General features: G+C 35.5%; 7 protein-coding genes and 1 long non-coding RNA gene across 16 annotated transcripts; 6 read left to right on the top strand and 2 right to left on the bottom strand.

Annotated features, from left to right (window-relative positions):
* Positions 1-13,765: 13,765 nt before the first annotated feature.
* On the bottom strand, positions 13,766-15,801 carry LOC136807279 (uncharacterized). The gene is made up of 3 exons (XR_010846662.1): positions 14,482-15,801; positions 14,213-14,305; positions 13,766-13,898 (listed from the first exon to the last, which is right to left on the bottom strand). It is a non-coding gene; the product is annotated as an uncharacterized lncRNA (long non-coding RNA).
* Positions 15,802-18,598: 2,797 nt separating this feature from the next.
* On the top strand, positions 18,599-45,687 carry LOC136807298 (uncharacterized). Its single transcript, XM_067063908.1, has 14 exons — positions 18,599-19,578; positions 20,904-20,964; positions 22,571-22,824; positions 23,741-23,810; positions 24,286-24,560; positions 36,555-37,466; positions 37,649-38,796; positions 39,078-39,189; positions 39,399-39,573; positions 40,375-40,422; positions 40,893-40,957; positions 43,735-43,985; positions 44,547-44,592; positions 45,584-45,687. The coding sequence occupies exons 1-14, from the start codon at positions 18,648-18,650 to the stop codon at positions 45,685-45,687; spliced, it is 4,452 nt and encodes a 1,483-aa protein (XP_066920009.1). The 5' UTR covers positions 18,599-18,647.
* A 2,871-nt stretch (positions 45,688-48,558) lies between these two features.
* LOC136807277 (uncharacterized) lies at positions 48,559-97,684 on the top strand. 4 transcript variants are annotated; one of them, XM_067063884.1, is made up of 18 exons: positions 48,559-48,688; positions 86,877-87,099; positions 87,540-87,591; positions 87,771-87,878; positions 88,489-88,647; positions 89,232-89,306; positions 89,619-89,696; positions 90,329-90,611; positions 91,153-91,382; positions 91,537-91,573; positions 91,868-91,976; positions 92,394-92,586; positions 93,305-93,505; positions 93,917-94,042; positions 95,014-95,118; positions 95,451-95,591; positions 95,959-96,205; positions 96,829-97,684. In XM_067063884.1, exons 2-18 carry the CDS (start codon positions 86,891-86,893, stop codon positions 97,032-97,034), a joined length of 2,559 nt encoding a protein of 852 aa, XP_066919985.1. In that variant the 5' UTR covers positions 48,559-48,688; positions 86,877-86,890; the 3' UTR covers positions 97,035-97,684. The 4 variants fall into 4 exon arrangements, with proteins under 4 accessions (XP_066919985.1, XP_066919988.1, XP_066919987.1 ...); XM_067063885.1 differs by lacking the exon at positions 48,559-48,688 and adding an exon at positions 86,578-86,665 and having other exon boundaries at positions 96,829-97,122; XM_067063886.1 differs by lacking the exon at positions 89,619-89,696 and having other exon boundaries at positions 48,609-48,688; positions 96,829-97,122.
* LOC136807297 (von Willebrand factor D and EGF domain-containing protein-like) lies at positions 58,820-63,746 on the bottom strand. Its single transcript, XM_067063907.1, has 7 exons — positions 63,650-63,746; positions 62,752-63,068; positions 61,078-61,336; positions 60,562-60,698; positions 60,014-60,289; positions 59,358-59,472; positions 58,820-59,187 (listed from the first exon to the last, which is right to left on the bottom strand). The coding sequence occupies exons 1-7, from the start codon at positions 63,744-63,746 to the stop codon at positions 58,820-58,822; spliced, it is 1,569 nt and encodes a 522-aa protein (XP_066920008.1).
* LOC136807276 (uncharacterized) lies at positions 79,028-80,095 on the top strand. Its single transcript, XM_067063882.1, has one exon. It carries the CDS (start codon positions 79,028-79,030, stop codon positions 80,093-80,095), a length of 1,068 nt encoding a protein of 355 aa, XP_066919983.1.
* LOC136807275 (uncharacterized) lies at positions 80,490-83,013 on the top strand. The gene has a single exon (XM_067063881.1). The coding sequence runs from the start codon at positions 80,490-80,492 to the stop codon at positions 82,971-82,973; it is 2,484 nt and encodes an 827-aa protein (XP_066919982.1). The 3' UTR covers positions 82,974-83,013.
* Positions 83,054-84,532, top strand: LOC136807296 (uncharacterized). Its single transcript, XM_067063906.1, has one exon. It carries the CDS (start codon positions 83,054-83,056, stop codon positions 84,530-84,532), a length of 1,479 nt encoding a protein of 492 aa, XP_066920007.1.
* A 393-nt stretch (positions 97,685-98,077) lies between the features above and the next one.
* LOC136807272 (uncharacterized) lies at positions 98,078-109,533 on the top strand. 6 transcript variants are annotated; one of them, XM_067063876.1, is made up of 7 exons: positions 98,078-98,208; positions 98,821-99,021; positions 100,716-100,805; positions 101,558-101,638; positions 103,764-103,907; positions 104,478-104,678; positions 107,285-109,476. In XM_067063876.1, the coding sequence occupies exons 1-7, from the start codon at positions 98,170-98,172 to the stop codon at positions 107,303-107,305; spliced, it is 777 nt and encodes a 258-aa protein (XP_066919977.1). In that variant the 5' UTR covers positions 98,078-98,169; the 3' UTR covers positions 107,306-109,476. The 6 variants fall into 6 exon arrangements, with proteins under 6 accessions (XP_066919977.1, XP_066919976.1, XP_066919980.1 ...); XM_067063875.1 differs by lacking the exon at positions 107,285-109,476 and adding an exon at positions 105,143-105,380; XM_067063879.1 differs by lacking the exon at positions 104,478-104,678 and having other exon boundaries at positions 107,285-109,484.
* Positions 109,534-111,109: the final 1,576 nt, after the last annotated feature.

Below are 111,109 nucleotides of genomic sequence, written 5' to 3'. Positions count from 1 at the left end.
ACAACCTACAGGATTTTTATGCATTTTTGGGGTCCAATACATAATAGGAAAGGTTTTCATTTTTTCTGTGAGTTCTAGTCCAAACTGTTTACACGTATTCTCATTGTTTTCGATGATAGAATTTAAGTCATTGTCAGCAAGTTTATAAGTGTTATTTCCAGAGATTTCTGCAATCAATCTTGAAACATACAACTTTTTACAGATAAAAGCAAAGTTGTTAGATGTTTTATCTATGGTAACAATAACAAACTTTTTCTGTAGGAGTTTCAGATATGCTTGTACACCTGGATCTTTTAAAGAACAGGTTTGGTTTTATAGACTTTAGTTTTTGTCTTAAGGAAATTAATTTTATCTTTCACTTTAGAAACAATGGCATCCTTCCAACGTTTGAAAGCTCTTGCCTTAAACTCTGTCCTCTGTTCTAAATTTTATACACAGACGTCAATGCGATAGTTAGTTTCCCGATAGTTTATTGGACCTTTGGTCAAAAGTTTACGTAGTTTTTGATTCTCTAAGATTCTCAAATCACCTGTTATGATGTGTTTATGATATATATTTGAAGAAATCATAGATTTCTGTCCAACTATTAAAAATCAGCCTAGCAGATCGATTTTGCCAGCATTTCAGCACCAAACAATCACTTGTGGTGCAGACTGAGAGAAGTAGACAGAAGGGAAATTCCCCAAAGGGGAATTCTATTTTTGACTCCTACGAAGCCAATCTAAAAAGATTTATATATATATTGGCAGAAATGAACGCCAACAATATACTTTATAAATAAAGCATTATTTTTGGTTCCTAATTTTAAAGTCTTTAAGAGTTTCTTAAAGTAATTTTATTGTGAATCGGCTGAGTGATGTATGCAAAAAGGGCAGATTTCAGGAAACAAAGACTTTTTTGCATAGTGGTGTTTTAAATCAACTACCTTAAAGGAAGAAAATTTTGCGGCATCTAATTTCGCGGTTCAGACTTTGCAAATTAAATATCTCGCGTTTGAGGGTATCTTTAGTCCAAAATATAGGCTAATTTGGCTTAAAAACGCCAATCTTAAGGGTTAAATTTCGGGCAGGTACAAAATGCCTACTACCTACCACCTATTACTTACTACTTGATACCTACTACTTACTATTTTATATTTTGCAGACTACTCTCCTGCCCTACGATATTTTATATTTTAATTTTTTTCTACTCGTTTTATTGAATTCAGTGGAAATTTTTTCTTCATAATAAGAATATGCATAATGAAAATTTGACCTTATTTTTGAAAATCAGGAAGAATTCTTCCTCGCTTGCTTCCTTGCATATTTCCATGATGTAATCAAATTCTTTAGATTATTATTCTATTGTCTTTTCTCCGTAAAATAATTCTTTTAAACAAAAAATATTGATTTGTTGTCATCCCATGAAAAATGAACTATAAGAGTATGTTTATATAAACATTATAAAGTTGAAAACACAAAACCTTGTTATAATAATGTTCTTATATAAAAGTATTGCAGTTTTTTTTTGCGTAGCTGTGTAAATAAACTAACGCGATGTTTTCATCTCTCCTTTTATAAAGAAACCTTTCTTTTATAAGAACAGATTGCAAAGCAAGAATTGAACCTTTTCAGTACTGTAAACACTTTGGTTTATATTTTCTTATGAAGTAAAGATGATTGTTTCAAATATCTAAGGAGGAGAGCGTTTTTTTGGTCTGTAGATTTTGTTGAAAAACGCGCGAAAAAGTCGAAGATGAAAGACTAATAAGAAAAAATATTTTTGTCTATAGAATCCAAAATTCTAATTATTTTTGCACAATAATTTCACAGCACCCTAATTTTGATATGCTGGTTTGTTATAAAAGAAATTACAACCCTTTTAAAGCATTTTATGGCAAATAGTAGGTAGTAGGTAGTAAGTAGTAGGTAGTAGGCGTTTTGTACCTGCCCGTTAAATTTCAAAAATCAAGACTTTGTATGGTTCGTGGAATTTAATTTTGCGGTTGACACCCAAAACTGGGAAATTAAATACTGCAAAATTTAATGCCGTCTAACTAATCAAACTTTTCATTTCAACGGAAAATTGTGAGAGGTCGATTAGCTTTGATAAGGCGGCCATCGAAAAATTGTTCTGTTCGTGTCACCTGCCCGCATCATATTTTTCACTGATTTTCCAGTGCATGGTGTAGTGTGAAAAAAATCCGGGAAAAATCCAGAAGAAACAACTTATATATAGTTCGTCAAATGTGTTATTTTTCCTTTGGGGGAGGGGGTTTCAGGTGGTATTTAAAAAACTCTAAAATTTTTCCTTAAAAACCTGTAGCATGAAGTTGTCATTATTTATATTTTCTTGCAAAAATATTTCTTTTGTCTTTTCCAGTTCCAAGTTCAAACTTTTTGGATTTATAAAATAAAAAAAACCAGCCTCTGCTTGGGCCAAAGAATCCAATCAAAACGAAAATCCCTGTAAACTCCCTGTATATATACTACCTTGTGGGTTATACTTCCTGTGGACACAACCAAAAAGCCAGACATTGCCATCTTTTGGTACAAATGACAAAATTGAAGTCGATTGAAGTTGATCAAAGTTATATATTACATTTTTTAAAACTTTAATCATGATTGACGTTCGATCATTCAATCACGTTCATCATTCAATACACCTTTCCCGTAATTTCGGTTTTCTGGATTTTTTCTGCAGTCTTTGCAATCCATCGTTTTTTAAAAGGGAAGTAGAAAAACCCGATTTTGCTTGCATTTCCTTAGGGAATAGAGTGGTTCAACGATGTAAAAATAATAGATAACCAACTACCTCTAGAAGGCACTTCTCCCAAGAGAACAACCATTGTTTTCCTATTGAAATGAGCACTCCTTTAAATAGCTCTGTGTGCAGTGCGTGTTATGCTTTTAGCTAGATTTTGGCACACTTTTTGACATCCACTGAATTGATAGAAAATTTGAATTGTTATTTACTGCAAATTTTGGAATTTTTTTCAAGAGATAAAGGTACCAATCTTTAGACAAATTGACTACGGATCGGCCTGATACCACTTAATCTGCATCTGGATAAATAAACGCTCATAAAATGATGTTATCTGAAAAATATATGTGTGATTTGAAGTGCGATATCTCACGAATGAAAAGTGCATGAAGGTTGCCTGATACAAAATAAACAGATGAATGTTTATAGAACAATAATATCTAATTAAAAAATTCCTTCTGTGAGGCTGCCTATAGGAAAATACACTTTTTCTAACCCAAATTTTGGAAAAATATACATCACGTGATCGATTCTGTCCAATAGAAGGTTGCAAATGAAGCAAGTTTTTATTTAATTGCACTTTTTACGATGCAAAATTAATATTTATTATCATTAATATTTTTACAACCGTAACACGGATGTTTTTTGAGAATCAAGGCAACTTGGTTATCTATTATTTTTACATCGTTGAGTGGTTTTAGGCAAAAATGGGTGCTGGGTATGTGCAAACGGTAAGGGTCGGATTTTTCACCTTCTAAAGTCTGTCTAAGGGGTACCCAAAACAACAAAAAATCAAAACAGTCTCTCTAAAGGTTGGTTTTTTCAGATTTTCTGGAAAATTTCTCAAAAATCATAGAAAATTTTTCGAAAATCGAGAAAATTTTCACAAAAAAGTCTCTTTAAGGGTCACTTTTTTGCCAAAATTCAGTCTCTCTAAGGGTCGGTTTCCGAGGTCCGGTCCCCACATACCCAGCATCCTCCAACCCTAGTACCCCCGGGTCTTTTTCTCAACTTCTATTGCATCAAATCTTTGCAAACTTCAGTATGTTTTTACATGTCATGATATTATATACCTTCCAAATTTCTTTCGAAACGAACGAAGGCATCAAAAGATATAAGACAAAATATCACCTTCCCTCCTAAGCAAACTCAGGTAAAAACATGTTTGTTTACTTCCACTTTGTTTTTCACATACCAGGGGATGTCAATCGAACCAAATCGAACTTCGATTGCCAATCGAATTCGTCGAAGTAATCAAAGACAATCGAATTAATAGTATTCGATCATGGCCGAATTGATCGAACGCCAATCGAATCGTGATTAAAGTCAAAAAAATGTAAATTCGATTGACTTCGATCGTTGTTCGATTGACTTCGACCGTTGTTCGATTGACTTCGATCATTAAATTAGTAATAGTAATGGATTTTCGTTGCACCTAGACCTCTCACAGTCCTAAAACAATCACCGAATAAGATACCCCCTTAAACAGGACATCTGTCTTGAAAAGGACATGTTTGTATGTCTTATATAAGAAAGGGATGTCTTATATAAAACATATAAAACATATAAAACAAAAAATTTACAATTCCCGTCCTCGCGAAAATAAGTCCCGCGAAAATTAAAAATTTTTTGAAACAAATTGCCTCGCGAAAATAAGTCCTCGCGAAAATTAATCCCCTTAAGGTAAAAAGAAAATTATTGAGATCCGCAGAAGCGTTTTTTCATACTCTTTATTTAAAGTTGAGAACCAAAAACACAACAAAAAAACAAAGGTATATATTTAGGTCTAAATAAAGGCCTGTTTACATTTTTAAAATTTCAATTTTCGTAACATGTAGAGTGGGCTTTAAGGTTCCAGGTAAAATGAATAGTTCTGCATAATTCGTCCTTCTGTCAAATTTTATAAAAACCACCAAGAACATCCAGTTTTTCTAGCTCTTTCGATTTGTGGTGACAAGAAATTGCCCTTTTTCCTCATTTCCGAGATATTTGCCACATTACTTAAATAGGACATACAAATGTCCTAAACAAAACATCCCTGTCTCAAATAAGGCGGCAATCACAAATATCCTCATTTCGTGTCATTTCAGGCATGAATAGTGGGTCGGTCGGCAAAGATGTTCATAGTGAAAGTTCTTCTCCTCTTCCAACTTCATCCATCTTTCATGTCTTTCATTTCATGTTGTTTTTTTTACGAAGGACGTAAGTCATGCAGGTAAGTCACACGCAGGTAGTTTCAGTTATGACTTATGAACCGTGAGATAAAAAATGGGCCCATAAAAAAATGGCAGGTGAAAATATAAACAAACAGCCGTGGATAATCTATACTAGACGTCACAGATTCCTTATAGAATGCAGAAACATAAATATTTGGTTTTTGGTAAAGTAACTCACGAAATGCTATGAGAAAACTTGAAACCAACAACAAGCTACGGTATACTTATAAACTCACAGACAGTGGACAGAAAAAAATCCGACAAAAAATCTGACAAAATTTACCGACTCTCCAACTCAGATTTTCATAATTTTCAAGAGTCGGTCGGGTGACACGAAATGAAGATATATGTGATTGCTGCCTTATTCGGGCGATTGTTCTGTCTAAGTATAATCAAAGCTCAATCACAATCGAACTCTAATCGAAGTGTAATCGAAGTAATCAAACATCAATCGAATCCAATCAAACCAGGGGATGTCAATCGAATAATTCGATTACCGAAATAATCGAAGTTAATCGAAGTCAATCGAACGATTAAAATTCGATTATCGAATTCAATCAAATGGTAATCGAATTTTCACATTTTTTTCTTGATTAATTCGATTACCTTCGAATGACATCCCCTGGTTTAGGTTCAGAGTTGGTCTTGTTTTGTTTTGAAATTTTCACAGTGGACTCGATTAGTAATCTCGATTAGATATCCAAGACGGCTCTCGGGGGTAAGGATAGAAAAAAAGTTATAATCAAAAAAAATAAATTTAGCACAAAAATCAGGCACTTTTAGGCTCACAACTTTCCATAAAATGGTTCCTGCGTCGAGCCGTTTTAAAGGAACCTTCATCTGCTTTATACCTTTCAGAAAAACCAAAAACATTGAGGTAAAGCCTTGGCCCCATTCCGCCCCAGCCTAAAACATACAACAACATACATGACCCCCTGATTTGCTTCGCCGGAACTTTACTACAGAAAAAAGCCGGAAAAAAATCACATGACTTAAATCGCGCATTTTGATTCAACAAGAATTGAAAGAACTCGTGCATGCGTGAAAATTTTAGAATAAACGGGAATGCCCCAAAGAATTATTTGTTTGAAAAACATGGCCGAAGAAAAATCAGAGAATGAAAGGTAATCAAATAAAGGATGGATTTTTGTTGAAATGAAGGTTTTGTTTATTTCTTTTTGATTGAAAACATTTCAAGTAATTTCATAAAGCTTTCAAGAATTAAGCTGTTCAAATGGTAATCGAAGTTAATCGAATTTTAATCGTTCGATTACTTTCGATTAAATTCCATGAATTCGATTACCTTCGATTGACATCCCCTGGATCAAAAAGAATCAAATACCAATTGTGAATTGAATCCAATCAAGCGTGAAAAAAATGAAACTTCGATTGGTGTTCGATTGATTTGACCAATCAAAGTTTAATTATTCGATTAGAATTTGATCAAAATTCGATTGACATCCCCTGGCACATTATAACGGTGGAGAACAAGTATTTTCCAGGCAAAATCTGAATTACGGGAAAGGTGTATTGGATTTGATTACTTCGACAAATCTGATTAAAAATTGAAGTTCGACAGTAGTTCGACTTCATTCGATTGACATCCCCCTGGTCCATGGTATAACAGTAAAGCAGCGCTTCACACCTGCGCATTTCAATTAGTTTAGTGCAAATATCAAAATACAAAATTACGGCTAGGCTAGACTTACTCTTATTCTCTTCTGATCCAAGACAATGAGATGCTGACATTAGTTGACAAGAAACAAATTGTCAACACATTCAAACCATAAAATAAAAAACAACTTATGCGTCACGCAATGTTTTTAATAACTTTCACTTTCATTGTTCAGATACTAATTGTACGACAGACCAAGTTCTTTCAATCGGCCTTTTTGCGTCTTTAAGATTTTTCTGCCTTGCCGCAACTTGTGGCCGAATCTAAACCACAAAGTCACGTCTTTAAATTGCACTATATTGCATGGACAAACGTTCTAAAGAAATAAGATCCATGGTCAACCCTCCCTCGGAAATCCACTATCATTTTGCTTTAATTATTCGAACACTTTAAACATTCCTATCTGTTATTCGTTCATCCAGGCGAATTTAAGATGCTACGCACGGAAAATTTGTTAGTGAATGGCCATCGTCAAACAAATTTATAGAAAGATAGGATTCAACAAACGGTTTGAGGACCCTGCCGACGCACCGGACTTAACGAACACCGGACACGCGAAAGTTCGGTGTGAAATGAGAATTTTTTTTACCACCGGACAATTTCTACACCGGACTTAAGGAAGTCGGAAGTCCGGTGTCGGAGAAGGATATTTTTTCCCACCGGACAATCAAAACACCAGACATGACCAGTCCGGTGCGCCCGGTGTTTCTAAATTTTTTGTTTCATAAATGTCCGGCGTCCAGAATTCCCTGTATGCAACACCGGACTGGCACCAGACTTATTGCGTCCGGTGTAGCGAAAGGATACTTTTTGCCACCGGACAAATACACCGGACAGTCCGGTGCGTCGACAGGGTCCTATGGTTTGTCTGAGCCAGGTTTCCGGGCTAAAAACCACATGCAGTGATAAAATCACTTTTCAAGAAGTCAAGAAGCTTAAAAGACTAGGAAACTTTGTGACTTAGTGTCTCCAGACAAGGAAAAAGATAGCATGATAGATGAGCCTCAGTTTTATACGCTCACCATTCAAATTTACCCATAAATCTTGAAGAAAGTTTCAGAAGTTTCCACTGGTCACTGGTAATCCTGCTAACCTTACCATTATTGAGTAGAGAGAAGACAGCATACTTTCATTTATCTTCTTACAATGATATCAATGTCCATCCAGTTTATTCATACACCATCAGCTCCCAAGTCCCATATGCAGTCAAAAATCATGCATTTCATGATGCACAGCTCCAAACTCCAAAGCTTCAACTTTCACTTTTAGCCCGCCGCTACTTAGACTCACGTTCAAATACAGCAGTGCATTTTGGGTAATATGCAATTCGTTCATGAACTTTTTACATCTCGTTCAAAAATTGTCGACAATTCGTTCAAAGTTATCGACATCTCGTTCATATTCCATAGACAAGCCGACATTTCGTTCCAATCATTCCGCTTTTCGTTCAAATTATTTCGCGTTTCGTTCAAAACCCGGAATTCATAATTCTTATTATTATTATTATTATTTCCACCTCCAAAATTCAGGAGAGACGCTCAAATCAAACTTCCACTACTCAAAATAAGCATTTTGTTTGAACTCCTTCAATTATCGAGCATGACAGACTTTGGATAGATTTCACAATGAGATTAAAATATCTGACTCAAGAGAGTGTTTTAAAACCAAAATTTTTGAAAAAAATCTATTGCTCTTGCAAATTGTGTTCAATCCTTCAATATATGATTTTAAAATTTTAATCTTGATAATGATTATTTACTATTCAGTACGAAATATTACATTTTCATGTTGGTTTTAATTAGCCTTTTGTACTATTTCGTTTCGTACCAAAATCCTTATTGTCCTCACTATCCTCATTGCCCTCATTGTCCTCACTATCCTCATTGCCCTCACTATCCTCATTGTCCTCACTATCCTTATTGTCCTCGCTACCCTCTCTATCCTCTAATCTTGCGGTGGATGGTTGATTAAGGGTTGCGAGGACAATAATGAGAGTGAGGATAGTAATTCCTTAAAAATCGCCTTTATTTTTAGTTGCTGCCTAGCTCTTATAGTGGGCGGATTATCACATGTTTACTTCAAATAGGGATAGAGCACAGAGGTTCCTCATGAAGTAAAGAAAATAAAAATTGAGAGACTCTTGAAAATGATGTTTCTGTTGATGTCAGCACTTTTTTTGCAAAAATTTCATCTTTCCGAAAAACCCTAACACTCCTAAACACTTGGCATATTATATACCCGTATAAACTATTCTCAACTTCAGTTGAGCTATAATCTGAGAATGTCTGTATGTATGTCTGTATGTATGTATGTATGTCCGTCCAAAAACTTTAGGGCAGGCTGGACACTTCAAAAAAGGTCGGATTTGGCTGAAATTTGGCACACTTGTTCCTTGGGTGAATATCTGGGGGTGTTTTTTTCATTTTTTGAAAATTTTGATTTTTGGGGCCTGGGGACGAGTTTTTCGCCAAAACGAGGCTAAAACTTTGGGGCAGCCTGGACACTTCAAAAAGGTCGGATTTGGCTGAAATTTGGCACACGTGTTCCTTGGGTGAATATCTGGGGGTGTTTTTTTCATTTTTTGAAAATTTTGATTTTTGGGACCTGGGGACGAGTTTTTCTCCAAAACGAGGCTAAAACTTTGGGGCAGCCTGGAGACTTCAAAAATTGTTCGATTTGGCTGAAATTCTGCACACTTGTTCCTTAGGTGATTATCTGAGGACGTATTTCTTTTATTTTTCAAAATTTTTTAATTTTTGGGGCCTGGGGACGAGTTTTCGCCAAAACGAGGCTAAAACTTTGGGGCAGCCTGGAGGCTTCAATAATTGTTCGATTTGGCTGAAATTTTGCACATTTGTTCCTTGGGTGAATATCTGGGGTTCTACAATTGGGTCTATGATTAGTTTGAAGGCACTGAAGTTGAGCCCACTGCGTTGCGCATGTTCGACTATCTGGTAAATTGAAAAAAACAGTATATATTCAAATTCAAATTCAAAAAATAGAATCGCAATTGATCTTCGTCAAAGAAAGTTTTTATGTCATTATCACAGAGAGAGCCTGGGTATAACACTTGACCTCTTTTTTGTATTTATTTTATATGTATGTTGTATTTTGTTTTAGGTGGTCTTGATGAGAAGAAGTACTGCCACAAATGTGGTGAAGGATATCCAATAAATCATGGTAGATTCTGTACTGAGGATGGGACACTTTTAGCCTTTAGAAAAAGCAGGTAACTACTTGTTATAAAAGATGACAGCTAAAATGTCAGATGATGGGACTTGGACCAGATGATGTTTTTTGGACCGTCTTTTAAGCGTATATCAAATAATCTGCGTGCCCCTAACCAAAAAAATTCGGATCGCGACGGTTAGGAATTGTTATAATTTGTATAACTCTAACTAAAACAAATACCTAAATGGATTCCGAAAAATGGACAGTAAAGACAAACGAATATAATTTATATAATTCAGCAAGGTAGAAAATGGACCAAATTATGGACCAAATTAAGCATGCATTCATCGTCCGACTTGCAGAGTTAAAAATTTTAATATTTAATATTTAAAGACTCGCACATACACAAAAGCACACGTTCAAATTAAAGCCAACCGCTATGCACTTAGGAAGCAATGTAAAATATTTAGTTGATCACTCCAAAATATAGACTATTCGTATTATTTCTTTTTCAACATTTTCAACGTTGAAGTGTTGATATTCATGATGTAATCTTTACGCATAAATAATACATGTGACGTAAAAACTTGGCTGCCATTATTATTGGCACAATATCGAGCCAACTAACCGGGTTAAGGTGAAGTAAGTAAAGAAGCAATCTGATTGGCTGATAAAGAACTGGTAATTCAGGCTAAAAATGTTCATAGGCTAGTTTCATCATCAGGCTTGACACTCTCAGCCTAGATTCGTCATTTTTTTATGGGAAAAATAAATTTCAAAATAGTAAGACTGAATCTTGTGTTCTCTGTGTTCTTGTGTCCACTGCAATGGGAAAAGTAAATTTCAAAATAGTAAGACAGAATCTTGTGTTCTCTGTGTTCTTGTGTCCACCACGATGGGAAAATTAAATTCTAAAATAGTAAACCTGAATCTTGTGTTCTCTGTGTTCTTGTGTCCACTGCAATAGGAAAGATAAATTCTAAAATAGTAAGACTGAATCTTGTGTTCTCTGTGTTCTTGTGTCCACTGCAATGGGAAAAATAAATTCTAAAATAGTAAAGCTGAATCTTGTGTTCTCTGTGTTCTTGTGTCCCGACGATAGGAAAAATAAATTCGATAGTAAGACTGAAGACTAACCATCCTAGACAAAGCTAGAACATAAAAATCCAGGAAATCACAGCGCTATGACAAATAAAAAAGAAATACAGATATGTCTATAAAAACGGTTCAAAATTCATAAACTCTGTAACCCGTCAACAACATTTTTCCATCAGGGCCGGCGAATCAATTTTGAAAGTGGAGAGGCCAAATAGTAAGTGGCTAAGGAGGCGCCACCATGGTTGGTTGGTTTTTTTTTCTGAGCAAAAAAGGGCCCCCCCCCCGTTTCGCCGACCCTGTCCATGCAACATGATCGAGTGCAAGACCACGTCAATCAATTCTATTAACATTAACAACTTTCAAAGCTTTGAGAACACCACGGCCATACTCTCAGGTATCTAATAGCCACCCCCCCCCGCTAATTAATTTTTCGAAATTTTCCACCCAGGACATTCTTATTCCAACCCCCCCCCCCCCCGCTTATTAATTTTTTGGAAAATGTTTTTGAAAGTTCCCTCTTTTGTCCTAATTCTGCTGTATTAGCCTCCTTTTCAAAAATTTTCCACCCAGGACATTTTTATTCCAACCCCCCCCCCCGCTTATTCCAAACCCCCCGGCTATTAGGTACCCGAGAGTAGGTAAACTCAGGTGGCCCGTCTAAGCCGTCGATAGCCAGGACGACAACACTTTTCGAGGTAGCCTTTCAAAAGGCATTCTAGCAACATTATCAAGCCACGATAGCTGTCCGTGGAAAACATAGTAATCAATCTTTTTCAAAGAAGGACGATCAAGAAGATCATATGTGCTGGTTATGTAGGGAAATACGTGCAAACGGTTTACCCTACACATTTCTCGAATACAGGTGTGGTGAAAGGTACGGAGGTAGGCTGCTGGCATCCACTAACGGATTCATGCTCCTTATAGACTATACTACCTAGGGTTTTGTACAGGTCTGCGTTTCAGACTAGTACGGAGGTGGTTATAAATTGATTCGGTTAGACACAAGGTTTCAGCATTGTTGTATAGTAAAATGGGAAGTATCAAGCTTGTAATTGCCGCACTTTTGGTATTAAATTGCCTAACTGAATTTAAGGTATTTTGGACATAAAACAAGTTAAAAATTTGAAATTTTGGGAGTTGTCGAAGCAATGTTGGCTCAAAATCTATAATCAACTTTTGGGCTGAAATCTTGAAACCCCTTTGCAACTCCCGTCCTGCCTTAAGCCTAAAGTTGGGTTTTTTTATAAAAAAATGTGTATTAATACTAGTTAATACACTGTAAAAAATAATTTTCTCATTTCTAGATGAAAATTCTTATATCTAGACAAAATATGACCATTGTAAGATTAAATAACTATTCCGTGAGACGAGATAATTATTTCTTAAATTTAGATTATGAGATTATATATCTTGAAAAGTTTTCTTATTTTTAGAAAAAATCAAGTAATGTGTTTCTGCCAAAATCTTCCTATTTTAAGATGTTTTTTCTTGAAACAAGATTTATTGTCAGATGACGTTTTTGAACAATTTCTAGTTTTAAGATATAGTTTAAAGAGCTTTTCAAAATAAATCAGATCGATTTTAAGATGTTTTTTCTCGGATTAAGATTATGTAAAAATTCAGGGGAATACCCTGTTGACAATTGGTTGCTATAAAAAAAGGTAAACTGAGACATTTGATTATGATACCATGGAGCACTTCGCGGCGCTCACATTGACAGTTCTTTTAATAATAGCCTACTATTATGTACACAATAAGATAAAAATAAAATCAACAGATCATTTTGAATATTCATTCTAGACTGTACAACTTTATTTTAATTAGAATTATAAAACCTATCACTTTCCCTTCGAAGACATGGCACAACTCACAAAGCAAAATTCTGTAAAATGCACAAAATACATCCACAAGAAAATAACGGATGAGAGTATTCCAGAGTATTCCGATGATTTTGAAAATTGAAGGCGGCATGAAAAGTAAGATAAAAAGTAAGATAAAAAGTAAACACAAAACAAGTGTTGATTAAATTATAAAGTCATAAGGTAAAAAGGTCCGTAATTCCTCCAGATGATTTTCAACTTTGTCGCAGTGCGAATCGATGCACCTTATGTCTTTGAAAATTAGACTTTGGAGGATACTGAGAAACGTAGCACATTCGTCGGGGTAGTCCACGTTCAGTACGTAAAATAGAGCGTAGAAACAAAGCAGCCCCATCGGTAATTGATCAACGGTCCGGAGTATTTCTGCCCCATACATTACAAAAGCTTTGCCGGTTTTTACTTCAACCATGAGGCCCGGTAACTCTGGCAACAGTAGTTTTCGTTTAATGTTGGGGTCATCCTTGTCCTGTAAAAATGGATACGACAGATAATAGAATAGTATATATCATCAAGGCATTTTATGAACGTATACGCAAAAAGGTCAAAGCACTCATTCACCATCCTATCGGAAACATCCTATTCGGAGAGCATGAGCAAACAGGTATGATCAGAGAAGAATTAATGTAAATATTTTCCATACACTGTTTTCGTTAGTATAGTGTTCTTTCCCTATGCATAATTTCGATAAAAATGTTTTGTGACGGAATTGAAAATATACTTACATGGATCAGTTGAACGATAGATTTCTTCTTTTTCTTCCCATCAAATAGAACATCGATGACGGAAAGGATAGATACCAGCTTGGTCCCTAGAAATAATCAAAATAAATTCATTAACAAAAAGCAAGGAGGCAGAACTAATTTTCAAATAAGACCCTTAAGTTTTCAGAAATACCCTTTAAAACTCAGTTCACGGTGACAAAGCAACAAAGTCAGAAATACTTACATGAAATATTGAAGTTTGGATTATGCAATGTTTCGATTAGCGTTTGTTGGTGTTGAACTTCGTATATACGTAGGGGAGGAGCGAATCGGTTAGTACTGAGAGCCTTTTGATGACCTCTTGTGTAAACATTTTTGTTTCTTGATGAAGAATGCGCCCCACCTCTCTGATTAACTAAAAATAAAATGGATGACATTGGATTTAATATTATGTGGTAAATTATGGAAAGTCATTGTTTTGATTTTAAGAGAAAGGCTCTCTGACACAGAAGTGTCGAAATCGATGGGTAGAAATTCTGAAGTCCTTTTGCTGCATTATTAAAGCTTTCGTAATGAGAATCTATACAACAAGCGTCTTTGAAGACGATGCTAGATTGTCATGCATGCAGGTAATCAGCTCTGTCTGTTAGATAGTCTTCATGGAGCAAGTGAAACATAACCATTAAACCGAGTGGAAGCGGCTCTACCGTAAAAATATTGCTACCGTACACGATAAACCATTTCCATGTCCTAGCTTCTACCATTAACCTTGGCATCTCAGGCAAACAATTCTTTCTTTTTTGCCTTCGGTTGATCGGTCTCCTGTAGAAAAGGAAATAATAAATAATATATTAGACTTCACAAGCCAACATAGCTCAAGATAAGTAAGTGCTTCTTTTCACCTACGTTTGCTAAATGACTCTGAAGAGATTCTGTACTTGGAGTAACGAAGACAAATATTGAAGGTGCTGGATAAATAATTACAGAAATATTCTCACCTTTTGAAGAAGACTTGTAGAGTAAATGACGTTTCCCTTCCGGTCCGGGCTCGCACTTCATTTTCCCTTAAAAAAATATAAACTGCTTTGATTTCGATCGATATATATGGCTTAAATCAGAAAAAATTCCAAAATAGTATTCAAGGTTTTTACGCAGAAGCAAACGGGCCGCTCCATTAAGGTAGCCAGGTTTAGGTAATAGTCTGCACAATTTAGGTAGCACATGACTACAAATTGTTTCTGCACTAACTTGCCAATGTTACAGTAATCTTCCTAAAGTTTTGTAGAAACAAACGGGCCGCTCCATTAAGGTAGCCCGGTAGTCTGCACAATTTAGGTAGCACATGACTACAAATTGTTTCTGCACTAACTTGCCAATGTTACAGTAATCTTCCTAAAGTTTTGTAGAAACAAACGGGCCGCTCCATTAAGGTAGCCCGGTAGTCTGCACAATTTAGGTAGCACATGACTACAAATTGTTTCTGCACTAACTTGCCAATGTTACAGTAATTTTTCCAAGGTTTTGTAGAAACAAACAGGCCGCTCCATTAAGGTAGCCCGGTAATCTGCACAATTTAGGTAGCACATGACTACAAATTGTTTCTGCACTAACTTGCCAATGACAGTAATCTTCCTAAGGTTTTGTTTTTGTAGAAACAAACGGGCCGCTCCATTAAGGTAGCCCGGTAGTCTGCACATTTTAGGTAGCACATGACTACAAATTGTTTCTGCACTAACTTGCCAATGTTACAGTAATCTTTCTAAGGTTTTGTAGAAACAAACGGGCCGCTCCATTAAGGTAGCCCGGTAGTCTGCACAATTTAGGTAGCACATGACTACAAATTGTTTCTGCACTAACTTGCCAATGTTACAGTAATCTTCCTAAGGTTTTGTAGAAACAAACGGGCCGCTCCATTAAGGTAGCCCGGTAGTCTGCACAATTTAGGTAGCACATGACTACAAATTGTTTCTGCACTAACTTGCCAATGTTACAGTAATCTTTCTAAGGTTTTGTAGAAACAAACGGGCCGCTCCATTAAGGTAGCCCGGTAGTCTGCACAATTTAGGTAGCACATGACTACAAATTGTTTCTGCACTAACTTGCCAATGTTACAGTAATCTTTCTGAGGTTTTGTAGAAACAAACGGGCCGCTCCGTTAAGGTAGCCCGGTAGTCTGCACAATTTAGGTAGCACATGACTACAAATTGCTTCTACACTAACTTGCCAATGTTACAGTAATCTTTCTGAGGTTTTGCAGAAACAAACGGGCCGCTCCATTAAGGTAGCCCGGTAGTCTGCACAATTTAGGTAGCACATGACTACACTAGCACATGTTTCCACGCATTTATGCTTGCCTATACGAAGGAAGTGTCTCATTCAAGAATATTGATATCGTTACGAATCTTGCTAGAATATATCCCTTATGCTCTTGTGATCATTAAGTGAAACAGGCTTAAACCATATCTGTAAGATTGTAGGTAGGTAGGTAAGTTCAGTAAAGTTAACATATAAAAAAAAATACTTATCTTATAACCGCGTCTTGTCTTTGCTCTTCTCCCCTCAAAAAGAATCTCTTCCATATACATACAAAACTTCTCACAAAAAAAAACTTCAAAAAAATGTTAAAACCTTCGTAGTGAAATTTTTCATTCAATAAACTATTCTTTTGATTAAAAACAAAAGAACTTTTCATGCTTTAGTAAATCCTTTTATTTCGCTTCGCGCACTTTCTCTATAGCTCTAGATATTTTTTCTGACCGCCCTAGAATATAAGAAATTTTATCTAATTTTAGGATAACGTACACTTTTTTCAAAACTCGAAAATTGAAATCTTAATTTAAGAAATGAGATCTTAAAATCAGTTAAGTTTTCTTAAATTGAGATGACTATCTACCTTAAGAAAATTATTTTTTACAGTGTAGATATCCATTATGCTTCATCAAATAGAGGTATATTTCCACGGGGATAACACGTTACCTTAAGGGAACTAATTTTCGCGTTTTTGGGTGTCTACCGCAAAAGTCAGTTCCGCGAAATGGAAATTTTAAATTGGAATTCTTAAAAACCCCTAGGAAAATGAAAGAATTTAGGCAAATGAAATTAGAATTAGTTTCGCAAAAAGCACCAGCAATTTCATACCCTCGTACCGCGAAAATTAGTTCCAGCGAAAATTTGTTCCCTTAAGGTATTCGTTCTCTTTATTACAGAAAATAATTCTCCAATATATGGCTACTGGGGCTTGGGACGCTAACCTGATGATAACAGATTGTGTATTTTCTAGCCCAGTACGCTAAACCCTAAAGCTCTAAAGACGTGGGCGAAAATATACAATCTGAAGAATATGGTCGCGCGTTTATTCTCGGACCGCGTATAGAAGAATGGGCCCGAGTGCAATCTGGACAGGGAAGGGTGTCATTGCCGACAAAATTTGGGTCAGAAAAAACTTCAAAGGTTTCACGAAATAAATTTAAATATTTTGAAAGCCTCCAAGTCGCAAAGCATTGTGGGTTAGAATTTTAATTCCTATCTATAAAACGCACTTTTTATGGAGCGCCATTTTAATTTTAATTTTTAATAATTTTGGCGCACGACAAAAAGTTGACTGAAATTTTCTCATAGCGACATGACCATTTTCCTCAGATGTTAGTTTTCAGCGATCTTTAGAGCTTCAGCGTGTTGCGTTAAAAAAACTCCACAGCTGTTATCAGGTTATGGGACGCTGGATGAGGGCTAAGGTCGCTTAGGGAAAAATTGATAAAATCGGACACAAGAACACAGAGAACACAAGATTTGGATTTGAAATTCTGTAATTGATAAAATCGGACACAAGAACACAGAGAACACAAGATTCAGTACCATTTTATTTAAAATTTATTTTTACCATCGCGGACACAAGAACACGGAGAACACAAGATTTGGATTTGAATTCTGAAATTTATCAACTTTGAATTAGAATACGGAATTAAATAGCCTGAATCTTCGATAATAAATAGCCTGGATTTTTGAAAAAATGGATAGCCAATGAGATTCGAGCTTTACTTCTTCACCACTACTGAACTAACCTATAGTATTGAAACTGGGGGTTCGAAAAATTGAAACCTTTATAACTTGTGTCTTTTGTCAAATCCAAATTAACAATCAACTAACGTAATACTTACTGTTTATTTTTGATGTTTCGTTTTAACACTGCAACGTTTTTGCAAGCTCAGCATATTTTTGATAACACCTCAACTCACTCATTATTGATTCTTACGATCTGGAGTTTAGTGTTCTTTATCATGATTATATAGCATCGTATATGAAAATGATTGCAAAGATTTCTCTTTTCTTGTATCAAATTGTAATTATTTCAGCCCAATTTTTGTACTAACTTTAAAGAATTTTTATTTTAATCTTTATTTTAATTTTTATCAGTAATATTTTTTTACAATAATCAAAAAATTCAAGAGCTTTAATTTTTTACTCTACTTCTAAGTTACTAGCTTTGCTTGTGATCGATTAAATCATTTATTCTGATTTTGAATTTAATGTTTTCTGTTGATCAACTACTAGGTAGGTTCATAAAGGTATCACCTGTTCTTGCCAAAAAATCGGAACTCGAAAGATATATCCCAAATTGTACTTGGTACTGTGCGATAACTTATTACTTTTAATTAAGTTTTAAACTGTTTTAAAAATTTCCGTCGAGATGTACATAAAAGAACAGCAGCTTGGTAGATTCTACACGGATGTGGAGCAAGATTGGTCAGAAGAAAAACAATTTCGTATCTTCAGCACGAAGTTGAACACAATATGATAATAGGGGAACGCTTAACATATAACTATAAAACCTTCAAGTGATCGGCGCCCCGGGGCTGCACTAAGGCAAATTTGGCTACTGCGACCTGCCGCTGGTCAGGGTCCATAGGGTCCATATTTTAGGCTCTGAAGAGATCTGACAGGGTCCCAAATTTACCAAACATTCGTATCTGACAGGGTCCACTCTTCAGACTCCAACAGTTTGTCCCTGTCGGTCGTCTAGATCAATGCTCACCTGAGATGAGCTCATCACCTTTTATTATTTTACTAAACCTTCCTTCCTGTACTAACGATTTCATTTGAATTTGTTTTCGTTTCAGCAAATAAAAAGTAAAGCAAGAAATTAATATAAAAAAATTATGGGAATATGTTGCATGCACTGGATATCAGAGCTCGATATGTTCTGGATATACTTCACCAAATACTTTTGTTGATATTACAATTTTGTATCCAGAACCATCAACATAAAAATCCACTCACCAATGATTTTGGAGTTGCGTTAGCAGAAATTGTGAGAAAGAATCTTGGGAAGTTTAAAAGGCGAAAGGAGATACACAAACATGATTATTACACTGTGTATTTTTACGATGATCCTGGAACGAATCAACAATTAAAAGCAAGGATTCCAATTGAAACTTTGGATATAACAATTCTGGCGAAACTAATCAATTTGGATTTTATGATATCAGAGATTCGTCAAAGATCACGATGTTGTAATCTATGCTCTCAACAGCATAAGAAATGTACATGTGGAAACATCCAATGTAACAACAGGGCTTGTAAACTGGAACCATGCCAAGATGTAAATTGTAATAATGCACAGAATTGTAAATTTATCGCTTTCAAACGATTCATTGGTTTAGTCCAAGGATTCAGGAACTGTTTCGCTCATCTGAATGATCATACATTTTTAGATGATCTGCAAAATGGAGTACAACATCTCCAAGATTTCCCTAACTTGGCATGGGATGCTTTAATGGGTGAAGTTGTAACTGCATCATTGGAACCTCTTGATTTTCTGAGGAAATACAGAGCTCCAAACAGTATGAATACTTTTATAACAGATCACCAATTTAAATGTTTTGAAATGGAATTGTACATTGGTGTTTTTAAAGATACTGATTTTCTTCTACCTGCTGTGGCAAATAAAGCGAAGCATTTCCAAAACGTTGTTCTTGGAGCTGAAGGTATTGATGAAAATATTGAGAAGAAGTTCAAATCAAGTTTGAACGATTTCAAGAACAGCCTGGATACGCTAACTGTCAACTGGGACGAGCTAAGAACTCATCTGAACAAAGGTTAGTAAAGCACGACAATTAATACTCTTTGTTTTAATAAAGCAATTCCAGCTAATCCATTAAAGTGTGAAGTCTCCTTTTTGGACCTACCTGATGGAGGTCCTATAAATTAATAACCCGTGTTCGTTAGTTTGTTAGTTTGTTAGTTACCTTATCTTATTGATAATTAGAAATGATAATTAGTTTGTGATTTGACATAGAAAAGCGTGTAATAGCTATTTTGTATTGTTTTTCTAAAGTCTTTTTAATAGTGTTGATAATTGTGCTTTTATTATATATTCCAAACTATTTTCTCAACAATATGTAATTTTATTATCAGGTAGGTCCATAAGAGTATCGCTTGTTAAATCATAACTTGAAGTCCTTAAAAGCTAAACTTTTGAACATTGATGTTTGCCTTCAGCCCCCTTTGTACAGTATGGTGTCCATAAAAAAGGGAGAAAAAAATGTTAAAATGTTATGATGAATAATCTTCAAAATCTTCCGAACATTCTGTTTCAAAAGCACGTCGACACTTTTCCCTTTTAACTCTTTCTTTCTTTTTTATCATCTTCGTTTGTCTTCTTTATTTGAAGAAAAAAAACCATTTGTTATTACTGTCCTCGATGATACCTTTACAACGACGCATAACTTTTTGATATAAATAAATGGGTCCTTCGGTTGGGACAACTTTACCCCAAAACTTATCTTATAAGAGGCCAGCCGATATGGAGGCCAAAACTTACACAATACGTCTCTGATCCATCTTGTCTAAACCCTTCTCCATATATTATGCAAAGTAGAAGTTAAACTGAGAGATTTAACAAAAAGGTAAAGTGTCCGCATATGTTTGAGACAAACCTTGGGTGATTAACATTGGGTGATTAACATTGGATCTATGATTAGTCTCGTTATTAGTGTAATTTTTGAAGATTGTCAAATTCCTAAATGGTGGGGGGGGGGTTGTAGGGGTTCAAAATACCGTTTTCCCGTCAAAATTATTGCTGAATCCCGGAATCCCGAAAATTGGAAAAATAATAACACCGTCACACCGGCTTGTACAGGGCAAAAATGTACCTAAATACCGTCGCCGTCTGATTTTAAAATACCGTTTTCCCGTCTCTTTTTTCGTCAAATCCCGTAATACCGTACTAAAAAAGGGCCAATCCCGTCACACTGTAAAAGTACAACCCCCCCCCTTAGAATAATGCAGAAGATTCAAATAATTAACCCTTTCGAGTTCAGACTTTTAGTCATATTTTTAAATATAGAAAACTCTGAACGAGAAAAATAATTTAGAATAATGCAGAGATAAGATTCAAATAATCAAACCTTTTTACGTTTAGATTGTGTTCAACATAATGGAACAGTGATCAATTACAACGATGCAAATTTGAAGAAAGGAAGGTAATATTTGATTTGGATTCTAATTCTGTTGTGTTTCCGCTTTTGATACAAGTGGTATAGTTATAGCACATTGTCTATGGCGCGCCAAAAGACTTTTTAATACCAACTTTTTTTTTTGATACCAACTTTTTTTTTTTGGTACTAACTTTTTTTTTTGATACCAACTTTTTTTTTTTTTGATACCAACTTTTTTTTTAAACCAACTTTTTTTTTTTGATACCAACTTTTTTTTTTTTGATACCAACTTTTTTTTTTATACCAACTTTTTTTTTTTTTACCAACTTTTTTTTTGGTATCAATGTTTTGTACAATACCAAATTTTGCCTCGATGTTTAATTGTTCAAGTGTAGAAGGGCCCTTAAATTTTTTTCCGGGGAAATAAAGTCGGGCGAAAGCTGATAACTGGAATAAGTTAAGGCAAGACACGGGAGAAGATAGACTAGGTATTAGTCGGTTTTTATAAAATATAGCTAGGAAGATAACCACGGATCGAAAATCGTTAAATTTTCTTCCTTCGCCCGTACTCTCCTTCCATGCCACCCCTTTAAATAAATCTCGGGAATTTCTCAATCTTCTTTTAAAAATTTACAGGCTAGTTTACTTATATTAGTCTAGGGAGAAGAGAGTAGCGTGACAGGAAGAAATAAGTTCAATAATGAATGGAACTAAAACGAATTTCTTTGGTAATCGGGATGGGCGACTACTCGAATATGACGGAAGGGAATACCTTATAGGAAAGATATTATCGCAGAATTAAGAACAATATTTGCACTTAAATAGTATACTTTAGGTGTTGTTATTTATTTTGATGTAGCAACACTAGAAAAAATTCGAAAATAGGTCCAGAACCCGTGATTAGGGATTTTCTTAATGATATTGTTAATCTTAATTAGAATTAGCTAAAAAAAAGCCCGGATTCTGAAGTGAATATAATAGGGAGGTTTGAGTATTCGAGTATCACGATGACGAACAGGCTTTTCTTATTAAAGCCCCATCTACATCACACAAAAGAAAATAGGAGTAAACGAGACAAATAATGTTGATGTTATAAAACAAGGTTAGTATTACGTCGGTATTACGCCATCACTACGTCAGTATTACGTCGATATAATGTCGGTATTATAAAAATAAATTGGCATTGTAAAAAAAGTTGCTATCAAGGAAAAATAAAAAAAGTCGGTATCAAAAATAAAAGTTGGTATTAAAAAAAAAAGTTGGTATCAAAAAAAAAAAGTTGGTATCAAAAAAAAAAAGTTGGTATTAAAAAAAAAAAGTTGGTATCAAAAAAAATAGTTGGTATCAAAAAGTTGGTATCAAAAAAAAGAAGTTGGTATCAAAAAAAAAAAGTTGGTATTAAAAAGCCTTTTGGCGCGCCATAATTGTCTTTTACTTTCCCAGCTGGCACACAACGTTGTTTCAACGTTCATCTAACGTTATATGGACGTTGTGAACGTCAGATAAACGTCGAAAAATGTTGTGTGCCAGCTGGGTTACTAGAGGTGGGGGATAGTTGGGATTATTGTCTTTCTACCAAATTATATGGGAAAAAGTAGAAATACGCAATTTGATTTATTCTGCATAATGTCTTCTCTCTATTTCTTTTTAGTTTTGATGTCTCAATCAACGTATCTGGTGGATGCACTTTGATTTTTAATAACAGTTACAAGTTGATTAATATTCAATTACGCAAATCTAACAGACAATGGAATGATTTTTCGCCAATTGTTGGACCGCATCATCACAATTTTATTACAGTTGATAAATTAGAGCTTGGAAGTTTTTATGAGTTTCGTGGCATCTGTTTGAACCATGCTAGAGAAGTGGTCATCTTCAAAACAAAAGAAGACTTGCAAATCAAAGGTATTCTGATTCTCAATGTTGAAAGTTGGTTCGTTTTATATAGTAGGCCTGATTGGTGTAATTATCGTGCAAATTTGGACAAGATATGCCTAATACCCTATGGATTGATATTAGAAGGGCTGCCCAGAAAAATTTTAAGGGTAGCCCCTATTTTTTGGCCCCATTTATTGAAAAACTAGGCTAAATCCCAAGGGCCCAATTTTTATGGAAATTTCAAACTCATTTTAGGCCAAAACCAATTATAGAATCTGAAAGCTCTTGAAAAACTATATAGAAGACTTTTAAGCGAGTATGGCCGATTTCTGCACTGAATGGGAGTTATTTGATGAAGAAGTGTCATTTTATAAGCGATTTGTGACCAAAATGAGGGGGAAACCACAACTTCGTCATCAAATAATTCCCGTTCAGTACAGAAATGGACCATACTCGCTTAAAAGTCTTCTATATAGTTTTTCAAGAGCTTTCAGATTCTATAATTGGTTTTGGCCTAAAATGAGTTTGAAATTTCCATAAAAATTTTTAGCCTAGTTTTTCAATAAATGGGCCCAAAAATAGGGGCTGCCCTTTAAATTTTTCAGGGCAGCCCTTCTAATATCAATCCATAAGGTATTAGGTATGTCTGGTCCAAATTTTGTGCTTTGTTCCAAATTTGCACGATTTTTATGGAATTTGTTACAAATCGGGCCTACTAATAGATTCGTAACCGTCTCTGGAGTGAAATAATTAAATTACCAGTAAATAAGTTAAATTGTTTGTAAACTAAAGTCGATCAATTTTACACGCTAACTTTTTTATACATGTAATGCTCATGATGAAATTAGCCTAAACCGTCCTTGGAATTTCCATTTCGAGCTCTCCTCCAGTTCTCCTCAAGTTCTTGATACAGATCTCTAAGAAGCATCTTTTTTTATCACAGAAATCAAAGAAGAAGATAAGTTGGTGGTATATGGTCAAAACTATGTGATTCAAGATTTTGAAAACGCAAGGTACAAATCACATGATATTTTATCCAAGTTTAAGACAATATATTGTTTTACATCGATTTAGAAATAGGACATTAATTTTAAAGGACTCGTGCTAATCGAAGCTAATAGCGTATAAATCAGAATTATCTTACCGACAATGTTAGACATGTAAACTGGCTCGGAGATGCTGGGATCGAAACATTGACAAGGCTAAAAAATGTATCCCATAAGCATAATTTTAGGGAAATTAGCCAAATCTGTTAAAAAAAAAACAGTCAAAAACAGCCAAAATTGGAAATTGGAAATCTTTTTTGTAGGCTCAAGGTAATGCTTAGCGTATGCTTGAATTTTTGCCATATCTGAGCTTAAGTATGCTTTTTAAATTGCAATGTTAAAAAAACAAAAAAACAACGAGAGTTTCGAAGCATTGTCAAGAAAGAAAGTGTATTTTATGCTCAAAATTATTACATTCAATATATATTTCTTCATTGCTCAGGGCTGATGTGATATATGTCGATGACGAATCAATCCATTTCATTTTTGACAAGGAAAGTGACATCAGCGAGGTTATTAAAGTCGAAATACGAAGTGTTGACGAGAAATGGGATCTTGTTGACGAGAATTGTTACGAGTTTCGAGACCAGTCACTTGATGGTGCTAAGAATCTAACGGTTGGTAAATTGGAAGAAAATGAATGTTATGATATGCGTATAACCGTCAGAAAATTCGATGGCGAACTGGTTGTTTACATTAGAGAAGCCATTGTAACAGGTGAGTTGTTCTTTCAATTTTACATTATTTTATCATAGCTCGTGCCCCAATGTATAACCCTTCGTGCGTCTTGGCGAAAGGGGAGGCGGAGAACTTTAGCAAACTAACTTAAGGAAACTTATTTTGGCAGGAAATAATTTTGCCGAATTTTGTCTAAATTCATCAAATTCGCTAAAATTAGTTCCCGCCAAAATAAGTTCCCTTAAAGGCTCTGACCATAGTGAATTTTTCATAATTGCCGTGTTTAAAATGTGTTTTCTGACTGATGTAACCAAAAAAACTATGGCATGCTATACATTTTCTGTTAGACAAACTATTCCTGAATCTGAAAATTCAAAAATTGCATTGAAAAAAATTTGATGAAGAAGAAAATGAAGACTTTTGCGAGGAAGAGTATTTCAACTTTGAAGAGCTTAGTTTCGGCGGAGAAAAAACATTTTGAAACATTTTTGCAGTAAATGGGGTATCTTTTACCGACCAATAAAAAACTTTTGCGGAAAATTTTTGTAAATGCTTCTTTGTCTCGAAATCTTCAAAATAGTGGTTTTTCATCAATTTTTCATCTGGATTTTGCTTAAAAAAACAGTTATAACTTTTGACACATCTTTTTAGAAAAATTTTCCGCAAAATTTAAAATAGTTCAATTCTTTGCGGACAGTTTGAAAAAAGTTCGAAACAAAAAGGTTAATTACCCATTAAAACTTAGCACTTTTTGTAAAAGAAGGTGATGCAACATATCATTAACGTCTTAACGTTCATAACGTCATTTTTGGCCCAGCGCTCATAGCGTACTGGGCCTTTCATTAGCAACTTTCCGTGTGTGTTTCCGCGCTATAATTTAATAAAGCGCGCCTCGTGACTTTTGTTTGCCGATTTAGTGCCACCTTATTTTTGGGTAAACGGCATCGTAGTCGATGTTTTTCTAGATTGCCTTCTAGACCACGTTCCTTGGTTAGAAATGACCATTTCAAATGACCAATAAATGACTTCATTCGGTGTATCAGCAGGTAACCATTTGACCCATCCATTCACATGCTTTGCTTGCTGGTCCTGCTTCCCTGTCAAAGTTGTGTGTTTATACAAAACTTTTTTGAAATAAAGATCAACACCAAACAAACAAACATCAGCACCAGATTATACGTATTTCATTCTCTATCATTTGTTGTTTTGATTGAGTTTTAATACAAAAAAAGGTAAACTTTGTAATGTTTTATTCCCCTGTATATACCTGTATTCCTTGTCCTGATAGCGGGTAATTTGAAAATTATATCACCCCAAACCAACCTAGCTACTAATTTGAAGCAACGATGTCAAGTCAATTTGAACTGACAATCCTCGAAAATCCAATACACCTTTATCGGAAAGTTCACCTCCTCGCACACCACAATGGGTCATTCCAGAAAATTTCCATTAACCCCCTCCGCGCTCCGGACGACATAAGGCGGCAATCACAAATATCTTCATTTCGCGTCATTTCAGGCCTGAAAAGCGAGTCGGTCGGTCTGCAAAAGCAGCGGATAGTCTTTACTAGACGTCGCGGCTTTCTTAAATTGCAGAAACAATATAAACATTCGGTTTTTGGTGAAGTTAACCCGCGGAATGCTACGAGAAAACTTGACACACATCAGTGGACAGAAAAAATTCGACAAGTTTATCCGACTCTCCGACTCAAATTTTCAGAATTTTCAAGAGTCGGTCGGGTGACGCAAAATGAAGATATTTGTGATTGCCGCCTAAGTTTTTAATTGTTTTTTTTGCCTTGGAAATAATATCGATATCCCATAACTCTTCAGAAATTCCATGGATTTTTTCCAAACAGACAAAAATTCTGGAATGGCCCAATGTTACCGTGCAAATCTTTTGCGGCAGTAAAAAGGTAAAAAGGCCCAAAATGCAGATTTCCAGCTAAAAAACTTGCAAAAGTGAAAAACATATGTATTATTACGGAGCTCTAAAAATTACTGGATAAGGTATATCTAGTTCTTCTTTAGAGAGTTCAATGTTAGTGCGATTGTTTTTGGCGACCTTTCCGATAAGGTGTATATTGAACGGCTAAATTCTGTGGCGGACTTTCCAATAAAGGTGTATTGAACGGCTAAATTCTGGGTAAAATTTGATTGGTTCGATGGTAATTCAGGGCATTCAGTCACATTGAATTTTGGTTGAACTCGTATAGGCCAAATCACAAGTATTTGTGTTCGCGTCGTCCGACCGACCCACTTTTGATCTGAAAAATCCAATTGTTTTTAGTCGGAAAGTCGGGAAATCTGTCGGATTTTTAGGTGATATTTTTCAAAGAACATTTGCAGATTTAGCGCTAGTTAGTTTTTAATCATGATTCAATCTGATGACGAGAATTTTATGAATAAAACAAAGGAAATTAGGTGCAAAGTGTAAGTGCAAAGTGCAAGTGCAAAGTATGTCAGGGAAGTGCAATGTATCACTATTCGACGGTACTTTGGAAAGCATAAAAAACTTTTTCATCTAAATTTTCTGTTTAATTTCTTTATGTCTCAATTTGAAATTTTTGCTTTTTCTTCTTTTTAGCTTAAAAGTCGTATATTCTTCAAAGACGTCAAAGTTGCTTTCATTTGATCTCACTTGGAATCTCGTCGAGGTTGTTTTTTTTTAAATTTTTCCTACTTAACCTACAGTACAGCAAATTTCAATTACCTTTATAGGGAATTAATTATGCGGTTTTTCCCGAATTCCCTCAAAAATTGCAAATTGAACTTTGAGTTGGTTTATTAGCACAGAAATCTTAATTCCTTCTGATTGTCCACTTCTTGGGAAACGACTTTTAAAATGATTTTTTTCTTTTTTAGATTTCAAGACAATACCCTTCTTCGTCTAAGGAGGGTTCCATCAAAATACTAGCATACTAGCATACTCGGTTTATTCAGTTTACTCAGAATACTCGGTTTACTAAGGACACTCGGTTTATTACTCAGAAGACTCTGTTTATTCCACTTACTTGGTTTATGCAACTCACTTGGTTTATTTGACCCACTTGATTTATCCAGCTAACTTAACTTACTCAGCTCACTCAACATACAAAGCATTCAAAACATTAATATTTTGAATAAAAATTGAATTTAATAAAAACTTATTTTGTTGATTTATTTTGTGTTATAACCCAAGAATTTTTTCGTCTGATTACCATGATATCTATCGCTGCATACCGTGTCACGGCCGGCAATTTTAACAAAACTCGGCAACTAGACCTTCGTTCGATATATCGATATCTAATTATAAGCTCCTCTTGTTCCAGCCAGGGGTTTTCTCGAATATTGAAGCTGATGCCGTTTCTATCCATAGCTTTTTACCTAAGTATTTTACTCATAACATCAGGTGATATTGAAACAAATCCAGGGCCTGATAATTTTTAACACAAAAGACAAACTTGAAATAATAGTAGCCATATTTGTTTTGACATGTGACATTTGTTTTGATTTCACGTCCCGCTGTATTGTTTACAAATTTCACAAGTACTTTAGTGTTCCTTCATGATGCTGGGCCTTCACGCCCTCTGGGCTTCTTGTTGCAATTAAGTTCTCAGTCTTACTATACTAATTGCATTATGAAAAATTTCTGTAACGCTAGCCTAGCATTAAGATACATCTCCGTCTGTCACGGACTTCACATAGCCGTAAGAGTATACGGATATAGGTAATCTGTTATAGCGTTTTTGGGGAGAAGTCATCAAAATTAGGGGTTAAGGGACCAAATGACGTCACAGATTTTGGAAAAACTTCAAAATGCGATATCTTGAGTTTGAGAAGGAGTTGAGCGGTCGTTGACCCCTCATTGGATCGATAATTGTATGGGGAATAAGTTTGGAGGGGTTATGAAGCTTGAGTGTGGTGACTTTGAAATTTGGCTGAATTTTTAGGCGCTTTCACTTGATGACGTCATCAAAACAGGAAAAATGCGATATCTCGAGATTGGAAAGAAGTTAGGAGATGGTTGACCCTTCATTGGATCGGAAATTCTATGGGGAATAAGATAGTAGGGGTATATAGAGATTTGAAAATAAATGTATTCAAATTGAGGCATTTTGGGTCCGATGACGTCATTAAAACCTGAAAAATTCAATATCTCAAGTTTGAGAAAGAATTAAGCAATGGTTGACCCCTCATTGGATCGGAAATCATCGAGATAATCTTTCGCGTAAATGACAAATTGATTTCAGTAAAGTAAACAATTTATCGACCTTTCGATGACGTCATTTAGGCCCAAATGACGTCTCAAAACATAAAAAGGTCTTACGCGCGAGAGTGGATATAAAATATTGCCCCAGTGGTTTTTCATCAATTTTTCATCTGGATTTTGCTTAAAAAAAGTTATACACTTTTGACACTTTTTAGAAATTTTCCGCAATAAAATAGTTCAATTCTTTGCGGCAGTTTGAAAAAAGTTCGAAACAAAAAGGTTAATTACCCATTAAAACTTAGCACTTTTTGTAAAAGAAGGTGATGCAACATATCATTAACGTCTTAACGTTCATAACGTCATTTTTGGCCCAGCGCTCATAGCGTACTGGGCCTTTCATTAGCAACTTTCCGTGTGTGTTTCCGCGCTATAATTTAATAAAGCGCGCCTCGTGACTTTTGTTTGCCGATTTAGTGCCACCTTATTTTTGGGTAAACGGCGCATCGTAGTCGATGTTTTTCTAGATTCGTCCTTCTTAGACCACGTTCCATTGGTTAGAAATGACGTCAGTTTCAAAATTAACCAATAGAATGACTTCATTTCGGTGTATCAGCAAGGTCAACCATTTTGACCCATCCATTCACATGCTTTGCTCCTGCTGGTCCTGCTCCTGTCAAAGTTGTGTGTTTATACAAAACTTTTTTGAAATAAAGATCAACACCAAACAAACAAACATCAGCACCAGATTATACGTATTTCATTCTCTATCATTTGTTGTTTTGATTGAGTTTTAATACAAAAAAAGGTAAACTTTGTAATGTTTTATTCCCCTGTATATACCTGTATTCCTTGTCCTGATAGCGGGTAATTGAAAAATTATATCACCCCAAACCAACCTAGCTAACTAATTTGAAGCAACGATGTCAAGTCAATTTGAACTGACAATCCTCGAAAATCCAATACACCTTTATCGGAAAGTTCACCTCCTCGCACACCACAATGGGTCATTCCAGAAAATTTCCATTAACCCCCTCCGCGCTCCGGACGACATAAGGCGGCAATCACAAATATCTTCATTTCGCGTCATTTCAGGCCTGAAAAGCGAGTCGGTCGGTCTGCAAAAGCAGCGGATAGTCTTTACTAGACGTCGCGGCTTTCTTAAATTGCAGAAACAATATAAACATTCGGTTTTTGGTGAAGTTAACCCGCGGAATGCTACGAGAAAACTTGACACACATCAGTGGACAGAAAAAATTCGACAAGTTTATCGACTCTCGACTCAATTTTCAGAATTTTCAAGAGTCGTCGGGTTACGCAAAATGAGATATTTGTGATGCCCCTAAGTTTTTAATTGTTTTTTTTGCCTTGGAAATAATATCGATATCCCATAACTCTTCAGAAATTCCATGGATTTTTTCCAAACAGACAAAAATTCTGGAATGGCCCAATGTTACCGTGCAAATCTTTTGCGGCAGTAAAAAGGTAAAAAGGCCCAAAATGCAGATTTCCAGCTAAAAAACTTGCAAAAGTGAAAAACATATGTATTATTACGGAGCTCTAAAAATTACTGGATAAGGTATATCTAGTTCTTCTTTAGAGAGTTCAATGTTAGTGCGATTGTTTTTGGCGACCTTTCCGATAAGGTGTATATTGAACGGCTAAATTCTGTGGCGGACTTTCCAATAAAGGTGTATTGAACGGCTAAATTCTGGGTAAAATTTGATTGGTTCGATGGTAATTCAGGGCATTCAGTCACATTGAATTTTGGTTGAACTCGTATTAGGCCAAAATCACAAGTAGTTTGTGTTCGCGTCGTCCGACCGACCCACTTTTGATCTGAAAAATCCAATTGTTTTTAGTCGGAAAGTCGGGAAATCTGTCGGATTTTTAGGTGATATTTTTCAAAGAACATTTGCAGATTTAGCGCTAGTTAGTTTTTAATCATGATTCAATCTGATGACGAGAATTTTATGAATAAAACAAAGGAAATTAGGTGCAAAGTGTAAGTGCAAAGTGCAAGTGCAAAGTATGTCAGGGAAGTGCAATGTATCACTATTCGACGGTACTTTGGAAAGCATAAAAAACTTTTTCATCTAAATTTTCTGTTTAATTTCTTTATGTCTCAATTTGAAATTTTTGCTTTTTCTTCTTTTTAGCTTAAAAGTCGTATATTCTTCAAAGACGTCAAAGTTGCTTTCATTTGATCTCACTTGGAATCTCGTCGAGGTTGTTTTTTTTTAAATTTTTCCTACTTAACCTACAGTACAGCAAATTTCAATTACCTTTATAGGGAATTAATTATGCGGTTTTTCCCGAATTCCCTCAAAAATTGCAAATTGAACTTTGAGTTGGTTTATTAGCACAGAAATCTTAATTCCTTCTGATTGTCCACTTCTTGGGAAACGACTTTTAAAATGATTTTTTTCTTTTTTAGATTTCAAGACAATACCCTTCTTCGTCTAAGGAGGGTTCCATCAAAATACTAGCATACTAGCATACTCGGTTTATTCAGTTTACTCAGAATACTCGGTTTACTAAGGACACTCGGTTTATTACTCAGAAGACTCTGTTTATTCCACTTACTTGGTTTATGCAACTCACTTGGTTTATTTGACCCACTTGATTTATCCAGCTAACTTAACTTACTCAGCTCACTCAACATACAAAGCATTCAAAACATTAATATTTTGAATAAAAATTGAATTTAATAAAAACTTATTTTGTTGATTTATTTTGTGTTATAACCCAAGAATTTTTTCGTCTGATTACCATGATATCTATCGCTGCATACCGTGTCACGGCCGGCAATTTTAACAAAACTCGGCAACTAGACCTTCGTTCGATATATCGATATCTAATTATAAGCTCCTCTTGTTCCAGCCAGGGGTTTTCTCGAATATTGAAGCTGATGCCGTTTCTATCCATAGCTTTTTACCTAAGTATTTTACTCATAACATCAGGTGATATTGAAACAAATCCAGGGCCTGATAATTTTTAACACAAAAGACAAACTTGAAATAATAGTAGCCATATTTGTTTTGACATGTGACATTTGTTTTGATTTCACGTCCCGCTGTATTGTTTACAAATTTCACAAGTACTTTTAGTGTTCCTTCATGATGCTGGGCCTTCACGCCCTCTGGGCTTCTTGTTGCAATTAAGTTCTCAGTCTTACTATACTAATTGCATTATGAAAAATTTCTGTAACGCTAGCCTAGCATTAAGATACATCTCCGTCTGTCACGGACTTCACATAGCCGTAAGAGTATACGGATATAGGTAATCTGTTATAGCGTTTTTGGGGAGAAGTCATCAAAATTAGGGGTTAAGGGACCAAATGACGTCACAGATTTTGGAAAAACTTCAAAATGCGATATCTTGAGTTTGAGAAGGAGTTGAGCGGTCGTTGACCCCTCATTGGATCGATAATTGTATGGGGAATAAGTTTGGAGGGGTTATGAAGCTTGAGTGTGGTGACTTTGAAATTTGGCTGAATTTTTAGGCGCTTTCACTTGATGACGTCATCAAAACAGGAAAAATGCGATATCTCGAGATTGGAAAGAAGTTAGGAGATGGTTGACCCTTCATTGGATCGGAAATTCTATGGGGAATAAGATAGTAGGGGTATATAGAGATTTTTGAAAATAAATGTATTCAAATTGAGGCATTTTGGGTCCGATGACGTCATTAAAACCTGAAAAATTCAATATCTCAAGTTTGAGAAAGAATTAAGCAATGGTTGACCCCTCATTGGATCGGAAATCATCGAGATAATCTTTCGCGTAAATGACAAATTGATTTCAGTAAAGTAAACAATTTATCGACCTTTCGATGACGTCATTTAGGGCCCAAATGACGTCTCAAAACATAAAAAAAGGTCTTACGCGCGAGAAGTGGATATAAAATATTGCCCCGTAAGTTTGGATAGGTCCATGATTGTTTTGAAATCAAAGTATTTATTATTTGGTCTTTTAAAGCCCGTCATTTTGCCCTTAAAGGGGAACTTTTTTACTGATTTTTGGTAATATTAAGTATAAAAATGAGACAGAAAGTATATAAGTCCGATCTCTCAAATAAAAATCATGAAAAATCTCTCTTAACTTCAGTTAAAAATATGTTCAAAAATTCACCCCCTTTCTTTAAAAAAAAGATCGACTTCTCTTTGGATTATGACGTCAAAGTATTCAGAAAACAGAACAAATTCAGTTATGACTACAGTATGTTTTCAGAGTTCTGTTTTAAATAAGAAATAAATACATAGAAAAGTATTCCTGGTAAATTGTGGGTGATTTAGCTGAATAACAATAAAAAATCCAACAAGAAGCACAAAAATTTAGTCACAAACCATCTACTGAAGGGCCTTCACTGATTTTTAGCCTGAGAAGATAAGCATCTTCCTCTTTCTGAATGCGGCTACGTCATAAAACAGCTGAAAGTGCGTCTTTTTTATTTGATAAACAATTTCATTTTAGTAGAGGGGAGCCTCTTTTTAAAAGCTCATTAAACAAATTTTTAGAGTGAAAGGAGAGTTGCAACCTTGAAATTTTGAAATTTATCGTTGAAACAAACCATTTCAGGATAGAAACAAAAGAATCCAAACTTTGTTGAGTTCCCCTTAAGGTATTGAAATGTTTATCCGATTAACTTGAAATTTTGAAAGTGTGTAAATTTGACGTCAATTATGACGTGATTTTCACCTGATGACGTCATTATTTTTTGGAATTTGTATTGGAAGTTTTGAAAGGAGCCCCTCCAACTTTTTACACTTTTTCTGCTAAAACTTTGTGAGGCAACTCTTTTTCAAGTGTGAAGCAAAAATTTTGATCATGGAAATGATTCCTTCAGGGAGGTTGTTGATGTAAATCAAACAAAAGAGGGGGCCGAGAATAGATCCCTGAGGTACACCGGCCAAAACTTTCGTCAAATCAGAAGCTTGATCATCAAGAACAACCCGCTGTCATCTCCCGTGAACAAAATTCTGGATTAATAAAAGAAGGAAGCCAGAAACACCATACACGTTTTTTTTTAAGAACCCAGTTTATAAGAACAGTTAGGTTGAAATTGGGCAACAAAGTAAGAACATCTTAAGAACATGCCCAGCCTTGGAAAAAAGAGGCGAAGAAAAAAATCGAGATATAATCATTTAAATTTCAAAAAAAGATGTTGCAGTTATTGCAGTGTTTCGAATTTTGAATAATTAAATAATTGGTGGGAATTCTTTAGACCTGCAGAGACTTTTCTACCGAAGTAAAAAGTGCTATTAAAGATGTCATTTTTTTGGACCTACCCCGGTGGAGGTCCTATAAATTAACCTCTGTTCGTTCGTCCGTCCGTCCGTCCGTTCGTTCGTTCGTTCGTTCGTTCGTTCGTTCGTTACCAACTTTTCTCGAGATTGGGTCATTAGTTTTTTCTGATTTTTTTCACAAAGATGTGTAACTATAAACCCTCGAATGTGACGGAGCCGATTTTCTAAAAAAAAAATTTTTGGGCAAATTTGGGCCAAAAAACGGCTAAAAAATTGGTTTTTTGGACTTTGTGAAAAATTCGATCATTAATTTTTTCTGATTTTTTGCATGAAAGTAGGCTACCATCGTAGGTAAAAGATGGATCAAGCAGATTTTCGCAAAAAAAATATGTTGGCTCAAAAAACGCATGTTTATCTATAAGAATCACTATTAATAAACATACATTAATGTTCTCAGTCAAATTACTCAATTTGTTAATGAGATATATGTTTATTTTTGTTCATAAGGGCTTACTCTTGAAGAATATGTGTGTTTAGACATTAAATTTTGGTTGCTTGGCGTGTTTTTATAGAAAAACTGGCCAAATTCGATATTTTTTTATAAGCACATTATCAATTACTTAGGTATTAGCTTTTCTCGAGATTGGCTCTATCATTGTTTATGATTTTTTGCACAAAGATGCATAACTATAAACCCTCGAATGTGACGGAGCTCATTTTTTGAAGAAAAAAAAATGGGGTAAATTTCAGCTAAAAAACGGCCAAAAAAGAGTTTTTTGGACTATGTGAAATGTTGGATCTTTAATTTTTTCTGATTTTTTGAATGAAAGTAGGTAAAAGATGGCTCGAGCAGATTTTCACGGTGGTAAAAAGTAGCCGTATTTTGCCCACATAGACTAAGCCTGTGACGTCACACAGCGAATTATGTTTAGGTTTACAGAGCCTTGTAGAATCATCAAAATGCCTTCAAACTTGGTAAGTAAATTCAAAATAATAAAAGAAAAATTTTTGTCTTGAAAATTTTTAGATTTCCCGATTTCCCGATTTTCAAAAACGGAAAACCCTCATTTTTACCCCCATCTTTGGTAAAAAATCAGACCTAGCAGAAAATTAAAGGCCTTAATTCCCTAAGTCTTAAGATAGAAAGTTTCCTTTTAACCATAACTTCCTTCATGTCAGTTTTCAGCGTTTAAGTATATCGGGAACATACAGTTTAAACTCTGCAATTCGTTTTTTTACCATATATGGTCATGCCTTTAATTCTAAATTTCTTGAGTTAATCAAAAGCTGAAATTAAAAGTGACCCCATTTTTAAGCACTACTCGTCAAGATCTATCGTTTGGAAATGTTGCTTTAAGCATAATACCAACTTCAAATTTTCGTTTAAATTTTGATGACGTATTTTTCGGTCACGTGATGACTTTTTTTTCAAAAAAATTTTTGATTTTTTTTGGAAAATAGTTTGAAAAATATTTAGGGCAAAACAAATTATTCTAAGGCTATAAGAATGATAAAGAACAGGATAATGGATCTAAGTCATTAAGTAAGTGGTAATAAAAAAGCCTATTTTGACCACCGTGTTGGTAAAAAAAGAATTTTTCAGCTCAAAAAACGCATGTTTATCTATAAGAATCACTATTAATAAGCATACATCAATGTTCTTAGTCAAATTACTCGATTTTTTTATGAGATAGATGTTTTTTTTTTGCTCACAAAGTCTTGAATATGAAAGAATATTTCAAGAGCATGAAATTTTGGTTTCTAAATGTTTTTTTATAAGAAACAAACGACTAATTAATAGATCGTCAATGTTTGTGTTCTGAATGATTGTTAAATGGTCACGTCACGTAGAGATCAATTATAAATGAATATGAAAGAATATTTCAAGAGCATGAAATTTTGGTTTCTAAATGTTTTTTTATAAGAAACAAACGACTAATTAATAGATCGTCAATGTTTGTGTTCTGAATGATTGTTAAATGGTCACGTCACGTAGAGATCAATTATAAATATGTTAAATGCACAACCATGTAGGTCCATAAAAGTATCACTTGTTCTTAAGTTAATTTTTTTCTCCTCAAGTATCTAGGGATGGATCAACATCCAAACCATTCATGATGTCGTGTGTTATGGATAACAGCTGTGACACACAGGAGTCACCCTTGCGGTAACGAGACATGGAATTTGTTAAAAGATATTTTTTTTATTCGAAATAGGTGTAGACGGAGTCAAAGATGCATTTTTCAAAGATTTTTCCAAAAATAGGCAGAATAGACACTGCCATATATTTTTTTTACCACGCTCTTATGCCCTTCGTTTTTGTATACAGGAACAACATTTGCTTTTTCCCAGTTTATTATTTCCAGTTGGAAATATGCAAAAATCTAAAGAATATTGATAGATTCTAATCATCTGTATATATGTCATCCCAACCACGCGCTTTGTTAGTCGTAAATGCGCGAACGAGGACTAAGATTTTGGCTTGATGGAGAGGTATATTGTTTATTCTCTCCATCCCAGAGATAGTTGCTTTTTAAAATATCGAAAAGTGATACGACAACTTTAAAAGCTTTAGTTGTTTTTTCTTCTCATTTCAGACGAGTCACACTCATTGTCTATGTATAATTCGGTATCAGTAAAAACACATCCTCTTGGCTATTCTGAAAACTCGTATCGAGAAAATGTTTTGGCAAATAAGAAGAAAGTCGTTCGATTCCAAACTGGTGCTGGTCAGGAAAAACGATCATTGCAAAGCATTGACAGTGCTAAATATGTCAACAACAATTTTCCTGATGAAGACATTGTCCTTCCTTATTTGAATACAATGGAACCACAGTCCTTTAGAAGTGTTTTAGCGAAGAAATTCATGGCTATCGGGGAGAAACTCCCTGGAAAGTTCTATCTGTTGTCTTCTTTCAATGCCAGAAAACATTTGGAGAAGACACTTGGTGTAAAGAAAAAATGTATCGAAGAGCAGTTTCGATATCTGTCTCTGGATGGCAATTTAATGATATTTTATCCACCCTCATACCCTGCAGTAGTCCTAATGACATTACCAGGATCTGAAAGAGAAAGCCTCCATCAGCTGATCTTCAGAGCAGATGAAAACCTCAAATCGTATCTCGCGTTGCACGAAGATCTTTTTCAAGTCAAAAGATTTGTTATTATCAATGTCATTGCGGCTGTTCATCACAAAAGAGAAGACGTCGAGAAGTCCCTACATTGTCAAGATAGCTTACCATTCATGTTATTTTCGGACTTTGTCTACGATTCTCAAACTTGGTGGGATAAAATTGAAGACTTCTTGGAGCAAATAGCTAACAACCTTGAGGAAGCTGACCAACAAAGCACATTCGAAATTTCTGCACGATCGATCCTTCTCGAAGCATTGATCGATGATAACTTTCCAACTCTTTTTGCGAAAGATGAAGAAGTCTTCTGTAAGAAGATCATGAACAGAGCACAGATTGACGTCTTGTTAGACAAAGCTCGACATAAATTAGTGAAAGGTAGTTTATTTTTCATAAGTCCTCTTTTACGTATAAAACCTCAATTATAGCATACTTATTTTCTTTTTATTCTTGAAACCTTTCAAAGCAGGGCATTTTTATTTCACTCCTCTAATTAAATTTATTAAAACCACTATTTTAAATATACAGAATTAAATCTTTCCATTTCATTTTACTTTTAGGACCCTATGGATCAGGTAAAAGTGTTATTGTCAATGAATTGATTCAAAGATCAGTGGAAGAGAAGGATATTACCACTGTTTACCTAGGGTACGAAGAATATTCACTACTTCAAGTACAAATGGAAAGATTTTGTCAAACTATACCAGGTGATATAGTTTGTTTGAATGTCGCTGACCTAACCCTTGAGAGAGGCAGTAAGAACATATTGCCTCTTCGAGAATCATTGGAAATGATAGAAAGCAAGTTTAAAGGCAATAGGCTACATATCATTCTTGATGAATATGATACTGAAGAGCTTAACAATAAAGAAGCAAAGAAGATAAGACAACTTCTGGACGGCAGTTTTTTCAAAAATTGCCAAATCACAATTGCTGTACAAAGTTGTCAGAAGAACCGCATAATTCAAAGAGAAGATATGAAAAAGGAGCAATCAGCTAATTGCCTTGAGGATCTTGGTATGAAGGAGTTCGAGCTGCTTAAGACCATGCGTTATACCTCCAGTATCTGCCAATCCGTTTCTTTATCACTGAAAAAGGTTGAAGAGCAGGAAGCTGTATACGATATTCCTATAAAATCGACCACCAACGAAATTCAGTCAAGAGGAACAGCTTCAATTCCAATGACGTTAAATCTGAAATCAAGCAAAGATCAAGCTGACGAGGGTACGAATGTTGAAATGGATACAGATGGAAATTCCATGGAAGTACCAACCCTTCGGATTGATGAGTTGTGTAAATACTCTGGAAAAACAGGTGCTAAGATGATCTCGAAATTTGTCTATCCAAAGGGTGTAACAAGTGGTGTTAGACGGAAAGGGGAAACTCCCTTGCTATTGCAACTTGAAGTATTGACTATGACGAGTCTCGAAATGATGGTTCATTTGTTGAATACTTTTGTATTAAAGAACAAAAGAGGAAAGAATACAGATAAGAAGTTGATGCTGATATGCAATTCAAGGGACCTATTGCCATTCGCCCGATTAGCCCTAAAAGTAGCAGGTACTAGATATGTCGAGTATACAGACAATATACGAGGACAACCCGCAAAAAGTACATCTCACAAGAAAGCTATCCTCTACAGTTGGGAGAACGAAGTTCCAGTTCTTCTTACAGACTGCAGAGGTTGTCGGGGAATGGAAAATGACGAGGTATGTGTAAATGTGAATATCTTAAAACAATTCTTATCTCCCCTGAATATAAGTGAAACAAAATTAAATCAAAATGAAGCTGGAAATCTACCAGCTGGTGTCACCAGCAAGAGCAAGAAAGTTACCCAAAGGTTTTAAAATGTGATGGTATAAATGTTTACTTTATTAGGATTTTAGCTGCGTAGCTTAAGTTTACGCTCAAATTATTCCCTTAAGGTAATTTGAGGTTGATTCATTTTGATTAAGAAATGGAGTCTAAATAATATTTTTTTCTCCGATAGGTTTTGGTTTTGTGGGATTTGAGTGATATTTATGGAAGACAGATGTTTGGTGAAGCATTATCACGCTCACGCACAAAATTGTACATTGTGTCAGTTAAAAGACATAGAACGAGTATGCCATTTCTTTCAGATTTAAAAAAGCAGCACTTATTTGGATTTTTGAAGATAAATACTGAATTTTTGAGGATTTCTGGTAGCGAAACGCGATTTTGATTCTTAGGTTCGTCTTGACATTGTCCCCTTTTTCATTGTAACTCCTGCAGATTTTTACGAAATAAAGTTGAGATCAATAGCCGGTCTGATTTCTTAACCTTTTTATAGGTGATGTTATTCCTAAAGCTAGCTCAAATTTGACGGAAGCAATTAAACTATTAGTTGACCATAAACACGTAAAAGACAAAACTGACGTTTGCAGAGGCAATGCTGTTGTGATACCGAATTCTTTGATCAATAAAAAGGTTGTATGGATTGCTGATGAAAATACTTTCGATATGAGGTATGACCACAAAAATTTATGAAGCTTCCTTTCTTTTACATGCTCCTAGTCGCCAAAAAGATCATTCTTAAGATCCAAGTGATCTACTTATAGTTTTGGGTGCTTTCTACAAACAAAGATTTTTATCTCTGGATAACGTACGGGTTTAGCACAGGAAAAAAAAATCGATTTCCAAGGTTGGAAATTTCAAGATTTCTTAGTTGGAAAATTGATAAAAACCAAATGGAAAGGGTAACCTAGGCTCGATGGCACCCGGTCAATCTCTTCTTATTGTTCGCACAGATACGTGGTTGATCTTAGATCACTCACACAGCTCAGCAGGGCACCATTTGAAACTATGACACAAGTACCCTATGTGATTCACTGTGCGAACTCACTGTGATTGACCAAGGCCGCTCCGAAGGGATACCTCACCTGACGGAAACTTGCAGCTTGACTGCTCATATTGTAGCCTAATATCTAGGTTAGCTATACATCACGACAGTTCTGCGCGAAAAATCGCTTGTGGTTTTCTTAAAGGACATGCGCAGGACATTTCTACATTGTTTTTTTTTCACTTGATTTTTCAAGGGCATTGGTTTAATTTTCAAAACCTATGAGTAATTTACGTTTTCCAAATCAGCTTAAGTTAATCGCTCAAATTTCCAACCTTCAATTATAAAACCAAAATTTCCAACCCAAAAATATTGAATTTCCCACCTTGGAAATCGAAAATTTTTTCCTGTGTAGAAAAAGGTTCACCATTTTGAGAATCTTCAAGTCTCAGATCCACTATTTTCAATGTCGTTTATTGCTTTTAAGGGCAATGTTACACCAGCAGGCACATCAATATGAAGAACCGAGAACCCAGTGACTATTTATTTGAATTATTTTTCTCTGATTTTTAATAGAAGGCCTCTCAATGTTAAACTTTCCAAAATCCATTTCGGCTACAGGCTTGTTTTGTTTATCATAACGTAATTTTATAGTATGGTGCAAACTCTCAGGACCCATGCTATCTTTTATGCAACGCAACAAAACCTCGACCTTTTCAAAGAAAGAAGTATTTAAAGACTGTTTTATGACTGGCGTCATAGGCAAAACCCTTAAACTCTTAAGTTTGACGGAATTTCAAAGGCAATCCATTCATAAACCTCTCATACCAATTGAAAGCACTCGAAAAACGATACTCTTAAGTGGATAAAGTCAAATTCTCAACCTATCTGGAGTAAATTAAGTCAAAGTTGCGTTTTGACGTCATTCCCGGTCGATTTTACACGAGTTACGCTGGTTTGCCAGCACATTTGCTAGGCCTGTAACTTTTACCTCATTTTCTAAAGGTACTTAAATATGCAGCCGGAAGAATTGGAGCAAGGCTTTATACCGTCGTACTTGGGAGAGAAAGGTTTGACTTACTTTAGCCATTGTAGTCTGACAATATTTAGCTCATAATAACCTTAACCTTGAAATAAATCATACTCTAAGGTCCGGAATGAACGTCCCCATCTGGTTATTAATTTTCAAAAGATTTTCAGACTCCCCTGGTTTTTATTAGGACCCCCTCCCTCGTTTATTTATTTCTGAATTTGCTCTAAATAGGCAGTTTTTAGCTTATAGTTACCTTGTTTCTGGGTTTTTGGAGGTACAATTTCGGACCCCCCTTTTATTTGGAACCACCTTTTATTCGGAACCACCCCCCTTCCGTTTTTAGATTTTGAATAAACTTGGCCCCCTATTTTCGGGACCTTAGAGGGACCGAATATTATTTTTTTTCACTTAAATACATTATTGATAACAATGTCCACCATCAAGCATGATTCAATTGTCAATAAAACTGACTTTTGAAGCCGGAACTTTCTAAAAATCGCCGGAAGGACGGGTTCTCTTGAATTTATCGAATTGTCAATGAAACTGGTTTTTGCAACCGGAAAAATCAATGCTAAAATTTAAGGCGTTATGCATTTTCGCTAAACGCTATGTTTGCTGACTAATTATTGTTTTCATTTTTGGACCTAGCCCGGTGGCTGGAGGTCCTATAAATTAACTGATGTTCGTCCGTCCGTCCGTCTGTCCCTTCGTTATTAACTTTTCTCGAGATTTGCTCATTAGTTCTTCCTGATTTTTTGCACAAAGATGTGTATTAGCAATGCTCAAATGCCGGAAATCACCGTTTTTGCCGATTTTCATTGGATTTTTTCCTGATACAGTATTACTTTGTTTATTTCACGCAAAAACATTATTTATAGCAATGTCCACCATAAAAAGCATGATTCAATTGTCGATAAAACTGAGTTTTGTAGCCGGAACTTTCCAAAAGTCGGCGGAACTGCCGAGAATCGCCGGAAAAACGGTTTTTCTTGAATTTCTCTGCTGTACTTTTGGAATTCTGCACACTGATGCGAAATGGCAATACCTAACATGTGACGGATCCCGATTTTTGAAAGAAAAATTATTTCGGCTGAATATGCCGGAAATATGCCAGAAAAACCGTTTTTTTTTTGCATTTTCTCGAGATTTCATCGTTAGTTTTTTCTGAGTTTTTGCACGAAGATGCGTATTAGCAATACCCAAAACATGACAGAGTCCGATGTAATATAATATATCGACCATATCGATCGTCCGTTCGTCTGTTACCAGCTTTTCCAGAGATTGGTTCATTGGCTTTTACTGATTTTTTGCACAATGATGTAAAACGGTGATACCCAAAATGTTACGATTTTTTGAGAAAAAAGTTTTTAGGGTAAATTTGGGCCCAAAGCTGCCTAAAAATAGAGTTTTTTTGGACTTTGTGCGTTATTCCTTCACTAGTTTTTTCAGAAATTTTTACACAAAGACAGAGGGCCAGGTTATCTAAAAAGTGAAATTATACACATTTTTGTTTGTTTGAGGATATTGTCACTCCTCGTGATTTGCTTGGTATTTATTTCTGATTCTCTGCACAATGATGTAAAATGGTAATGTTTAAGATTTGATGGAGCCTGATTTAAAAAAAAGTTTTGTTCAGATTTGGGCCAAACAATGCCTTAAAAATGGGGTTTTCTGGACATGAAACTGCTTCACTAGTTTTTGCATGAAGACAGAGGGCAAGGCTCACTAAAAAGTGGTTGAAACTTTTTTTTTGGAATTTTTTTAGCCGTAAAGTTGGATTTTCTTATTTGGGGAATTTCCCTTTTGTCATATATTTCGCGAGCATTTCTCGCGATTGGTTTGGTACTTTTTTATGATTTTTTAGTTTGCATTTTCTTACTATTTTCTTTAGCCTTTAGATGTGTCCATTCAGCATTTGGCTTGCGACAGTCAAATTTTAATTGACTGTCCATCACCCATTTAATAGCTGTCAGCAATATAATTGGCTGTCAATAAGTACATATTGACTTGACCGTAAATAAGTACATATTGACTTGACCGTAAATAAATACAGTCAATATTGATTTTTTGTCAATAATTTGGAATTGACAGTTCATAAAAATTAGTCAATAAATACCGACAGTCAGTGATACAAACATTGAACATGTGGCTAATTAATGACCCAGTAGTACTTGATAACCTGAATCTGAGAAAGTGGGACCGCACCCTTAATTGATATTGATTTAACATAATGATGCCGACCCTAATAAAATGTATTGTTTCCGGGTGAAACTCTTTTTCGTCGTCTCTCGCACTTTTTTCGATCCTTTTGAACTTTCCAATTGTTTTCCAATTTTTGCACTTCAATATTTTGTACACTCGACTGATCTAAAACGATCTCTCGATAGTCTTCATTCTGCTCTGCTTAAATCCCGATTTTCCAATTTCGCTTTTGAATTTAAATTGGCATTTGTAAATGGTAGATTTGTAGTGTCGTAACACCATCATGCTTGCTGTCAAGTGACTTTATGCGTTTACAATGGACTTTACAATAAGTGAAGATGGCCTAATTGTTTCCTCAACCCCAAAAAAACATAACTACCATGCTAGGTTTGGTATGGATTTTGACCACTCCCAGGTCAGTCAAACCAAAGTCACATTAATGCCTTGTTTGCTAACAATTTCGACCTTAATAGAATGTGCGAAAATAATCAAGAAGATAATTTTCCCCTAAAAATTGTAAAAGCTTTCAAAATAATAACCAGAGCTGTGACAATGAAGCTTGATTTCCTGCATTCTACTCTCTCTCTCTCTCTCTCTCTCTCTCTCTCTTAGGTACAAACTCTTATCTGCCTGTCCAACTCCAAGCACAACAAACTATTCCGCACCAGCAGTATGTCTATCAAACAATGCAGCCGCAACAGGCTACTCCACTAAGGACATCTACTCAAGTTAAAATTTCTGCTCCCGCAACCCCCATACCTGTATCACAATCAATACCAGTTGATAGTGATGAAAAACTGAAACAGAATAAGGCTAATGCCGAGTTTGCGGCAAAAGTTGCTGCCCAAGTTGCCGCAAGACAGGTGATAATAAATTTTAATCATTTTACGTAAAGTTATCTTTAATTTAATTATATACAATAGACTACAGACAATTTAATTTCATATACTAATCACATCCAAAAATTAAATCATCGGGACAATCTAGCGTCTATGGATATTGATTACCTAACATACAAGCGGCTTATAATTGGTTTTAGAATGTTTAAAATCTTTTTACTTTGCCTTTCTCTCATTTTCTTGGAATTTTTTGCTTTCATTTGTTAAAATTTACTATTGAAGTTTGACAAGATATTTGAAACTGCCGGAGCAAAAATCTTTTGTAGCTTTTTCTATATTTTTGACCCTATGAAATCTCAACAAATTACGTCAGTTTACTATCTTACGCAACTTTATATTTGACTTTTCTTCTGTACACGTGACTAGCATGCTAGAATTTTTAATTCAAGAAAGGTTATGAATCGGAACGGCCTGCTCACTACTTCTATCTATAATATCTAATAAAAATACAGTCCTCAAAATACTTGATACTCAATACTTTGCTTACAACTAATACATTGACTAAAATGTTTTTATTATTTATAGGATATTTCAATAAGGAAAGAAGAAGATAATGAACGTGCTTTCCCAGGTACTTTAAATATTTTCAATCATCCTTTTTTTAATTACCTCATTAGTAGCAGATTCGTCAGGGAAAAGTGGAAAAAATTGCTTGCTCACTTTATTTTTCGATAAGATAACCGAGATAAATTCCTGATCCCCGCCAAGGAAAGGAAGTTTTGATTGAAAATAAAGATTAAAAAACTATTGTATTGCCGCCAAAAAGGGGACCTCATAAAACCTTTAAATCAACGAGATTCTATCATCTTTTAAAGCATTGCTAAAGTTTGTTTCCAAAATACGGATGGGAAGGGAAAAGATTTTTAGCTGGTCGTCCGATAAAATATATTTTCCGTTATTTTCGATGAATAATGTTCAATTTTTGAAACCTCTGCGACAGTGCATCGTTTGATTCCCAAAAAAAATCATTTTCAACTCGGCGTATAACGGGCTTCTTTCATTTTTTGAGTCACACTCGACATATTTTCATGATTTTTTGCCCAATGAAACATAAAAGTAAATCCCAAATGCAATGGAGCCAGATTTTAAGAAAAAAAATTTTTCTGGTCGCCAGATCCGAAATGTCCCGGAAAATGTCCCGGTGTTTTTCGTCTGTTTTGACGAATGAATCACGCGACGTTGCAAAGTAACGTCTTCACTAACGTTTTCCGTCAGATATTATATATAAAACACTAGATGGAGCTTTTCCTACTTTGAAAGTTTTTCGCGTGTATTTAATTTCACGATTTTGTGTTTTTGAAAAATTTAAACAGTACTAAATTTCGCGAAATTTTGCCTAAAAACTCGCGAAATTATCTACATGCGAAAATGAGTACCCGCGAAAATATATACACTTAAGGTAACTCTATCTAGTGTTTTATATAAGATGTCTATATGAACAGCCCCTAATTCCTTCAGATAGAGTGATCTGATTTTATTTTTAAAAGTTGGGCTGGACTAGCTTTTCGGCATATTTCATAACATTATAGATTTAAAAAAAATTTTACTTCTTGCATTTTCAGATTCGAGCGAATCTGGAACTCCAGATGAGATACACTGGGTTCTTCCAAAAAGCACAACGATATACGACAACGAGAAAGTGAAAACATCAAATTCACACCTTTGAGCTGTCAAAACTTGTCAAAGCTCTGAGTAAACCCCAATTTCTCGTTAGCGAGATTATGTATTGAAGATATTCTACGGCTACGGTTGTGGGGCTGCCCATACGGGTCGTCACCAAAGGCGACATGTCGTTGTCTACTTTGCTCTGTACGGGAAAAACACCAAAACACCGTATAAGCAAAGTCGACATAATGCCGTACGTCAAATATCGAACTTGCTTTCACCCGCCATTACTTGCCTTACTCGCCATTTCCCTCGCCACTTTAGCCGTAGCCGTAGAGAATTCCAGATACATAATCTCGCTGTTGTCTCTTCTCGTGCCCGACGGCAAATCACTCATTTTGGCGTTGTCAGACAACGTGAGATTTCTAACATAAAAATCAACATCAAGTAAAAAGTAAGACAATTTTGAAAATTATTTTTCAGAATCTTTAAACTTTTTATCATTTTTTAGCTTTTTTTCTTGTGCTAGATGTGTAAGTTTCAAGTATTGAATTTTTTAAATCCTAATTTTAAATTTGTTCAGTTTGTTAATCTCGTTACTAATAACATTACAAAATAATTCAGATCCGTGTGTGCATGTTTCGTTCATTCAATTTTTGACGACATTTTTGGTCAAAAAATTGAATTTCGATGGCAATATTCAATTTTCAATTTTCGAGTTAAAAATTTGAAAATTGAATTTTGATTGCAAATTTCAATTTTTGTTTTGTTTATTGCCAGAAATGAACTGAAATTTCCAGTATCATCTTTGATTTTCTAATATAAACTTCTTGCATTGAAAATTGAAAATAATATTTTCAAATACTGAAAATTGTGCCGTAAGAAATTGAAATTGACAAAACCAAACCAATTTTTTATCACGCTTGCTTTTCCACGAAAACAGATGCTCAAAAGTAGTGTTTCATCGGTTTTATTGTTATTTGTTGCTGTCTAGTTTCCAGGTCTTTTGCAGCTTAATTTAGTTTTGGGTTCTATAAATACATTATGGCATAAATTTCACGCTGGAGCAATTTCCTTTACGTAATATTTAACTCTTCGGATACTCTTTGGTCTTTGTCTGGCCTTTTCTATTTGACTACACTCTTTTTTATAAGAACAATTTCAAAAGAAGGCTGGAAATTGGCCTAAATCTAAGAACATATTAAGAACCCGGGGGGGGGGGGGTACTAGGGCAAGGTGGGTTACGGGGATGCTCCGCTGGTTAACCTCCACGAGTCCCAGGTAGGGCCGCAAAAACACCAAAATAGAAAAATCAGTCCCTCGTAGGGTGCCTATTTTTGGAAAATTTGGGGAAAAAGTAGAACATTTTGGAATTTTAGTCCCGTTCAGGGTCACTTTTTTCGCAAATTTCGAGTCCCACGTAGGGTCCATTTTTCGAACCTCAGCGGAGCACCCCCGTCGGTCGACAAGGGTAGTACCCCCCCCCCCCGGATTAAGAAAAATGTGACCCTCAGATTTCAGATTTTAAAAAGGTACTGACTTTAGCCGATTTTTTTTTATTAGAACACCTATAATTCGGTTGAGTCTGGATGTGCTTATTTACTCTCGCCACTTCCATTTCAGCTCTTAATGAAGTCTACGCGTGTGTAATCGATACATTAAGAGAAAAATTAGACTAACAAAGAAGAGACTGAATAAAACTATTGTTTCCTTTGTCTTCTTTGTAACTGGTTGTAAATCATTTTCAACTTTCAATTTTTTCATCCGAGACGTTTTTTTTACAAATTGGTTTGGTTTTGTCAAATTCAATTCTTCACGACAAAATTTCAGTATTTGAAAATATTATTTTCAATTTTCAATACAAAAAGTTTATATTAGAAAATCAAAGATGATACTGGAAATTTCAGTTCATTTCTGGCAGAAATAAAAATAAAATTGAAACTTTCAATCAAAATTCAATTTTCAATTTTTTGACTCAAAAATTGAAAATTGAAAATTACCATCGAAATTCAATTTTTTGACCAGAAATGTCGTCAAAAATTGATTGAACGGAACATGCCTGCATGGTACACGCATTGTTACAGTATTTTTAGTTTTCATTAAAAAGGAAAACCTTCGATGTAGATCATTAATCGAATTACAAATTCTGAAAATACTTTTAAAGATCGCTGCGTCCAAGAGAGTTTCCCAACCAGGGGGGGCGAATAGGTTTTAAAAGTGAGGGGGCTAAATGATTATAGTGACTAAGGAGGCCCCACCATGGTTGGGGCCGACGGGCCGGAAAATTTTTGAAATTATGGTACTCTACATTGGCTAAGAAGTGATCTAAATTTAATTTTTATGAAGTTATTGGAATGAAAAAATCAAAGAAATTAAAAAAGTAACTAAGGCGACGCTCTCGAGTCGACACAAACTCTCTACCAACTTCATCTAAATCAAGTTTATCCGTTAGATTTTTATGGTTATGGAGCAAGATTGTTAAACCGTTTTGGCTTCATTGTTGAACGTAGCCAGGTCTTTTTTCTCTCACCCTCTCTTTCTCTCTCTCACTCTTTTTTTTGCAAAAAAGTGGAGGGGGCCTATAGCCAAACTAGCTATTTTTACATTATTTTAGGAAAACTAGATTTTTATTGTGCCACTGGAACTTGATAGTCCAAATAAGGAATTGAGCGCCGTATTGTTCGATTATGGGGTGAAGGTGAATTAGGAAAACTGAAACAAATAATATAGAAATACCAGGTGATGAAGGACTTCGTACTGGTTTTTGATGTCTTATTGACGGATACCTCTCATTGTACTCTTTTCAGAAAGATAGTTTTGACTTTAGCTGTCTTGAACTAGTAGGACATTCAAAAAAATGACACTTCAAATTTATGTCACATTTTCTCAAAACTCAATTTTACAGCAATTTACTTATCATGTTTTTCTTAGCAAAAAATTAAAATGTATCTTCAATAAAAAGATAAAAACAAATCAGTGAAAGAGGATTGATGAAAATGTAGGATCATCTTTTTATCAACAACATGGAACCAACCGGCCAACCACCTTAAAGTTTAAACGAGGTAATTTAGTAATTAAGTTTTCTGGGGCTGGTTATGGTGGTATCGGGATTGCGAGGCTAGTCCAATTCTAAATTTAAAGTGAGGGAAGGAAATTGAAAATTTTTCACAATGGGTATAACTTCACACCCCTGTCTCAAAGCTCCTCAGTGGGGATAAGAATTTCTATTGAAATTCCAATGGGGATAGAAATTTTATTGTTTTAAGGTTAAAAAATCCAGGGGATGGTTTTGGAGTGCCATTTTTAAACGTTGAATTTCGAATGGGGATGCAATCGAAGAAAATTTCCCAGTGGTGGGCTGAAATTTCAGGGTATTTTCCACCGGGGACGAAATCTTTGCCAAATGGGGCTGGGGTCCCAGCGAGTCTGTGACACAGGTGTGTAACTTGTGTGTAATCAAATAGATCTCTGTTTCAAAGTTATCAATTTTGAGATTTTAGAGGAATTTTAACTAGATATTGAGACATGTCTGAGCAAAAAAGCCTGAAATCATATTTAGATTAAAAAAGTTCCAGAGTGCTAAATAAATCTTTAAGTGTGCTATTAGCGAAAGTAGCCCAGGGCGGTGGTAAAATCCCTTAATAAATATAGTGTTAATGCAAGTGTTAGGTGAGTATCCATTACTTCTAAAGACCATGCGTTCTCTTTCAGAGACTTATACTTTCGAGCTCCCGTAAATTTACCGACGAAATGTGATCTTTCTACAGCTATATGGAAGTCAACAAAACCAACAGATCTTCTGCAGCAAACTTGACAAATTTGTTATTAACAACAGCTGAGAGTCAAATGCATCTTTGTAGAAATCTCTACATTTTGCTCAAATTTATGTCAACAATGGCTGAAAAGGTTTGCCATAATTAAAACACCCCTGCCTCTGTGACCCAGTTGGATCCACCCCACTGGCCACCCCAGTGAAATTTTTTTTCAAAAATGGCTCATTTTTCAGCCCCACTGGACAAATCACTCACCCCACTGGAATGTTGTAGTAAAAAAAACACCCCATTAAAAATGATAAAAAGTTTACACATACCCCACTCGAAATGCCCTTATTTTAACGTACCCCAGTAGAACTTTTCTTTCAAAAAATCACCCCACTAGAATTTTCTCCTTCCCCTTCTTTAAAGGTGAAATATCCGAAAAAGCCAAAAAAATCTGCTCGCTTCGCTCGCTCGCCATCAAATGTTCCACTTCAATACATTAACTGTATTTAACCTAGACTAGAGTCTACTTCTGGCTGAACTTTGCTTTCTGATAATTTTTGATGACGCTGAGTCCAGTGAAGTAGACTAGGAGCGTTTGGCGAGGTCGCCATTTTGAAAAAGAATGTTTAAAATCCAAATTCCAAAAAAACTACTTGGAGTTGAAAGATATAATCAAAAATGAGAAACAAACATCAATAACAGATTTGCAATCCTTTATTCTCAAATAAAAACATTGCTTCATGCTGTTTTTACCTTCCAAAAACAACTAAATTCTGGCGTAAGCAAAAGCATAATACCATATATATACTACCGGGTCACTTAATCGCACCATCCAGTCTATCAAAAAGCTTTAAGTTGACCCCGGGCTATATTTAACCCGACTTCTATGGTCATTGTCATGGTCATTTTAAAACGTGGAAAATGCCAAATGAGAGGGGTTGAAAATCAAAAATTTCTCTGTCAGCGCAAAGCACAGTTGTACTTGTCTTTCTTTCTTTAAAGCTATGTTATAGCCTCAAAAATTTTCGAGAGGCTTTCTCACTTGCGTAGACACTGAAAGAAAGATCTTTAGACCATGTTTAACTAAACATTACTAGGTTCCAGAGTTTATAAAATTTGATATAACGTACTGCTCCTCTATAGCCCCTTCCCATAGACCTCATTACATTTCATGTTACAGTGTAAGAGTAGATGTCGGTGTTTTTTACACTTTTGGCAAAAACGTGAAATTTTTTTAAACAGGTTTTTGTAAAAATAAATACAAAATGCACCTTTTCTTAATATGATATCAGAGGATCGGCAAAGAATTGAAGATTCCATTCCATTTTTCCCGAGCGTTCTAGAGAAACTAAACCAGTACTTATAACCTCTTAAAGTTAGGAGCACGTTAGGATTAAACGATTCCATAATGAAAATGGATTATGGATTCCATGAGCAATAACTTTTGATCTAATGGTGCTTTGGAACTGAAATTTGGTAGGATGGAGCATTTATGTATTTTCTATTCCTAAATAAAAAATCTTCTAGCTGGGAGCAGTTTGGGATCACTTATTCCTAATTTTTCTTTGAGTTCAAGCCTTTTTAAACTGAGGATTGTAGTATGTTTATTTTATATTAAGTAGTTCAAATTTAACTATTTGGAAGGTTTAGGCTCTTAAGAACACGAAAATAAGATTTTCCACTAGAATAGAGCCCCTAAAAATTATCAAATCCTTCATTGAAAGTAACATACTTTGCCTTATCCGAAATGAGCGTCTTAGTCTGGAATGAAATATACTACAAGGCTCTAAACTGATTTTTTACGTTATGCATGATCTGTCGTTACGTTACTAATGACCTAAAATAAGCTCAGATAGAGCCCCGAATGATTAATAATTCCATTTTGCGACAAGTTGGGGTTGGGGTAGGTTCACCACTTTAAAATGAAATTTTTAATCCCAAAACGCTCGCGAAACCGCACTTTTTGGTATCTAAGAATGTTTTAAAGTTAAGTGGAAGTGACTTTTGATTAATTTTAGATTGTGATCAGTCCATTTTAACGATGAAATGCATCTTTTATAATTGTTCAAGTTCAGAGATGTTTTTCGGATGGAATTTCGGATCCAAAAGTGCTCTTCATCATTGTTTCATAAAATATAGAGATCATGTAACAAGTTTAGACCATCAGAATCAATCCAAGAGCCACTTTTAAAACTCTCATAATTCCAAAATTCTTAAAATCTAATATTTTGGAATATTGGATCCTTCTTCGCTCCTGGGACCAAAACCAAAAGTTCTAAGCTCGTGTGTTATACCTTTTTGGAAGATTTCATCCCAAAATACTCGTTCAAATTCATTTTATTCAAGAAAAACCGTTTTTTAGAAAATTTAATGTCACGTTTTTGCCAAAAGTGTAAAAAACACCGACAGATCCACCTGATCAAGATGATATTTCTAGTGATATTTAGTAGCATGTAAGAAGCAGATTTTGACTAGCACTAAACCAAAAGTTAGCTAGTACCTTCTATCGTTAAAACACGATAAAATCAAGCGGTCTACAGTCTAACCAACATTTAGCTCATTCAAAAAATTCTTTCTCACCCCAGTGAATGTCAAGGAAATTTTCGCCACCCTACTCAATATGTGAAAGAATATTTTTCACCCCAGTGAATTTCAGGTTTTTTTTATTCTCACCCCACTGGGTAATCAACACCTACTGGGGCACAGAGACAGGGGTGTATTAAACATTTAACAGTTTTGTTTGTTTTTACAAGGAAGATAAAAACTCGAACCTTTATAACTTGAATATCTTCTTAACTCGAATAAGTACTATGGTCCTTCAGTTAACAATCCTTTACAAACTTTACTCCATAACTCGAAAAAATTCTTTAAATTGAATAAATTTGTGATACTAATGCGTATTCGAGTTATACAGTTACAGAGTTACAGAGTTAGAAACTCCACTGTAAATAGTTATAGAAATCTCAAACTATTTTTCGTAAAAGGGTCTAATGTTGAAGTTTGGTTTAAAAGCCTCTTTAGAGACTTCGTCGAACGTTTTTGGCAAAGCAGGCGATACTGCGTCGATAGTTAATTACCTTTAGAGTCGAGCCTTCCTATCACTTTCAAACTATATCTTTATCTATACAGGGGAGTCTCCATAATTCAAGCCTCTGTAACTCAAATTTCTCCCTAGCTCGAACAACTTTTCAAGTCCTTTCAGTTTTTTTCAGTTTACAATGCCTTATGAAGCTTATTTCCTTGAAATTTCCTCAAGTCGAAAAATATTTGTGTTCCCGGTGCATGTTCGACTCTACTGTACACGCTTTTTTTATATAAGAATACACTTTATAAGAATGTTCATGATGGAAATTGCCAAAAAATTAAGAATAATGCTAAGAATATCACCATCATGAAATTTTGCTACTCAAGCTAAGAATGCCGTTTTTAGAGCATTTTCAATTATAAATTGTCAATTACCCAAGTAAGGCTCACTCCTTTCACAAAAACGCCATTTTTGTTCTTGAGACGTGTGAACTAAATGTTAAATCTAATCTGAATTAGTATCCTTACTTAAGAATGCTGTAAGAATATTTTAGGATGATTTTCCCAAAAAAGTTAAGAATATTCATGATGAATGGATTTACACCATTCTTATAAAAAAAAGAAGCGTGTATTTGGATATTGAAAATGTTGTTGATTACTCACTAGCGCTTTCTTTGGATAAAAAAGAATATTGTCAATAATACTTAAAAGTGGAGCAAGTATCCTTTAACAATTCTAAGGATATATACCGACATTTTTCGAAGTTCGGGCGGGTTCGGGTTCTTCGTATTGGAAAAAGAATGTGAAACATCATTTCTGAATGCTCCAGGTTGGGATAAAATTTATCAGACGTTAGGGAGTTCAAATTGTTGACATCCAGCACATGTTCGTTCTTATCATACCATTGCATGGACTGCAACCAACCTGATGACCACTATTGATCCTAATGTTGTGAAAGTGTTATACGGATATCGATACAATACCAGAAATAATATATGCTGCTTGAGGTCTTATACTAAGTAAAATCTCTAGATAGATTGCAGACGATTACGTCGTTCTGACGAAAATAACTTTATCCAAAAAATGTATATTTTGGGTGCTCCGTGCGTATAGACTTTTTTACACTTTTGACTGAAAAGAAGATACAGTTCATTACATCTACTCCAACAAGCCGTTTGATAGACCGCTCGTCGAGAAAATATTCAAGAACAACCAATTACGCGAGTGATGAAAGTAGAAAGTATAAAACAACTAAAAGAATCCAGGGTAAGCGGAGAAATCCAAAAAAAGGATTGACGCCCTTCCCCACCCTTCCCCACCCTCGGTTTGACAGCTATAGGAAAAGAAAGTCTTCGACTCGCCCTCGACTGTAGTCACTTTGTGTTTTCTATTTCTGTAGAGATAACAACATCAGCTTTGCGCTTGACGTAGAGGAAAATTGGTAAGCTCATAAATATAAATTTAAGGTTATGCGATTATTTGAACATTGCAATTTTCCGAGTTCTGTCAGCTCTTACCATTTCGAAGAAAGAGGAACCAAATATTGTAAGTGCAAAAATTGGCAAATTTTTCACCTGGATTCTCTTTATTAGCCTCATAGGTTTTCCAACCATTGTAATCCTTTTCCAACCTGCTTACATATGGCTTATTAAGAATGTTTTAGTCTATTTCACTTCCCCTGATAGGCATCCGAAAGATGAACGATATAATTTCGACCCTTGAATTACCCTTGACACTGCTTGACACCTGGAGGGGAGTAATAAGTTCTGTTAAAATGGATCCACTTTCAAATACTTCCACAAGTTTAATAATTAGCTTTTAATTTTAAGATATTTGAGCCATTCCTCTGTTCGGTGTAGGGTCATAATTGCCACTTATTCTTGTTAAAAGTTGATTAAATCAAAGTAGTTATTATAATCGTTATATTTTTCCATTAGCCAATATTATGGTCGGTCATCTTGAAATACCGCTTGGATCTTCAACGCCACAACGAGGCTTACGCAGCTATCGTACATAATTCAGTCAAAGCACGCCGTGAAAATTGCTTACATCACTTTATCATCACTCTATGTGAGCTTGGACTATTTTGCGAAATTTGTACTTTGTCATAAGGTTTGTTTTTTTATTTTAAGCGTTAAAATGGCTCTCGTTTAGCAAAAGGTTCTGCAGCTCTATTTTTGATACGGGAGCTGGTGTGAGCATAATGTATACGCCAGCACATTTATGTCTAATCAAAGTTTGGAATGAAAGCTAACACGGTTTTTTCTTCGTTAAACCTAACGATGAATTGAAGTTTTCCTTGGATTTCTCCAGCTATTCACGATACATTCTTCTCCTGAACATAGTCTCTCAAAAAATGACACTTTTGTAAATACTTAGGAAATGAGAAGGTTCGATGGTAAGTGGAGAAATCTAGGGAATAGTGCCCTTCCCTATTTTATAGTCGTTTAGGCAATCACGACAGTCTTTTGAATAACTAGTTACTACAGTCACTAGTAGTTACTAACTAGTTACTAACTTTTTTAATGATAATGTCATCTAATTGATTTGTCTTTTTTAAGGGCTCTGACCATAGTCCAAAAATTGATTTTGGTATTTGAACATAAAAGTTTTATTTCAGGTTCCTTAACACTTTTAACAAAGAATTGCCTTTATAAATTGCTTTTTGATCAAATCCCTTAAGAGTAATTAAGAATTTAATTGCAAAAATGACGTTATCAATTTTAAAAAGATGTTAATAATATGTTGCATCACCCTCTTTTACAAAAAGTGCTTAGTTTTAATGGGTAATTAACTTTTTTGTTTCAAAATTTCTTTACACTGTCCGCAAAGAATTGAACTATTTTAAATTTTGCGGAAAATTTTTCTAAAAAGATGTGTCAAAAGATATGACTGTTTTTTTAAGCAAAATCCAGATGAAAAATTGATGAAAAATTGATGAAAAACCACTATTTTGAAGATTTCGAGACAAAGAAGCATTTACAAAAATTTTCCGCAAAAATTTTTATTGTTCGGTAAAAGATACACCATCTACTGCGAAAAAATTTTCAAAATGTTTTTTCTTCGCCGAAACTAAGCTCTTCAAAGTTGAAATACTCTTCCTTGCAAAAGTTTTCATTTTCTTCTTCATCAAATTTTTTCAATGCAATTTTTGAATTTTCAGATTCAGGAATAGTTTGTCTAACAGAAAATGTATAACATGCCATAGTTTTGTTGGTTACATCAGTCAGAAAACACATTTTAAACACGGCAATTATGAAAAATTCACTATGGTCAGAGCCCTTAATACAAGACAGCTGTTGCCTAGAGAACGAATACTTCATCCCGTTGGTAAAGGCTTAGGGCAAATAATGTATGTTACTGTATGTTACAGTAATTTGTTTTTCAATAAACCGTCGCGTTTGCCTAAAGGTCTATTGTGTAGTCATAAAGGATGACTTGAAGTCGTCTTCAACTATAACTCGGGAGTACAGTGGAGTCTCCATGACTCAAACCCGATTGGGAAACACAAGGTTGTTCGAGTTAAGCAAATTTCGAGTTATAGAGTAAGGTTTATAAGGTATTGTTAACTGGAGGGACGGGAAAACTTGTTCGAGTTAAGGAGACATTCGAGTTATAGAGGTTCGAGTTAAAAAGACTCCACCCCGTAACTCTATGAACTTTTTTGAACGCTTTTCTCACACCACAGGATGTATGGATCATCGAATCACGAGCACACACAATGGAAATGACGGTAAATCATTCCTACGGTCTTCTCTACTCGTTCCACACCATCAAGAGTGATTACCGAAATATTGCTACGACTATGTGTGTGAGCAAGCCTACCGTTTACAGGTGGAAATTCGCAGCCTAAAATCACTTAAAAACAGGTATTTTGCTTTACTAATTTGGTGTTTTCGTTTTGCTCTGTGTTTCGGTATTAGTGGACGTTATGAAATTAGAAACAATTAAATTTCCATTTCAAAATTATTTATATTTGAAGATAATTTGAAAGACGTTCGAATCTAAATGATACCTTAAGTTGATTAAGTATTTTTGGCGGGGATTAAATTTGGCGAATTTGGCGAATTTTGCAAAGGGCCGGCGATTTGCACAATTACTTCGCCGCTGCGCAGCCTTTCGCAAGACATAAACCTATTTATTCTTTAAAATGTCTACCTTCGCGGCTTCGGCGCAACGGCGAAACATATTGCGCAGCGCAACCTTTCGCTTGATTACACTTTCTTTTCTGACGACATTTGATCTGACGTCACTTTCATTCTCAGAAACTTTGCATGAGCTTCAGTTGCTGTTAACAAAGATTTGCGCTGCGCGATATGTTTCGCCGCTGCGCCGAATCCGCGAAGGTCATTTCAGGACACAAAATAACTCTTTATAAACGCGAAAGACTTGCGCTTCGCAATATCTTTCGCCGCAGCGCCGAAGCTGTGAAGGCCATTTCTGATGTAAAACTAATCATATAAAATGATATTTTAGCATGGATAATACTGCTTCGCGACTTCGGCGCAGCGGCGAAATATATTGTGCAGCGCAAGTTTTCGCATGATTACACTTCTTTCTGTGACAACATTTGAACTGGATATAAAATAACTCATACCATATGTGAAAGACTCGCGCTGCGCAATATGTTTCGTCGCTGCGCCGAAGTCGCGAAGGCTGTTCCAGACATAAAATAACTTATACCATATGCGAAAGACTCGCGCTGCGCGATATGTATCTTCGCTGCGCCGAAGCCGCGAAGGCTGTTCCAGACATGAAATAACTTATACCATATGCGAAAGACTTGCGCTGCGCAATATGTTTCGTCGCTGCGCCGAAGTCGCGAAGGCTGTTCCAGACATAAAATAACGTATACCATATGCGAAAGACTCGCGCTGCGCAATATGTTTCGTCGCTGCGCTGAAGTCGCGAAGGCTGTTCCAGACATAAAATAACTTATACCATACGCGAAAGACTTGCGCTGCGCAATATGTTTCGTCGCTGCGCCGAAGTCGCGAAGGCTGTTCCAGACATAAAATAACTTATACCATATGCGAAAGACTCGCGCTGCGCGCATATGTTCGTCGCTGCGCCGAAGTCGCGAAGGCTGTTCCAGACATAAAATAACTTATACCATATGCGAAAGACTCGCGCTGCGCAACATCCTTCGCCGCTGCGCCGAAGTCGCGAAGGTCATTTCAGACTTAGAATAGCCCCCATCACACGCAAAAAGCTTGCACACGTAAAATATGTGCGCTAACTGCGTAAGCCACGCGCAGCGCCGAAGTAAGTGTGCAAATCGTCGCCCCACTCGAATTTTGTCAAAGAATTAAATCCCCGCTAAAATTTCAAAAATCGGCCATTCGCCAAATCAAATCCCCGCTAAATTTAACAGAAATAATTACTATGTGAACAATCAAAGCTTTTTATTATATTTTATAGTAACTTTCATCTATTGTGTCTCAAAGTGTTTCTAAATTCCCAATCCAAATTAAATCCCTGCCAATCTAAACAAAATTGATCAATCGCCAAATTAAATCCCCGCAAAAAATCGCATTTTTGCCAATCGCCTAAATTAAATCCACGTCAAAATTAATCCACTTAAAAGTTAGTTGAACTTGATTAGTGTAAATTTCTACTTTGTTGATGTTCGACTTCAAAGAATTATGCAATACCATATACATGATCCATGCATCAATTAATAAATTGTCATTATGAAAATTTGCTTTTCAACATATCTTATCGAGTGCTGAATTGGATTAATGTTCAATGACTGCTCATTAACAACTTTTAAAGGAGCCCTTTACTAATAATAAAAAATTCAATATTTGATGAATTTGAAAGCTATATCATCTACTGTCAAATATCAAAGAGTGTGTACCAAGAATCTTCGTTTCATTTACTCTTCCATTCTCTCATGAATTTAAAGCTTTCATTTCTTCTTCATCATTATCAGCCTTTAACTTCGATTTCATGGTTGAATCTTGTTTCTTCTTGCGAACCAATAAGAATGCAGCAATACACAATAAAAGAACACCGAACACACATCCCAGAATAATCCCCGTGTTTTTGTTGCCACCTGCCGCTCGCTCCTCTTCCGGATCTTCTGAAAATAGGGAAAAGAGATGGACATAAAATTATGGATGCTCATCAATACCATAGCCTATGTTTTTCTCAATGGTCTAAACTTAATTTGGAAGACGTGCAAGTGAGTTGCCATATGAGTCTGTAAATAATTTATCTTTACCATTCTTGAATTCGCACGTTTCTCCAAGTAATGGTTGGTCACACCTGAAAAATAAACCAAAAACATTTATTGGTATGACTTATAATGAAAGCCTCTCGCCACAGTACATTAATTGACATATTTTCGAAATTTGGCTCATTCACGAGATAGATGTATCGATTGATCGTTTAAAATGCTAAGTCCTACTTTTCTCCCGTGCATTCTTTGGGGCAAACACATTCCATTGATCCTTGCGTCTTGTCTTTCCATACACAACTAGCTCTGTTATACCCCTCGCATGGGCACTTCACAGATCTCAAAATGAAGTCTTGATCAGTTGAGGCACCACAGATATTACGAGCTGGGATAATGATTCTGGATGCCCCTACAGTTGTCGGGCGGAAAGATAACAACCCGTCTGTCGTGAGTGAGACTCCCTCATGGCTTCCAACGGTCTCAAAAGATATTGGTTTGCTTTCTGGATCTTTGGCTTCTATTAGGTATTCGTTCAATTGGCCTTTGATTGCATTTAGCTCGTTGGAGATGTTCTGGGAAACCGGACTTGCATTGTCTAAAAGTTAAGAAGTTCTTTTTAAAGTTGAGTTTTACGCTTTACAATACACAAAAATGTCATGAACAAAACAGTGCAGAGTTAGAAATGAATAAGAAAGCTCAAAGTAAAAATCAGTACAGTAACACAAATGAAAATTTGAAGAAATTGAAAATTTGAAATTTTAAAACCTTCGGTTGTTCTTTCTGTGAATTGATTGGATGTCGGTTCGCATATTTGGCACCAATTCTTCGGGTCTACTTCTTTCGCCGTGAAACAATATCCATTTACAAGACATGTGTTTTCCTAAAAAAAACAGAAAAGCCAGAGTAAAAAGAGGATTTGTCTCAAGACACGTATAAATTTCGCTGTACCAAAGTTAAAAAATTGTTGGGGTAAAGGTCTGGGGCCACTTTCAAACTAATTTTATCAAAATGAAACATAAACAATTTTCAGTGCAATTGCGAAACTTTGTTTCAAGTGGTTTACCTGCCTCAGAGAAATCTCAACAAAACAAATTAGGTCACCGTCACGTAAATACAATTGAAAGTTTCAAAAGTTTTATGCAACTGTTTCTGTCTAGATTAAAACTGTTGATGGACTTTTTGAAACATTTTTTGTTTCAGAAACCGATTTGTATATGTTTTCTTTCCGTCATTTGAGGTGGGGCCAACTAGCAACTTTTTCATTAAATTATAACACTTTTATTTGAGTGTTTCAGCTTTCAAATGTTTCTAATTGATGAAAACTGTTTCAGTTTTTATGTGTCTGATATGAAACGGGAACACTTATGTAAAACTAAAAGCTTTAATAGGGAGATTTCAGTAATGAATAATTTGATTACTACCTTTTGTTGACAAATTTTGTCGTTGGCTGGGTTACAAGCCATACATTTTCCATCAAAGACAATAAAAAGAGATTTGTTTTTGGAGAAGTTTACACCATCGTTAGACATCGCGATTGTGAATCCACCAGTTGGTTGACCAGGTTCACCGTAAACATCGCCGAAAATGTTTACGTTATGTAATGGAAGTTCTACTATGAGTTGAGTCATTGTTAGAAGGACTACTTCATTTATCTGCCCTTCCTCTACGTCAAGCTCGCGATAACCAACCTCTGAAATCTAGAAATTATTAAAGAGCAACTTAGTTGTTGGTTATGGACATGTTCCCATGATACGGGAATCCTGATCCAGTCAAATTTGAGATATCAGATTCATTGTAAAAGCGGTCAAAATGACTATTCTCGGGTTTTTCACTTGCTTGACGTAATGAACAATAGACCTGACCTTTTCATCCGGTTCAGGAACTGGCGGCCGTGTTGGTTTTTCTGCGTTTTTAACGAAAATCAAAACTGACTAAGAAAGCTTCAAAGCTAATCGAATAGTCGACTCACATCGATTCTTCTAGATTTACTCAGCAACTGATCAGTATCGACAGAATTGATGCCATTAAGACGTGTCCTGGTACATTCTCTCTTCCGAATGTCACATAAACCTTTGCCAGCAATCCCAGTAATTGTCGGTGGTAGCCCTGTTTGAAATTTTCATAAAGTAGTTGTATAGAAATTGAAACTAAGAAAATAAAGAGATTTGGTTTCATTTTATCAAGGCGAATAATTTGGCATTACAAGTCTTGTTATAGAGGTTTTTAAGTTTAGACTCTTCGCCCGGGTCAACCTATGCCATGTGAGGGGAATAGGGTGGTCAGTTCAAGGTGCTGACGGGGTGTGGACGCTCATTAAAAGCGTCTATAGTTGCGAAATTGGACTTCAGAGCCTGCAACTCAACCAAATAGCAACGAAAAAAGAAACATGCCAAAACATCGAAAGAAGTAGCACCAAAGGTTACCTCTCTTCAAAGAGCAATCACTAGAGGTGTAATTTGTGTTACAAAACACGTAGAGTTGAAACATTCCCCATTGCCACTGCAGCCATTCGGACAAAGGTTTTCTACCAAGATGGCTGGTGGTACAAACACAAGCGGCACACGTGAAGTCGGTGGAGGTTTTGTATACGTTGAAATTCCGTCGGAAGTTATGTTGGTCTCTTCTTGTGTGTTGTTTTTAGCAATGATTTGTTTCTTTATAAACTCCTCCACAACGACGTGCTGGCATTGTATGGTGAATGAAGCCACAGCTGTCTGCTTTGATGTTGCAATGTCTTCGCTGAGCTGTAGGAAAGAATCAAATTGATCGAAGGGGTTCAAATTCTCACAGGATCATAAATGGTTGTTTGCTGGAAGAATGATTTGAAGTCAGTAATGCTCAAGCTACAGTATTTTATTAATGAGTCTACAGGCAGCTGGGCAGTGTAGCCAGAATCGGAATATCATTCTGGTTTATAATTTACTTGATTCATTGCTATGTTGAGTGAATAATGTTGTCCAGGGATCTTGTTTAAGAACGATGAAAGTTGAATTTTGCTGGCCCAATAAAATAACCTTAAACAATAAGTTTACGGTTCGCTGGTCTAAAGACAACACGCGGACTCAATGATATGGTAATCAACACTGAATTTGCTAAGAATTAACCAGTGAACTGTTATCAGATAGAATAATATCTCACTTTGGCTACTTCATCATCTACTTTGTTAAAAGTGATTATTGGTCGTAATAACAGTTTCTCAAAATCTGATGCGTGGATAGAAATCTCTTTATAAGGGTATGTTTGCACGGTATTTTTTCTCAGTTACGAGATTTTTAGTTTTGGAAAACGATTGATATTTACAAATCTATTTTAGCTTACAATCTGGAATTTTAGGAGCTGAAATTTAGTGATTCCATCGATTTAAACTCCTAAAATTAAAAAATAAATTTTAGTCTATACGGAAAGAATAACTAATCTAGGTGAAAACTTGACACCCAAATTTCTTTTCTTAGAAGTGCGTTTTCAAATAGTTTTCAACACTGGTCAATCTATAAGATGAGCTGATTTCAAATATGTAATTATTATTTGCATTGAGGGGACCGAAGTGCCCGAAATTTCCAGTTGAAAATAATCAAATTATGTGCATAATTTTTGAGAATTCAAAAGAATCCAATCAAGCATGAGAAAATATGCAATTAAAATACGATATGAACAAAGAAATGACATTATCATTGCACACGTGCATTTGAATTCCCATTGCAACTAAGGGACCCCTTACAGACACGCTTCATTTTGAGGAGAAAAGCATGAATTCGTTCTATCTGATAATAATTCTATGAATTAACCGTCCTTGTGAATCTAGAATTTATCTGATTTCGCCTAAATTTATTCGTCTTTTATTGGCGAAGCAAAAAAGCAAAACTGCTTAAATTTGTGAGAAATTTTGGAAAATGTTTTTGCTATAACACGTTTTTTTATAAAAACATCCACAATTTTTAAAGCCTTCCCATGTTCTTAACTTTTAAAGATTTAAGCCTAACAATGTTCTTAAAATGTTCTTATTTTTACCAATCTGTGAGTATTTTTGTGCGATTCCCTAAAAATTGGGTCTTTTAGATTCCGTGAAGCCTTAAGATTCTCCTAACTTGTTCTTAATATTTTGACCACCGAAGCCTTACGTTCTTATAAAGTTTGTTCGTATAAAAAAAGGTGTACAAACCTTAATGTCAGTAACGCAGTCTTCGATATAACTTGTAGAGTTCATCTCCGGATAAAGTTGTAGACAAGCTTTAGCGAAGGTGGATTTCACGAGTGCTTCGATACATTCATCGGTAGCTTGTTCTTTGGTGATGCCAGATTTTGTGGGGAATTGTGGCAATTTTGTGATATTGACTTGAGCTGGATCGTAGAGGATTTCCTCCTCATCATCCGCATCATCAATTGGAATGTAAATGATGTCTTCTTTCGTTGATCGTCGTCTTCGCCGTCTTTTGTTGTTTTTGTTCACATGATTTTCACAGCCCTCGATAAATTTGTCTAAAAAGTAAAGAAAACAAATTGAAACAGGAAGGGGGTACAGTTGACTATCGCTCATTGTTCAAATTACAGAGAAATTCGTTGAAAGTAGTTGAAGAAATAGATTTCTGTAAAGTCCGAAGGGCTAGATGTCGTACTTTAAGTTCTCCCAAGCAAAAAAAAGTGAATATCGCAAAAACTATTGCTGCTATTGTTTTCGAAAACCTGCAAAGCTTCTTATTGGTCAAGCGCTGAAATACTATTGTATTGTCACGTGATTTAGGTAGGATTTCCTACCTAACCTCGGCACACTTTTCAGCCAAAGAATGACATCTAGCCTTTCGGGCTTTATAAATCTATGGTTTAAGAGGGTTTCTCCTTGACGGGGACAGAGAATAAGTTCCAATTATGAAGACATCCGAGGTGCGCCGGTTGGCGGTCGGGGTCATTTGGCGGACGGGCGAATTTGAATTTAGAGCAAAATAAAAATACAAACTTTAAAGAAAGTATGTCATATAACAAAAACGTCAAAATAAGCCGCAGAATGGTATAAATAGTTTCTATCTAAAGTTTTATAGTTTTTGAAGAATTAGCTCGTTTACCAAACTGTCCGCCAACCGGCTTAATGACTCCAGAAGGAATAATTGTGAAAAGCTTGGTAATCCTCCGATATTGATACGGTTTGAATCTTTGTATCATGTACTCTGCACCGAGAAGACCGTATAACCAGAGATTTGGGAAAAGAGGATAAGAAACGCCGCTGCCGCTCGCTGTTTTCCTATTCTTTCCCTTTGAATTCGGCACCCTTTGAAGAAGCAAGGCTGTAGAATAGTTGAGCAAGAAGGAAGGTCGAAACAAAATGGCGTTACGTACAGGTTAACCAATGTTCAAGAAAGAAGTCCTTGAATAAAGCTTTCCAGTGAGTTCTTTGTGAAAAAGAGACTGGGGAGTGAAACTTTGATCTTCTGGGGGTTTCCCCTGAGAAAATCGAGGAAAATCATTCTATATTCTGGGAGTAAAGATGGCGGACATGAGGCATGCTTGAAATTTTGAAAAATTGGGACCAATTTCTTTCTGGCTTGTATTGCTCTGAATGAATTTTTTGTGTTGCAGACATAATTTTTATGGGTAGTAGGAAGGTTGATTGTGACCACCTATGCCTTAGTTTTCCATGGCACTCTCTAGAACTTCTCGGCATTTTGATTTAAGATGGGCAATATCGGTTGATAATGTTGTTGTTTTTTTCAACTTTTAGATGAAAAAAATAGTGTAATCTTAGAAAAACTTCCTCCATGGTAATGGAATTGAGATTCAGTAAGTATACTTGATTTCCTCTGTGGTACTTTTAGCTTTATCTAGGGAAAGCATTGACTTTTCGGTTGGAAATTTCAAGTTTCAACAACAAAAACATTGCAAAGTTCAAATAACTTCAACATGTGATATATAAAGTCTAACTATTGATGGGCCATGATTTTGGCCGGTCAGTGGATTGACTCACAAGGCTTTGGCAATTTTTCAGCCAAAACATAATTTCATCGGTGGACTTTACAGTCTGTGTTAGGGTAATTCATACAGATTGCTTACAAAAAAGCCCTAGTTTTACAGTAGATTTTCATTTTATATATTTTCAGGCTAGTTATCGTCATTTTCTCTATGAAATACTGTTTATAACAACACTTCCCAGAAAAACCAGCCCACCGAAAGTTAAGTATTGGCCATCCAAGCACTGGTACAATGAAGCAAAGATTGACTCAGGATGACTCAACATTTTTGCATTTTGACCTTCACGTTAAGGCATAAGGGAAAAGTATGCTAAAAGAGGAAATTAAACCTGCAGAAACTATATTACGTGCATTTATTTAGCTTGAACAAAACAGAATAGAATGGAGTAATATATAAATATATGCAATGGATGTTGATATTTTGTAAATGTTTTCTGGACAACCGTGGATATGAACAGTTAAACCTGGTTGAGCACCGCCTACATATCCTTTGAAATTGGATATATACTTGGAAAGTGTTCTCTGGAAAAAGTGGATTACCATACACGTATTATGTAAATTTGATCAGTCTGGAGAATATTTTTCCAATCTGCATTTATTTGGATGTTTGTTTTGTATCCATGTTGTCCCTGGAAATATGGTCCAAACAAGTCATCAGAGCCAGGAAACACGTGGGCCAAATTTACCAAATGTAAACAAACTAGCAGACTAGAAGACCCCAAAAGTGCTTCTTTTTTAATTCTACAATTCTACTTGGACACATATTTTCACTTGTTATATAACAAGTTTTTCTGAGCACAATGATTATTTTGCCAATATTTTTTCCACATGTAAATGTATTTAATTTTTTAGCAATGAGTTACACATGTATTGGATTTAGTCCTCTATGGGGCATATTAATATAATTTTCTAGTCCAGCTTTCAAGTTATACAATCTGAATCAGTACTAATTAAAAATCAGTTGTAAGGTTTTGGTCTTTTTTTATAGTCTTCTCAATTTTATTTCAAGTTAAGTCATGAATGACACTGATTTTTTCATGCAATACGTCTTTATTTTCCCAGGTGTTATAAATGAAGGTGAATCATAAAAAAACCTTCAAATTATACTCTTATATTATTATACTGTTTTATTTGCTAGATAGATATATCATTATATCAGGGGAAATCCCTAGATGGAGCTGTTTTGTATAACTATTGTATTTTTTTCAATAATGTTTTTGGATTATTTTATGCTTTATTGTTTCGAGTTCATATAAAGCTCTTATAAAAGAAAGATTTCATGATATTTGTGATCTTGTAGCATTGATATCATGAATTATCATCGCTTCTTTTTTCTTTCTTTCTTTTGAGCTCTATTTTTGTCCTGTTTCCAATTTGTTCTAATACCCCACACCACTACCCGGCTGAAGAGGCCTCCATGATATTCTTTCTTAGAAACTCTAGTTCAAGAAATAACCAAAAATTATCCTAGTTTTACAAGCTTATCATTTTTGGTTTTATAATGTGAATTTCAATTCTTTTAGCTACAGTATGTATAAATTGATGCGATCATTCTATAAGGAAAATATTTTGGTCAAAGCTGCGTAATTCTCCCCTTCAAGCACAACGACGAAGGCTTGAGAAACACTACGTTCAAAGTGAAAAGTGCTTATAAAAAATATCAAAATCCCTGATTTAAAAAAAAATTATTTCACTTTCGATATCAATCACAGCTGCCATTTTTTGTCTGTACTTCTAGTCTTGTGCGCATAACGAATCAAGCGCCCTGATTGGTTCAGAATGAAAACAATCGATCGGCCGCAGACATTTCAATAGAAACAAAAGATTCTACAGCCTCGCTTCAAATAGATGAATAGCGCATTTCTTATCCTCTTTTTCCAAATCTCTGGTATAACCAAGGTAGAAAAATCCCTGACACTCGTAATATTTCAACAATAAGTCAATTCAATTAAATGTTTTGTAGATTTATGAAAAAGCAATAACATACCTTCGGGCATAATGGTTTTTCCTTGATTTATTCGTATTCTTTCCTTCCCCTTCGCTTCTGTGCAGACGATTCTCCCCTCTTTTTCACAATTACAAAATTGTTTCCTCGTTTCGTTGCATCGCCGTTCGCCAGGTTTGTAGTCAAACAGACCTTGTCCTGGTGCGAATCTGGAAAGGGGGCATAGTTTTACAGAATAATGACAGACAGACAGACAGGAACCTACCTAGGCAAAGGCATAGGCTTTGGTAAATATACTGCAAAGACCACGGCACAAAATAATGATATAAAATAATTATACAGCTGAATCTCCATAACTCGACTACACACGCATGGAGACCCTAAACATTCGAGTTATAGAGGTTTCGAGTAAAGGATCTCATTTTACTGACCCATTGGACTTTTACACTCGAAAAACCAGACCCCCCCTGGACTTGTGATTTTCCAGACCACCTTGGACGTCACACCTCCTCAACAAAAGGGTACAGACTATATCACGAATAGCCCATTACAGATTTTATAAAAAGAATTTTGGGAATACTTGCCTCTTGAAATTTCTTTTGTGAAAATAAACTTTAATAATCTTACTTCCAGCTCATAGCAAATTCAAAGGGTGATAATATTCCTTGAAGTTGTAATACTTCTCCATTTCTCGTTTGGATTTCATCTGATTTGTCGCCATTATTGTTCCCGCAAAGCCCTTTCGTTCGTCCAAGATAATTCGACGGTGTTGTGATCCTAATGAGGTGTCTCCCTCGGAACTCAACCAGAACTCCATCAGGTGTCAGGATCTAAACTGGTGGTACAATCTTTTACTTTTTACTTACTGATAAATACAAAGAGATCGTCAGATAGCCTTTTTAGTATCTTTGGTCTAAAAATACCTTCTATCGTGCTGACAAAAAACAATCGCCCACAACAAAAATACACTTAGTTTAACTCCAATTCATTACATTCAGAGTCAGTTACAGATATGAAAAGGTTCAAAATTGTTGGCCCTATTTCCTTATTTGGAGTATGGCTAAAAGAAACACTGTCCTCTATATATTTTGACTCCTCCCCTATTTTGATCTGCCGCTGAGACTGCTTCAACCTGAGGCTCTTTTTCATTAAGAAAAAAAATATACTATACGCACGTCAAACTCTGTATTGCTGTAAACGATGAACTTCATTGCAGGATCCAATATTTGGCTCGGGATTTGTACTCCTTGCTTTGTAACACCAGGACAGAAATTGACAGCAACAACATTTCGCCCATATCGCACTGCTACGCCGCAGTTACACGAAACTGTAGTCCCACACTGAAAAGTTCTCGCGTGGACCTATAAGTCGAGAAAAACTCTTGTCTCCCGAATAGGCGGGGGGGGGGGTTTCCGAATAAGCAGGGGATGGAATAAGAGGGGGGGTAATTTGAAGACATTTTTTTTTCCTTAACAATTAGTGGGGGGGGTGCCTATTCGGGAGACAAGAGTAGGGAATTTAATTTATTCTGAAAGAACTGTCTAAAAACACGAGGCGGATTATCTGATCACTGATTTCTAACTTGATTGGATCTTTGTGCCCAATTTTTATCAGTAATTATCTTTTTATATAGAATAGATAATTACAGTGTCATAAAAATCTGTTCTCCTACACAAATATTTGCCCCTCCTGTCTACGCTACTGTTTTAAATGGGGATTAAAACTAATTCAATTTTCCAGTGGTCCAACTGGATCTGTGACACTGGATTTGAGAGTCTAAGTCCGATTGAATCGCCTATAGAGTGCTTTCAGATGTGCATTGGTGTCTGTGCTTCTAATGAGAGCGACTGTCAATTTCTGAAACCGTCCAACGAAATTAAAAAAGAATATTCAATGAAACAAACATTTACCTCTGTTCGTTCTCCGTCAGTGCCCATCATTAAGAAATCTCCAACATATTGCATGTCGTAATTCAGTCCGTCAAATGTCGTTAAATGTGGATCACCGGCCGAATGACAGAATCGTGAACCAGTCTTCTCAATTCGTATCTAAGTTTGAATAAGAAAAGTCCTTGGTTTTGAATTGTAGACCCCCGTTTACTGAAATGCATTTCAAATCATATCAAAAAATGAAACTTGGAAAGTCAATTGGTTGAAATGCTGAAAATTCTAGCACAATACTCTCAGATGTCTAATAAACGGTTTCGTCATGCAAATTTAGTCTTTTATCTAAGTTCCCAAGTAGAATGAAGGAAATTGAATCTTTTTTTTAAGTTTCATGGTAGAAGTTATTAAAAAGCCTTACCGCAACATCTGTAGCTGGGACATTTTCCCAATCTTCGAGAGCGTTGGTTGCAATTTCAATTCGGATGAACATATTTTCGACATTTCCGTTTTCCCAATCCCTTCTCGTCACATTGATCACCTATGCCTTTTCCGCTCCAAGAAATTCGTCAGTGAAACATTTCCGACATTTTTCCGGCACTACTGTCCCAGCTGAGTTATAAAATTGAACTTGTACGGGACAGAATGTTTGTGGTATATTTACTGTTGAGTAGATGTGGATGGAATGAATTTCGTCCGGCGATTTAAACGTTAACGAAGGTGGTCCAATCTGAAGAAAAAAATACAGTTGGCTCATAAATGTTTTTCGAATCAGAGAAACATCTGAATTTTACAACTTTTCAGCTGAGGGGCCAATATTGTAGTTCGAATTACAGAAAGATTCGTATAATAAATGTTTGAATTAGACAGAATTGACTGAATCTTGTTTGATGGCCCTCGCATTAATTAAAACTCTGTAGTGGTCATTACTCAAAGTTTTTGTCAAAAGTTCCCAAATGATTTATCAACTTGGAATTCGTATATTAATTGACCGAATTGGAAGATAATTTGTATCTATACATTATAAGGGTCGTCCACTTACCTTGATTCCAGCGAATTTGACATCACTTTTGATTGGTTTTCCTTTTCCATACTTATCTTGTAATCCTTCGTAGTATGAAGACACTGTGCAGTAAAACTGAAATTAAATTTGACATCATTTACTGGAAGGAACAGAAGCTCGCTCCTAAAGCCAAAGTATCACAACAACCCCATGTAGACGAGTGAAATTTTTGACTTTTGCTCTCAACTTGATCTCAACCCTTAAAAATTTTCCCTCACTCGTAAGATTTGGTAATTTAAGAGGTTAAGTTTTAGTTTAACTTTTATTTTGTTACGACGCCACGTCCTATAGCGTATCTAGCTAGAGTGGTTCTGGTGGGCCGTCCGCCCATAGTACGCCACCGTCGCATTTGCTCCTTTCGGTAGAATCTATAGGTGGTTTAGAGCTATGACTTCGAGCACCGATCTTCCATTCGCAAAGAAGCTCATCTTACAGTGAAGACAGAGAAAATTATTTTTTTTGTTGTTGTTGAATCTTCCAATATCTCTCAAGGCAGGTCCATAACTATCAGTGTTACTAAACGTAAAGAGATATAGAGTATGCACATTCATGGATATAAATGTAGTTTGTGCAGTGAAGCGTATAATTTTCGTAGCACACGAAACGAAAGGAGACAACATTCAAACAGTAACTTTTTTTTGGGAAAACTGTAAGAAACAAACCATCAAGATATTATCAAGTATATAACAATATCTGCAACTAAATCTGGCAAAGGAGATGGGCGGTGATGAGATGTTGGGCCGAGGTGATTGTCGCTGGTTTTTAGAGATGATGGACAAGGGGATTGTCGTTGGTATTGGGAGATGTTGGCCAAGGTGATTGTTGCTGGTATTGGGAGATGTTGGCCAAGGTGATTGTCGCTGGTATTGGGAGATGTTGGCCAAGGGGATTGTCGTTGGTATTGGGAGATGTTGGCCAAGGGGATTGTCGTTTGTATTGGGAGATGTTGGCCAACAAGGTGATGCTCGCTGGTCGATTGGAGGATTGGGACCATTGGGGAGGCTGACATAGCTTTATATTGTCCCAGGTTATCATTTTATTTACATACTTTAAGAGAATGCTAAAGTTCAGTTGCTTGGAACAAGGTGGAACAAGAAGAAGCCATATGGATAAAAAGCTTTCAATATGATTGGTATGAACTCTAACAGATGTTTGTGTGATATTTAACATTTTTATTTGGAATTAGGTTTTGGGTGTTACGCAAGGGGCTCGCAAAAATGGGAACAATTTTATTATATTTCTGGCCAAACCGAAACAAAAATTAATACACCATTAAAACATAATTTTTTCTCTACGAAACGTAACATCGATTATTTGAAAATTCTCTCTTTTTCTCCTTTAGCTTTTAAAATTTCTTTCAAACAAAAGGCCTATTTAGTCGATATAAGTTACGCTTCTAAAGGCACAGAGGCTTTCTATAAGATAAATTTCCGTGGTAAAATGGTAAATTTTTCTTGTCTTGGACAGTGCTTATAAAAACATTATATAAAAAGGAGAACAAATTTCTTTTATCTCAGGTAGTTTACAAACAAAGATTTTACTTTTTATAAGCATTAATTCAATCCCACAGATCCCAGCTGGATGTAGTAATCAAGCACGAAACCTGAACATTTTAAAGTTCCTCCTGTCAAGATACACCTAGGCAAGGTGGTACACAGATGGTGCACGTCAAAAAAGTCTGTCTCTGTGGCATTTATATTGATTTACACTAGCTTTTTCTAATTTGAGTTTAAAATATTATTTCACATAACTATTATAGACTGAAGTGTCTCTGTCAGTCGGCTGACAAAGGTAGATTTGGAGTAATACAAAGTAGGATCATTGAAGGGCATTGATTAGATGACTTGAATAGCCTGTTATAACAAGACTGTAAAGTTATAAACGACTCATGCTGCAGATCAGGGGCAAGTTTAATATAGTTTTTTCATGGCCTTTGATAGATTTAGGTTTAATATAAAATCGGTATATAAAATAATAATTCATTTTCTATTACATGTTCTTTTGCTACAAAATTTTCCAAGAGAGAGTATGTTTACATTGAGTCATTATCACACGTAGAGCATCAGTTGTACAGATAACTGGTCAAGACTTGGGAAGAAGGCAAGAAAATTTAAGTTATGAAGAAAATATATTTGGTACCCCTCAATTGGCTAGCATGTTGTAGAATGGGCAAGGATGGAGTGAACTGTAAAGGAGGTACTACCAATAACAAGTTTTTCATAATTACTAATGGCTAGAATTGATAGCATAGCAATGAGCAACTTTGGGTATCCAAATATTCCGTTTTCCCTTTCAATAAAGGGCTCGTAATTGCGGTTGTGATAGATTCTCCTACCGGACCGGCTGTACGGCTAGGAGTCTCTCAGCAGCGCGAGGATGTTTAGTGTAAATGTTCGTAGTGCAAGTTGTGAGGATCCAGACCGGCTGTCTGGGCAACCCGGCTGGTTGCGAAAATCCGACGATTCTAGGCAATTCATCTCGATAGGGAGGTCAGATTCGGAACAAAGTCCGGCTTTATCCCGTCTGGTGGCGGACCTCCTCAGTTTTCGGGCGCACACGGTTGTGATAGATTCTCCTACCGGACCGGCTGTACGGTTAGGAGTCTCTCAGCAGCGAGGATGTTAGTGTAAGTGTTCGTAGTGCAAGTTGTGAGGATCCAGGCCGGCTGTCTGGGCAACCCGGCTGGTTGCGAAAATCCGCTGATTCTGAAGCAAACCCATCGTGATAAGGAGATCAGATTCGGAACAAAGTCCGGCTCCTTCCCGGCTGGTGGCGGATCTCTCTTAAGTTTCAGTATGCACAAGGTTGTGATAGATTCTCCTGCCGGACCTGTTGTACGACCAGGAGTTTCTCAGCTGCGAGGATGATACGGTAGGGAAACTGTCCATAGCGTTGTTTTAGGCTTTGTGTTTTTCCATTTCATACAGCAAGAGATTTTGTCCCACACGAATTACGCGCGATGGACAGTTTCCTGTAGCTATTAGGCTGTGCACGGTGATGAGGGGCCAGGCCTTGAGTCTGGGCAACCCGGCTGGTTGCGAAAACCCGCCGATTCTGGGTTTATTCATCGTTTAGGAAGTCGGATTCGGTACACAGTCCGGCACTTACCCGGCTGGTGGTGGACTTCCTGTCGGGTGCACATTGTTGTCTTATTTTTCTTTGTGTGATGTAGACGTGAAATAGTTAAGATAATTGAATTTGTTATCACATTTCATCTTATGTTTATATTTAGTGAGTTTTCTACTGGTTGATATTTTATATTGTTACGATATACCTTTTATAGGCTTATCTACTTTTACTAATAGAAAAATTTTTAAATTTGTAGGTACGCGCGTCTTCCTGCAACCGTTAAGGCGCGACGAAAGTATAATTTGGGGATACCTTCGGTTGGGAAATATTTTATCCCCAAAATTACTTGTATAGGAGTGGTTAGCCAATAAACAAATGCCAAAACTTAATACACTGGTTTCCCTTATCGTTCACCCACTTCTGGGCCATCCGTTCTGCCCGCAGCGTTCCAGGAGTAAAAAATAGAAAGTTAAATGGTAATTTAAGAGGTTAAGTTTTAGTTTAACTTTTATTTTGTTACGACGCCACGTCCTATAGCGTATCTAGCTAGAGTGGTTTTGGTGGGCCGTCCGCCCATAGTACGCCACCGTCGCATTTACTCCTTTCGGTAGAATCTATAGGTGGTTTAGAGCTATGACTTCGAGCACTGATCTTCCATTCGCAAAGAAGCTCATCTTACAGTGAAGACAGAGAAAATTATTTTTTTTACCTCCCTCCCTCCCTTCAAGGCTTGCGAGCGTGGTTGCAGGCGGCCACCTTATACATTATAATTATTGTCAAATATGGGAAATATTTTATCCCCAAAATTACTTGTATAGGAGTAGCGAGCACATCACTAAAAACCGGATTTTTTATCTCGTTTCTTAGTGAGTTCCACTTTGACGATTTTCGAAAAATAGAAGCCTTTCAAGTGCTTTGACGCAAATTCGATTATTTTGCTACTGCAGGAGCTTCGATAGTTAAAAGTGACGTCAAAAAATCGAATGTTTAGAGCCCGAAAACCCGGGCTCAAAACATTCGAAAGAGTCGCAAAGTGGAATAGATGTTAATTGCGTAAAAAAACGCGGGTGACGTCTAGTATAGGCTAGTATAGGAGTGGTTAGCCAATAAACAAATGCCAAAACTTAATACACTGGTTTCCCTTATCGTTCACTTCTGGGCCATCCGTTCTGCCCGCAGCGTTCCAGGAGTAAAAAATAGAAAGTTAAACCATCTACTTTTTAGAAAATCTGCCTGAATATAACGGGAAAAGGGGTAAAATCTCGGATTACTTCCAAGGCAGAGCTTTAATTTATACATTCATTTGCGAGTTTATGTAGTTGTGCTTTTGAGGACGGCGGAGTGACTGAAGCGATTTGGAAAAACCCGTAGTTTTGACCAACAAAATCGAGAACGGTGATTGTTTACCATCGTTCTCAGTCAATCAGGATCTAAACAGATCAGAAGCTAACTGTCTACGTCGCTGAAAAATACATATACAAAATTTTCCATTTGCACGTGTGGAACGATTAAATAAAACCTACTTCATTCGGTAGTTTGAAATATTGGTGCCCATTTACTTCATCATTTTCCACAAAAGTTGTCGTCTGTTGACCTGTCAGTATCTTTGTGAATAACAGCTTGCCATAAACACCTTCCACCAGATCATGTCCTTCGTGGAACGTCACAATATGGCGTACGCGGTCAGATTTGTCCGCTGGATCGAACGAGCAGGCCACTCTCATTTTGTCATTGATGAGCTCGAAACGGACTTGCGGTCTCCCATTCAATTTCGGATAATCATCTATAACAAAAAGTTAATTTCAAATAAAATCGTTATAACGATATTACAATCCCGAGAGAATTTCATGTTTAGATCTTTACTATTTTATTTTTTTTTGGTTACCTGGAGAAAACAAAGTTTATGTTAATGTTAATGTTAATGTATATATTCTTTAAAGTCGAAAAATGTGTACAAATCTGTACTAGCTTTAAGCTAATAGAGTTCGACTGCCTATTTTACAAAATGAATCATTCATCATCATCTGTTAATGCCCAATCGCTGACGATTTCTTCTGTAGAGCATTTTGGTTTATAATTTGAAGATATTTTTGTTCGGTTTTGTAATTTTTTAACGAAGCGTAGTTTTGTTCTTGGGCTTCCTCTTACGCGCCAGTTGAATCCTTTATTGTTATTGTCTTTGTTAAGTTTCTTCGCTTGTTCGTGCATCTCCTTGATCTTTTTCCGTTCGTTGATTGTGAAATCTTCCGTTATACTTACCTGAAAGAAACAAATTTCATTTAGCATGTGTAAATTCTTCATGATAAGATCTTTGTCATGTTGACTTTGCAGGGTGACTTTCAGAGGACGGCCATTCTTTGTTTTTCTGTTTCCTAATCTGTGGTGAGTAACATTGATTTCTGGAACATTGATGTCATCTAGGAGTTCTCGGAACCGAAATATATCATATTTTTTCCCATTTTCTTCTTCTTCCTTATCTGGGCCTGAATATTCGAGAAACCCGTGAACGATCATATTCAGTTTTCTAGATTCTATGTCTCTCTTTTCACTGTCTTCCTTCCGTTTTTGTTCTTCGGCAGATTTTAAGTCTTCTTTGTGCTTCTTGGTAATCTCAGCGTATGTTTTCTTTGATGTTTCAGTCATTATTTCTGCTGTGTGCTTTATTTCTTCCTTAATCATGCTTCTTGTCTTCTCCTCCATCTCTTGTAGTTTTCCTGCCAGAAAGGTTTTGAGGTCATTTTTGATGGAATCACGGGTTTTTGTGTTGGTGTTGACCTCGTTGTTCAGGTTTTGTATGACGTCGTCTTTCTTTTTAAGTTCATTTTGCATCATATGTTGAGTGTTTTTCCCCACTTTACTTCTTAGGTTTTTCGTTATTCGTACGCAGTTTGAACATAAGTAATGATCGTTGTAGGATGTCACGAATATTTGTAGTTGATACAGGGGTAGCTGTGTGCACTCATAATGAACTGATCTTTTACATTTTTTGCATGTTAAGCGATCCAGGTCATCGTCTTCAGTACATCTTGACGGCGTGCAAGCTTGAGGTGGTGAGGCTGCTTCGAAAGGCTGATCTTTATCCATTTTGATGTTATTTTCATGAATTTTGATGTTTTTATTGGTTTTCAGCCATTTTTTCGAAGAGCGTTGCAAAAGCGTCTGATCTAGTTGACGTCAAATAAAAACTGATATATGGGTGGATTTTGCTTGCTGCTTCCATTTGATTTTTTGAACAAAAAACTTGTATCCACTCTAGCGTATTACTCGCCTAACAGGCAACATATTAAGAAAAAGTCAATTAGACTGATGATTTAGATACGTACCGGTACAGTTAGGTCCGAATCCGGACAATGAAACTTTATCATCTGGACATTTCTTTTCCGAACCTGAAAATGAAAATAAACATTATATTAAGATAGCCGAACCGGCTGGCGGTAGACTTGCTAAAAGTCGTAGATTAGGACCATTCACGTCAAATATTGACCCTATCTAATTAACCATCCATTATTTCTTCAGTTATGAGTAGCTCGCTCTTTAAAGATGTCTTGAAAATGTCGTAAGCCTTCTACTCATCCTCTTAAATATTACATCTTAGAGTTATGCGATTCAGAATCACAAATAAGCTAATCAGACCAACTGACATACAGTTGACGCTCTTTTATTCGACGTTCTGCTATTTGATACGCTCCATTATTCGGTAATATATTGAAAGTCACTGCTTACAAGAAGCTCTCCTAATCACCTTCCAAAGTCTTACTCGGAAAGATCAGAAACTTTTAAATTACCCCCGGTAATCTCTTTAAAGGTTGGGAAATTCACGATTGTTAAGACATTTTTTTTTATTTTTCCAAAAAGTCTCTAAGGGTCACCTTGTACCCCCCCCTCCCGGATATGCCCTTGAAAATCGGATAAGACGAAAGCGCCAACTGTATTTAGATAAAAAACAAGTAGGATTACCCGCGCAATAAACCATTGGACAGCGAGTAACAGATGGTAGCTGATAAATCAGAAACTCTGCTCCTTTTTGATTCGCACATCTTTTCACGTCGACTATCCACGGCATGTAAGGTTTGAGCTGACAATCTTTGCACACAACTCTTGCTCTCAACTTCTTTATCTCTCCAACGTTTTCTGGATTTTTCCCATCTAGCCAGATGGATCTAGTGGTACCTATTATCGAGACAAACATAACATTTATTTTATAACATGGTAAGAAGCTGGCCTCAAGCCCAATTTTTGAGTCAGGTATTGCGTTGCGTAGTATTCTAGCTCCGTTTATGAAAAAAATTTTGTTTTCACCATTCTTGATCATACGATATTGATGTCTGTTGGATCAAGGGCTATGGTTAGATTATCTAAATTTAGCAAAGTGAAAAAAAATCAGTTAATTTGAGGCCTCGAGCCTGCGCAACCTGGTTGCTTATGAAGAAACAAAATTGTACATAGTCTAAATGGCTTCTCTGAACGGCTATTGATTTCCAACCTTTCTAAATGATTTTAAAAAATATTGGACCCATCGCGTTCTAAATCAGCTTGCGGTCATGGTTGAGCATAAATGAGGTTATTTTCTCAAAGTGCTACTGTCGAGGATATAAATGTTCGTTCTTACCACATGAGTTGACTTGTGGAGGCTTGGTCGGCATTTCACCACCAGCAGGGCTGACAAACCGATACCATGCCGAACGCATTCGAATGTCACATTTGAAGTGATTCTGATCGTTCTGTAAAATATATCCTGTGCTTCTCTGTCCGTCGTCTATTTCAATATGACAACCGCATGGATCTATTTATAGACATTGAAATAAGTTGTCTTTTACGTGGATACATTGGATGGAGTACAGATATAAAACACTAGATAGAGCTTTTCTTTCCCTACTTGAAGCAAAATAATACGCCATCTTGAATACAATGACGTCGCAATTTAGCTTGCACGATCCTCGAAACTTAGTCATTGTAGTGTCAAATTACTTCAACAGCTAAAACGAAAGTTTCTATTGCCCGGGGGGGGCCACTCAAGGTAAACCTACACCGTACGTGCGGGTCCCTTTCCCAAGCTTCCCAAAGTGCACTGAAAGGGTCAAAATGAGTAAAGATGAGAAAAAGAGGGTTGATTTTTTGGCGCAAATTTACTCAAACTTGGCCAAATTCTCTGCGCTGTGAGGGTCCGATTTCAAGGCACCCCCCAGCGGTCAGCGGTTTGCGTGATGGCGTGATTGGGACTTTTTTCTTGCGTGATGGCGTGATTAGAGAAATTTTTGGCGTGATGGCGTGATCAAGATTTTGGCGTGATGCGTGATAGGGCAAAAATTTGAGGCGTGATGCGTGATTTGGGCTATTTTTCGCTATTTTTTGCATGATGACAAATTTTAGCGATTTTTTGATGCGTGATGGAGAAAATTTTTTTGCGTGATGGCGTGATTACGGGTGCCGCTGGGGGGCACTTCAAAGGCTTAATTTTGGGCCGAACCTATGTTCGGTTTTGGTCTACCTTTAGCCCCTTTAGCAAAGATGGAGCATTATTTTGCTTCCTCGCCTGCAGATTTTAAATTAGGTTTTTTATTCTAGTGTTTTTTAAGAAATCAGTGTGATGGAGTGGAACTGTTTTGTGACCCACTTTGTGATTTTGTAGAGAGACCCACATCAAATGATCATATCTCAAAAACTAAGTTTTCCGAAGGGCTTTTTCTGCTTCCATTGATTGGAAGATGAGAGTTCAAAACATTGCACAATTTAGGTCTTATTCGGGAGTACCCGCCAAAACGAGCTCTTGCTTTTGAGTCTCAAGTTGTTCTTAATACAATCCAAAACTATTGTCGTATATTTATATTCTTGTATTATTGTATTATAGCTAACACGGTGCATATTATTATGTTACGTATCTATTACATTTGAAAGATAGTATATTCAGTCGGTAGCATAACTGCATAGTGTACGGTCATATAAAACCACATGGTCCACATCGAACCGGATGTTAGAATACATGAAATTTGAGAAGTTATGTATTTGTTTTTCTTTAATTAGTTTTGTGAAAACCGTGTTTTCACTGAAGAATTAATTTGTTTGAACTCAGGTGAAGTTCATTCAATGTTTTGATTTTTTATAAGCTTGGTAGCTTGTTTGAACTCGGGTGAAGTTCAATGTTTTGATTTTTGTAAGCTTGGTAGCTTATGTATGGTGAACTTATTTTGAACTTGAATGTTCATATGGTCAAAATTGTTGGTTTATTACACATTGTTGTTTTGAACTTGGACAGTTCATATAATTGAGTAATTTGATTGATTATATTGTATTTTTGGAACTTGATACTTGATTGTTGGTTCCTGTTATTGATTTATATTGTTTATTTGGAACTTGATTGCTGTTCCTGGATTATTATTGATATCGATTATTATTGACTGTATGGTTCTTGACTCTGTTGCTCTAACCTTAACTTGTGCTCGCTGGTGTGAGTGAAGACTAGTAATTCAAATAAGAAATAAATAAATAAGAAATACAAAGAAATAAAATCAAAAATCAAAATGTCTACAGATGCAGATAAAAATGTTAAAAGGCAGAGAGCAGGGTTCATGAACTACATGGACAAATTGTTCAATGGTGAAATAAAAAGGATCATGTCACTGGAAGAAGTTGACCAAAATAGCTTGGATTATTTAAAAACAATAAATGAAACTTTGAGTGTGAAGTTAGAGAAAGTTTTGGAAATCGATCAACATCTAGCTGATCAATGTGAGGAAGATGAAGACTACACCAAAGCAATTGAGCAAAGTATGGAATACGAGGTAAAAACTAAAACTAAATTAACCTCAATTAACAGTTTTATCGCTAGACATTATGCAAATTCAGTGGCACCTCAAATTGAAAGCTCTCCTCCCATCTCTCAATCAAATCCCTCATTTTCTTCAAGCACGGGTGCTAAAGTCAAATTGCCGACCTTAAATATCAAAAAGTTTTCTGGTGAACCCTCTGAATACCAGTCATTTATCGAGTCCTTCACTGAAGCTATTGATAAGAACAATAGTATTCCACCGATTCAAAAGATGAATTATTTGATCGGATTTGTAACGGGTGAGGCTGAAAGTCTTTTAAAAGGCCTCCGCTTATCTGGAGACAATTACAAGAAAGCTCTTGAACTTCTTAAAGAGAGGTTTGGAAATTCTCAAATTTTGAAAACTGTTCACATGAACAGAATTATCGAACTTGAATCTGTTTGTGACATTTCTGAGGTGAAAGAATTGAGAAAACTTTACGATTCTGTAGAAACAGAAATAAGAAACTTGGAATCTTTGAGCATGAAGCATGATGAGTATGGGCCACTGCTAGTCCCACTGTTGATCAACAAGGTTCCTAATGAACTGAAACTAATTCTTTCACGGGAAAAGGAATTTGATTTAGAAAACATTTTGAAGTCTTTCAAAAATGAATTAGAAGCACGAGAAAAGGTATCATTAACTATGACGTCAAAAGAGAACGATAAAAGATCAACAGCTTCCTCACTCTATACAGGAAGTGAGTCCAAAAACATTTCGAGAAATTGTGTATTTTGTAATAGGTCGGGACACAAAAGAACAAAATTGCTCTTTTATTAAAAACGTAAATGAAAGAAAAAGAATTCTACAAATTGAGAGAAGATGCTTTGTTTGTTTAAAGACCGGTCACAGTGCGAACAATTGCAAAGCCAATTTCAATTGTTTTTCTTGTAAAGGAAGACATCACGTGTCGATCTGTTTTAAACAAAGGGACAAAGGAGATAGAAATGGTCGATATCACAGAAATAACAATAATAACAAAGTGAAAGAGAGAGATACTAAAAGTGAGGATAAAGGGAAAGAGAGAGACACAAAAACTGATTCAAAGGGAGAGAGCACACATAATAAAGAAAACGATGAGAGTGATAACATCACATGTTTGTCTACACACAGTTGTCAAGTATACTTGCAAACGGCTACTGCAACGATTTCAAGCCCGAACGTCTCCAAAGAAATGAGAATTTTATTTGATCTCGGTTCACAACTGTCGTATATTTCCCCCACTGCTGCTAAGCAACTGAAACTTAGTTCCGATGAAACAAAAAACATTTGTATTAAAACTTTTGGTGGTCACGTCGAATCGAAAACCCTCGACGTTTTTAAAGTGAAAGTTCAAACCAATGAAGGTCCAGAAGAAATTAAACTTTGTTGCAATGAAATTTGTCATCCCATACGAAATGATTTCGTTTATGATGTTAGTAGTCTGCCCGAATTCCAAAATTTACAAGTTGCTGACAAAGGACTTGTTTGTGAAAAGTCTTTACGCGTTGATCTTCTTATCGGTGCAGATAACTTCTGGAAATTTGTAAAGAATAAAACTATTCGTAGTTCCAAGGGACTAGTTGGAACGGATACTAAGCTGGGCTATATTTTCTCAGGCCCACTCACTACTGACACAGTTTGTTCAACAACCCAAGCTACTGTTACTCTGTCTGCACACACGCTTAACTGTCAGACATGTGATGTTGATTCGACTTTAAAAAAGTTTTGGGAAATCGAAGAAGTGGGTAGAACTGAAAGCCCAAAGGAAGTTGTTTTACAAGAGTTCGAAAGTAAAATTAAATTCGAACAAGATCGTTATGAAGTTCAGCTTCCATTCATTGAGAAACATGAAATTTTAAAGGACAATCTCTACAACTCTACGCGTCGAATGAACAGTCTGCTTACGAAATTTAAGACTAACGAACAATTGTTACACGATTATGATGAAATCATCAAAGATCAACTTCGACAAGGCATCATTGAAGTCGCCCCTGATATATCTATTGAAGGGCAAACGTACTATATGCCACACCGACCTGTTCTACGATTGGACAGGCTAACAACCAAGATACGCATGGTGTTCGACGCCAGTTCCTCTCTTGATGGTCCAGCTTTGAATGATTGTCTACACGCTGGCCCATCGCTTACTTCGTCACTTTTCGGGACGTTACTTCGATTTCGAGCCAAAAAGATTGGTATCATCGCAGATTTGGAGAAAGCTTTTCTACAAATTCGACTCAACGAGAAAGATCGTGATTACGTACGATTCCTTTGGATTAAGAACATTAATGACATCAATTTCGACAATTTCTACAACAATGATCTCGTGACGTATCGCTTCTGTCGTGTCCTCTTTGGAGTGACATCTTCACCGTTCCTGCTCAACGCAACATTACGTCATCACGTCAACCAACACGAAAATGAACTGTTTCGAAACACGGTATTGAATTCGCTTCATGTCGACGACCTTTCTACGAGCTTCGACAGTATGCAAGAAGCCTTCGACTTCTACAAGAACTGTAAGTCTCATTTTGCTCTTGCGAGCTTAAACTTACGAAAATTGCAATCGAACTGTGCAAATCTAGAAGCAAAAGTTAAAAATTGTTACATGGGTGATCTTGAAACTATTGATCACAATTTGACCAAGGTACTCGGTATTCCTTGGGATAAAACTAATGACTCGCTGGTTATTAGTTTGAGTGAAATTCTACGTAAAGTGAATTTCGAAAATCCTACGAAAAGAAACGTTATACAATTCGCTTCATCAATCTTTGACCCATTGGGGTTGATTAATCCACTCGTCGTGAAATTTAAACTGTTATTTCAAAAACTTTGTACACAAAACTTACAATGGGATGAGCCCATTCCTGACGACTCGTTGAAAATTTGGAAAGAACTGATTACTGATTTGAGAGAATGTAGTGAAATTCGTTTTAATAGAGCTTATGATTCCAACAATGGAAATGTTACGTCGCATGAACTTCACGGTTTTAGCGACGCGTCGCAAGACGCCTACGGTTGTTGTGTTTACCTGAAGCCCACTGTCGATTCGGGCGTTGCTAAACCGTCACTCGTCGCGAGCAAATCGAGAGTTGCTCCACTCAAGAAAAAGACAATGCCCCAACTCGAACTTTTAGGGGCCCAACTACTTTCTCGATTATTGAAACAAGTTACCTCCGAGCTACAAAGTAAAATTATCATTGATACGTGTTACGCTTGGACTGATTCAAGCATTGTTTATTGCTGGTTGAAAAATGAGAAACTCTACAAACAATTTGTACAAAATCGCGTTAATGAAATTCGTGAAAATGATACGATAAAAGTTTGGAAACTTGTAGACACTTCGAACAATCCATCTGATGACAATTCGAGAGGACTTCTCTTCTCACAATTGAAGAACAACGAAAAATGGTTCCATGGTCCATCCTTCTTGTCTGGTCCAGAATCTTCCTGGCCTGACTTGAAGCCTGGTGATAAATTTATTGAAAAACTTACTGAGAACACTGTTAGCTTTTATTCTGGAAGTTGTCAATTTACTGATTTGACAACTGATGAGAAAATTACTTGTTTAACTTGTGATGAGAGTATTGATTTGATCCCCATTACAAAGTTTCATGTCGTTCGTGAGTATAAGGGCGACATGGAACAAGAAGAAACGGAAGGGTTTTTAGTTTAAACACGCAATTCGATGAGCCGACTTTACAGGCACTAATCGAATATAAGAGATTTAGTTCATTAACAAAATTGCTTCGTGTGATGGCCATGGTGATTGGCTTCATACGTAAGCTAAGAGAAAAAGTTAAAAAGAAGAAAGAAGAAAGAAGAAAACAGTCAACCAATACAATTATTGAAACTAATAATAACAATGAAATTGATGATATGGTCCAGGCAAAACTTGTTTTGCTCAAGGACGTACAGAAAGACTTTGATGACAAACAATTTGATCAAACGAAGAAATCACTCAACGTATTCACAGATTCCAACGGCATCCTTCGTTGTCATGGTCGTATTGGCAACGCTCCTGTTTCGTTCGATACAAAGTATCCAATCCTACTTCCAAGACGTCATCCGTTCACACTACTGGTCGTTCGTGACAGCCACGTTAGCGTTGGTCACAACAAGACGAAAGAAACTTTGAATCACCTACGTCAATCGTACTGGATTCCAAAAGGACGTTCACTCGTAAGAACTGTTATTAACAAATGTGAACTTTGTAAAATCTTTGAAGGACAAAAGTGTCGGTACCCTGATGTCCCTATTCTTCCAAAAGAACGTCTTGATAAAAACTTTGCTTTTACAAATATTGGCGTGGACTACGCTGGTCCCGTCCATATTCGAAACACGTTTGGTACCGATGAATCTACATACAAAGCATGGATCGCGTTGATCACATGCTCCACGACACGAGCTGTTTATTTAGACATTGCTGAAGATTACGGCTCAGACGCCTTTATTCAAATGCTTGAGCGCTTCTTTAATCGTTATGGTGCTCCAAGCAAAGTCGTAAGTGATAATGGCTCAAACTTCACGTCAAACGCAACGAAAGAATTCGCAAAATCGAGAATGATTCGTTGGTCGTACAACATCGAGGCCGCCCCCTGGCAGGGTGGTATGTTTGAAAGGATGATCCAATCCACGAAACGCATCTTAAAGAAGTCTCTACGTAAAGAGATACTAACTTATAACGAACTGTTAACGTTATTGAAGAGAATCGAAAACATTCTAAACAACAGACCATTGACTTACGTTTACGATTCTGAAGTTGGAGATCCACCATTAACGCCAAACCATCTCATCTACGGGCGTAAGATCGAAACAACAAACGTAAATACGGACAGCAACGACAATGCTGACGTATTAACATGTGACAATTTGAAACGTATTTTGGCTTTCTTCTGGCAACAATGGAAAGTCGAATATATAACCAGCTTGCGAGAACGGGACTATGTTAAAAGCAAGCGTGGTATTGATACCACTATCAAAGTTGGTGACGTTTGTTTGATCGAAGACACAGGCTCTAGAAATACTTGGAAAATGGGTCGTGTCGAAGAAACTATTAGTGGTAAAGACAATCAAATTCGTGCAGCAGTCGTAAAGACAATTAATGGCCCTTTGCGTCGGCCCATAAACAAACTTGTAATTATTGAAAGTACCAAAGACGAGAAACAAGAGATAGACTTGCAAGGCGTCAAATTCGTACAAAACGCCAAAGAAGAAATTAAAAATTTTGAGTAGTTTATTATACAGTCCTTTATATTTCGGTTTTTACGGTATATATATTTTACATGAGAAACGTACTTTTGTTACTATATTTCTTCGGTATTTTTAGACTCATTCGGTGGTGGGGAGTGTCGTATATTTATATTCTTGTATTATTGTATTATAGCTAACACGGTGCATATTATTATGTTACGTATCTATTACATTTGAAAGATAGTATATTCAGTCGGTAGCATAACTGCATAGTGTACGGTCATATAAAACCACAACTATTTTCTTATGAGGGAATTCTCATGGAAAGTGTTTTTTTTGAAGTTCTGACTACTAACCTATTTTGCAAGGGACGTGTGTTGTCAATTTTTCGTTATCAATACATTTTTTGATGCTATATGCTTTACATCCAGTACACTCCTCTTCCTCAACCCAAATATTGCTCTTGCATGCCTGTCCATTGTTTTCACCAAACAAAACGAATGTTGTACCAACCCATATCAACCAAAGCATGTTGGCCTTCATCACTTAGATTTCCAAAGCAAAAAGTCCAAAAAAAAATTTTAAAATGTAGACGAACAATGTATCTGTTTTCTTCGGTCTAGCTTCTTTCAGCTTGATAAATGTTTACAACTCGCTCAACGTGTCTAGAAGCATACACACACAATCGGTATGCAGTTAAATTATTTGTACAAGAATCGCCTGAAAAAGAATTCGTAGAAAATCAATGAAAATAGTCTTAGATGCAATTATAAAGGAGTTTGACAGTGTTTTGATAAAAGTTAAAGATGATTTTAATTGGAACGTGTGTAATGATGTGTCAATTAAACTATCAGCTATTTTGGTAATATTTCTACGAAATAAACAATAACTTGTTGAGCTTGTAGTAGCACTACACAATTTATGAAGTTTTCCAAGAAAGATCTCGATTTTAAATTAAATGAAATTTTTTCATCTGAAAATGGAAATTGGATTTGAGTTGAAATAAAAATCTAATGAGAAAAACAGGATACATATTTTCAGCAGATAGAGAATTTTTAATAAAAAGACAAAAACATGAAAAAACGACCAAATTTCAACAAAAATGGTATCGCCTAGCAGGGATGGAATAGACGATATCGGCTTAACATGAAAACTCAGATTTGATCCCCGAGAATTCCCCACAATGCTTTGCGCGGAAAATATTTCACCGCGAACTTCTTTTGGAAAAAAATTACCCACTTATTGTGCAGAATTTTTATTTCTAGTTCTTCCAAAGTAAAATGTGTAACAATAAACCCAGGTACTGGATAGATAGTCATTCATGAACGTTCAAATGGTCATTCTTCATATCATTTCTATTTTAAACATTTTAAACATTGTTAAAATGAAATTCAAATAAAGAATAACCATTCGAACGTTCATAAATGATTAAAAACATTCTCATCTGAAGTATGAAAATTCAAGAATGGATAGATGTTGTTTTTTTTATATCGTGACGTGCAAATGACTTTGAAACTAAAGTACATTTCAAATTAGCTGGCAGTAAATTTTCAATTGCGTATTACTTTTGATAGATTTCGAATTAGATAGCGATTTTATACTTTTTGGAAAGACAATCCGGAGTGGAATATTATGCGTAAAACATTTTTCTAAAATTTTCAAACACGAAGATGAAAAACGAAAAAGCAAAAAATCTGCTTTTTATCTAGAAATGCTATAACCACCATTTTTGGACTTTTTTTAGTTCTACAAGAAAATACGAAAAGACGGGGGGTTAACGAATGAGTTACAGTTTGTTAATTACCAAGTGATAAATGGAATGTAATGGAATGTTTTACGGCAACGGCAGCCCCGTTACCGTAAAACTACCTTACAAGCTTTTCCCTGAAAATTCCAAGAACTTTGGTACATTTAATCTTCCACCGGTATTAGAATAGATTTAAGGTCTTTTGAAAGAAAGTACAAACTTGAGGAACACGAATAAACAAGTACAATTGAAGATTTTAAATAGCAATTTACTTAGCATATTTTTCGTTTATCTTAGCAAAAAATTTAAATGTGTCTTCAATAAAAAGATAAAAACAAATCAGTGAAAGAGGATTGATGGAAATGTAGGATCATCTTTTTATCAACAACATGGAACCAACCGACCAACCACCTTAAAGTTTAAAAGAGGTAATTTAATAGTTAAATTGTCTGGGGCTTGTTTTGTCTGGTATTGGGTTTGTAAGGAGATGCATTTTTGTAAATGGGTGGCTGAGGTAAAAGTGAGGCGGGGTTAATTTTAACATTTCTTTTGTCAAAGAGTGGACGGACATAGGAAAGACCAAATATTTAGAAACTAGTAAGTTTCTTTAAAAAAAACATGTCGAATTTTCAAATTCAGGTTTTGATTGAAATATGGAAGCGCAAATTGTTCATCACCAAGACCAGCAAAAATCAATTTCAAAGCTTGGCAATGATGAAGAAGTTGATTATGACTTTGAGCTGGATGGCCAAAAAGTTGATGAATATTATTGTTTAATATGTTTCCTCCTACTGAGAGATATTGCACAGATGCCTTGCAAACACATGCTTTGTAAGCATTGTCTAGATGACTGGGGAAAATAGTAAGATCATGTAAAAGTAATATTATATTAGCGTTAATTCCTTTTTCTATTTTCATTGAAATTAGAATACTAAACACTCGCAAATATTAGATATTAGGGAATACAAGTATCCAAGAAGATTTTTCAGTCTCGATATAATGGGATTTTCCAGAAAAAGTTTGAATATGGGGGGGGGGGGGTGTTTCAGTGATTTACCCCCGAACAAAGTGACTTTTAGCCCCCCCCCCCCCCCGGACAAACATCAGTTGACCCCCCGTACAACCCAAATAACACCCGGACAAGGCAAATTTACCCCCTGGACAAGGCAAATTTTGATGATTTTTTACTACTCCACTCCCCGTGTACTCTCCAAATGTCCATTTTCTGGAAGAGCCCAATCTAACGCAATTTCCCGCGACATCGATGATCGTATTTAGTAGATTTTTAATTCTAATTTTTAGCAATGCAAATTTATCGTGTCCAAAGTGCAAAAGACGATTCAACAGAAAAGAGGTTTGTTTTTCCCTCGAAATAAGCGTAAACGTATTTCGATCTCATCATTGAATACTCGCTTGTTAAGCTCCTAAACGTTTATCTCTTTTTAAGGAGCGTCCCAGCGCTTGTTCGAGGGGACTAGATATTCTTATACCTTATATCCCTTTTAAACATTATAGTACTTCTTTGTGTTTAAGGTGACGTCTAACGAACCATTGGATCAAATTATCAAACATTCTTTGAAAGTGAAATGTAAAAGTGGTAAAGAATGTCGATGGACAGGAACTATCTCTGAGTACAGTGAGGTATAGTGTTGCTTTTATGGAAGATAACTATTCACATTTCCTTTTAATCTGTGTGTAGATGAGACATGATTGCAACAATCAGGTTCGAGTCATACTCTTCTTAACTGGGTCATGATATCCTTCGAAAAAAACGAAGTGACGAGAAATTTTTCCCGGAGCAAGGTCATCACTGGTCACCAGTCGGAAGGTTGATCGGCAAGAAAGCTTCTCTTTCTGATTATGATTGTGCATTTTCTTTAGTAATTTCGAAGGAGGAAATTTTACTAGATTTGTAATTTGTCAACTAATTGTTTGGTGAACAATTTAATACGTAAAGTGCTCAATATACCAGAGAAAGTCAAAGATAGAGCTTCCATTAAATAATATATTTCCTTGACAAGATTTGTAATTTATAATTTTAAGTGCTAATTGGTTGGCACGCAATCAAGACATTCTATGGTTCTCAAGTGGGAAAGGCGTGAAATCCTTGATCAACATATTTCAACTCTCAGGGAATCGGGAATGTAGATCGTATAATTCGTATAATTCATTTAGAACTATGTATCGTGTATCGATGAATCGTGTAATTTTCGTTTAGTTTGTGGCAACTTTTTCAATTTTTCATACATAGAATCATTATCGGAAGTGTGATTTTGTGGAACTGAAGTGCGCTTTCCAAGGTTGTCATATCAAACTAAAAAGAGTTGACATCTTGAGTCATGAAATCAATTGCGTGCATCGTGACGATTGCAGTTATTGTAAACAACTTCTATACAATTCTCATCTAAAGGTGTGGCTGTTAATTTATCAAACGTATTGAGAATTTTGGTTATTTCAATGTTTTTAAAGTTTTAAATTTGGACATGAAAGTCGATTTTTTTTATCCGTTAATTTAATATTTTAATTTGGGAGGGGTTTATAGACTTCCAGGCAATATTCTGAGCCTGGAACTTTTAGATACTGAAATTCTAAAGGTTCCAAATCTTGAAGCTAGAGTTATACCCATCCAACCTAAGTTAGAGCACTTACAATTCGTTTGTGGTTATAAAATTCGTGAGGAATTTCCCTTTTGCCTTAAATAATATGAAAAGGATTATAGCTTTGGTTGAGCAGCTTACATTGATTGAAGGAAAAAAATAGAAAAAACCCTAGAATTTCAGCCCCATTCAAAATTCAATGTTAAGAAAATTGCACTCCAAAACCATCCCCACTGGATTTTTTAAACTTGGAACAATATAACTTCTATCTCCACTGGGAGGGGAAAAGTTTTGCCTGTGAGACAGGGGTGTTTTACTGTGTTGTAGAAATATTTTTAAGTTAATCTTGTTCTCGCATTTTAAATTTTATTCAAAGTTACTACTTTTTCAACCGTAGGATCATTATGATGTTTGTCCGAAATACCCTGTCGACTGTCCGAACAGTTGCTGCACAGTTCTTCAACAATGTCAGGTTTGTGACGATTTAATTTAATCTTACCGAATAGTCTCAAAATGTTTTCTTCTTTTTACCAAATAGCGACAAATACTCTCTAGGAGCCAGTTCTGCATATAAAATATCCTGAAAACCTTTTTCGCATATTCTTACAAAATAAAAAAACATACGAATTTCAACCCTTGTACTAATGCCGAAAGTGTCCAGTAAATGGAGATTCAAAACTTTTCAAGTTTGTATCGACCGAGTAAGAGGTTGGAATTCTGAAAAATATTCTCATGATATTTCTTTGACTATCTTTTGATTCCAACCCTTAACCATTTCTGTTAGGTAGAGCAACATATTAAAGACGACTGCATTAATAGAATCGTACCATGTGGATTTGTTAGACTTGGTTGTAACTTTGAGGTTAGTGCTTGGAACTATCAAGAGACATAATATGTTTTTCATGAATTTTGGATGTCATAGATATTCCTCGATATAATTAAATTTTTAGAAAGCCTGGTTTTTGTAACTGATTTACCCTAGTTTTTCCAATATACTTCGTGGCAAAAAATAATTCTTTTGGAGGCTACACGTGAACAAATTAAAGAAGGTAGATTACAATGTTATGGTGTTAGAAGTACGCGTTAATAATTAGGGGAAGTAAATGGACCATGCTAAATAAGATCTTTATAAACTCATTGTTATGGAGTTGAAACTAACTAATAAAGCTTCTGTGTAAATTTAAACTTGGCATACGAATTTGCAGCTCAGTTCCTCCATAACTACGCGTGATAACTAGAGGAAATAAATTTCTCGAGATTTCAGCAATGCGTTGATAATTGGAGTAATTCTTAGATTGAGGTTTAGAGTGCTTTCGAATTTCAAACTTAACGGATCCAAAATATGTTTAGATTTTTCATATTGTTTGTTAGATAAGAAGCTACAGCTTGTTTGAAAACCAAATCTGGCAACATGGACACACTTTTGAAGGACTTTATAGCTCGTTCATCAAAGTTGTAAGAAGAATAATGATCTAATTTTGTGTTATTTTCCAGATGAAAAATGCAGATCTTTCGACACATTTCGATGCAAACATTCATCACCATATGAAACTCATGTTTATGGAGATGGATAGAATGAGAAACACTTTCCAAGCTGATCTTCATAAAACAGAAGATAAATTACAAGAAGCGACGCTAAAGATCAAAACTCTGGAAGATAACGAGGTCACTCTAAAGAAATCGTTCGAATCAGTTCAAACTGAATTAGCTACAACAAAGGAAAGACTTTTGGCTGCCGAACAAGTTGTACAAAAATTGAAACATAGCGAAGAAAAAGGTTGTTGCCATTATGCTGCAATAATAGTAGTGTTTTTGAACTCATCGATACATTTTAGATTTAAAAACACACCTAGATATTCACTCAAGGAACAAGTGTGTCGGATTTCAGGCAAAGCCGACCATTTTTGAAGCCTCCAGGCTACCCCAAATGTTTTTCAGACAGACATTCTAGCACAACGCAGTAGCATAGCCAAGAGGGGCGCAAAGTTTGTGTAGGACGAGAGCAGATTTTTTTATCATTATAATTATCTTTTAATAACATGAATAGATAATTACAGTGTCATAAAAATCTGCTCTCCTACACAAATTTTGCGCCCCTCTCGGCTACGCTACTGCAGCTGAAGCTGAAAATATAATTTAATTACTTCTACCGAAATTCTCATGTTTTGATAAATATTCCCTAAAGACTGTCAATTTCGAGACAAGAGGTTACTTTTAACAAAAAGGTTTTGGTCACTCTCTTGTGATCCAAACTATGGTCCTTGTCCAAAAAGACCATGTGACTTCAAGACCCCATAACATTGTTTGTTTTTCTTCAGTTGATGTTGAATATCCGGGAAGTGTACCAGCACCACCTGACAAGACAGTTGCTGAAGAAATTCCACCTGAACCTTTCGATAAAGTAAATGATTTTGACTTGCCCGAAGGACAATCACATAATCAAATCGCTGTTGGTGAAGAATCACATCAAGTTAAAAAGAAAGCTGGACTCCTCAAGTCAGAAGATCCTATGAAAAGTCTGACCAGTTCAAATGAAGTTGAAATCGTGGTAAAATTCCTATATTTTGCTTTTATAATTTAAATGCATTATTTCTAAGAGCCTTTTTCTTTCTAAGAGATGGTCAGATTTTTTTGATAAACATACACTTTATCATTCTGGTCCTATCTGATTATAATTAATGCTTTGTATATTCTTTTTTCAGAAAATCCAAAGCAACCCCAAGATATTTAATGACGAAGGTTTGTTCTAATGCAATCCCCTTTTGTTTTCCGAAAGTCACGCAAACCCGATATTAAAATGGTTTATTAACATTTTCTGTAAAATCGGGTAAATTAATTTGCACCAAGTGGGTGTAAAGGGAAGAAATTAGCTTTCTAACAGCGCAGTTAAAATGAACTTTAACTTCAAGACAGTCAAAATGTGGATTTTAATTTTTAGGCAGTTTCTTTTGAATGTCTATTCACACATTACTCAAACCACCGTGGGGTTGGTTGCTGGTCATTCCATTATTCCTTTTGTTTACATATTTTCAGGAGGATCGTCTCAAATGAAAGAAGAGGCGCAAGCACTATTAAAGAATGATTCTAATGATGCCATGGATAAGCTGGATAATATGATAACTTCTTTGAGCCTGGACCAAAAGTACGTTAATATACTGTTAAAATACCACGAAAAAGTTTCTCTCTTTGAAGTGGGTTTTCTTGAGAATTTTTCAAAGGGAAGAGAAAGGTTAACTTGGGACGCAGTGAAAATACATGCCTATATTCAATCTCCATTTTCTAATGATAAAGTCTTTTCCAAAAAAGGTGGTGTCCCTTTTTTTTCAATTTTTTGCTTTTGAAGAAAAAAGATATTTTAAATTTATACCTGTTGGAAAGATGATTTTGAGTGGTCGAACTTAGACTTAAAATCCTTCTAAAAATTTAAAGATGAAGATGAAAAGCAGATAACAAAATAAAAAAACTTTTCTACTGGACTATATAGATATTGAATTTTTAAATTTTTTAAAATGATTGTAAAGCTCTAAGTCTTTTGCACTGCTCATTTCAATATAAATAGGTCAAAACAAGAAAATGATGGAACAGAGTCAGACAGTAATGGACAACAATCCAAAGACACAAAAGCTGCACCTGGATTCGAAGAAATTATACCGGAGAATCTTGAACAATATGAGCTGAGAAGAACATGCAACCCATGGAAAAGATGTAGAATAACTGACGCACAGTTAAGCAAGGATGAACTTGAAATGAAAGTAAGTAAACCTTCTTGTTAAAATTCCTCCTGATCCTCTTAGGTTCTCTTCCAACATAGTCTTCCAACTTTAAACTTAAATTTTTATATTAACTTATCATCTGTAGGGCAGTTGAGTTGTTAATTTTGTACTCTATCTTTTGAATATTGCTTAATGTTACATGTGCTACTAAGCTCTGGTTTAGTCGACCCACTTTTAGCCCTGCTTATTCTAATTGCGAATTAAAGTTGGCATAAAGTGGGCCAAAAGTGGGTTGTCTAAAGTGAAATGTTATGTAAAGTCGGCACGGTGCCGTCATTTGATTCGCATCGAGTGCTTTTGCCGATCATAATCAAGAGAATAGGCAGAAAGCGGGCTCTCTTTAGACAGCCGTTTTTTGATCCACTTTTAGCCAACTTTTGTACGATTTCTTGTAAAAGTACACGAAACTTAGGTTGCTGCGCATGCTCAGATTGAATTTCCTCGAAAATTCGAAAAAGAAATTTATCAAAACAAACCACCAACAGGCAGGGCCAAAAATGGGGCTGACTAAACCAGCCCTAAGAACAAATTAAGAACAACCAGATTTATTGGAGAAAATTACATTTAACCCTAAAAATCATGAAAAATAACAACAACCGAGCCTCCTCCCCTCCAAAGTTTACTATTCGTTTTTGTGCAAAGTGTACATGCGAATCGTGTTTGAATAAAACGATCTTCTTTTACTTTGACTATTTAGAACCTTGAACGGAACGTTCGTGCGATAGTGAATAAATTAACACCACAGAAGTTCAAGGAGCTTGTCGACCAACTAGCTAATTTGAGAGTAGATACGGTGCCCAAATTTGAAATTGAAGTTGACATCATTTATGAAACAGCTATAAATATACCACTCTATAGTGAAGCCTATGCAAATATGTGTAGAGTCTTGACTGATTCGGTAAGTTAAATCAAGATTAAATTTTGCGTGGATTAAAAGTTGAGGCCGATTCGCTAAATTGAGTCTATGACGCTCAGCCCAAAAGTTTCATTTTTTTTCAATTCGCGAAAAGCCCGCAAAAAGAGTGTACGACGTGAACATTTATCCACTAAAACTCAAATCCCCATAGCTCTATTGGAAATAATTTATTCTTGATATATAATCAACAGTCTCTACAAAGTTCATTGCTGGTTGCTATGGTTAAATCAAATCATATTGTTTACTATATATTTTTGCTCAAACGTTACAGTAATTCCATCGACAAATCAAAAATTTGGAAAGTTATTTTGAAAACCAACAAACCAAAGTCGACAATAATCCCTCTCTTTCTTTCAGAAATAATATTTTAGTTAATCTATTTATTACTTCCAGCTCAAATCTATCCCTGGTGACAAATCCAACACGAATTTCCGAAAGATTCTTCTCAATAAATGTCAAGAAGAACTTGAAAAAGACGATATACAGATGGAACAAGACAGAAGCAAAACATTTGAAACAGTACATTAACCATTCCAAGTTATCTGCAGCTAGATACACGCTTCTTTTTTTTTTAAATACACTTTATAAGAATGTCCATGATGAAAATGGCCAAAAAATAAAGAATAATGCTAAGAATATCACCATCATAGAATTTTGCTTCTCAAGCTAAGAATGCCATTTTTCATAATTCTAAATTGTCAATTACCCCCAAGTAAGGCTCACCCCCTTTCACAAAATACCATTTTATGCTTGAGACGTATGTACTAAATGTTAAATCTAGTCTGAATTAGGATCCTAGCCTAAGAATGCTGTAAGAATATTTTAAGATGATTTTCCCATAAAAGTTAAGAATATCCATGATGAAATGGATCTATACCATTCTTATGAAAAAAGCGTGTATTAATAAGTAAAATCGAAAATATGTTTACTATCTAGGAGATCTTTATTTCTGACTGAACTATTTTTAATCTGTTTACTAGGCGAGACCAATTTGATTAGCTGTTTTACAGGCTCGACCGACCCTGAAATTCCAAAAATCGAAATAAAAATAAAATTGATTTTGCTGATATATTTATATTTTCTTTGTCTGTAAGACTGCCAAATTTTAAAAATTTTGGTATTTTTCCAAGGTTTTGAGGATTTCATATTCAATTTTTCATTTTATTCATGAGTTCGTTTTTTTGGTGTATTTTTCTTATCTAGTTCGCATTTTTATTAACATGTAGTAGTTTTTGCTGCCTTTTTAGGAGAATTTATAGGTGAAATTCTACTTTTATTTTTATTTTTTTGCCGACCGACCGACCGTCCCTCTTTTTTGGGTAGCTTGGACCGTAAAACAACAAATTAAATTGGCCTCGCCTTATGAGAATAGTAAAATCGACGTGCATCTCTTTTAACTTGCTTTCAGGTACTTGGCAATTGTTGACGTTTGCAAAAGGCAAACCAGACTGTTTAGGCTGTACTAAAATCGGCACTTCTTATCTCTGCAGGAAAAAGAGATGAAGAAGTGGAAAGAAGAGCTAGATAACAAATTGAAAAATCGTCGACGTATTCTGGGATGTGTACGTTTTATTGGTGAACTGTTTAAACTCAAGGTGAATTGAAGTTTAATCTATTCTTTGGGGAATGCGAAAGAAGCTTTAGTACCAGTAATGTATTAGTGTATTTAATGAAAATATGCGCTAATCAGAAGGCGGCGCTCTTTTCCAAATCTAGATTTTTCAATCATTTATGATGATTTTGATCTGCTGATTAGCCATGTAGCTTTTTTTATTACTTTTTCAAAAGTCTTTTTCGAGTCTTTTTAGCGTTTCTCCCAATAGATATGCTTTCATTATAATTTCAAAATTATTTTCTCAAAAATGTTTAATTTTATTATCAGAGAGGTCCATAAAAGTAAAGTAGCTTGTTTTTTTCTGGTTTTTAGATGATTAATGAGAAAATCATGCACGAGTGTATTTTGAAGTTCATCAGAGTAAGTCGACCTGCCTTAGTGGATCAAGATTTAGAATGTCTTTGTAAATTAATTAGTACTGTTGGAAAACAACTTGATCACGAAGAAGCTAAGGTAAATATATTTAATTTTTTCCATTTTGGAGTCTTCCTGGTTTTGATTTTTTATTTGTGTACTAAGGTACATTTGCTGGCTGTGCTCAAAGATTTATAACCTTTGTGATTAATAACTCCTTTTGAAATTTGATAAAATCGATTTTGTCCATTTCTGTAAAACATCAATTTTAGAAATTGGAAAGATAAAAGTCTACAAAATGAATGAGTGGACCAAAAAAAGTACTTATGGTCAAAGTTGGAAAGAATCCTCAAATTATTTTATCGCAAATTAGTCTCTGAACTTCGCAAATTTGAGGAGTTTGCATTTTTTGAGGTTGAAATTATTCTTTATTCATTGCACAATGCTATTTCATTAAACTTTTCAGCCACGCATAGATGAATACTTCCAACGGCTAGAAAAGATTATCGAAAAGAAAAAGATCTCATCTAGGATAAAATTCGCATTGAAAGATGTCATCGATCTCAGGTCAAACCACTGGGTACCACGAAGAGATGAAGGAAATCCAAAAACCGTTGATCAAATCAGACGAGAATTACGACTGGAATTCTTTAAAGAAAGAATGCACAGAAGACAAGAACAAGTAAAGGCCCCAGGAGAACACAGTCGTAATGGTATGTTGTCTGTCTCAAAAGTATGTGGACACTTTGGTTTTTGAGCATTTTCTAAGCACGTATTCAAGCTATGTTAGAAAGTTATACACCGTTGGAAAGATATTTCCAAGGAGAATGATATAAAGGATAGAAGATAGTGTCCACATACTTTTGAGACATACACGTTTTTTTTTTTATTAGAACGTCTTAATTTTAGCTGAGGCTGGGTGTGCCTATTTTCGCATCAATTTTCAGCCTGAAATGTTCTTATTGACGTTCTTGAAATCGATTCTCTTAAAATCTAATAAAACCTTTGAATGTCGATATTGGGTTAAAAATCGAGTAAATTTGCTATTATTTTTAGATGAGAGGAATAATTACAGTAATAATTGCACAAAATTCCTTAAGAAATCTAAAGATTTTTAAGCGAATTTCGTCAAACTATTCGATTCTCAGGCTGGACATGTTCTTATAATGTTCTTAAATTTTTGCCAAATTTCAGCCTAAATGTTCTTACAAACTGGGTTCTAATAAAAAAAACACGTGTACTTTAATAACTTCGCATGGTCCATTCGCTTGTTTGCAGTTCACTTTTCTAAGAATCAGTTGATTCATCAAGTTATATCCACTCGATCAATTTCAAGCACAACAAATACAACAATATGATCAGCAAAATATTCCGCAACAACAATGGTTGGAGCAAACTCGTCAAAGAATCGTACAATCTCTACATCATCAAACTCCAAAACCTACTCCAAAGAAGCGTGCATCTATTAGAATTGTCGACCCATATTCAGGAAGAGACTTGACAAGTCAATTTCAAAATCGTACAAAATCTGAAAAGGATTAAATCCAAGAAAGTCCCATAGAGAGAGAAAGTCTTGAGAATGAACTTTGATGGAACCCCGGGGTTTTCCTTTTTCATTTTCTCGGCTTGATAAAGAATCTATCTTATACCTTCGGGGATTTTTTTGGGAATTATTTTGTCACCATACGATTTTTCAGCATTCTTCCCTAACTAAAATTTCAAATAACTAAATTCTTATTCGCACAGTGATGTCAGAAAATTTGCCCCACGGAAAATTGCCCTTTTATTAAACGCTAAATATTCTGAAAGTCAAGACAATTTTCAACATTCGGGAGCTTTGGATTACGCAATTCTAATTTACTTTTTCTATTTGATCATGTAACGGATTTTGTAGAAGAGGTCCATATACCGCCCATCCCTCGTTTTGGTGGATTTTTCTGGAGCAATTGGTTTAACTGTAATTTTGTTCAGGTTGAAGATAGATAGAAAATAATGCATTTTTCCTAAGGATTAGGATTCATTTTCCAGTGGTTAATTTTCTGTGGGGTGAAGTTCCTGGGAACCAATTTTCCGGGGGGGGGGATTTCTCGCGGACAAATTTTCTAGAAACTCGCACAGTATTGGAAGAACAAACTTTTTATAAATCCATTTTTAGCACTCAAATTTGTAAATAATTATCATTCTTTTGATTAGTATTTGTCCCTATCTTTTCGTGGCTCTTGAACCAAATACCAGATGTATACTTAAATTACCAGCGAAAATTGTGTATATAATTTAAAAAAATAATGCCTACTTTGTGAAAAATATAGGGAATCACTCTGGCAACAAGTTTAGATTCGACGCTCTTACACATTTGAAATTAGAAAAATCAAATGACAACATTTTGCTTTGGGATAATTTACGGTAAAAAGCTGCAGTATCTAGACAAATTTTACCTTTTCACCATAACATGAAGGAGTGCAGCTTTCACCGTGGATTCACTCAAAATATTACGATTTGCCGGCCATGGATGTATTCTCGAAAAATTTGAATATACTGTTTGTTTTTTGTATAGCTACTGAAATTGCTTTATATACTTCTAGTTGAAAAATGAAAGAGGAAAAATAGATAGAAAATGAACTAAAGAACAAGATTCTTGTTGGACATGTTGAAATGAAAACAACTCCTCGCCGAGAAAATGGATGCCACACAAAATTCTAAACAGGACCATAATGAGGTTTGTTGTATACCTTTTTTTGCATTCGGATGGACTATATTACAGAATGTTTTATGAAGTTCTTTTGCCATTTTTTATATGACTTTTAACCAATTTCAACCATGCTTCAACGCTCAACCCGCCCAACGCTTATCAGAAAAACTCCTACCACACTCTGCACACTTGGTAAAAATTTCAGCAGTTAAAAATTAATAATAAAAATTCGGAGTGTAATGAGAGCCTTATTCTCCCGCCAAAACAGGACTTAAAAAAAGTGAATCCCTCCGCAAGTAAATTTCCTAATCAAGCATGAGGAATCGTGTTAATTTGATATAGGATCATTGTCATAAAAATAACGAAAATCAGTTCGATAAATATTTCTCTTGCTTTATCTGAAATCGACATGTTTTATGTCTGTGGTCGAATCCCAACCAATCAGAATGCTTTGTTACAGTAAACATTCGAAATGCAAAGAAAAGTAAAATTGAAAATAAGAACTATTTATTGTTTCACTTTTTGAAGTTTTGGAGTATTTCTGAAATAGTAAGGGTGTTAGTTTATTTGACCCGAGGGTTAATGTGATCTGTTTATAGTACATATTTATGAATTGTTTGTTTGTGCTCATTTCTTTAGAAATACAGTAGATACGTGTGCTGCGCATTAAATATCATCACTCCGCAAAACTTCGATACACTTTTGGAAAATACATTGGCTTTGATTGGAGATGATAAAAACAAGATGGATGTCATCATTGATATGATTTTTAAGAACAGTTCATCAAGCTCACTATATTCAGAAGTCTACTCAAAATTATGTGCATCCATTTTAGAAAAGGTATGATGTCATTTCGTATTTTGAATTTTTTTTGTGAAAAAAAAACTTGGAATTCTTTTGAATCTGTTTGATATAGCTTAGATTTTATAAAAAACCCCATTTGCAAGAATCTATCCAAAGTCACCAAAAGAAGGGAAAGTTTTATCCTAAGATTACAGAAAATTGAAATTGGTAAAAACTTGGATTTTTTTCAAAATTTTGGTAGCAAGGAAACAATGCATAATCTCTAAACTAAGCTATAATGGGTGCACGAAGAATAAAGAATGCGAATATTAAAGAGTTTAAAAACAGTAAGAATAGGGTTATAAAAAACCAAAATTAAAAAAAATTATTCCCAAGTAGGATGTCTTTTCTTAGTTTAAAATTGGGAAATTGAAAATATAAGGACTTTTTTCCCATTTGTGGTATTTTTTTGGCAAACTAATTTGAAAAATGAGTTCCGCGTAAGTCCATTTTCAGCAGGGGTAGTATCTCCGAGGGTTTCAATAAAAAATTTGTAAAACTCTGACGTCTGGTGGTTTTTCTTATTTTGCACTGGTGGTATTGTAAATCGCGGTCGTGTTCGAGTATCTGGTGATGGAAAAATTACTTCTCATCCAGAAAAATCCTCAGGAAAAGGTGTATAAAAAAATTCTGTTCATTTTTGTTTACGTTTTGTACCGTGATCACATATTAAGCAGATATTGTTGATTTGGTTATTCAAGAAATAGTCTGTATCCCTTATGTTGAGGATGTGTGACGTCCAGGTTGGTCTAGAAAATAAAATAAAATCCAGGTGGGTCTTGGTTTATGAATGTAAAAATCCAGGAGACCATCCATAATGTCAATGATAAAAAATCCACAGGGGGTTCCAGTTTTCTGCTGTAAAAATCCAGGGGGTCTGATTTTTCTCCAGGCCAGCTCTGGTATGTTGCGGGGGTAAAATACAGGGAGTTGGTGCTTGTGCAAGGGGCAAGGGGCTTGTGTGCTTACAACACTAAATATTAACGAGTAAAATTCAGGGGGTCAGGTTAACCCTTTAACTGCCCCTCGTATTTTTTAAGGTTTTCACTTCATTTTCTGAATAATATATGAAGTATTAGCCAAGGACTATAATTTTGAGTTGAACGTTGTAGAATAGTTATTTTTCAACATAGAAAAGTTTGTAACTATTCATTTTTTTCATTTCAAACCACCTAATTCAAAAATCTTGTAAAAAATGATAAATTTCGGGCAAATAGGTCGAAATTTCGCATGTCGGCATATGTCGACATGGGCACGGAAAGGGTTAAAGATAAATCCAGGGGGTAGTTTTGAAAAAACTCGAGAAATCCAGGGGGGCCACTTTTGCCAAAAAGACCTCCTCAACATAGGGGTGCAAATTTTTCTTGGAATAATCCATGATTCTTGAAGATCTGGTTTGACGTTGTAGAAGAAGTTGTGAGTTTTGTTAGTAGGAGCCTATCCGTTGTTTAGTAAAGCTTTGCAATACTTCGTAGCCAAAGATAATCAACGTTGGCTGTGACGTTATCACAGTTTGTAATAATTTTAAACAAAAGCTGTTTGTTCAGTGTGCAGCCATAGAAATATGAAATGAGGTCTGATTCTTCACCCTATACCTTCTTCTTGACAATGTCAAAGCTTTTGATTGTTTCATCTTGTAAGCGAGAAATTGTGATTTTCATCGTCGTGAAAAAATCTTTACTTTCATTTAGTATCAACGGGATTCTATTGACAGCTTCGAGCATATTCAAAGGCGTATATTATTGAATTATGAAGAAAACGTCTCAAAAATCGTACTAGAGGTTTGACACATTATTTTTTTAAAGCTTTGTAAACGTACTTACTTAATACTTAGAAGTAGTTCCTTGGATCAGACCCTTTTCTTGTGGGTTCCAAAGCTGGGACCAATAGTCCAAATGGGGATGAGAAATGACTTCCACAGTGTTGTCATTACTTCTTTACTTCTGGATTTGAAAGTTCTTAAAACCCAGCTGTAAAGTTCTGTTGCTTTCTTGATCATACCATTGATATACTGCTGAAGTTAGTATCATCTGTTAAAACTGGACCAAGGTCTTTCACTGCAGATTTTTCTTCGATGATTTTTGAATGTTCAGTAAAATAGCTATTGCTAGTAGCCATCTGTTTGCTATAATGAATGTTTTCAAATTTCTTACCATCATGTTGTCATCTCGTAATGCCTATTTGTAGACACGGTTTAAATTTTCTTGAAGTTTGAAGTTGTCTAGCAGGCTCTGGATGGCTTCATTCTTGTGTCATCTGCAAAGCTTAACAGTGTCGAATTTTTTCGTCAATGTTGCTAATTATGATGATAAATAATTTGTCCCTCTTTGCGTCTTTTATTTCCAAATGGTTACTATACCAAGATCACACAAGAACATATTTATCGTTAATTTTCTTTGAAGCCTCCCAAACTCTGCCTTGACCGCCTGACTACAGATCTTCGTCAAATTCAAAGCATCTGATTATTTTTTTTCCAGTGTGATAGGAATTCGATTATTTATTAATTATTTATATATATAAATTCTTCTACCAGGATCGAGGGAAAGTTCCAGACGAAGAACGATATGCCATATTTTGTACTTTGGCTTTTGTTGCTCAAATGTTTAAGCAAAAGGTATAATTTTTATTCTTTTCTATTTAAACCTGGCATAAGGAAACATTTCATGTCTTACGGTTTAGTTCCAACTAACGAAACAGTTGACCAACCACTGGTCCGAACAACCTCATATCTGTACCACACATTTCTTGGCTGTGTTACAAAGAATTCAAAACTTAGGTATTTTTGGACCTACCCCGGTGGAGGTCCTATAAATTAACCTGTGTTTGTTCGTCCGTCCGTCCGTTCGTCCGTCCGTTCGTTCGTCTGTTACCAACTTTTCTCAGGATTGAATCATAGGAATCTTTTGATTTTTGGTACAAAGGTGCCAAATGGTGTTGCCCAAAATGTGACGGAGCCCGATTTTCGAAAAAAAAATTTTTGGGCAAATTTGGGCCAAAAAACGGCTAAAAAACGGGTTTTTTGGACTTTGTGAAAAATTGGATCATTAACTTTTTTTGATTTTTTGCATGAAAGTAAGGTACCATCATAGGTAAAAGATGGCTCAAGCAGAATTTTGCAAAAAAATTTTGTTGGCTCAAAAAACGCATGTTTATCTATAAGAATTACAATTGATAAGCATACATCAATGTTCTTAGTCAAATTACTCAATTTTTTCATGAGATAGATGTTTTTTTTGCTCATGAGGGCTTACTTTTGAAGAATATATGTGTTTAAGACAGGAAATTTTAGTTGCTTGGCGTGTTCTTATAGAGAAACTGGCCAAATTCGATATTTTTTATAAGCACATTATCAATTACTTAGGTATTAGCTTTTCTCGAGAATGGCTTTTTCATTCTTTATGATATTTTGCACAAAGATGCACAACTATAAACCTTCGAATGTGACGGAGTCCGATTTTCAAATAAAAATGTTATTGCGCAAATTTGGGCCAAAAAAGGGCTAAAAAACGGGTTTTTGGACTTCGTGAAATATTGGATCATTGTTTTTTTCTGATTTTTTGCATGCAGGTAGGTAAAAGATGGCTCAATCAAATTTTTGTAAAAAAAGAATTTTTCAGCTCAAAAAACGCATCTTTATCTATAAGAATCACTATTAGTAAGCATACATCAATGTTCTTAGCCGAATTACTCAATTTTTTCATGAGATAGATGTTTTTTTTGCTCATGAGGGCTTACTTTTGAAGAATATATGTGTTTAAGACAGGAAATTTTAGTTGCTTGGCGTGTTCTTATAGAGAAACTGGCCAAATTCGATATTTTTTATAAGCACATTATCAATTACTTAGGTATTAGCTTTTCTCGAGATTGGCTTTTTCATTCTTTATGATATTTTGCACAAAGATGCACAACTATAAACCTTCGAATGTGACGGAGTCCGATTTTCAAATAAAAATGTTATTGCGCAAATTTGGGCCAAAAAAGGGCTAAAAAACGGGTTTTTGGACTTCGTGAAATATTGGATCATTGTTTTTTTCTGATTTTTTGCATGCAGGTAGGTAAAAGATGGCTCAATCAGATTTTTGTAAAAAAAGAATTTTTCAGCTCAAAAAACGCATCTTTATCTATAAGAATCACTATTAGTAAGCATACATCAATGTTCTTAGCCGAATTACTCAATTTTTTGATGAGATGATGTTTTTTTTGCTCACGAAGTCTTGAATATGAAAGAATATTTCAAGAACATGAAATTTTGGTTTCTAAACGTTTTTTTTATAAGAAACAAACGACTAATTTAAATAGATCGTCACTATTTGTGTTCTGAATGATTGTTTAATGGTCACGTCACGTAGATATCAATTATAAATGTGTTAAATGCATAACCAGGTAGGTCCATAAAAGTATCACTTGTTTGTTCTAGTTCAATGGTCATGGGGGTTCCCTCAAGAGACTTGATGTGGAGAGGGATGTGGAGAGGGATGTGGAGAGTTATATGCTACCTACCATATTTTGGCTGGTAAACGTTCAGCTAAATTTCTGAGTCCAATCAAAAATCCCAAAAGCACCAGACTTTGTTTTTGTTAAGCAAAAATCCAGTGCTGATAGCTTTATTCTTTATTCTTTATAGCTTTTATTATTGAATGGACTGGGGAAAATTTTTATCATACTATGTATGGAAAAGCGATATAGTCCTCTCGTCTTTTCACAGTAATTTGGTGGAAATATATTTGTGTATTTTATAGATCGTCCCATTGGATAAGATGCAACGGTTCATTGACAAGCTGTTACCATCTGAAACTCAGCCGCAACAAAGCTTAGACTTCAAATTAGATTGTTTTATCAAGTTGGTTGAAATTGTTGGGAAATCTCTTGAAGAGTTAGACAAGGTATGAGATTTTATTACAAACTTTTAAAAATTTTCATAGAAAATTTACTTATTTTTGTTGCGTTACGCATTTCACGGTTTCCACTAATAATGGAGGAAGCATTTGCCAGTCTGAGCCTAAGTGAAAATATAAATTCCTATTGCAACCAGAGAAGTCTAAAACTGGGTTGTTCGACTAAATTATGAGCCTTGCCAAGCACCATTTTGCATCTTGGTTGGTTTGTATGCTTTCTTTTGCTTTCCAATCGCAAATTACTCTCTCCAACATCTATTTATGTAGATGAAAATACTTTAGCTTTGCTTAAAATTAAAGTTAAAAAAATCCTGTATCGATGTCTCTATAGTCATACTTCATTCGTAACGGTACGGCCGTAAAACGAATAATTATCAAACGACTTTAAAAGTCGATCATTGAATGGTTCAATTAGGCCCATGGAAAGAGTCCATTTAAGTTGAATTCAGATCAGATTAGTTTAGTAATTTCGGAGAAATTGCTTCTCAAGTTATCAGGGCCTTGACTTCGTTGTAATCCAATCAGAAATCATTCTGAAACAAATTCTTTATTTTGAAGCAATACACCGATACGATATTCGACCGAATAGATAAACTCACAAAAGCGGAAAGCTTGTTAGGCACGCGCCTCTATTTTCTACTTCTCCGTGTAACGGAACTTCGCGAGAACAATTGGACACCGAGATTGGAATCTTTGAAACCGGTCACTATTGACAAGATTCGGAGAGAAGTTGAAGACGAAATTGAACGGAGAAATCAGGTGAGAGAGGACTCAAAAATCTTCTTAGCGAACCTTAAAGGGGAAAAGGGACGAAGCTGTAAGCTTCAATTGCTACAAACGTTGCCTCTGATTAATTCGAAGTTTACGTTTATGGGAACATTGTCAGGTGTAATCCCGGATTGTAATTCCGTACTATTGTGTTTTTGACAACATTTTGATGTATATTTCATTCAGAATAGTTCCTTTGATAGCTAGAGTCGATTTTTTACGTGGATTTTGCGTGGATGGTAGTAATCTATGGCTTTTAGACAGTCTTTCGATTGTCGGCTTGGCTATCTATCAATTGAAAGGAACATTGAAAGGAGTGAGGAATTCGGACCAGGGACCCTTGGTTTTTAGGCGCTGGCACTTTGACCATTCAGCCATCGCTCCTTTAAAGTCTGTGAACGACCAAAGTGGAGGCTTCAGGGTTCTAAGTTTCGCGATGATTTCATTTTCTTCAGGAAATCATCTTTTGGAGAAAACAACGTAAAGCTAGTACGTGAGCCGAAATCAATACAACTCTTGAGTCATGGTTTCTTACAGATCAATTTCTACCGTGATGACGCAAACAAAGAGAAATAAAACAATTCTTTAGGGAGCATTTGAATAAAGATTATTTGCAAAATTCTTCAATTTTTATACAGATATTTATAATGAAAAATGAAGATGTGAAGAAAATGAAAAATATAACAAGAAAATTGAAAATATATTGACGTTTACTTCATTTAATATTTATAATAAAATGTTAGCATGACCTCTTCCACCTCCCTTTCTGACCCGTTTCCGGCTTTGTAATCCTAATCAAGGACCTTTTACCTTGGAGGTTTTCTCTCTCTTCCTCAACTTAACTTCTCAGTAGTATACTAGATTTTGTCCTTTTTCAAAATTGTTTGATTTGTAAAGTCTAAGATATAGCTGAAGTGAGAATTGAGAATTGGCCACTCTAATTTGTTCAACAAATGCTAGTATCGATTTTGAAGGGTGATTATGAAAATCAAAAGAAATATGGACGAAAGACCTTCGGAGCTTCTTAAAAATGGCGTAGGTATGTTATTAGTCGGTGTTTTTTTTAGAATGTACCAAACTGACTTTTCGCGAAATCTTCTTACCTTTAAAACGGTTTTAAACGGAAACCTATTATTGTTGATGCCATGTATTTTCGAATTAAAATTTCCATCCGCACAGAAAAAGCTCTCATCCTAGATTACTCCTAGTTTTATCCTTGAACTGTAGCTGTTCAACTCATCCAATTAAAGCCGGGTTAAAAAATTTGGAACATTTCATTTCATCTCTTTTTCTCATGATAAATTGAAATACTCAATTAAAAGTTTTCATTAAGAAAGTTGTCTTAAATAGGAGATAACCGAAAAAGGCAATTTGGTACAGTCTATAACCACACCCCTGTCTCAGTGCCCCGATAGAACTTTTTCACTCAGGGGGATGAAAATTGCTATCAAAATGCCAATGGGGGATAGAAAATCTATTGTTTCCAGCTCGAAAATTCCAGTGGGGATGGTTTTGTAGTGCAATTTTTACATTCAGTTTTCAATGGGGATAAAATCATTGAGCAATTTCGCAGTGGGATTGAAATTGTAGGATATTTTTTCCACCGGGGACGATTTTTTGTCCTATTTTTCCACCGGGGTGGAGGGTCCACCGGGTCTGTGACACAGGGGTGTATAACCTTTTTAACAAGTTTTATGTACCCATAAGACTCTCTTCAAGGAAAATTCGGCCTGGATAATACATTGTTTTGGTATCAAATGATTAAGGTGTGAATTCAGGGACCCTTTTAATAACTTTTTGAAAAGAATTTCCGAAGCCATAATTCATTTTCGATTTTCCTGTCGTTTTTTAAAACATTTTGCCATTTAGGATTAATTTCTCTTGTTACGGGAAAGATATATGAAGGTGGAAAGTAGCCTTGAATGGTTACATGTTTATTACTAGTAAAACATCTTCAAAACTAGTACTCTCGGGCACCTAATACACTCTTTTCGAGATGCATAAATTTATTGTTGTCCTCGTTTTCAAACAGATTTCATTGCTATAAAATTACATATTCACAATGATAATTGTGTTGTTTACACCTAATGAGACATTTTGAATTTCAAGTACTTTTGTTTTAGAGTTAACGTTTGCTATTTGGGAATTTAAATTGGTTTAAATGTATTATTTCATAGCAATGAAATCTGTTTGAAAAGGAGGACAACAATGAATTTATGCATCTCGAGAAGAGTGTATAGCCGGGGGGGGGGGTTGGAATAAGCGGGGGGTTTGGAAAAAAATCTCAAAAGTTAATAAGCAGGGGAGGGGGTTGGAATAAGGATGTCCTGGGTGGAAAACTTTTGAACAATTAATTAGCCCCCCCGGTTATTAGGTACCCTAGAGTACTTGCCCTCTCAAATTAGTAAAGTTTGAAAATGAAAAATAATAGTGATAAAAATGACATTCGAATTATATCATTGGATCTATATCATCCTTGAACTATAACACTTCTGAGTGGGAAGTTTGACAGTTAACTTAGACGAACCCTTTAACTAGAAATCATGTTATTCATTGTTAGGTTATTAATTTATAGGTATTCATTCTTTATTGCATAGGTGAAAATTTACCCAAATTGAGGCGTGTTTCGACTCGACAAAAAATCCTTCACAAGAAGAAAGTCGAATATTCTCGTTCGTTCGCCATCCATGGTTTATCTCGTGTCTTTCATGGTACTCGAATCGAAAAATTCTTCTGGCTCTTGAATCTCGTTTTAAGTTTTGGAATATCAGCATTCTTGATCCGCGGTCAAGTCAAAAGTTATTTCAACAAGGATATCTATATTGAAGAGCGGAGAATATCGACACCAACACCTGAATTTCCAACTGTCACTTTATGCACGGGAGATCCAATCAAATACCAGTATTGTAAAAAAGATGCTGCTAAATTCTTACGGCTTTTCCCTGGGATCAGAGACCCATGCAAACACAAACTTGACATAACTCAAAACGGAATCACAACCAATTACCCTCCAGGTGATTTGAAATTTGACATTCCAACCTTCAAAATCAAATGTGGCGTTAACTGCCATTTTTTCAAAGATATATATGCTTGGCGTGGTATTTCTAATTATACTAATTGTGTACAATTCAATGGTAATAGACTCGAGTTATCAACTGATCGGATTGGTTTTAGAATGAGTTTGGCCAAGAATATAAAGCAACGGGACTTTCATATGTACATCCACAGTTCTGAAGATACACCTTATATTTTAAACCATGGATCTTTTGAAGTCTCGTCTCTTCAAAATACAAACCTTCGAATCAAAACTATCAAAACAAAACGATTGGAAGATCCCTTCCCCTCCAAATGTGTATCGGTGGATGAAGGGAAACGCTTGAATATCTTCCCAGGCAGATACAGTATCCAAGCTTGCTCTGAAAGCCTGAAATGTATCAAAACTTTTAAATTATGTGGAGATACTTTTGATTTTTGCCGGAGGTACATCCCTGAAGATATTCGCTTAAAATATCAAAATAAAAATGTAAGTATTCAATTAACACATATGTGTTTAACGAAGCATATTAAACACAATCTGATTGGGCAATGTCGCCAACCATGTGATCAACTGAAATATGACGTTCAAATCTCTCCAAGACCGCACTGGAAAAAGACTCATGGATATGCCGGACCTGCTGCTCTATTTGTTGAGGAATTCGATCTCACTTTCGTTTTGACTGAACCAGGGTCTTTTCTTCAACGCGAGGAAAAAGAAATGTTCTCGTGGACTGATTTATTGGGTCTTGTAGGTGGCACTATTGGTTTGTTTTGTGGTTTCTCATTTTTGTCCTTTCTAGAGTTGATTATCTACTTGGCGATCAAAATAATAGTTAAACGTGATGTAGAGGAAGAACAAGAAACTGAATCGAATAAAGATGACGATTCTCTGATTCTCTGATTCTGTTTTTATTGAAGTTATAATTGCTCTAAAAGTACACCCTTTCATGGAACCTTAAAAAAGTTACCTTTTAAAGGGCTGAAAGGACTTGATGGTAATTGGAATCGATATACTGCATATGAAATGTGTACAAATAGACTGAAGTGATTTATAATGTACATTTTACAGCTTATGATATAGGTGTTGTTAAATGATATTGCTGATGAGATTACCGTTTTGGGGTAATCATGCTCTTTCTCTACGATTTATGTTTGAATTCTCCTTTTTCTTATTTCTTATTTTTATGCCTAAAAATGCATAGGGTAGAGAAAAACATTTAGAAAATTTCCTCGGACTGCTTGTCAGCTTTACTGCACTCACCATCAGAAATATTCAAATTCAGTCAAATAGGGTCAAGCATAACAAATATTGCAGTCTGTCTCTATAAAATGCTGATTCAGCATCATGATGGAGCATATGACGAAAATTCATTATGCTGCATCATTCTTTCATTGACGTCACAATATTTTTCACAACTCTACAAATTTCTTCACATTTTCCCTAAAAATAGCTAATCGGCCAATATTGTGCGTGCTAATTATTAATCTTATGTCATTATTATGAAGTGATTATCGTATTTAATATTTATTGTAATGGCCGTCTCAATATTCTTAATGGGAACACCCTCTAAATCGGATACGTCTATCGGCATAAATGTCATCTAAATTTTTCAATCATGGGGACCATAAATGTGTATTTCATCCATCTTTATCTATTTTTACGTAGGGAATCTATTAACCTTTTTTTGCTTTTTTCGTTTTGATGGGGGTAACCCACTCGTTCTTTTTCCTGATCTCATTGTGACTTTTCAAATATCTTTGAAATCATTGCACAACAGCTTTTGGTACGAAGTTTCTTTTTAAAGAGTTACAATCCTTTTTTGACAACCCCTTTTTACAGACCCGCTAAGGAGCCCTTCCCACTGGAAGAATTGGCCGAAATATCTTCAAAGTGGAAAACTATACTCTATTTTTGTCCCCGCTCAAAATGAGCAAATTCTCACTGCAAAATATTAGTGCTTTTTTTCTATCCCTACAGAATTTTCTGGCTCGAAAACAATGGAATTCAAATCCCCAGCCATAAAATAAACATAGAAATATAAATCCCCATTGAGTTTTGGTCCGTTATTTCTATCCCCACTGTTTGAAAAAACCATACCAGGTCTGTGAAAAGGGGGTGTTTTTTTTTTGTTGCTCCTTTTTTATAAAAAGGCGAGGTTGAAATCTAGCCAAAACCTGGAAATAAATTTAAAACTAACTGAGACTCAAGAAACAGAAAGATTTCAGACCTAAAACAAATTTATAAAGCCACTTGAGGCTTGAATGACAATTCAGGCCTAAAAAGAATTCAGAAAATCTATTGCATCGAATGGTTAGAAATGGTCAAAATTGAACGAATTTCAAAACGAGCCATGAATTATTGGACAGCATAGAGACGCCTCAAGATGGTCAGATTTAGATGAAATTTGACATCATACCCGGGGACTTTTAATTTTTAAGATTTTGACATTTGTGGCCATTAATTTTTTTACTACACGTTTTTTTTATAAGAACAAACTATATAAGAACATAAGGATGTGATGGGCAAAATGTTAAGAACAAGTTAAGAATATTTTAAGGCTTTGGTACTCTAAAACACCCGATTTCTTAGGAAAATGGACAAAAATACTCACAAAACGGGGAAAATACTGCTATCATCGGGCCTCTGAATAATATTAAAATACTCAAGTTAAACCTAGTGCGGTTAACAGGTTTTTTTTTCTATTTGATAATTCATAGAAGGTTTTACAAAACCTATTCTCTTGAATATATATAGGTTTGACCATGTTATATTTTTGTTGCATTGCCAGTTGTATATTGACAAAGAAAAAATGAGAGACAGCAATTGGGATTAGTTGTTATCCAGCAAACCTTTACTCAACACTTAACCCTTCGAGCATCTTTGGTGGTTTTTTTATAACTTTTGATTTGAAATGTTTATCCAATTGACTTGGAATTTTTCATTGCCACCTGATGACGTCATCATTTTTTGAAAATACCGAAGATAGGACCCCCTCCAACTTCTTTTCACTTTGACTTTTTTTGCTCAAATTTTGTGAGCCAACTCCACGTGACATGTATTCTCGGTGAAGATCAGTTTTTTTGCCACCTGTTGGTATCTTGTATTTGACAGACCGGCCCAAAATTGCCCTTTTTCGCCTAAACAGCCCTATTACAGCGATACTGTATCTAGTGATTGGAAAATGCTGTTGACTTGAAATTTTGGCAGGTGTTAGTTATTGATAATACAAGCTTGCAGCCAAAATCTCAGTAAAATCGAACGAGTGGTTATGCTGAAAGTGAGTATTTTAGGTAAAAAACGGACCAGTCTGTAAAATACCAACCGCTCACGTATCTAAAAATGAAATTTCCCACACTGTATTAAATGGTCAATATCTATCACTGTT

The sequence above is a fragment of the Clytia hemisphaerica genome, unplaced genomic scaffold, assembly GCF_902728285.1.
Source record: "Clytia hemisphaerica strain Z4C2 unplaced genomic scaffold, Clytia hemisphaerica genome assembly, whole genome shotgun sequence".
Taxonomy (NCBI): domain Eukaryota; kingdom Metazoa; phylum Cnidaria; class Hydrozoa; order Leptothecata; family Clytiidae; genus Clytia; species Clytia hemisphaerica.
Note: the sequence above shows the minus strand (reverse complement) of the source record. Positions and strands in the feature narration are given on the sequence as shown.

Coding starts and splice junctions, on each gene's coding strand:
- LOC136807272 (XM_067063874.1), top strand. CDS start 105,669: ATGAAAATCAAAAGAAATATGGACGAAAGACCTTCGGAGCTTCTTAAA. Junction 105,727..107,284: donor GCTTCTTAAAAATGGCGTAG/GTATGTTATTAG, acceptor TTTATTGCATAG/GTGAAAATTTACCCAAATTG.
- LOC136807276 (XM_067063882.1), top strand. CDS start 79,028: ATGTCTACAGATGCAGATAAAAATGTTAAAAGGCAGAGAGCAGGGTTC.
- LOC136807275 (XM_067063881.1), top strand. CDS start 80,490: ATGAGAATTTTATTTGATCTCGGTTCACAACTGTCGTATATTTCCCCC.
- LOC136807296 (XM_067063906.1), top strand. CDS start 83,054: ATGGCCATGGTGATTGGCTTCATACGTAAGCTAAGAGAAAAAGTTAAA.
- LOC136807277 (XM_067063884.1), top strand. CDS start 86,891: ATGGAAGCGCAAATTGTTCATCACCAAGACCAGCAAAAATCAATTTCA. Junction 87,592..87,770: donor GACGATTCAACAGAAAAGAG/GTTTGTTTTTCC, acceptor TTTGTGTTTAAG/GTGACGTCTAACGAACCATT. Junction 91,383..91,536: donor CAAATGAAGTTGAAATCGTG/GTAAAATTCCTA, acceptor TTCTTTTTTCAG/AAAATCCAAAGCAACCCCAA.
- LOC136807298 (XM_067063908.1), top strand. CDS start 18,648: ATGTTGCATGCACTGGATATCAGAGCTCGATATGTTCTGGATATACTT. Junction 38,797..39,077: donor GGGGAATGGAAAATGACGAG/GTATGTGTAAAT, acceptor TTTCTCCGATAG/GTTTTGGTTTTGTGGGATTT. Junction 40,423..40,892: donor TATGAAGAACCGAGAACCCA/GTGACTATTTAT, acceptor CATTTTCTAAAG/GTACTTAAATATGCAGCCGG.
- LOC136807297 (XM_067063907.1), bottom strand. CDS start 63,746: ATGATACAAAGATTCAAACCGTATCAATATCGGAGGATTACCAAGCTT. Junction 60,699..61,077: donor CTGCAGTGGCAATGGGGAAT/GTTTCAACTCTA, acceptor AATTTCAAACAG/GGCTACCACCGACAATTACT. Junction 59,188..59,357: donor CACAGAAAGAACAACCGAAG/GTTTTAAAATTT, acceptor CTTAACTTTTAG/ACAATGCAAGTCCGGTTTCC.